General features: G+C 42.8%; 2 protein-coding genes and 1 long non-coding RNA gene across 6 annotated transcripts; 2 read left to right on the forward strand and 1 right to left on the reverse strand.

Annotated features, from left to right (window-relative positions):
- Positions 1 to 16,969: 16,969 nt before the first annotated feature.
- Positions 16,970 to 114,468, forward strand: bahd1 (bromo adjacent homology domain containing 1). Of its 4 annotated transcripts, XM_031890886.1 has the most exons (8): positions 16,970 to 17,201; positions 34,503 to 34,560; positions 89,232 to 90,829; positions 105,774 to 106,150; positions 106,806 to 106,965; positions 107,281 to 107,357; positions 108,719 to 108,810; positions 109,589 to 109,980. In XM_031890886.1, exons 3-8 carry the CDS (start codon positions 89,332 to 89,334, stop codon positions 109,776 to 109,778), a joined length of 2,394 nt encoding a protein of 797 aa, XP_031746746.1. In that variant the 5' UTR covers positions 16,970 to 17,201; positions 34,503 to 34,560; positions 89,232 to 89,331; the 3' UTR covers positions 109,779 to 109,980. The 4 variants fall into 4 exon arrangements, with proteins under 4 accessions (XP_031746746.1, XP_031746747.1, XP_012824785.1 ...); XM_031890887.1 differs by lacking the exon at positions 34,503 to 34,560 and having other exon boundaries at positions 17,037 to 17,201; XM_012969331.3 differs by lacking the exons at positions 16,970 to 17,201; positions 34,503 to 34,560 and adding an exon at positions 66,347 to 66,605 and having other exon boundaries at positions 108,722 to 108,810; positions 109,589 to 114,468.
- LOC116406588 lies at positions 31,020 to 34,936 on the reverse strand. The gene is made up of 2 exons (XR_004219595.1): positions 34,663 to 34,936; positions 31,020 to 31,292 (listed from the first exon to the last, which is right to left on the reverse strand). It is a non-coding gene; the product is annotated as an uncharacterized LOC116406588 (long non-coding RNA).
- Positions 114,469 to 123,259: 8,791 nt separating the features above from the next.
- chst14 (carbohydrate (N-acetylgalactosamine 4-0) sulfotransferase 14) lies at positions 123,260 to 126,959 on the forward strand. Its single transcript, XM_004917304.4, has one exon. The coding sequence runs from the start codon at positions 123,598 to 123,600 to the stop codon at positions 124,711 to 124,713; it is 1,116 nt and encodes a 371-aa protein (XP_004917361.1). The 5' UTR covers positions 123,260 to 123,597; the 3' UTR covers positions 124,714 to 126,959.
- The last annotated feature ends 17,220 nt before the right edge of the window (positions 126,960 to 144,179 follow it).

Raw genomic sequence — 144,179 nt, forward strand, 5'->3', positions numbered from 1 at the left:
ATCAGTTTCAGGCTGACCTTCCATTGTTACTTCATGTGACCCTGACTGTGCTTTAATGTTGCCTTTCTTGACCTTTGCCTGTCATCTCAAGAGTACTTGAGTATTGACTGCCCTGACTGTTTGTCTGCAACCTTGCCACAAAGTGTGAAGAGGGCCCAGTGGGGCAAAGACTGAGGTGCAACTTCAATATATGTTTGTAAAACAGTATGTTTTTTTGGTGAGGGGGTGGGTATTAAAAGATTTTACAATGTTTCCATTATCTTAGGATTGTGGTTCCATAAGGCAAATACAAGCACTGTTTCATTGTCATCTATGGATTTTACCTCATTTTTTCTTTAGCCTGGCAGAACCAAACCTTTCTACAAAATTGCAAATAAATCATGCATTCTCTGTGCAGTATATACTAAGGGCCCTGCAGATATAGCATAAAGGCTATTAATTCTGTAATGTGCTCTATGTATCCCAAGGCCCAATAAGTGGCGCTCTCATGGATCTGATTACAAGACTTCCAAATGTGTTATCTAAATTTTGTTTCTCATAAATCTGGGCTCTTTATAAAAATGGGAAATATTTGAAAACATTTCAAAATGATCCTTTTGTTGTCATCTGTTTGTTGCTCAATAATGTGATATCACATTTGCAAACAACAATTATCTAATGTGTGAGTGTGTGTATGGGTCCAAGTAGCTTGAACAGGGTCTTCAAACCACAGTGGTCACAGATGCTATCTAAAAACCACTGCTTACATCACTGCAGGACATAAGCCACGTGGGCAGGATTAACAGAAAGACTGATACCTGGGCCTACTGTATATCTGAAGATCTGCTCCATTGATAATGTCAGCTAATGATCCAATGTTTGCCGAACTATGCTACTCATTTGTTGGGACAAATCAGACTGATATGGTAATTTGGCCCTTGGGCCCATGAACAAATAAAAGGACTATTGGGAGAGGACCAGTTGGCTCAGGAGGCAGCACCCCGCCAATTACCAGAGGCAGCAAAAAGCAACTCGTGGTAAATTTAAGAGCGTACTTTCTGGTTATTATATAAGAGCAGCGGGGATGAATGAAGGTGGCATACGAAAGGCCCTGATTGATCATTGTTCAATGCCGTGATTGCCCAATGGCTAACCCAGGGATCCCCAACCTTCTATACCTGTGAGCCACATTCAAATGGAAAAAGTGTTGGGGAGACACACGCATGAAAAAAGTTCCTGGAGGTGTCAATGAGAGCTAGAATTGGCTATTTGATAGCCCCTATGTGGACTGGCAGCCTACAGAAGGCTTTGTTTGGCAATTACACTGGTTTTTATGCAATCTAAGCTTGCCTCCTTACCAGAAATTCAAAAATAAGCACCTGCTTTGAGGCCACTGGGAGCAACATCTAAGGGGTTGGTGAGAAACATGTTACTCACGAGCCACTGGTTGGGGAACCCTAGGCTAACCTGCCAATAGAAAATGGATAATTTTCATCTAGATATAAATATGAATACATAAATATGAAACAGAAATGTAAAACAAAACATTTGTAACTGGGTCCCTTTTTTAGAAATACTGCTGAGCCTGCTGGGAAAGTAATCCAATAAAAAGGAGAAGACAACCCTTCCAGTGATCCAGCTATGTTTTACGTACCTACTTATATAAGACCCAAACGCTAAATCTAACAATGAAGATAATAGGGGTGCCACAAATGTCTTTAGTCTGCATGTGGTCACGTGACTGGGGTGCTAATGATGAGAGGCAAAGTAGATTATATTTACATGAGCATTTACGATGCAGGAAATAATCGCTTTGATTGTTATGCGCAATCATTCTGAATATGTTACCAACTGAAAATGCAAAGAGTGGAAGTGAAAAAGGCACAGATTAATAGGTACTATCAAAGATAATCTCAGGAAAGGCAATTTGAGCTTTGCTATGCCCATAGGAACCCCACAAATTTAGCAGTAAGCAGGTGTTTGCTCCTGCCCTGGTCCTGCGTGTCCCACAGAATGTTCCTTCCCCCTGATATTATTAGCTTTGCCTTCTGGCTTGGGGATTGATGATAGGACACCTTGGGATTACATACACAAATAAAGCTCACTGATTCATTTTTTTCTGCCCTGTTAGAGGAGTGGGAGAGCACGGTGTCAGACATTAATTTTAGGATTGGTTTTCAGGGTGCAATTACGCGATTACATGGCTTTGTGAGCTAGCACAGCAGGCGGCAGGAGTCGGCCTCTGCACAGAAATGAGAGTGCTGCCAGTGGTGGAAACAAAAGGGAGGGAATTTTAAGGAGGAGGTAACCAAAGGGTGTAGATTAACAGATGGAGAAGGGAGAGAAGATTGAAAATAGCCAGCGGTATCTGGAAAAGGGAAAATGTGGGGGTCGGAGGGGCGGAATTGATTAAAGTCGAAATAAGGTTGCCATCTTTTCTAGAAAGAAAATACCGGCCTTCCTATCTCTGTTGGCTCCCTTTCCAATTAATAACATTGGCATGAAATATAATAACAGCCAGATGGCAACCCCAAGTAATAATATTCAACCTATCTCCAGGGCTGTACTTAAAGGTGCCAGGGTCAGAGAAACTACTCTGCCTTGGGCACCATCATCTAAAACCTGCAGCTGTTCAGCTGTTACTGAACTACAACCCCCCAGCATTCTGGGAAAGTACCCCACATTGCCTTCCCAGAAGTGTTAAATACATTTGGGTAAGGGGCGGTTTAGATGGAGTTTCTTTACTTCCTCTATACAAATAACTGCTCAGCCTGCAGTTTACTAAAGCTGCCCATTCACTCATATATGAGCCTTTTTAGCAAGGTTGCCAAAAGAGAAGATTTTTGCCCAATTTGGCCAACTACATGCTGAGCCAGGGACTCAAGTCTTGGGCAAGTTTGTTTCCTAAAGTTATCCCTTCCCACTGCTAAAACAGCCTTGCCCTACCAGGGACAATGGTCAGATACTAACACACATCTGTCCAAAAGTACCGCACCCGTGCATCCATGCACACTACCTGCCTGCTCACCCTTTATGAATGCGGCAGTGCCAAACACAGGCAGCCCTCTATTCATGGGGATACAGGTCTTTGCACACCATTTTGGATCGCAAAGTGCAGATTGTGCCTGTTTTTTTATCCTTTGCCCACCCTGCTCTGCACGTAGTTACTCTTTGTCCATGCTAGAAGCTGCCCTGGCAGTTTTATTACAAATGGCCAAACCATCCTATAAAATAGGTATTTTTAATCAGGGATTTGTGGCCTTAGAGCTGCAATAAAAAAAAGTCATCCCCAGCTGGCTGAGCATTGTGGGATGAATGGATCAATGGGCGAGTCAGGATATAACTGGATATAACAGGATTACGGGATATAATGCCAGTTAGTTTAGCTAATCAATTGCTTCCCAGCTGTTGCTGAACTACACCCTGCAGCTTATCTGCACAACTGCAGGCTCACAGGCTATGAAAGGAGCAAACTCTTCTGCTAAATGAATAATCACATTTCCCATGAGCTTACCCCGCTCCCGTTAATAAGCGTAACCTCCAGTTATTCTCGCCAGCGGATCAATTGGTGTTTCAATTAAGCTGTCAGACCGCCTGTCCTCCCTTTTGCCCTGAAAACAAGGAGAAAAGGAAACGTAACTTGCTAAAAAATCTTAATTCCTTTCTGTAAAATCGACTGCCGCCCCCCCCGATACAAACATAATGAAGTCATCAAGTTTTCTTGTATTTGTAGCTTACCTGATTTGGCTACTGATGGAACAAAGTCATACTCAATGCAATAGATCAATTAGGAAAGGAAAAGCAATGCTGAGGGTTCATAAACAGTTCCCAGAATCCTCTGCAGAAGTTGTACTTTGGCAGAGTTAGATGTTAGGCATCCATGAAAGGGATATGTAGGGCTATGGCGCACAGGGGGTTTTCATTGCTGTAGCAGTGATCAAAGTGTGTGTTTTTAAACAATAATCACTATGTTCAAAAGTCTTAGTGGCCTTCTGTCACCCCAATGTCTTCCAATACAGATCTTGTCTCATGCTTACAGGACATGTAAAGCCTACATTTGCGTAGTAATCAGAGCTTAGAACAACTGAGCATGCCAACAAGCCAACAGCCAAAGCAAATTCCTGAGGGAGGGGGCCGAGTGGGTTACAGGAGGAGAAGCAAATCTAAGTGATTAAGGGGATGCTGCAGCCTTACTGTTAACCTCTGTACAACCAGAGTGGCAGGGATTGAAAGATTTCAAAGCGGCTGTTCACTGATTACATTTTTGTGTGTGGGGTTTACATGTCAGAAGCATTCCCCCTGCTACACCCTTTACCCTACAGTCACAGGAGGAGATTAGTTAGAAATGGGTTACATTGCTTCTATGGGACAAGTATTTGCATCACCCTGTTCTCTTTTTTATCACCATCCTTTGACTTTTAAAGGGGATGTAAACCCAATATAAAATTGTACCTAATGACATAAAATATCATTCTAAGCAACTAGACGTGATGCATGCACACATTTTCAGTGTTTTTTTAAAGACATCTTCATCTTGAACTGAAAGGAGCATCTGTCTCTTTCATGACCCTCTGGCCCCCACCAAGCACTTATTTATACCCACAGTAGCTCTCTATACCAGGATGTTTCCTTCTATCCATAAGGGAAAGGGCACATAAGCATATTGTCCGCTTTCCACTGCCTGCAGTTTTACACAGACTTTAAAAGAATCATGACTTGATCCTTCCTCCTCATCCAGCTGTCATCCTATCTCTTAACTTCCCTTCTACTCCAAACACTTAGAACATCTATAACCGTTTGATTTACTTTAGGTTTTGCCCACTATATGGAACTGAAATTATACTAATTACAGAAGTTCCTGATGACATTCTGTCTGTCTAATCCAAAGGTCAATTCTCTATACTAATCCTTCTTAACCTCTGCTTCATTTGGCACAGTGGGTTATCAGCCCGTTTGTGATATCCTACTCTTCTTTCCATACAGGACTATCCAGTCATTCTGTCTTTGTCTCGTTTCTGTAGAAAACATCTTCACTGTGTGGGGTACCTTATGACTCTATCATTGGACCCCAGTTTTCTCACTATACACTACATCTCCACCTCAGTCGCTCTTTATGTTGATGACTCAAATCTGTATCTCTTGCCCTGACCTTTCCTCTTCTGTCATTTCTCAAATGTCCAACTGCCTTTCTCTGTAAGCTAAACTATCATTCATTTTAGTACAAAGGTTTGCTAGTTTGGAATCACATTAGATTCCCCACTTACAGGGGCTTTTTGGCTTCTAGTGCTGCCCTGAGGCCGCATCGCTAGTGCAGAGACTGCAATAACACTTTTTGCACTAGAATTGCTAAAATTACGATTTAAAAATCAGAATTTCAGCTCTTGAAAATACCAGGAGTTGCTTTTTGACGCGCCTGGTGGCTCACCTTGACAGTTCACATCCAATCCCTGAAATTACAAAAATTCTAGTTCTCTCACTTGTGCAATCACTGATTTATGTACGGTGCCCTGTTGATCCTGATCAATACTCATGTACTATAAGTATCAGTCCATTTGGGAATTGGGCTGGTTTGAAAATGTAATCTGATCTGCTCTTTGCACGAACAATAAAGGCAGCCCATTGTACACTCTCTGTCTGGTCAGCCTATGGGGGGAACGGTCAAATAGCATATTGAATTAGTTTACTTATGTGGCCGACTACTCTAACCTTCTCTGCACTGACCTACATCTCTGTAAATATCTACACTGATTATCTAGTCTCAAATGTAAACTCCTGAAGCCATCTTTATGAACGTGGTGCTTTACATCACATACATATTTCCTGATACTCCCCAGAAGAACAGTATTTTTCTCCAGCTCCTTTACCATCATCATAACTTGTTGACTCTAACTTGGTTCACAGAGTCTATTATCTCCTTATCAACCGACCATAAACTTTATGGCCGCTCAGCAATTCCTTCATCATAAATATTTCTACAGTTATATGCTTTTTATACCAAAGCACACAAATAAAGGCATATCCTAGTTATTTCTCTAGGTGAATAATTCAACATCCACTTTATTAGGCCTACCTGAGTATAGGCACACTGCTGAGGTACATTCCTAAACTGCTACCAGGGATCTCACTAGGGACATCCGAGGAATTTTCTCAGAACAAACTGTGCAATGGCCTTCTCTTTTAGCTCCATGTTGGTAAAGACTGGCCAATCAATGCTCCTTGCTGGACTATCCATTGAATGTAGTGCATTAAAGAGCAAAAGGGGAAGTCCTAAGATAATTCTAGGACAATTTGCCACTAGTTTTCATTGGTATTTATATGTATTTTTATGTGTATTTATATACTGTTCTGTTATTTCTGAATAATATAAAGGGAGCAGAAGAAAGAATAATTTATAAAAGTAAAAATGTAACAATATTTTGGCTCTCATCTCTGTTTCTTGTTGCCAGGGAAATGGGGAAAGAAAACCATAAAGACCAAAGGTACTTAGAATATTTCTACAAGATAAACAAGACAAAGTTTGACCTTTTTCCTACCAGTACTGTACCAGTAAGTACCTTCTGCCCCAACCCTTGATCTCCCCATGGTCCCATTCCTATGACAGCCAGCTCCCAACTAGGCTCTGACCTATCCAAAATAAGTCCAATAATGCATAGATCATTATATGTGGCCATCTATAGCTATGGACACTATCCAAAATAAGTCTAGTAATGTATAGATTTATCTATCTATTTAGTAATGTATAGCTTTACAGTATCTATCAATTTATTTCCCTGAAGCAAATTTTATCATGGCATTTCCATGTAGTACACTGATTTATCTAATAGCTCCCTGGAAACTTGAGATGAGCAGATACCTATATAGAGAGAGCAGATACACTAATTACATAGTGTTACCGTCTAATTATGTTTTATATTCTCTGTTAGAGACTCTTTCTAGTTAGGAGAGAAGCCTCTGCCATCAGACAGCCTTATAAATGTGCCTTGGAATGTGCTGACAGTGAATAGGTTAATTATAGTGCATAAGAATTACGCGGTGTCTCCAATGTGCGGCGGTGCTGAATGCATGACGGATTAATCTAAACCCATTTCTTCTGTCCCGCTTCAATACATACATTAAAGCTAGTGAAGTCATTTAACAAAAGAATCCAGTGCTGTTTTGTCCCAAATGGAAGAATCTTATTTCTGTCCTGCCCACCTGACCTACCCCTAAGAAACATCTACTGGTAATATCCTAATTTGTGCACCTTCTAGTTTACAAACAGGCATTAGAGTGCTGGTTCCTGGGGGAGAATGGCTAGATACACCCTAGATACACCCTAAGGCTAATGTCCCAAGGGGAGATTAGTCGCCCACAATAAATCTCTGCTACCAATTCCCCCCAAAAAGCCACCAATGATTCTCTTTGTTGCCAGTGGAAAGGCCTACGTGTTGCTTTGTTTTTTGCAAAGTTGCGCAAAGTTGCTTGCAGGAGGAAACTTTGCAGAAACAAAGCAACACTGTCAACTTTCTTTGCTGCTGGCAGAAAGTCTTTTCAAGAAGATTAGTTGCCTGCAGTAGCAGAGATTTCTCATGGGAGACTAATCTTTCTGTGGGGCATTAGCCAAAAGCCCATTTTAAAGTTCATTAGGGCAAATGGTTAATAGTTATATGATGTCCTAGATATTCCTATTCAAAGGGGGTGCCTAATGCAGGGGAACCCTGGAGTTGCCAATACCTTCAAACCAGGTGGTAGCTTCAGGGTTTGCACAGTGGCCTGTGGCAATCACTGTAGTGCAAATACACCAAAAGAATAGGATGCGCACAACTCCAAATTCTGGAATCGATGCCCACTGGATTTGTGTCTGATTCGCACTGAAGTTGCATGAAATTTTGCTAATTTTAATGTATTGGCTGCAATCGTGTTAGCACATCTCCCTCTGGTGACAGAAACAACACTGGAATCATGAGATAAACACTTCATGGTGGGTAAAAACATGGTGATTGTGGTTCAAATTGCACCTTCCTCACTGTACTTGTGGTCCTAAATAACCCCTAAAAGATGCAAAGCAACCAACTGGCAGTTAGTAGTTATTGGTCTCCTGTGTGAAGCAAACATGTTATTGGTTGCTTTGGGTTACTGCATCTGGGCAAACTGTATGCTTTTTACTACATATGGGGGGAGGGGCCATTTACTAAGAGTGGCAAGGTGAAATAAATATGCTAAAATGACCATGTTTTTTCTTTGTCTTTGTTGCAATGAGTGTTGTTATTGCTTCTCTTATGCCTGACAGTGAATGGCACGCTGTTAGATGCATCTTGTGCCTGCCATTTAAGAGGCTCCATGCACGCAGCCTATTCATACATCATTCATTAAGTGCAAGTAGAAGCGTCTGCATGCGCAAGGCACTGCCAGAGCCCTCTACTTTATGTCTGCTTGAAGCAATACCCCTTTAGCTTGTACTATGTTATATTGTAGTTTTATTTTTGCAATTAATCTTAATTTCTTATTTTGTATAGTTTTTTTTAATGATCTGCCTTCTTCTTCTTCTGCCTTGTTCCAGATTTATGTATAATCAACTCAAGTAAGGGAAAAGTTAGTAGGGGAAGTAAACAACATTATGACAAAGGATGTCTTACACTGGGCAAGTGTGTGGTTGGTTTAAGGAACTGCAGTAAGACCATGGTCACCAGATCCGGACTGAGATGCAAACTAGGTCCTGGCATTTCAAGTACAAGTATGGGGTTGTTATCCAGAATGATTGGGACTTTGGGTTATTTGGATAAGAAATCTTTTTGTAATTTGGATCTCCATACCTTAAGTCTACTAAACAATAATTTAAACATTAATTATCCCCAATAGGATTATTTTGCTTCCAATAAGGATTAATGATATCTTAGTTGGGATCAAGTACAAGTACTGTTTTATTATTACAGAGAAAAAGGAAATCATTTTTAAAAATGTGAATTATTTTATTAAAATGGAGTCTATGGGAGACGGCCTTCCTGTAAATTTGAAGCTTTCTGGATAACAGGTTTCCAGATAATGAATTCAATACCTGTACAAAGAGGCTCCCCATAGGCCCAATAAATAGTGACTGTCTATAGAATTGTACAGCAGCCCCTCTAGCATTTGGCTAGAAGGGCTCAGATTGCCAGTCCAAGTCTGATGATGACCACATTTCCGTCAACAGAAATATCTAATAAGGCAATAAGATATAGCAAATTGTGTACAGTATTTGTCCTTTGAATTTGCAGCCAATGTTAACTCTCATTACAGTCATTATTTGCTGTCTACTTAATTTTTGTGCCCTGTTCTGTCTTTTGCTTTTCTCCTTCATCATCCTTTTGTATTTTACTCCTCCCACTTTTAAGCTGTTTGATCTTCCTTTCCCTTACCCTGCCTGTTCCTTCTCATTCTACATTTCTTCCATATAACTCACTATTTCCTAATTCCCTTTACTATATTCTGCCTTTATTTGCCTCTCATCCTGTTTTTCATTTTTTCACTTCATATTTTTTCTTGTTTACTTTCTCTTTCTTTCTGTTCCTACTTGTCTTACCTGCATGACTTTCCAAGTGCAAAGCAACCATAGTGAACCACACAGTACTTTCATTAATATTTAGGCTCAGTAAATCACAGAGGCCCCTGATGAACTAATTGTTTAGGATCTTGTAGAGATAATTGCATGCTTGATGGAAGCTGTTTACAGTTTCAGCAGTGACCTATGGTAAGGTAGAAGAATCATAGAAGGCTACTAAATTCTTGGGCCATAGAGGAAATCCTTAGTTTTTTGGTGGAACTTATAGAAGTGACCCATGGCACCCTAAAAGAGCCTCCCCCACTGTCGCTTCCTTGTTAATACACAACGTTAGAAGAGGGGACTTTGGGTGCTTGGACCCCAACCTGATTTCTCAAAAAAGTTGGAAGCCCAGTTGATTAAACTGTGTAATATGTATTACTAGTACTCTTAGCAAGGTATTGTATCTGCTTGATTTTGTTCCTAATTTTACACATGCCCGGGCTTTGCTCCTATATTGCAGGGAGGGCAGTAACCTAGGGACCCGGCATGCACAGTAGCGCATAGAGCCATGCAGTCCTTTACAAATGATTTTTATTCGTTGCTGTCAGCAACCCCCTTTTCAAAAAGGGATAGCTCAAAGGCACCATAGGGTATGTGCCAACTTGAATTATTAATTAACAGCAACATATATATGTGTAAGTACTTCACTTGCAAAGGTCTACCATTTTGGTAGGACTTTTCAAAAGGTGAACACCCTCTTTAATGTCAATAACTGTAATTTCTCATCTGCTAAATAAAGCATTTAAGCCCTTTTTAGAAATAACTATTATAACTGCCACTACAACTACAAGGAAATAATTCTCTTGCTTCACAGTTCTTACTGTAATAAATCCTTTCCCCCCCTTTCTTCTAATCTCAGGGCATGCCCTTATGCCCTGTAGAGAGATTTGCTTGCAAATAAGGCACCAGAGTGTTTATTATACAGTATTATATATATACTATACCTAGTGATCATATATCCCCTTCAGCGCCTCTTCTTCTGTGTAAGTAAGCCCAGCATGGCCACCCTATCATCATAACTTTAATCTTCCTTAACCTTCATAAGCTTAGTCACCCGTCTGGGTAGTTACCATTGTTTGTAATGTGGAATAGTGATGTGTGGGCCGGGCCAAAACCCCTGGGACTCAGGTGAATTTGGGCCAACCTTCACACAGTACTTGCATGTCACAGGCGGGTTCGGGCTGAGCACTCCCTTCTGCCCGGCTTTTGCCTCAGGCAGCCCATATTTATAAGCACACGCCTGCCAGTCCCTCCCCCTTCGTAACGTCAGAGATAAGGCAGGGTGGGCGTGGGTCTATAAATAGAGGTGCTTTGCTGGTGTGGGTTGGGAGCGGACACGTTAGGGTTGAATTTTACTGTTAACTTTTCTAAATTATCTATCTATTTAGGCCCTCTCTCCCCTTTTAACATTCCAGTCTCTTATTCAAACAAATGCCTGGTTGCTAGGGAAAAAAAGACCCAAGCAACCACATAGCTACTGAAATACCAAGAGGGAGAGCTTAGCCACTAATGCTTGTACAGTTTTTCCTGGAGAAAATTGAGAATTGTAGTAGCTTGCCTTTAGTATATATTTATTTTTTTAAAACATATATTAAATGATACAATATTACAGCCATTGTTGCCAAGTTGTTATATTTTTAGCACATTCAATTGATTGCATTTTGTATCATGAGTAGGGACGATGCCTATCCAGTTTTGAACTGGGCAATTTTATTTTTACAAGACAGCCTGAGTTCTAAACAGTCAAATCTTCGCCAATAAGACCCCCAAAAAGCATGAATCCCCACCTTTAGTGTCATTGTCCCACCCCATACATCAGTGCACCCCTTAACATAATCACCCTGCCCTCTGATATCACTTTGCCCCCACAGCATCATCCAAGCTGCCCACCCCTGATGTCAGAGGATAATGAAAAGCAAACTCAATTATAACATCAATAGTGGCTGATCCCACCCGTTAATAAGTTGTCATAGGGTGTGGGTCATGTAGTAGAAGATTTCAGGCTGCGTTGGATGCTGTTCACAGCATATAGCGGATGAAGGTTGGAAGATTACTGACCTGCTCAATGCTAGTCTATATAGGTTTTGCCTTATAATTAATATTATTATAATAAATTATACAATATTGGGACTCCCTGTGCATATAACCTATAGCTCTGGTGAGGTTTCACATCTTTTAGTACTGCAGAGAAAGGCTTAATTACAAGAGCTATTAATATAAAGAAGGTGGCATTAAAACTCATTTCATAAAGATGTACGAATAAAACTAACTAAGAAAACATCAATGCGCCTTTCCAGCACACCATATATCAGCATGCTTCCAAATACTGGTGTCTAGCATTCTCCATTTCAGTACAAGCAGTACAGCGAGCACGCTAAGTACTAAGGGGTCAGTGGGTGCTTTATGTATGGGGATTAGGGTAGGCCTGAGTTTAATGCCCAGCTACTCCTAACACAAAGCAATATAGACTTCTATCTCCTGTTTGTAGGGATCAAAGATAATGAGTCCTCACACTGTATAGTTTGTATATGGCTGCTGTAAGCACAAATAGAAACCCACAATGAAGAGTTCTTCTCAGAATTTCTGTGTATTTGCAAGTGCTCAGTAAGTTACAACCATTGCAACTTGTGTGGGATGTGCCAGTACAAATGCAAAGTGGTATATAGTTTGACAAATTGCAAACGAGTTGCAGGGCACGCTGTTTCCCCTGAATTTTTGTTTAAATGGTGTTAATGCTGGTGTGCAACATGTAATAATGGAATTGCTGTCCAATTCACAGGGCGCAAATGAGTTGTTAGTATTGACGCAAGCTTCAGGAAACCCTGGAATCACAACATCCAGGCTGGCACTATATCCTGGATTGCCTGCATCTATTTGTGCTATATATTCAAGCAGATGGGACAGGGGCATTGCTATTCCCTGCAAGTAGCCGCAGCTTTCTAGGAACACACATGGGTGCAAGTAAAGGTGGCCATACATGTTAAGATCCACTCCTTTGGCAAGGTCGCTAAACGAGCTGTTCATCTCCCGATATGCCCACCTAAGGGGGCCAATACCGCTTACACCTAGTATGGAGGCTTCATCTGGGAATAAAAGAGCATCATGTGTCTACCCTGCAACCAGTTAGGCATGACTGATCTAATGAGTGTATCATTGCCTAATTTCCCAGTAAAAGAGCCTGTGTTTTCAGTATCTCCCTTCCACTTCCACTCAAACCTATAGTCATTCTGTTGTTTGTGACTGTATAGTCACTTTCTCTATCCTGCTCTTCAGTCCTCTTTAGCTGTGGCAAGGCTTGTGTCAAGCTGTGTGGAACCCCATTATTTACACATATCTCCTCTGCTTCCTGCTATCCCACAGCCACAATCCCTTCCCAGAGGCTATTATCCCACTGCTACTATAGGCACCATCTCTCCCTACTATACCTGCTATCCCACAGCCACAGTCCCTTCCCAGAGGCTATTATCCCACTGCTACTATAGGCACCATCTCTCCCTCATATACCTGCTATCCCACAGCCACAGTCCCTTCCTAGAGGCTATTATCCCCCCACTGCTACTATAGGCACCATCTCTCCCTACTATACCTGCTATCCCACAGCCACAGTCCCTTCCCAGAGGCTATTATCCCCCCACTGCTACTATAGGCACCATCTCTCCCTACTATACCTGCTATCCCACAGCCCCAGTCCCTTCCCAGAGGCTATTATCCCCCCACTGCTACTATAGGCACCATCTCTCCCTACTATACCTGCTATCCCACAGCCACAGTCCCTTCCCAGAGGCTATTATCCCCCCCACTGCTACTATAGGCACCATCTCTCCCTGCTATCCCACAGCCACAGTCCCTTCCCAGAGGCTATTATCCCACTGCTACTATAGGCACCATCTCTCCCTACTATACCTGCTATCCCACAGCCACAGTCCCTTCCCAGAGGCTATTATCCCCCCACTGCTACTATAGGCACCATCTCTCCCTACTATACCTGCTATGCCACAGCCCCAGTCCCTTCCCAGGGGCTATTATCCCACTGCTACTATAGGCACCATCTCTCCCTACTATACCTGCTATCCCACAGCCACAGTCCCTTCCCAGAGGCTATTATCCCCCCACTGCTACTATAGGCACCATCTCTCCCTACTATACCTGCTATCCCACAGCCACAGTCCCTTCCCAGAGGCTATTATCCCCATTGCTACTATAGGCACCATCTCTCCCTACTATACCTGCTATCCCTCAGCCCCAGTCCCTTCCCAGAGGCTATTATCCCACTGCTACTATAGGCACCATCTCTCCCTACTATACCTGCTATCCCACAGCCACAGTCCCTTCCCATAGGCTATTATCCCACTGCTACTATAGGCACCATCTCTCCCTACTATACCTGCTATCCCACAGCCCCAGTCCCTTCCCAGGGGCTATTATCCCACTGCTACTATAGGCACCATCTCTCCCTACTATACCTGCTATCCCACAGCCACAGTCCCTTCCCAGAGGCTATTATCCCCCCACTGCTACTATAGGCACCATCTCTCCCTACTATACCTGCTATCCCACAGCCACAGTCCCTTCCCAGAGGCTATTATCGCCACTGCTACTATAGGCACCATCTCTCCCTACTATACCTGCTATCCCACAGCCACAGTCCCTTCCCAGAGGCTATTATCGCCACTGCTACTATAGGCACCATCTCTCCCTACTATAACTGCTATCCCACAGCCACAGTCCCTTCCCAGAGGCTATTATCCCACTGCTACTATAGGCACCATCTCTCCCTACTATACCTGCTATCCCACAGCCACAGTCCCTTCCCAGAGGCTATTATCCCCACTGCTACTATAGGCACCATCTCTCCCTACTATACCTGCTATCCCACAGCCACAGTCCCTTCCCAGAGGCTATTATCCCCCCACTGCTACTATAGGCACCATCTCTCCCTACTATACCTGCTATCCCACAGCCACAGTCCCTTCCCAGAGGCTATTATCCCCCCACTGCTACTATAGGCACCATCTCTCCCTACTATACCTGCTATCCCACAGCCACAGTCCCTTCCCAGAGGCTATTATCCCCCCACTGCTACTATAGGCACCATCTCTCCCTACTATACCTGCTATCCCACAGCCACAGTCCCTTCCCAGAGGCTATTATCCCACTGCTACTATAGGCACCATCTCTCCCTACTATACCTGCTATCCCACAGCCACAGTCCCTTCCCAGAGGCTATTATCCCAGTGCTACTATAGGCACCATCTCTCCCTACTATACCTGCTATCCCACAGCCACAGTCCCTTCCCAGAGGCTATTATCCCACTGCTACTATAGGCACCATCTCTCCCTACTATACCTGCTATCCCACAGCCACAGTCCCTTCCCAGAGGCTATTATCCCAGTGCTACTATAGGCACCATCTCTCCCTACTATACCTGCTATCCCACAGCCACAGTCCCTTCCCAGAGGCTATTATCCCCCCCACTGCTACTATAGGCACCATCTCTCCCTGCTATCCCACAGCCACAGTCCCTTCCCAGAGGCTATTATCCCACTGCTACTATAGGCACCATCTCTCCCTACTATACCTGCTATCCCACAGCCACAGTCCCTTCCCAGAGGCTATTATCCCCCCACTGCTACTATAGGCACCATCTCTCCCTACTATACCTGCTATGCCACAGCCCCAGTCCCTTCCCAGGGGCTATTATCCCACTGCTACTATAGGCACCATCTCTCCCTACTATACCTGCTATCCCACAGCCACAGTCCCTTCCCAGAGGCTATTATCCCCCCACTGCTACTATAGGCACCATCTCTCCCTACTATACCTGCTATCCCACAGCCACAGTCCCTTCCCAGAGGCTATTATCCCCATTGCTACTATAGGCACCATCTCTCCCTACTATACCTGCTATCCCTCAGCCCCAGTCCCTTCCCAGAGGCTATTATCCCACTGCTACTATAGGCACCATCTCTCCCTACTATACCTGCTATCCCACAGCCACAGTCCCTTCCCATAGGCTATTATCCCACTGCTACTATAGGCACCATCTCTCCCTACTATACCTGCTATCCCACAGCCCCAGTCCCTTCCCAGGGGCTATTATCCCACTGCTACTATAGGCACCATCTCTCCCTACTATACCTGCTATCCCACAGCCACAGTCCCTTCCCAGAGGCTATTATCCCCCCACTGCTACTATAGGCACCATCTCTCCCTACTATACCTGCTATCCCACAGCCACAGTCCCTTCCCAGAGGCTATTATCGCCACTGCTACTATAGGCACCATCTCTCCCTACTATACCTGCTATCCCACAGCCACAGTCCCTTCCCAGAGGCTATTATCGCCACTGCTACTATAGGCACCATCTCTCCCTACTATAACTGCTATCCCACAGCCACAGTCCCTTCCCAGAGGCTATTATCCCACTGCTACTATAGGCACCATCTCTCCCTACTATACCTGCTATCCCACAGCCACAGTCCCTTCCCAGAGGCTATTATCCCCACTGCTACTATAGGCACCATCTCTCCCTACTATACCTGCTATCCCACAGCCACAGTCCCTTCCCAGAGGCTATTATCCCCCCACTGCTACTATAGGCACCATCTCTCCCTACTATACCTGCTATCCCACAGCCACAGTCCCTTCCCAGAGGCTATTATCCCCCCACTGCTACTATAGGCACCATCTCTCCCTACTATACCTGCTATCCCACAGCCACAGTCCCTTCCCAGAGGCTATTATCCCCCCACTGCTACTATAGGCACCATCTCTCCCTACTATACCTGCTATCCCACAGCCACAGTCCCTTCCCAGAGGCTATTATCCCACTGCTACTATAGGCACCATCTCTCCCTACTATACCTGCTATCCCACAGCCACAGTCCCTTCCCAGAGGCTATTATCCCAGTGCTACTATAGGCACCATCTCTCCCTACTATACCTGCTATCCCACAGCCACAGTCCCTTCCCAGAGGCTATTATCCCCCCACTGCTACTATAGGCACCATCTCTCCCTACTATACCTGCTAGTTCCTTTACAATTGGCTTCATCCTCACAGGCACAGACTGTTGACCCATAAAAATATTTCTGTGGTATTCTATACTCTTCCCAAAAGAGCTCCCTGCCTGCCGTAAAAACATCATGCACACAGGCTTTTGAGGAATTGAACTCTCCATTACCCCCTGTCATTTCTGATTCCCCCAGGGTTCATCTCATAAGCTTTAAGCTGGCTACAGACCCCACTACTACACAGAAATCCCCTGTCTAACTGGTAGATGTCTGTCAGTGGCTGCAGCCTCCCATACCCTATGCTTCTTTGCTGCTGTGAGACCCCTTCCCCTTTGCCCCACTCTCACCCCCCGGCAGTTTGGAGCCCTCCGTCTCACTCCTTTATGTGTCACTGGGCGACTCTCCCCCCTCCCCTGTGCCTGCACCGCACTCCCCTATGTGTCTCCCTTCTCCTCCCCTCTAGCTGCTGTCTCTCTCTCACACTCCTCCTCCTCCCTACAGATGGCTGCTGCTGCTCTCCTCCTCCCTCTTCGCTCTGTTTTCTCTTAATGCAAACTGAGCCCGGGCATTAGTGCCCCCCTGGATACCCGGGAAGATGGCGTATGCCGGTTGCCCCTGTGATGTGGCCCCTGTGCCCACTCATGTGCCAGGTAAGAGCACCCTGTTGGCGTGTTTGTGCTGGGCTGAGCAATGGGTGGGCATGGGAAGGGGGACCACCTTGCACAGAATGAGCCCATGCTTGCTGAGGTGCTTCCCGGAGGGGGGCTTGTAGGCGCATTGCTCTCTATAAATGGGTGCCACCATGCCCCTGTGGGTGCTGTTATCTCGCTCAGTTTGCCCAGGGTGCCACCCCCCCCCCGGAGCCAGTTCTGTGCCACCCCAGGATGCAGCGCACCTACACAAACATAATGGGCATTACATGGCTCTGCTGGGTGCCACCTGCGGGCAGGGGACGGGCTCTTGGCCAGGCTCTGGCCGCCCTCACACCCCTCACCCCAGAGAGATGTAGGCAGGGTGCCGTGTGACTGGGGAAGTCAGCGACTTGTGCCCTGGGTGCTCCCCGGGCCCTGCCTCACTGGCTGCACAAATACTTGGGCTCCAGGAAACGGCCTTGGTCCAATCAACAACCTTGTTACTATCGGTGAACTACAGCTCTCAGCCCTCCTTGTGCTGCAAGTAGCCGCTAAACTATTGCTAGCTGGTTGGGTATTTCTGCTCGCAAAACCCATTGGAACAGAGAATATCGGAACAGGGAACATTGGGAGAGAATTCTGATGGAGTTTGCGTTGGCGCTACTGATGCTCTGACGCACTATCTAAAGGGGAAAATAGCGCCGTGTGATGTCATGCAAGCGTTAACCCTTTGCTGTAACGGGGCGTTCCATTGATATCAATAGACACGTTACCCCCAGGCTCTAAAACTATTTCAGTGAGGGGGGGACAGGGATATGTAATGATAATACGGATGTAACATGGCGTGTGATATGGCTTGGGGAGGTGAGAGGGTTCCCTGAGCTGGAGCGCTGCTAATTAGTCGTGATAATGATGTGGTGCCGCTCAGCCAATGAGAAAGCTCTACAAGTTTGGCCTTTTTCTCTTATGGAAAGAAAACTTCAGCTAGATGTGGGGCTCTGCATGTTTCTTCCAACCAGTGGCTAGCAAAGGATGCTGGGAGTTGTACCAGCAACACTGTTAGTATTGTATCATACCCACAGGTTTGCAAGGTGGATATTGTTCAAATTGTTACTTTTAACCTCAAATTCTTATGAGCTCCTGGATATGTTTGGGGCCATAGAAATGCAGAAAGGGCGACAGCTTGCCCCCCACTTCCCAGCAGCCACTGGGAGTGACAGATGTACCCGCGGGCTCCCTCTGTTACCCAAACACTGCATTTCCAGCTTGTACAGAGCTAGAAATTCTGTATAACAGAGACAAAAGCGGTGTAATTATCTTTTCTATGCAATCATGATTATGTTAATTCACTGAGTGACTGTTTATGGAGTAGTAAAGTTTGGCATAATGTGACTTAAGCTGGCATTCACGTACCCAACAAAGTTTTGTACTATTTTCGGACCCTGTGTGGGCTCCAAATTATCACCCCAACAATTTTTGTACCATGACAATTGGTCGTTTGAAATCTGAGTGTGTATGGCCATCTTTACCAGCCTGATGGAGGTGGAACCCCTTGGCATTGCAGATGCAAATATTTTTGGGACTTTTGAACAGGGATATTTCACAGATTGTGTTGTACCAGTTATTAATAGAGATTATAGCATTTGTTCCTCGTGATTAGATTGTAAACTCTATGGGACAGAAACTCACTTGTATGTATGTATGTATATCTTTATTTATAAAGCGCTACTTATGTACGCAGCGCTGTACAGTAGAATACATTAATACAAACGGGGTTAAAGATAATGGATAAATACAAAGTACAACAATAAATACAAATAAATACAAGGTGCAGTTGCAATAAGAGTCAGAAACACAAGATGAAGGAGGTCCCTGCCCCGTAGAGCTTACAATCTATATGGGAGGGGTAACTAACAGACACAAATGGGCAAATGTAGGTGCTGTAGGTCACAGTGGGTGACCTTACAGTATAAGTGCCAGTTTGCTTGTTTTTGTTAGCTTGTTTTTTTATCTCATCTTATTCTGGTAATTACACTGTAATGCATCTATGTGCCTATTATTAATTAACCTCTTACCGTGTTTTAAATGGATTGTAAGAAAGTTTAGCTCTGCATACCCACTAACACTATGGAGATAAAATTCTACACCCATAGGAATAACTGAATTTTGCCTTCACCGATTCAGTTACACCATGTTAGTCATTCAAATACAGGGTTTTGTTAATAGGCAGAGCTGGCAGACATGAGGAATACTTGATCACATAACAGTGCAGGACTGGTTCTCTACACTTCATTAAGATTCATGGTTTAGGTAATTCAGAGAGTTGTAGTTCAGCAACAGAAAAGAGCTGAAAGGTGCCAATATATTGGAAAAAAACCTCTCTGTTTAGCCACATTAACAGCAGGCAGAATTTTTGTCACTTCATGGAGAATTGGCACCGCTCATCTTTACATTTCTGTCTCTTAAAAGAACCAGTGACACCAATTTATGTGCATGTGAAAATGATTTCCCTGTAGGACCAAACTGTAAATTATATCCTTATAAACGGTGCTTAATGATGTCATCAGTTATAATCGGTGCTTAGTGATCTCATTTCTGTCACATGACTGAAACTTGTCTATTTTAATAAATAATGTGCCCCCTGTCACCTTGGAGTTCCATGACCTGAAAGGCCTTCAACCTTTTATATCAGGGGTTCTCAACCTTCCTAATGCCCGTGACCCTTTAATACAGTTTCTCATGTTGTGGTGACCCCCAACCATAAAATTATCCATAAGACCGTCGAAAATATGTGTTTTCCGGTGGTCTTAGGCGATCCCTGTGAAAGAGTCGTTTGACCCCCAAAGGGGTCCCGACCCACAGGTTGAGAACCGCTGTTTTATATGGTCATGGAAATGTTCTGTGACTTCTAATATCCATATAAATTACAATAGGGGGTGCATTATTCACTATATATTATTTTTTTCAGGATCTTTAATAGGTTTAAGGTTAGGTTCCCCAAGCTGTGTCTTCTGCAGAATTTCCAATCATGTTTAAATCATTGCAGCCACTAGCTGCTCACTTCCCTGTTTGCAGATAAGAATTATATATATATATATATACACACACACACACACGGATATTTGGAGAGCGGACCACTTTTATATTATGTATATATATCATGAGGACATTCCCCTGTCAGACATGGCTGGGAGTACTGACGACCCTGAACCCTACTAAAGAAACCAAATTCCTACACTTGGTTGGAGGCCTTTATTTCCCCTTTAAAAACAGAGAAACTAAAACTGAAAGCGATGGATGTACCACAGGGTGCGTAGATGGACAGGCATTCTGGAGATGAAGAATTGAATTAGTGATACACCGGGAAGCAATTCATCCTGTGACATCCCTAGAAAGATGCTGTCACAACTCCAATGAGCTTTATTATGTGTGAATGAATGGGTTTTACTGTATTGATTAATGTTTAATAGAGGGTGAGGTGCCATGTTCAGGAGTCAAGTACGGTGAGCACAATTCCTCCCACATCCATAATCCATCTCTGATTACTACACTCCACCCGGCACATTGTTGTCTAACTATTTACTGGCACACTGAGTCTCTCCCTGGAACCTCTTTAGACATATTAAGTGATGGTTTATAAAGCACCGACTTATTTTGGAATGTATTAAGAGTACGCGTAACTGTTTGACAGGGCGAGTCTTAAACCCACCAGACCCCCCCACTCTTTAGCGGCAGTTGTTTAACCTGCAATGTAGTTTATACAGTCGAAACAAAATAGCTTCATTGGAAAAACCTTGTGACTTTAATGATGGTTACAGTAATTAGCATTTCTGATATGAAGCAAGGCTGGCAATAACCCTTTTAGTGCCAGGACATTGTTCCAGTACAGATGAGTACATGTGGCTTAGGGGAATAGCTTAATTTAATTATCCACTGGGAAAAAAAAGGGAAAAATTCCTTGCAGCTACACGCTGAAGTATTACTGGGATGGGGGCCTTTAGCTTTCGGGAAATGATGGAATTTTTAGTTCAAAACCGCTGGTGTTTAACAGCTCTGCCTTATGGCATCCTAGGAACGAATCTGGTACCCTGGCAGGTCAGTCCAATGCTTTGGATTCAGCAGGGACATTACAGCAGAGAGTCAGATAAATGATATTCGCTTACAGTATTTAATGCATGTATTACAATTATTTAGCCACAACAATAGCAAATGTGCAACTGCTCCCACCATTTATGTACTTATATGAAAGCTGCATGGCTAATTAACAGTTTAATTAAATTAATTTAATTAAATGTATCTTGTTATAGATTGTAAGCGCTTTTGGACCCTGTCACCTCTTGTATTGATTACTGTAATGGTTGTATGTAATTATGTATGTCCAGTGGATAAACCAAGTTACTGTACAGGGCTGTGGAACATGTTTGCGGTTTATAAATACATGTTAATAGTGATGAGCAAAATATTTTGGGAGGTTTTGGTGCGAAAAAACACCCATAGACTCCAATGGCTGCAAAAAAAGTTGCGTGGTAAAAAAAAAAGTCACTGTAAAATAAGTCACACATGGACTTCAATGCATTTTTTGAGCTTTTGCAAATTTCTCAGCAAAGTGGGACAGATTCTCCCATCACTACTACAGGTATGGGACCCGTTATCCAGAATTCTAGGGACCTGGGGTTTTCCAGATAAAGGATCTTTCTGTAATTAGGTCTGCTAAAAATCATGTGACATTGTAGTTGCAAGGGGCAGATGCACTTGGTGTAGCTGGAGTGCTGGAGTGCAAGTTCCTTTAATGAAAGTGGTTTTTCACACACTGACTGCAAGGAAATCATGGGGACCACAACTGCACTGGACAGTGGACGTAAAGGAGCCCTATTGACTGTAAGGTTCTGTTTTTTGTTATTATTCATTATTCTTTTTTTGTATTATTATCTATTTCTGGGGTAGTAGCTGGCCAAACTGGCATATTCTCTGCCTGTGAAAAACACTGGCAGGGGCCTTATGCTTATGGCACTAAACATCCTAAACATGCTTTGGACTAAACATCCAAATTATCCACTTTTGAATAGGAATGATTTAAAAGGAGATTTACACTCAGTTCCCTCATAAAAAGTGCTTGTGTTTTCATGCAGTATCCATTTACATCAGTGGGAGTGAGGGAATAATCTAAAGGATTTTAAGAGTGATCTGTGTGTGCAGCAAGCAGAGGTGTAACCCTGGGGTCCCAGGGTGCAGGGACCGGGAGATTTGCTGTATTGTAGGCTCCCCAGCCCCTTTTGGCCTCCCAAGGCAAGCAGGTGAGGGTTGGGCCGCCTGTCAGACTCCCCAAATATTTTTTCAGGGGGCCCAGCACCTTCTAGTTAGCCATGGGCAGTAAGGTTAACAAGGAATGCCCTGTTTTAGAGGTGTAACATGGTGACTCTCCTCAACTGGTCTCACAGTTCAATAAAAGAACATTCAGTTGTATCATTACAATTAGGATGCCTTTCATACCCTTGAGTGTAAGTTTGGGGTTAATAAACATTCTACTTCTCCTTTCTGCAAGGTTTATGTGGATAATCAGATGTTAAATGTGTTTCAGTTTAGGAATGATCATTGACTGTTAACTGAGGGAAAATCCAGCACAAGAGAAAATTCTTGATGTTGCTGATTAAAGTATGGAGAGATATGGGCTATTTACTGGCCAGCCTGCCAGGCTCCAATTACTCAGCCTGAGAGCTCAAATATATATAGCAAATAGCATTTGGGCTGATCCAACTCGAACTTGTGACACCTGCTGTTCTTGTGCACCATGTTTTGGGCATTTTTGACCAGTTTTATAGTTGGCTATATCCAAAAGGGCCAATGAGGACATTGGTGGCCATTTACTTAGGTGCGATAGGCAGCGATAATGACTTGCGCCACAAAAACGCAAGAGCAGGTTTACTAAAGTACGAGTACTTTTGTCATTGCAAATTTTTTGGGGCACATATATATTATCGTCTGTTCATGCTACGTAAATTGTCTCGCAAGGTTTACTAAAGATTATCGCCTGAATTGTCAGCAAATATAGACAAAATTGTCGCCAATTTTTATCGCCACCTGAAGAGGGGTGGTACGTGAAACAAAGCCAGAAACTGTATAGTGGGAGCAATATAAAGTCAGTTTTTAAACACGAGCAGCAAAATTAGTGATTACACTGAGGAATTTTGATACTTATAAATGTATTCTTGTTGAATTCATTAAGAATAATTCATATAATGTAAAAATAATTGACTCCTGAAATTACTTTGTTGGCCATAAGTATATTTAATAATACGTTTATAAATTGCTAATAAATACTATTTTTTTTATAAAATATTCATTAATGTGGCCATTGGCAGTGGCGAAAAAAAAATCTGCAGTTAACTAAATGAGCACCAAAAACCGCCAGAAATAATGCAGAAACTAAAGGTGGCCACACACGTGGCGATTTCTGATCGGTCGCACAAAAGATCGTACAATCGGCCACTAACGGTTAGGCAGATAAGGAGGTAGAAACAATAGGATTTCTACATCCTTCAGCTGATTCAGCCCTGAAGGCAGATTTTGCTCAGGCGCCTTCTATGGCACCCGATCAAAATCTTTTAACCTGGCCGATCGGCGAGTCGACCGATAGCAGCTTCCTGCGATATCAGTTGACTCGCCGACTTGCCATACACGCACTGAATATCGTACGAAACGGGGTTTCGTACAATATTATCGGTACATGTATGGCCAGCTTAACTTCTATGTTTGCGTAAGTATCGCTACTTATCACAAGACAAATCTGTCTCACTGCACTTTAGTAAACATGGGAGTGGCGTTAATTTTGTTGCAAGAATGTTTGCAGCGATAATAGCCAATAGTTTTAGACAATTTTTACAAACTTCAATAAACAGATGCCATTGTTTTATTGAAAGCTATGGATAGTATTCTGTTTTACCCAGACCGAGAATGGCATAGTGGCATAACAGTAATTACTCACCTATAGTAACATGGGGCCAAATTTGCACATGCCTTAGACCTTTACCATAGTAGTGACCAGATAAGGCAGGAACTCAGAGAAACCAACAGCTATGTAAATAAAGGAAGTGTAGACTTTATTATAGGACCACAAAGAACAGCCGTGTACATTTTGTGCCCCTGAGCACTTACGGTAATTAGAGGCAGCCTTTGATTAAGTGCTCTAAGGCACAACATAGGGAAACTGACCATCCTGAAATAAAGTCTGAACTGCTTTCATTCACCTGGTCATTGGTCATGCCTGTCTTACATGGATTCCCAGAATAACCTAAGTGTTTAATGAACATTTACAGGAAAGGAAAAATATATTAAAACCTATTTTAAGAAAGTATACATTTCCACCCTAAAATTGCTTCCCCCACCAGAGGTGCAGGCTATTTTTGACCCAGGCAGCCCCTCCGAAAACCGGGCTGTCCGGGTCAAAACCGAACAGGTGGCAACGCTAGCTATGGCACATGGGAATTTTGGCCCACAATTGCCATCTGGCAAAAAACAGTGGTGGCTAATACTACTGAATGGACAGCACCCTGTTAGATGCACATGGGATGGTGGCAGATATCAGCACCAAAATGCTCTTGCTAGCTTTTATCACCAAACTCCACCAATTGCCCATTCATGAGCATCACATTTCACTAACGAGTGACTAGTGGACATGACTATTGCTATTTTTCACTGGACTTAATCCACCTTAGTAAATAACCCCCTCAATGGTCAATTTTATTGGAAGTGAATAACTTGCCTGTTTGGTTTGGGATTGTGGGGAGAATACAGGTGGGAAGCCTCGTAGGCCTGTGCAGAACATACAGACTCCTTGCAGACAGAATTTAAATAGACTGCGAAGGAGAGTTCTGTTACATGTTGTGGCATATAAACTTCATGCTTCACTGACTATAAAGGGAAGATAAAAAAATGTCCTTTATTTTCCACATATCACACCATGTCTTTGTGTAAGAAATCTTCCCTGTCTTCCTGCCCAAAACTGAATTAAAATAGGGCATTACAGCAGACTGGCAGAAGGTAAAGGACCTGTTAACCAGAAACTTGTTATCCAGAAATCTCTGAATTATGGGAAAGCCATCTCCAATTGACTGCATTTTGATAAAATAATTCGGTTCATTTAATTTTTCAAAATTATTTCCTTTTTCTCTGTAATAATAAAACAGTACCTTTTATTTGATCCTAAATAAGATATAATCAACTCTTATTGGGAGCAAAACAATCCTGTTGGGTTTATTTAATTGGTTAAATCTGTTTTTTAAAAGCGCAAACAAAATTTTTAATATTTTTATTTTTTTTATATTTAATTTTGAAATTTCACATGGGACTAGCCATGTTCTTCCTTTCCCAGGGTGTCACAGGCATGTTACCTGTGCGCTGATAAACTTCAGTCACACTTTACTGCCCAGCTGCAAATTGGAGTTATATCACCCACTCCCTTTCCTCCCCAGCAGAATAGCACTCAATAGTAAAAAATCCAAGTCCGGCTTTAGACTCCTCCAGTTACATGAGAGTAGGAGAAACAATAGGTTATCTCAGTGCTGTCCAACTAGTGGTCCATGGCCCCCCACCTGTCTGGCTGCTGTGATTGCTTACCTTTGTATAAGCTTTAAATGGTATCAGTAATGAGATTAACTGGCCCCCTGCATGGTTCACACCTCAGATTCAGGTGTGTGCCATACTCTGCCTGCCCTATGCTGCCTGTGTGTGCCATACTATGCCTGCCCTATGCTGCCTGTGTGTGCCATATTCTGCCTGCCCTATGCTGCTTGTGTGTGCCATACTATGCCTGCCCTATGCTGCCTGTGTGTGCCATATTCTGCCTGCCCTATGCTGCCTGTGTGTGCCATACTCTGCCTGCCCTATGCTGCCTGTGTGTGCCATACTATGCCTACCCTATGCTGCCTGTGTGTGCCATATTCTGCCTGCCCCATGCTGCCTGTGTGTGCCATACTATGCCTGCCCTATGCTGCCTGTGTGTGCCATACTCTGCCTTCCCTATGCTGCCTGTGTGTGCCATACTATGCCTGCCCTATGCTGCCTTTGTGTGCCATACTATGCTTGCCCTATGCTGCCTGTGGGATGTGAACCTGGCAGGAATTTGGTTCTAGGAGTTTGTTAGCGTTTTTAAATAGTCATTATATGGTCCCTAAGGTATGTAATTATGTGCTGAGGGTTGCTATGCTATCCACACGGGAGGAGGAGGCATATGGATTTAAGGGTGTGTCTTAATATGCCATTATATCATTTTTTCACATATGAAATAAGGGGGATATCCCTACAGTGAGCACCAACCATTTGGGTTTTTGCTGTGCTACCATCATTAATATGGGAATGGTTAACACATGGATGTGATTTTAAGTGGGTGTGGTTTAAAAAAGGGGAGTGGTCAAAAGTGGCACAATGCAATGAGATGGCCCCTACACACCAATTTTACAACTTAAAAAAATACATTTGTTGGTTCAAGAATAACATGTTAAATGGTAGAGTGATTTTTTTGCTATGTAAACAGTGTAACTTAGAAATAAAAAATACACCATAAAAATGGAGATCCAAATTACGGAATGGCCTCTAATCTGGAAAACTTTAGATTTTTAGCATTCTGGATAATGTATCCCATACCCTATATCCCTTATGTATAATGTTGCAGTGGCACCTGTCTGTAAAGTTTAAGCGGCATTAAACTGAGATATTCCCTGCTTATCTCTAATTATGTCGGTGTATTGATAACTGCAGGACAGCTATGAACAGTTGCATTGATTGGGAGACTGAGCACAATAGTAGAACCAGTAAAACATTCACCAGTTAAGGGAAATAATGAATTGCTTCCTGAATTCATCGTCTCATATCAGATTCCCTCTGGTGTCGCATCAGCACTGTCGTGTTCCGGGAAACACTATCATTGGAAGGATTCGACACCAAAGGGCATGTTGTCCTTATGTACTCAGCCATTCACACTTCCTCTGATCAGGCGTGAGACGCTGCACGGGGAGCTGATGTGCCAAATGAACAGAATGAAACTGTACAGGAGGAATAGTCTGGCAACTTCTCCACCCGAATGAGATAAAGCACACATTCAGCGCCTGTTTTTGTAAATTCAACAACTTTCCTCTCTAGAAGAATCAGTTTAACATAAGCACGGAGGGCTTCCTGCACTGGTGTCGTCTTCCCTAAAAGGGGTTCTCCAACCAAAAAGCTGATTTCTGTATCATAACAGAAAATATAATTCTAAGCAACTTCAGGCATTTATTAAAAATATTCAGCGGTTTCGAAGTTGTGCGCGAATGTCATGGCATCTGAAAGCAGTATTTGCGTAATACTTTTCTGTTCTCTTCAAACAATGTAGCAGAAGCCATTTGTACTCCAGGTTCTGTTGACGGTCCAGATCTTTTAAACTTGCCATTTCCAGACGGCGTAGTAGCTTCTAGCTTGTACTTTAGCAGCAGCTGTTGGTCAGATGTTGGGCACCTCCGTTAGAATACACTATTAAAGTAATTGTAAGGACGCCAGCTAACTATATAGAATGTGCATAATAGAAACCAGTGTGGCGTGTCACTCCCACAGGGAGGCGGCTGCTGAATGCCGGAGTTCAGGTCACTTTCCTTTATGTCAGGGGAAATAAAGAAGCTGTGTTTGCTTGCACTGCTGACAGCAGATTTGCATTTGGAATGAAGTGGCCCTACTGTGTGTGTTTGCCATATCGCTGCCATCTGCTTTACCTGGCAAGGGCTAAACGGGAATTTCTCTATTTTAGTTGCAGAATGGAAATCCTCTCAAACACTGTGTATTCAGTGACAAGGGACCATATGTGTTTCTATAGGCCAGCATACAGGGACAGGGGGCAAGGAGTACCTGTGCCTATGGGAACAGAAGGTGCAATATTAACCTCGCGCCAGATTAGAAGGATTTAGAATCAGGGGCCAAGCTCAGCACTATTAAATGCAGGGGAACCCTGTGCTGAATGGCTGCCTGCCCCTGGAGTTCCCTAGCTTGTACGTCTAGATAATGCACAAGCTAAGGGGAGTTTCAGAAAATACCACATGATGCCCAGCCATTGTCCCCTCTGTAGACAGCATTGCATACAGAGAGAGCCACTCTTGCACCTCTAAGTGCAGCACCCGGGGTCACAAGACTCTGCTTATGAGGGGTATTATTAACCAGTATTTTCTTTTGTGCAAATCCTTTCCTTACTTCCTCTGCTACTCCATCCAATACCAATAATAATCTTCCACTCGTCTTTCTTGTTCTGAAAACTACAGCCCCTCTTTCCCTCTCCCTTGCTCTGACTGTGCAAGTCCGTCACACTCGACCCTCCTCAGTCCTTGGCTGAAATTCCAGACACACGTTCTCCTGTACACAGTGTGCTACACAGTTACGCAGGAATTCAGCACTCAGCCTTACTAACCTTACATCTCACTTTATTCCTTTTCTCCTCTCTGCCTCAATACAAATAACTAGGGCACAAAAAAGAAAAATCTTAATTTAATTTTCTGTAGTTATCTCTCTGATCCATAGCTCCTACATACAGTCCCTCCCTTCCTTGCCCCATTCCCCAGGCCTTGCAGGCTAAATGTAAGGGGAATTCCATTCACATTGCCCAATCCCACCGGAACCAACTGAAATAGAACTTTTTCAAAAGCTCGTTCTTTAGCTCTTCTGGCACAGACGTTTCTCCTCTTAACCTCACCTCTCGCTACGTTTTTTTCTGAACCGAAAGGTGCCCATGTCCTCTAATGTACCTGACTGGTACCCATGGGGCAAACAGACAGATACTGGAGCTATCACCACCTCCTGACCTCCTATCTTTAGGGTTCCCTCCATGCCCTGCATTAATAGGCATAATACAGTCCAGCAGTATTGTCAAAATAGGCCAAACTGGCCTTCCAAATCTGGGCATGTATGGCAAGCGGTTAATTTTTTTGTGTCAAGGGAATAATTTATCCCATTATTCAGGTGATCACGGTTCTGCTTATGGAATCTTGCGGTGCGCAAGAGGTTCTGAGGACATGGTACAGGAAAATCCCTTCCACTCTGCGGTGGAAGCCAAACATATGCCTGAAAAGGAGGCGCCGGGGGATATCCCAATGAGCAGCCAGTCAGTGGTACAGAAACCCCCTTCTTTTGTAGCTAAGCTGTGCAACATAGATTTTAGGAGTGCTTTTAACTCGTGCAACTTTCTTTTAAAGGAAAACTATACCTTTAGAAAGAATACATAACCAACACATAGTTTATATTTATATATATAAAGTACATTTATAGTGTATACATCTTAATTGAGACATACACTGTTCCAGGGTATAGTTTCCCATTAAGCAAATAACACATAGCTCCCATTGAAAAAATAACGACGGGCAGAGCCACTGCAATTTGTTAGTGGGCACTTTCAGTCCCAAATTGCGTTTGTGCTTGTGCTACCCACTGTTTCCTATTCAAGCAAATGGAAGGCCTGAAAATAAGTCCCCCTGTGACATGACCCATAGAGATAGCTGCAAGACAAGTATTGCAGGACTGAAGCTATGCCGACTGGGTGGGCCTGTACATTTGTGTGCCTGGCTAGTTCCTGACAGCCCTACTGATGGGAACATGCTTGTGGCTACTGTATACAATGCACCTAATGGGATTTCAAATCCTCCCGACCTTCAGTGTGACCTTTGTGACCAAAAAGCAACAGACTCAGCCTGAGAAAAAGTGCTCCCAACCAGTTCCTAGTCAGCTGGAAGCAAACAGCAATTAACATGATTGCGGAGTTTCCTGATCATTATCTGAGCAATATCTGTCACCCCCCGCCTGTTTTTTTTAACTTAAGGAGACATTACATTGGCCTAGTATAGATTTTGTATTGGCATGTATGGATTTTCTTGCTCTGTAAAACAATGGATGGTACTTCCATGTCTAAGAAATGATCCTTTCAAATGATTGCATAGTAAATCTAAGCGCGTATTTTACTATCTTTAATGATGATTAGGTGAATGAAGGGCCTGGAATCATTACAGTCGTTCCCTGATTAGTGCAATTATGGCTGCTTCCACTCATATGAATCAGCTGAGCTATATAATTAATCCTGGGCGGGTATCTGTTAAAAATATGTGTTTGAAACATAAGTCAGCAGAAACTGTATTTATAAACACAGTACCGGTAGCTTTTCAGCCTGTATTCTAGGAGATAAAGCAAATGTACAAATGTAGCATCGGTCAGCAGGGCTGTTACTGGCAGTTGTATGTCTATATGTTGTCTGTTCCCACAGCTGCATTATAATTTCCATTCGTTTTACATTGAATTTAAAGGTCTCCGATTGTGTTCTCTGAGCAGCTGTCTGAGACGGCACATTTTACCTTAGATCTCCCAAATCATAGACTTCAGCGCGTTACCTCTACTGTATTAAGACCACTTGAATGCACTTTACTGCCTACAGAGAGTGAGGGAAGTGACAGTAATAGCCACTCATTTAAAGGGTTATTTACTCAGTGACTCATTTCCCTTTCTGACTCACTATAGCTGAACCCTTTCTCTTTAAATGGCTACAGTAGCTGTATTAACCCTGTTGCCCTCTCCTTATAAAACACACAGGTCTCTTCTACTGTAGGCTTTTGAATGTCTCACTAAAGGGAAGCTGTGGGCATTTATTGGTCTTCTAAATGCTAACTGTTTCTAACCACTGACTAGTTTAAAGGCAACTAAAGCCCTGGTTAAATATTACTTTTAAATTTATAGGATGATACCTTGCCCAAAAACTATCGTCTGGCAGGGTCCTTTTCTTCCAAGTTCATGGTATACCCTTGGCCATGGGTTGGAGCAGAACAAAAGCACACAGCCTTGGAATAATAGAAGAGGGAGGACCTTCTCCACCTTTTTATTCCAGATTTAATTTTCCCATCAGATTGGGGACCGCATTGGCTCATTGATGCAGTCCTCGGTTTGGCAGCTCCTATACCTTTGTCGGCATATAAGGAGAAGATCTGCATGTTTGGCAACCTCACCTAATGAGCGGATCTTAACATGTTTGGCAACCTTTATTCAAATCACTGCCTAGTTGCTAGGATATATTGGATCCTAGAAACCACAATACCGCTGAAATTCCAAACTGGAGTGCTCCTAAAAAAAAAGCAAAATAATTACAAAAACCACAAAATTAAAAATCGAATATCACACAAACTACCTACTTTAGTGACTAAGCAGCTATCTGCCCATTTAAAAGGACATTTACACTGACCAGTTGTAAATTAGAAAATGCATTACATGGCTTTTTCATGCCGAGTAATGGCTACCACAGTGTTTAAAAAAATGCTTAGAATGTTATTCCTTGGTAGAGCTGAGCAAGCATTCTTCCAGGGTGCACACAAATATGACCTTTTCGTTGCAAAATAACCTATGCACGTGTGGCTAAATGGACATGAATGTTTCTGTAATAGGTTGAAGACATTATGGACGACTTTTTAACTGCATATGCTGACCAAGGTTATTGACCAGTCTGCTAACTGATCTACAGGGATGTCTGAGTTGTTGTTGTTAGGAAGGAATTGAGTTTCTGGCTAAATTGGCTAATGCCTCTTTTGGGTTTCCCCCCATTTCATGAGTGGATTTACCTTCTCTGTCCCCCAGACAATTTTTTGCCCCCTCGCAAAACTGATATGGGGTACTGCATATACATATAATACAGTGTCCATATTATGATATCCTCCAACAATTACATAGTCACGCATTTGGCTTTTGCTGTGTCAGGTTATGGGTACATCTACATGTGAACATGCTCCCACCCTGTAATTTGGATCAGTTTTCAGCGCTCAAAAGTGCTGCTACCTCAGTGGTTAGCCTTCTTCCATGCACTGTAAGTCCTCCTCCATGCTCCTTTTTTTAACCTTTGTCAGCCCTGCTGCACTGTTTTTACTAAGTGGCCATACACGGTCAAATTTAAGATGCTGATGTGACCCCTTTAGACCAAGTCCAATGCTTGTATGGGGCCCTTTTAACCCGACCATTATCTGAAAATTGTCCAGATATTAATCGGGCAGATTATAAAATACTACTGGGGCGAGGACCACATTGGCTTGTTGATGCAAGCCAAATTATTAGATTAGCCCAATATCTCTCATCTCAAGATGGGCACATCAGGGAAAGATGCACTCATTCAGCGACCTCACCAAACAAGCAGATCCTTGAGTGTATGTCCAGCTTTACCCTGACTCCAGCCCTGACATTACAGTTTTAGGGTTATGGTTGGGATACAGGATGACTGTGCATGCATGCTAGTGGGCTGACTTTGTTTAGAGAAAGCAGCATGGAGGGGGCTGATGATTGTAGTACTCTCCAATCCTGACAATAAGTTCAAATTTCAGGGAGAAAGCAGAATGGATGACTAGATGTTCAAATATAGGGTTGCCACCTAACTGGTGTTTCACTGGCCTATCTAGTAAAATACCAGCCTGGGCCAGTATTACAAATTTACCAGCAATGTACTTGCAAGTAAATTTGAAATAACTAGGCCTCTGACCACAGTAGGACTGCTCCTACTACCTTCCCAATTTACCCCAAATTCCTTATCTCTGCTTCCCCTCTACCCACCCAACTCTTGTTTTAGGCGCCCTGTTTGTGTCATTACCACACCCCTTACATAGCAGTCATGCCCCCTTATGGACCAGCCCCCACCCCGGATGGTAATGTATCGGCCAAAAGGTGGTTACCATTTTCACAAGATATACGGATAACTCAGTGAAAGCCGAATGTGTGACCATGGCAGTAACGGAGGATGTCCTAATATGTACACAATTTGAGCAATTTTTTTTCACATTCATTTGGTAGAAATTTGTTAAGCTTTTTGCTGTATGTTACAAAGGGAAAATCAATCCGAAACAATAAATGGAAGTGAGTAAGGAAGTTGAGGTTTAGATATGCTGTATATTTCTAAGAACAATTTACATTTATTATATTTTCAACTGACTTGCTACCATATAACCTGTAGATCAGTGTTGGTAAACTTTCTTGTGGGACTCTTATTAATTCTGTACTAAATCCCAGGTCTCAAGAGTCATTTAATCACATAATAAAATTTGGTGCCCAAAATTTGGTGGCAATTAATGGATTCTGGCAAATGCCAGGGGATGCAAGATCCTTAAAGAAGGAGGAAAGGCTAAGTCACTTGGGGGTGCCAAAATGTTAGGCACCCCCAAGCGACTTTAATCGATTACCTTGCACCAGCCCAGGATATCTGCTGCGATCGCTCCCTTCTTCCTTCTGTCGTCAAAATCCCTGGGCCGGCGCATGCGCAGTAGAGTGAAAAGCCGACTTTTTTGTTAAAGTTCCACTATTCACTCTACTGTGCATGCCCAAACGCGAGAAGAAGGAAGAAGAAAGCGCTACCCAGGGCCGGTGCGGTTTTCTCCTAACAGGGGCACCAGCCCGGGGTACAAGGTAAGCGATTAAAGTCATTTGGGGGTGCCTAACATTTTGGCACCCCCAAGTGACTTAGCCTTTCCTTCTCCTTTAAGGGCTTATTTATCAATTTTTGAGTTTGTGAATTCAAGGTTGTTTTTTTAAACTCACTTATTGAATTTTCCCTTATTTATTAATGTGGTGAATGTGCAATTAAAAAAACTCGAATAGCTCGAATTAAATATATGGCTTGACTTTGCCTAGCACAACTTCCATCGACGTCTATAGAAACTTGCAAGCTTTTAGATGGTAAATTTTTACATTCAAGTTTTCAGGTTTTTTGTTCTTAATAAATGCCAGACATTCAAGTTTTTGAACAATAACTGGAATTTGAGTTTTTTAGTGCAAAAAAAAAAAAAAAATCAAACTCGACTTTACTATTTATTGGGCTGGTGGGGGGGGGCTGTTTGGGCCCCGTGTGTATTTGAAATGCCAGGGCCTATTTTGAATCACAGTCCGGGCCTGATGCCCACACAGGGCCCCCTGTTCAGAGGTTCATGTAAAGTTTATTTTTGCTATACTGAGTCTGTGGAGCAGAGGCTGTTTTGTTTTTATTTTATGGATTCTTTTTAAGATACAGTTTGAAATACATAGTAACATAGTAAGTTGGGTTGAAAAAAGACATACGTCCATCAAGTTCAACCATAATGCCTATATATAACCTGCCTAACTACTAGTTGATCCAGAGGAAGGCAAAAAAACCCCATCTGAAATAAATGAAAACAATTTGGTGACCGCTATGATCTAATGGGACAAAACATTATTTATTATTTCTGTTCATAATATATAAAATATATGTGATTTTTGGCTGCTTGGGTGGTATATTTTTAGCAAAGAACCGCACTTTTATTTGCTATATTTTTTTGTCTCTCATAGGGAATATACTGCACCATAACTGAATGAAGTCTATGGGAAAATATAATTAAAGGTACCTGTAAGTATTTTTTACCTCCTATTAAATTTCTTTTATAAAAGGTATAAAATGGCAGCTGCCATGTATATACGCAGATATCCAGCAAGTCCATTTTGTCCTCACCTCAGTTTATAATGCACCTTCCCCCTCCAGATAAGTCTGTTTAAACAGGAGAACTGCATGATGTCATAAAAGCTTGTTCCCTCGTAAATTCTCAAGTTGAACTGAGCACCCAATGGCGCACAAGGGCACACACTCTTGGCATATTTTCAGCCCTGTGTAATGGGCCGAAGTGTAAGGTGCCGCTCACCCTCTCCCGTCTCTTTTAACGCCGCCGAGGAATCCTGTGAAAGCACACAGCTTGTATAAACAGTGTATAATGAGGCATCCGGCAAGTCAAACAAAAGAGCAATGACAATCCGCTTGAAAAACCCTTGTTGTGCTTCTTTAATACCCAGCACTAGTAAACAAACAGAAATCCTTCATACAGGGGTTATCTGGCTTTGTATAGTGACATGCACCTACTGTGCAGCTCCAAAGGGCTCGGTCACTCGAGAATCCACTAAGAAATCAGCAGGGGGACTTCAAGTCTGACACTCGAGGACCTTCCAGCCTGCAAATAGAATAGCTTTGGGAGTTGTAGTTTAACACCAGTTATATGGCCACATGTTGGACATGACCATGGACTGCTGCTTTTGCTTGTTTGGGAAGGGGGGTTCCTTTAGACTTGCTGCTTGCTTTATGATCTCCGACAGCAAAGTGGCCTAATGTAGTAAACAACATGCCCCCTTTTGTAAAATTTAAGAATATTATAAGTCACCAAGGAGGCATCAGGGGAGGACCTCGGCGGCAAGGGAAGCGCCAACAGGGTCGGGTCTGGGCCGCTAGGGCCCACTGGGTATTTTCCCGGTGTCCCGGTGTCCCGGTGACCCAGTCTGACCCTGAGTTCCATGATTTCTAATTGCCTCATATTTTACAACAGTGGGTACATTATTTATTATAGTACACAAGTTTCAGTGAGTCACATGACAGAAATGGCATCACTGAGCAGTGATTATAATTGATGACATCACTGAGCACTGTTTATAACGATATAATTCACAGGATATTCGTGGGACTTGTTTATTATATATTAATAATAGAACAACTCATTGTCCTGCATTGTTTGCACTGCAGTAGGTGATCATTAGCATAGACAGCTGCTTTAGAATAGCAAGTAAATGCCGCAAAGAAAATTTGATTCATAAAGAAGGTTGTGAAAAGAAGAATGGGTAACCAGCAGCTCTTCCTATGTTTGTGTGCCTCCCTGCATCCCCCTAGGCATAAGGAGATTCGTAGTGTAACAGCATTTCAAAATTCCCAATTGATTAACGCTCTTAGAACAAGTCTGCCTGATAGGACACATTTCAGTGCCGTGTCAAGCAGACAGTAATTATGGGCCCCTTGTGCTGTTTAAGGCTGCCACATTTCGATTTGCTATTTGCACAGTGCAATGCCCAAGGGCAGGTATTGTATTAAAGGAACATCTCTCAGCCACCCACTGCCAAGCACCACATCAGTGGTAACTTATGCAATGTGCAAATGGCACCCTGCACCACAAAAATGAATGGGCCTCCCAGCACTCTGTTAGAAATAGGAATCTAGAAATCTTTAAACCAGTGATCTCCAACCAGTGACTCAGGGGCAACATGTTGCTCCCCAACCCCTTGGATGTTGCTCTCAGTGCCCCCAAACCAGGGAGTTATTTTTGAATTCCTGACTTGGGGGCAAGTTATGGTTGAATAAAAACAAGATTTACTACCAAATAAAGCCCCCTGTAAGCTGATAGTGTGCATAGAGGCTGCCTAATGGCCAATCTTAGCCCTTATTTGGCACCTCCATGAACTTTTATGGTGCTTGTGTTGCTCTCCAAGTCTTTACATTTTACTGTGGCTTACGATTAGGAAAGTTCCCTGCTTTAAACTGTGAGTCTAATGTTATGTGGCATAAGGGGCAAATAACAAAAAAAAAAAAGATTATTTAACTGTAAATATAATTACAGCAAAGCCTTCTTTAAATAACTGCGCTAAAAATAGCAGAGCTATTTCTGACTTGTCTCCTTTCTATTTTATGCCTAACCTTTATTTTATTTATTTATTTTGCTGCCACGGAAGGCAGTGGGTGGAAGTGAAGCCAGTGGTATATTAACAATGCTCTTAGCAATAAAATGCAGGTTGCACTTGTATAAGCACTGTAGGTACAATTATTATAAATTATAATTTATTCATATAGTAGTTACAGAGATTGTTGTTGTTGGTGTGTTTCAATGCTCTTGTCAATGTGTGGGTCACATGGGCAGGCCACATGTATCCACTCTGTACTCAGCATGAAATCCAAGATGGCAGGGTTACATTCCTCAAGAAAATAGCCTGTGGTTTTCTTTTATGGGAAACATACACTAGCTGGGGCCTCATATTGGCACACCCAGTGTTTTAACTTTTAAATTGAAGTGATGGTTTATCCTGTTTAGTTGTAGTCATTACTGTATTTATAGTGTGTAAGCCAACATCACTGGTGATATTGGCTATAGCAACTAGGGATGAGCCAAATAATTCGCCTGGCGCGTGCATCACTTTCTCTGTGTCAAGAGAATGACGCGCGCGTCAGAGAGAGCGATGCCTGCGTCAAATCGATGTGTGTCGAATTTTATTATTAATTATTTTATTATTATTTCGCTCATCCCTAAAAGCAACCAATCAGCAAATGAATTTGAACAGTCACCTACAAGTTAGAAAACAAAAGCAAAGATCTGATTGGTTGCTATGGGAAGCATCATCGGTGATGTTGGTTTACACACTATAATAAATATGCCCCTGTGTGAAAAGCTCTATTTATTTAGACACTATAATAAATATGCCCCATGTGTTTATTTTTCCAGAAAATTATGTGGGTGGGAAGCATTTTTATTTGCACTGCTGACTTCCTCATCAGGAGTTTAGAATCTGATCATATGCTACAGCAGCAAATGGGAAGTATAAAGTAAAACTGTCCAAGAATTAACCCCTAAAACAGTTGTTTGAGTTAAAGGAATGTGGTATTATAGGTAGGCCTGAAGGCTGCACTTCACACAGGATCACCTGTTTGGTTTGGCTTTATTTTTCCTTTAAGTAGAGTGTAGCAGAGATGAGGAAACAAGGAAAGACGTGGGAAGGATAAGGGGAAGCATCATGGGGTAGAAGGCAGGCAAGCCAGACTACATGATAGAGTGTGCTTTGTACAACACAATTAGATCAGGATAGAAAGGGCGGCAAGAGACCCCAGGGGTATCAGGGCAATTAGGAGGGAAGTACAAGAGCGTGCCAGCAGGGAAGGGTCTGTGTGGGAAGAGAAAGTGAGCAGGTGGGAAAACCAGCTAGAATTTTTAAGGAGGAACAAGTAGAGTGCGATAAAGCAGCTGAAAGGAGGGAAAATAACAACAGACGACGGGGTAAGCAGGGGGGCTATGGAGGGAATGCATGGGGGAGAGAGCCTGCAGACAATGACAGGGAAAAGAAGTGCACAAGAGAACAGATGTAGGTAGCTGGCATATAATACCATTAGGGCAGAGATAGAACGTGCCGCCAGTTGTGAGTCTAACAAAGGATGCTGGGAGTTACTGTTCAGCAGGTTTGCTACCTTGTTATATAGAAGCCATATCATGAATAGATGTGAGACTGCATATCACAGGAGATTGGTGCCTATATGTTATGCTGTGTAAAACAAAATTAGGCAAAAAAAAAACCTGTGTCGGAAGTCGATTGAAGAAAAAATTTGTTAAAAAAATGATGCTTTCTTTTATGTTACAAGGCCTGGTAATGTATGGTGAATTTAGTTGCCATTTTTTGACCTGAGGCCATCTGAAAGGGCTGACCTGCCAGTTAAATGCTGTGCCTGGGGGTTAGTAGCCATGCCCCCATATTTTATATATTGTGCTTGGAGTCTAAATAGCCACAATTTAGCCATTATTTCTCTCTGTAATGTGTCGATGCCCACTGCCTCTCATTTTATAAAGTGAGCCTGAGGTGTCAATGCTCACTGCCTTTTTTCATTCATGAGCCTAGGGTGATAGTCTTTTATCTTTTAAAACATATATACCTGTATAATGTTCTTAGGGTTGTACCAACTGCACCTCCCTTTACATAATGCGCCTGGGGTGCCAGTGTTCGCTGCCTGTCACTATAAATAATATACCTAAGGTTCCAGTAACCACTGCCTCTCAATGAGTATAATTCGCTCATGTTCACTGAATAATGTGCTGGAGATGCCATTTCTAATTGTTATCACATTATTTCGTGCTGGGGAATCTATTCCATTACCTACTGTACTCACTGTATTCCAACTTTCGTTGCTCTCGATGATAAATGTTCTGGGATCCCTTTATTCATTGCTCTTGCAGAATCATGTGTGGGGAATGCAATTATCCATTGTCATTTATTATGATGATGAGGGTTCCAGAATGAATAGCTCTAAATCTAAAATGTTATAGTATTAAACTACCATAACAGTTTGTAAATATTCTGTAAATATTTGTAAATATTCTGCCAGACCGCTAGTAGCCACCTTCTGCATAGACAATAAATATTTAATCACTAATCGTGGGGCCCCATACTATTCTCAGGGGGCTCCCCAATGATTAACCCATTGGTCACTTTGGCCCCCTGGACGGATGGCCTTCCCAACATATAAAAAGGTGCCCTTTTTTTTCAAAAAAAAAAAATAGCCCTATGCACACATGGTCACATCTTTAAGACCTGTATTGACTGATGGTTTTTGTAGCTAAAGGAACAATTGATTGTGTTACATATTGTATATGTATAATGTAAACCCAACAAATTATACTTACATATCCCAAAAAATACACTTTAATGGAACATTAACTCCAAAAAATAAACATTTTTTGAAGTAATTAAAATATAATGTACTATTACCCTGCAGTGGTAAAAATGATATGTTTATCAAGTTATAGTTTATATAAATAAGCTGCTGTGTAGCCATGGGGGCAGCCATACAAGCTGGAAAAAATTAGAAAAGGCACAAGTTACACAGCAGATAAGCTCTATAGAATACAATGGGAATCTACACAGCTTATCTGTTATCTGCTATGTAACCTGTGCATTTTCTCCTTTTTTCAGTTTAAATGGCTACTCCCATTGCTACACTGCAGCTTATTTATATAAACTATAGTAGGGTTTCTGAAGGAAACACACAACTTTTACCGCTGCAGGGCAATAGCACACCATATACATTACTTTGATAAACTTTTAATTTTTTGGTGTTACTGTTCATTTAAGATGGGTGTTAACCCTTTTCCTGCAAAAGATTGTAAAATTTAACTGCAGATTTAACATTTCCTCATTCTTTGTTGCTTGTACAGAGTTCACTGCAGCAGGTTGACATTCAAAAGCTGGCTATTTGCTGTGCACACTGCATTGTCAATGGGGCTCCTGCTATGAGAATATCCTAGGGACCAAGGTTCTTTTAATCCCACCTGTGTCCGACTGTGACTCCCAGCATCCCTGACAGCCAATGAAGCTGCATTTTTTTGAGTCTGAATATAATATTTAAAAAAAACATTGAAGTTATTATTATTATTTATATAGCGCCATCAATTTACACAGCACTTTACAGAATAGAGGGGTACAAAAGACATAACAGTTAACATGTACATATAAACAATTCACAAAATGAATTTTGTTCCTATGCTCACATGCAGCAGGAAAAATGTGATCGCCATGAGCCTTAATTCTTATGTCCATAATAGTTAGGTAATCTATTTGCTGAGTGCTGCCCTTACGAGCATTCTACCTTATGGAAACACATGGGTAAATGAATCTAATTTTTCTTTTCTTAGTCTGTAACCACGGGGACAAGACCAATGCTCAAAGCAGAAGTCATATATCAGAGCCTGTTTTTACTGCATTCAGCATTGGTCACTGTGCCTGTAAGTGCAGACCCACACAGTGGACAATGAGCACAATTAACACTTGTGTTACTGTTTTCTCGTGGAATTAACCCATTGGATATAACTAGATTGCACTGCTGTGTTTATGTGTGCGGGTTCAGCTTAACCGGTGTGATAAACTGTGGCACCCATCATATTTTTCAGTGGGTGATATGTGGGTGACAGGAGCAAGGGCAGGTTGAGACTCCTTGCCCCAACGTAATGTCATTTCTGGGAGTCTGATCAAATCAGCACTACAATTATAGGGCTATATATTTGTTGTTGAAACATGCCACGAAGAGCCCCAGTATAACACGTGCTGGTGAATGGAAGCCACCATACCTTGAAAATATTGCTGGTTTGCATAACAGTTGTGCTTGAGGTAAAACTGCAGGCAAAACGTTTAAATGACGTAACTGTGCAATAATGCAAACAAAAGACATTTTTGAGCAGTTTTCTGCAGGCGACACAGTACCCTCAGCCCTGTGACATTACCCTAAAGATGTTGTAACAAGATCAAGGTTAGGAAGCTGACATTTACGAATTTAACATAAACAAATACACGGGGAAATTTAAGCTGCTAATTCGGCCCCTTCAGACAGAGTGTTTGGGCCCTGTTACACAGCCTACCCAGTATATATCTGCCTGAAAAATCATCCAGATATCTACTAAACAGGTGTGAAAATGTAGAGGAAGAAAATCTGGAGGCCACTCATACCCCAGTCTAACCCTGCCCACCTCAAGGTGGATCTTTAGGGCAATAGCACACAGTGAGATTTGTCTCATGTGGTAGTTGTGCACTAATGCCTTCTCATTGCCTAACATATGAATTGCTGCAAGTAAAATATATGACAACCCATTGCAGGATGTTGCCTTCTTTCACATTTTTCCACGAGTAATATATTTCACTTGCGGCGATACAAATGTTAGGCAAGGGGAAGGCATTTTTTAAGAGATTTGGAGTCAAATCTTCTCGTCCGCCAGCTGCCTTACATGTATGGCCACCTTTACATTGAAAAGTGATTTTGCCCTTAAATCTGGAATTCAGTGGAATTGCATTAAATTCAAATGGTGGTCACAAACTTAAATAGCATGTGAACGCAAACATAATATAAGGCCTAAATCAGCATATTTGTATATGGCAATATACTTGGGTATTCCATCTCAGTATGTCTGCTTTATTCACTTAATCCCTGAACTAACGTTTGTGTAATTTTTTCCATAATGCAAAAAATGTTGCTGCCCTATAAATGTCAAAGCCAAAAAAAAACCTCAATTTAGTGTTTTTATAATTATGTATAATACATAGGGTGTGATTGTTTGCATCACAAGTGCCAAACGTGCTTTATCTAGCGAGGCCTTCCGATTTGGTTCCCAGGGACTGTGCGCAGCAACACTCAGTGAGCACCTGTCCCGTGTTGTAGTGTGTGTTCTGTGTCAAGTGCTTGGGAATGCAACTGCCTAGGGTCACATGGAACTGACATGGGAACCATGCTTTCTTTCTTCCCCGTCATTGTTTGGTTGAAACAACTGAAAGTAAGCACAAAAGTCAGCTCTCCCCCCCACCCCAACCTCCTGATTACATTAAAATTAACATAGTTATTAAATTGACTTTGGGTTTTGAAAACTGTGCTGAAAACAAACAATATTTAATTTGGAATTACATCTAAATGTGTTTTACAATTGAAATTCGATCCCTATAACGGTATTATTATCCTCTTCAGTTCATTGTGGAATTAGCTAATTCTGCATACAGGTATTGCTGATTTAGATTGACTTTTATTTCCCCAGATATTGTTTTTTTATATGGGACCTGCCATACAGTAACCATAACTGTAATTTAAATAAGATATCATTGATAAATCCCAGTCAAACGGGAAAGTTATAAAGTAACGGGAACGTTATAAAATAATGGTTTCTACACTTAATGCAGAAACCTTGTAGGTTGATTGGCTTTTAATCAAACTGACTCCAGTGGGGCAAAATTGTTCTTGTGCAGTTGCACAAAGTGACAAACCAGAGTTGTAGTTTAATGTTTCTATCTGCAGCTGACTAATCGAAGCTTATTGCTAATTGGCGGATATTGGTTACTGCACAAAAATAAGAATGACCCAGTGTGCAATCGTGTTTAATTGAATCAATTTGATTTAGTGATCGTCAACCAATTGCCCACCACCCCCTTTGATGTTGCTCCCAGGGTCTTCAACATAGGTGCCCATTTTAATCACGAATTGGGGATTATTAGGGGTGGGAAGAGGGTATTACAAACTTACCAGCAGGGACATTGCCAGCAAATGTATAATACTGACCCCAGCCTTGGCTGCTATATTACTGGCTAGGCCATCCTCAAAACTTTTTTTTTTAATCTGGACCAGTACGCTGTTTCTTCATATATGTGCCTGATGGGGGTACTACCATTTTATGATTATTTTGGAAAGTACCTTTGAAAGAGACACACTGGTCCTGGTACAAAAGGTAACAGGCTGATGGGGGTACTACCATTTTACGATTTTTTTGGGAAAGTACCTTAGAAAGAGACACACTGGTCCGGGTACAAAAGGTGGCAGGTTTGGTCACTAATAGATACCTAACAATTTGCAATTAAGCAGTTAAATGGGAGGGTTGAAAGGATGCCGGGCCTAAGCTGGCATTGGCATTGCAGCAGCTGTGTATGCGCCTCTGCGTGCGCCGAGCTGGATTAATTACAGTGTTGACTCATAGCATGTAGGATAACTACAGGACCCCTGACAACATTCACGCATAGGGTTTCCTTGACATGAAGAAGGTACTTAGAGTGTCAATGAAGCATGCAAAGAATATCTACAGCTCGCAGCAGGGCCTCATTACTGCCTCCCAGTCCATGAGTTGTCTTTAGTGTCTTCCTGTTTATTATGAGGCCATTACCCACCCCTCGTTGGATATAACTCTTTCCAAAACAAATGCTTTTCCACCCTTTCTTTGAGTCGGCTCCATTCACGTCTGCCTAGAACTCTTCACTTTGTAATGTATGACAGCAACAAATCCCAGTGGATACAGCTTGGCAGAAAATGTGGAAATAGTGTAAATGAATAATGATGATAATAATTATTGTTCATTACAATGAGTTGATTACGCTGGGTCTCGGTTCAGCGCTTGCTCTTATCTCGCTGCTTGTCTGACCACATATAGAAACAAGATCCTAACAAAGAGGCTCCATGTCAGAGGTGCTACGCTGGGGAACAGTTTGAAGGTTCCATCGATCTGCAGTCAGCTTGGTGTTTTAGCCTCGAGTCTGTACGTAGAAAATACTATTCATCTCTTACAGCCCTAATACAAAGGTCTACTTGCATGGTGTGTGGGCTGAAAATAGATTATTAAGTGATGTCCTGATGTCTGTATATACCACTCATTTCTTTTCTGCTGTAGTTATATAAAGGGACCATATAATAATCTGTCTAATGTTTATGTACCAGTCGGTCCTTCCAGCAGACACAAGGGCATCTATTCTGATTGGAAGAAAGAGGTTCCATCTTAATATTTGGAAAGTTTTTTTCACAGTGAGAGCTGTGAGGTTGTGGAATTCTCTCCCTGTTGTGGTTGTACTGGCAGATGCATTAGATTGCATAGAAGGGGTTGGAACAATTTAAGGCAAATGAAAGAAATACAGGGTTATTCAAAATAGCTTGTAGTACAAGTTGTTTCAGGGACTGGTCTGATTGCCATCTTGGAGTCAGGAAAAATGTTTCTCCCTGTGAGACAATTTAGAGAGACTTTGGAGGGGTTTTTTTTTGCCTTCCTCTGAATCTGGTTGCCCATTCTCTATGGCCACTCTGTTTAGGCAGGGTACATCTCTGGTTGCCCATTCTGTATGACCACTCTTTTGGGCAGGGTACATCTCTGGTTGCCCATTCTGTATGACCACTCTGTTTAGGCAGGGTACATCTCTGGTTGCCCATTCTGTATGACCACTCTGTTTAGGCAGGGTACATCTCTGGTTGCCCATTCTGTATGGCCACTCTGTTTATGCAGGGTACATCTCTGGTTGCCCATTCTGTATGGCCACTCTGTTTAGGCAGGGTACATCTCTGGTTGCCCATTCTGTATGACCACTCTGTTTGGGCAGGGTACATCTCTGGTTGCCCATTCTGTATGACCACTCTTTTGGGCAGGGTACATCTCTGGTTGCCCATTCTGTATGACCACTCTGTTTAGGCAGGGTACATCTCTGGTTGCCCATTCTGTATGACCAATCTGTTTAGGCAGGGTACATCTCTGGTTGCCCATTCTGTATGACCACTCTGTTTGGGCAGGGTTCATCTCTGGATGCCCATTCTGTATGACCACTCTGTTTGGGCAGGGTACATCTCTGGTTGCCCATTCTGTATGACCACTCTGTTTGGGCAGGGTACATCTCTGGTTGCCCATTCTGTATGACCACTCTTTTGGGCAGGGTACATCTCTGGTTGCCCATTCTGTATGACCACTCTGTTTAGGCAGGGTACATCTCTGGTTGCCCATTCTGTATGACCAATCTGTTTAGGCAGGGTACATCTCTGGTTGCCCATTCTGTATGACCACTCTGTTTGGGCAGGGTTCATCTCTGGATGCCCATTCTGTATGACCACTCTGTTTGGGCAGGGTACATCTCTGGTTGCCCATTCTGTATGACCACTCTGTTTGGGCAGGGTACATCTCTGGTTGCCCATTCTGTATGACCACTCTTTTGGGCAGGGTACATCTCTGGTTGCCCATTCTGTATGACCACTCTGTTTAGGCAGGGTACATCTCTGGTTGCCCATTCTGTATGACCAATCTGTTTAGGCAGGGTACATCTCTGGTTGCCCATTCTGTATGACCAATCTGTTTAGGCAGGGTACATCTCTGGTTGCCCATTCTGTATGACCAATCTGTTTAGGCAGGGTACATCTCTGGTTGCCCATTCTGTATGACCACTCTGTTTGGGCAGGGTACATCTCTGGTTGCCCATTCTGTATGACCACTCTTTTGGGCAGGGTACATCTCTGGTTGCCCATTCTGTATGACCACTCTGTTTAGGCAGGGTACATCTCTGGTTGCCCATTCTGTATGACCAATCTGTTTAGGCAGGGTACATCTCTGGTTGCCCATTCTGTATGACCACTCTGTTTAGGCAGGGTACATCTCTGGTTGCCCATTCTGTATGACCAATCTGTTTAGGCAGGGTACATCTCTGGTTGCCCATTCTGTATGACCACTCTGTTTAGGCAGGGTACATCTCTGGTTGCCCATTCTGTATGACCAATCTGTTTAGGCAGGGTACATCTCTGGTTGCCCATTCTGTATGACCACTCTGTTTGGGCAGGGTTCATCTCTGGATGCCCATTCTGTATGACCACTCTGTTTGGTCAGGGTACATCTCTGGTTGCCCATTCTGTATGACCACTCTGTTTGGGCAGGGTTCATCTCTGGATGCCCATTCTGTATGACCACTCTGTTTGGGCAGGGTACATCTGTGGCTGCATATTTTGTATGCTATGCTTCCTTTTTGTTATGACAGAGTGCATTTGTGGTTACTCATTTCTGTAAGTATCACTTACCTTTCCCTCTGTTTGGGCAGGGATCATCTGTGGTTACTCATTCTAGATGATCTATATATGTGGGTTCTGTATACTGTGCCTTTGTGTCACGTATGTGGTTACGCCTTAATTCTAGTATTGATTCATCATTTCTGGGCAAAGTTGAATGTCCTTAGCCAGACATCTATGTGCATAGCAAGTAAGACAGCTGACCAAGCAACAGTTGGGTGGCCCAGGAGTATAGAATACCCTGGTAAGGCCCTCTACAGAACTATAGAATGAAAACCTCTCTCGTGTGAAACAGGACATTTGTTGGCAAAAATATTTTATTCATAGGTGCTGAATGAACACATAATTCATGTTCATATGATATATTGGTGATGGCCCATGTGTTCCAAAGAAAAACAAAATATTTAAAGGAGTTGCTCACCCTCTAATTAACCGTGATCTAGACCAGGGATCCCCAACCTTTCTTACTCAGCCACATTCAAATGCAAAAAGACTTGGAGAGCAACACAAGCACCATAAAAGTTCATGGAGGAGCCAAATAAGGGCTGAGATTGGCTATTAGGCAGCCTCTATGCACCCTATCAGCTTACAGGGGGCTTTATTTGGTAGTAAATCTTGTTTTTATTCAACCAAAACTTGCCACCAAGTCAGGAATTCAAAAATAACTCCCTGGTTTGGGGGCACTGGGAGCAACATCCAAGGGGTTGGGGAGCAACATGTTGCCCCTGAGTCACTGGTTGGGGATCACTGATCTAGACAATGATATTCTGAGAAAATTTGCAATTGGTTTTCATTTTTTATTATTTGTGGTTTGGAATTTCAGCAGCTATGTGGTTGTTAGGGTCTTGTTCACCTTAGCAACCAGCCAGCAGTTTGAATGGAGACTGGAATCTGAATTGGAGGGGGGTCTGAAAAAAAGCTAAGTAATAAAAAGTAACAATAATAATTAAATTATAAGCTCACAGAGCATTATTTTTAGCTACTGGGGTCAGTAACCCCTATTTGAAAGCTGGAAAGATGTAGAAGAGTAAGACAAATAACTCAAAAACTATAACAAATATATAATCAAGACCAATTGCTAGGGATTGGACATTCTATTTAAAGTTAACTTAAATGTGAACCACACCTTTAATTAACAATGAATGTGCCAGTTTGTGTACGTATTACAAATACAGTGTTGTTTCCAACACCCAAATGCTGTGTGCTTATCCTTAGTATGTAAACCAAGCCAAAAAATACACTTGGATAAATATTACTCAATGGATAATATATAAGTTGCACACTGGGCTATAATTCCAGTCACCTATAGCAGCCAATCAGCAGGTAGCATTTACTGGTCAACAATTTAAAAGCAAACTTCTTATTGATTGCTGTAGGTTACTGTACCTGGGCAAAATTCTGTGCCTTTTACACATGGAGGTTAATACTTGCAGACTTGGTGGCAGACTTATCAAAAGTTGAGGTTCCTCTGGATTTTCCCTGCATGTCAATATTTTTCAGAGCTGTATCCTCTTTATCCTCTGTCTCGGGGTGCCCACAACCATTCTATCCAATAGGGCACACCAGCATCTCTTTTATAGACTTGAGTTGGGTTAGCAACCTCCTATTGGAATTTTGTGTAACTTGAGAAGAATTGCACGTGAAATGATAAATGCGAGAAACTGTTCCTTTTGAGAAATACTTGGGATTTTTTACATAAGATTTTGGCAATTTTGCCCCTAGGATGCTAATTACAGAGAATGGGTCTTACCACTAGCTATTAGAATGGTGGGGGATCTTGGATGTCATTTCTTGACTTTATTTAGTTATATTTTGAAGGGTTGGTGGCGTATGCCAAGTATGGGGAACTGATTTTGGGTGAATAGAAACTCCTTCCCGACAAGTAATAATGATTGATCTATTCAGGCTGGCAAATATATTAAATGCTGTGGTAATCTTACAGAGAACCTTTCTACCGCCCAATAACCATTACTGTGACCAGTGCATTCGCAGATATGAAAAGTGTTATTGTGATACAAATAGCAAATCTGTAGCTTGTGCAGACACTGAAAAAATATAATGTTGGGGAAAATAAACTGCGGACCCCCCACCATACTTGAAAATCATGTGTATTCTCAGGGGGATTGTGTAGAAGTAATTACGCTGTCCTCAATTTCACTCAAAGTGGTGATAATGCTGAGATGGTTGATGGCCTCCTGTCCAATATGTGAAAAGGAAAACCTCTAATTTCAGTGTAGTGGAAAGTCACGACCTTGAAGATGATAGGTTTTTTCTACTTTATAGAGAGACTTTAGTCATTCACAGTGAGTGGTCAGACTGAGGATTAGAACGTCTGCCATTCAGTGTAATAGGAAGGGGACTTCATCTGTCAACTGCATGGAGAACCACGGAGATTGCAGACTGACAGTGTATGATATCATAATATCTACTGAGGCCTCAAAAGCCTTAACGACATCCTCTTGTATTAAAGGAAATATTTCTCCTTAAACGTTGGTTAAACATATCAACTGAATCCATAAATGAGTGCAGGGGCTTTTATTTTGGCCACATTTTTATAAAAAAAAAAAATCATAAAATGAAGAAGTAGCAGTTGAATGCAACAAATCCTCAGACCTGGGAATACCAGGCCCTGTGAAATAGGGTCAAACTATGCCAGTGCCCACCTGTTACCCAGGGTACACTTTTCTTTAAGAAGTGGTGGTACATCTTCCCAAATATGAAGGTCGCTGCACCCTTTTGAACCCTTTTTGAAGTTAGACTACTAACTTGTTGTACAGCCACAAATAGTCAACTATTAAAGGAAAAAAATGCAAGTCAGACGCAGTTATGCAGAAGTCCGAATGACATCATTTCTGGTGTTCAGCACCGAGTACTGTCTATGCCCGATTCTATACGCGCAAGGATGCCTATAGGATGGGTCCTATACCTGTACTACTTTTGAAATAAGAATCAATAAGAATAATTCATTTTTCTACATATGAAGTCATGATTTTGTTCCAGCAGAACTATCTAATTGCCAGTTTATACGTCTTGCCCATGGTTTTGACCCTTAAACGCACAGCATACTGTTTGTTGTTACTTTACCTCTCAGCAGCCGCCACCAGCAGAAACCTACCATTTGTAAGAATACTTCTTTTTCCCATCTCTTCATTTATTTACGTATAAACTGCTGCTATAAATAAATCATCTAGAGATGGAACTTTTGTTTGCTCAATTTTATGTAACAGCCCCAGGGCCAAACGATCGAATTAGCCTGAATTCTCCCGATATCGCCCACCTGTAGGTGGGGGATATCAGGAGAAGATCCGCTCGCTTAGTGACATCGCCAAGTGAGCGGATCTGAAGGTGTATGGGCACCTTTAGATACCCCCATAAATTGGTCACTGGGGCAGATATTTGGATCAGTTAAAAAGCAACCTGTGAAGGTCCATGACATTTCAAGTCAAATACAAGATACAGTTGCAATAAGTTAAGAGACAAAAGAATGGAGGTCCCTGCCCCGTAGAGCTTACACTCTAGATGGGAGTCCCTGAGAGTATACAGTAAGCAGGGAAGGAGGGAATTTATACTGTAGGCACTTACAGGCCCTTACAGAAGAATTGCTAAAACATCCATAACAAAATAGTCTCGTAATTTACTTTGTAACTGAATCTTCACAAAGGGCCCTATTTATAAACCCTCAGGACGAACACTGTTTCGATGGAATTGAACTGTTTTTTTGTGAAATAGAATTGCCTATTTATCATGTGTCCCACTGAAACAGAGACAAGAAATAGAAATGACATTGAAATAGTAAAATGATATCCATTCGTTTTATGCCATTCCAGAGCTTTTGATAGCATTTTCTACAAGCAGGATTTTCTCCTCTCATTTTGGCGGAAAAAGCCTTTAATATTCCCTAGGAAATTCCAGTTTTTACCAGTTCTGGAATGGAGAGCAATTTTAACAGTGCAACATTAAAAGTGTTGAATTGTTTGAACAAATGCATGAAATGAGAAAAATTAGAAAAGTAATAAATAGTAAAAGTAGGAGCATTTGACAAAATTAAAGTAATTTACTTAAACACACACTTACACTTTATAAATACGGACCTTATTCCCAAGTTGTGAACCTTAAAAAGCAGTTGAGAGCAAACGAAGTTCTAATGAGCTAGTGTTTACTCTTCTATCTGGAGGGGATTAGGCTTGGGAACTGCCAGAGAAAGCCTTCAGCCCGCGCTGCCTGTTCCCAGCTGGTTGATCTGTTATGGCATGTTCAGCCACATCATGAGAAACAGGCACTGGCACATCACCGTTATACCAAAGGTTGCAGCCTCTACAACTTGGAATCAGGCAGTCTGGTTTTCACTTGGCCTGCGCCTGTACACTCTGCTGCTGGGTCATCATTACTATTGACTGCTTCATTACCTTGACTCCTGATGTCATCATCCTGTCCCTAAATATCATTACTTTAATGTCATCCCTCCACTCATTGATGTCATGCACTCCCCCCTCAGTTTTCAAAGCAGTGATATGTGGCAACCCTAATTAGGTATTATTTGGATAGTTCTTAGGAGGGTTCATCTCCATGGCACAAGGTTGGAGATGGGTTGTGATAGGGGCGTAGTTGGAGAATGATTGAGGTGAGGGTGAGAAGCAGGGTTTTGGGCGGCGTTGCAGAAGCACAGCCCAAGGCTAATGCAGTAACTAAGGCTGATGCCACACGCGGCGTAGGGCTGATTTTTTCGGCAAGCGGAAAAACGCTTGCCGAAAAATCAGCCCTACGCCTGCTACTTGTGCCTGCACCTGAATGAATGGGATACGCTCGGGTGCAGGCACAAGTAGGAGGCGTAGGGCTGAATTTTCAGGCAAGCGTTTATCCGCTTGCCGAAAATTTCAGCCCTACGCCTCGTGTGGCATTAGCCTAAAGGTGGCTATACACAGGCAGATTTAAACTGCCAATTAAAGTGCTTTAGACCAGATCTGCCCATTTATGGGGCCCTCTGACGGGCCCCCCCTATCAACATCATGCCTAAACAATTGAATTAGCCCAATATTTCCCACTTTATATGGGTATATCAGGAGAAGATCCGCAGATCCCAACGTTTATGGCCACCTTTAGACTTTAGGGGTCATTTATAATGCCCCACACAGTGTGGCACACCCCTTGAATTGAGCACTGTCAACATTAGGCAAATGCTTTATAAATAAATGTTAATAATAATAATAATAATGCTTGATCCAAAAGGGCAGGTGTTGGGAGGGACGTAAGCGCCCTCCCTCCCATCCCTTATGTTTTGTATCATTGAGAGGAACAAGGTAGGGCCCTAAAGACAGGGCTGCTGCACTTCATCCTCTTTGATTTTTGATCCAGAACTCAGTGCAGAGAACAGCAATCCTGGGGGCTCTTTTACTTGCGCACCGGGGTAAGTAAATAACCCCTTGGGTGTTGTCTTGTTATCCAGTGTTTCCCAATGCAGAGTACTGTATGGATTAAGAACTTAATTCATGGGACTTTATGTCACTTCCTTGGTCTTTACTTCATTATCATCATTATTATATCATCATTTACCATGTATGGAAGATTATGGAATTTAGAGTATATAGAAGCTCTGTATATATAAATATACATTAAGTCCTGTGTTGCTATTATTTGTACCTAACAGTGATCGGAACTGTTTATTCAAATATGGGAAGAAATATAAAAATGTTGCTAGAAAAGCATAAAACTGCTTGATGTGTTCAGCCGTGATGAGCGAGTTGTAAAACAATCAGAATTCATGTATTAAATAAATTACAGGTTGGAAGATGGCAGAACAGAAGGTCGCGCTCAGAAACGCCAGTGTGGTAGATTGAGGGCAGATGTGAGGAACTAAATGACTACTTTACAGAAAGGGCAGAGAATTTATGGAACAGCCTATTAGCAGGGGTGATAAAAGGCTAAACCATCTCAGGAATTAACACACTCTCAGAAAAGCGTCTGTGTGAATAAAAGGCCACAGATCAAATGCCAGAGTCTTTTATACTAGGGGAGCAATGTGGGATGTGCATATTTAGAAAGTAATTAAATAAATCCACTTGCCAAAGCGATAAAGTGATTGTCGCATTATATATATCAGACGTTTCTAAATGGCTCTGGGTTTTATCCAAAACTAACTGGGAGAATGAGAAGCAAATTCAGTCTTACTCGCTTTCCTTAGGGAATGTCACACTTTTTCTTCAGAATAGAAACAAACAAGGTAAAAGAATTACTTTGTCAGTGCTGATAACTAATAGATAGAAGCCTTTTTTATATTGAATAATGTGATACCAGCATTGGAGAGGGAAAAGTTTTACAGAAAAGCCTGAGATCTCTACATTTTTTTGAAGATGTGACGGTATGGCTGAGGGAGGTGGCTGTGGGCTGTTGAATATTTTAGATAATTTAATATACATTATATCATATAATACATGAACTAGCTCCTTATGGCTTTCAAGTGGTGCTCGATGGAAAAGATTAAGGACGGACTCAAATACTAAGTCCCAGTCCTGTTACCTTTCTTGATTCACAGAGCTGGGGTGAAGTGGTGATGGTGGTTCCAGGAGTTTCAGGGTATCTATACCAAGCAATGTCAGCTTGGGGCATAGTCTTAATCATTTCAGTTTGAAATGTTGGGACTTATGCAACTGAGGCCGCAGATAGTGCAGAGCCAGTTTTAGAATAATGTAGAGAAGGCATTGGCCCTAGACCCCAAAGCAGAACATTAACCTCTTGGGGGGATGTATTTGTCCCCACCCAATCGCACCTAGTTATGGCTCAACCTTGTTTAGTTGTAATGCTACCATGCCCCCTTTCTTTTGCAATATATCAATGTAGGAAACTCCAATAAAAAATAGAAGAGTTGATAGCATTGCCCCAACGTAATACTGGCCTTAAGAGGAAATATAGACAAATATGTAAAAAGATATTTTGTGCAATCGTTTTATAATAATGTAATATTGTAATATACAAATTCAGGATTGGGGTGTTGAACCTGCAGGCCCCCAGCAGTTAATGAGAAGCTCATTGCATCAGGCATTCTGGGAGATGCAGTGTAAGAACAGCTGGGATGCTGCAGGCTGGTTATCCCTGAGCCAAGAATTTCAGCTGAAATATTCGGCAAAAGAATGTGAGTCGTAGGCGCAGTTTTGTAATAAAGGTGTTGTGCGCCATATACAAATAGTCAGTAAACTAAACTCAAGAGCCTCCTTTTGTATGGTGTGCTGTGGGAGGAAGCCATCGCTACACTGGAGCAGTAGGGCTCAACTGCTCTAATAGGGGATTTGCTAATTGGCTGTTTAGTTGATGTCATCATAATGGGGCAGTGAAGCCTAAACGAGACATTCCTGCCATCTATAGATGAGCGCCTTTGGAGGTGGAGACATGACATTTAAAATGCACTTAGAGAGTCAATGAACCATGATGAGGAATCCTCTCTTTGCAGCAGGCTTCATTAGTGCTGGGTGCCTTGCAACTGGTCACCTTTGTTTATATGCAGCATGCTCCTGTTCGGTATGGGTGCTATCACAGTACTTAGCATGACTTAACCACTACACTGCCTGGCTGAAGTACCCACTGTATTAGACAGAGAGTGGGGAAGGTAAAATAGGGTGACATGTTAGCACTATAGTCAACATTGTTTTCCTTGTATTTCGTAAAATTTCTCCTAGTACTCTGGTTTCCTCCCTTAAGGTCCCCATACATCGGCCCGTGTATGGGCTCTCCCGACGTGCCTGCCCGACCGATATCTGACCTGAAATCGGCCAGATCTCAATCGGGCAGGTTAGAAAATCTAGTCTCATTGATGCAGTCGCCGGCCCGGCTTTTCCTATACCCACCGATCGATCGAATTACCCTGGATTCTCCCGATATCGCCCACCCATAGGTGCGACATCGCCAAACGAGCGGATCTTATGGTGTATGGGGACCTTTAGTCTAAAACCATAAGTGGAGTGACGCAGACAGTTTGGGTTGAAATTTAGGAAGAATGCTTATTTGCTTCCATTGATAAACCAGAAATCCCAGCTAGAAGGTAAACTAGAAGGTTGTAAATGTATCTGATGTCCTATTATAGTCTATACAGGCATGGGATCTGTTATCCAGAAACCCCATTATCCAAATTATGTGAAGCCCATCTTCCATTTTTCTGTAATAATAAAACAGTGCCTTTGTACTTGATCTCAACTAAGATGTATTAAAACCTTACTTAACCTTAATAAAGCAATCCTATTGGGTTTATTTAATGTTTAAATGGCTTTTTAGTAGTATGGTGATCCGAATTAAGGAGAGACCCCTTATCTGGAAAAACCCCAGGTCTCGAGCAATATGGAGTAACAGCTCCCATACCTGTATCTAAAACCTTTTTATAAGGTGGTCCTGACTAAAAGTTGGACTTCCAAGGTGGACCTGAACTGAAATTTCCACAACCACTGCTCAAGATAAGAAATAGAGGAAACATTAGGGGTCATTTATGAATAGTAAAGCAGCGTGCAAAAAATAGGTGTATAGGTGGCTTGTTTAATGAATTGACGCAGGTCTCTGTGCTCCGAAAGGAGCTGCCCCATTACAATTATCTACCTTGCAAGGACCAAACATGGAGTAACTTTAATTTATCTGTTTGCCCTGTTTAGCTCAAGAAATAACAGAATTAAAATAGACTCATTGTACTCATGTTGAATAAGAGTATATACTGGCCCTTAAAATCCCAGTGCATCTGACTGTTGTATACTCTTTTGCAGTCCAACAATAGACTAGTCCTGCTTCCAGCTACAATAATGCTGAAATTAATTTGGATTATTATTCTTTCGGATGTATGTTTTGCAGCTAGCCTTAGGAGACTTAGCACCGCTACAACAATTAACTTGTGCACTGGTTAATGAGTGCATCCAATTAATGTGGATTGGCTATCCTCATATTCATGATTAAGGAAGGTTATATAAAGGTATGTAGAAACACCAAACATTGGCGCATTAATGCTCTGTAATATCTCACATAGCACTACATCTCTCTAATGATTTTATATGTAGAAATATGACCCCCTGGAGTACTACTATGCCTAGAATGCGTTATTAAGTGAATATTATTGTTTTCTTTTATGGTGGTGTACCTTATATGCTAATGATACTGTGTGCACATCGATTGCTTTTATTATGCTTAGTTAATAACACCATCATTTAGTCCCAGGTAGTTGTTCACCATGCAGCTTTGTTTCCTAAAATGTTACTGTATGGGAAATTAAATTTCAGTATTTTAATGCTTTCTGGATTAAGGATTTCTGAATAATAGATCTTACATCTGTATTTGCTATAAAGTTGAACTACAACAAAAGTGATCGCTCTGTTATGTAACTCCTATTAACAGTAGCTGTCTTAAAGTTGCCATACAAGGGCATATTTCAGCTGCTGATTTGGCAGCTTATCTGCCCATGTTTTGGCACCCCCAATGGGCCAACCCAACTGATATCTGGCCTAAAATTGGCCAGATGTCGAACAGGCAGGAATGATTTTCCCGTTGGATCAAGGAGCGTATTGGCTTATTAATGCTGCTCTCACTCCAATGGGTATTATTCCCATCCTTGTACCGAAATACTCTCATATCACCTACCTTAGGTGGGCATATCTGTGGCAAGATTTGCTCGTTTGGCGGCCTTTCCACCTTAAGGGATGTGGCCTAATGGGTGATTAGTTGCCTGTGGTAAATCTTGACTACCAGGGGTGACCAACCTCCCCAAAATGCCTTCATACCCGTTGCTTCGATTTCCAAAGTCATGATGCCAAAAGGTATTTTGGGTAGCCAAAATTAACTTCGGGTGATCAATCTCTCCATGTGCCATTGCCCTAGAGGAAAGTATGCCATTTAAGCTGGCCATACACGTGGCGATCTCACGATGTTTCGTACGACCGTCGGTCGCACGAAACATCGTCAGATCCGCCACACACCATTCAGGGCTGAATCGGCAGGTAAGGAGGTAGAAACAATAGGATTTCTACCTCCTTCTGCCGATTCAGCTCTGAAGGGAGAATTTTGGTCAGGCGCCTTCTATGGCGCCCGATCAAAATTTTCTAACTTGGCCGATCGGCGAGCCGACCGATTTCAGCAGCTTCCTGCGATATCGGTCGGCTCGCTGACATGCCATACACGCACCGATTATCGTACGAAACGAGGTTTCGTACGATAATATCGGTGCGTGTATGGCCACCTTTAGAAGAAGACTCTTATCTGTTTTTTTCCTTTACAGACCAAAGAAGGAAGTCATTATTTAGCAGAAGCTTATACTTATGAATGGGTGCTGCCATCTTGCTTGCCCAGGCATGTTGTAATCAGTAGTCAGCATTGAAAGACATGGCAGGATGTGGGAAATGCAACTGGGAAAATGTTTCCTCATGCAGCTTGCCTTTCCATATCTTATCTGTAAACAGGATAAAGTAAAACTACATGCTGTTATCTGGAAGAGAAACGCTGTACCACTCCTGAATATGTGTCGTAACTGATAGGAAGTTGGAATAATTCTGGTTGCTGATTTTTAGGCATTTAGGTTGGATGGTTTGCCTTGTTGCTGAGTGCTACACACAGGGGCCAGTCTCTCAACATGGAACAACATTGCTTTCTGCAACCTTCTGGAATAAGCATCACATGCAATATTGTATTCTCATTTTCATCAGACTGCACATGTGTAACTGGCTTCTCATAGAAAATAATGATTTACGGCACCTCTGAAGCAGTGAACACTTATTGGCAAAAAAATAAGCTGGCAAAAAACTCAATTTAAAATATCTTATAAAAAATTTATTAGAAAATGTGAAATATGCTGGTAATGAGAAATGTGTGTGTGTGTGTGTGTGGGGGGGGGGGGTTCTAAAATGCAGTTGCCTAAACAGGAGAAACGTGAAAATGATGGCATTTATTATCCTGAATGCTTGGGACCTGGTATTTTTCTTCTGTTTGGAACACTGTGCCTTGAAGCTACTAAGAAAACATTTGAAGATTAGAAAAACAATAGAATGGGTTTGCCATCAATATTGATACAGCAAGCATAGTGCAAGGTACTGTCTAATTCTTACAGAGACAGGAAGAATTGCTTGTTTAAATGGAGAATGGCAAAGCTGTAATTTGGAGCTTTCTGTATGATTGGATTCTGGATAATAGATGTCCCTTTATGAGAGGAATAACAAAAACACAAATGTTGTTTAGCAATGTTCCCAGTGTATAGTCATTGGTGCAAGTGTGCTGCTATGCGTATTGATGCAGGGTGCTGAGGAAACCCTGGAGCTACCACCTGGCTGCCCCCCTGCATCAGTAGGCATAGCAGCACCTGATTCGGCACAAAAAGCAGGAAGGACTGAGTGGTGTAAGCGCAGCTATACTGAAGTGTGTGAAGAGTATATTTTGACACAAATACCTTTACTGAAAGTGGTTTTAGATGCAATTCACTGTGGGAAAAAGCTGCACTTGCAGACATAAATGAGCCCTTCTGTTTTGGGCTTCTACTACCTTCTACTAGCCTCTGGAGATCTGTGCCTCTAAATTTGCCATCACTAGCTGCCCGTCTTCTTTTCTGCTGATTGCTCTGAGCTGCTGTGAGTTGCCTACGCTTAGGGATCAACTCACCATATACAGTATTTTATATTATTTAAAAGTCATAATACAAGCCTAAGTTGTTCATTAATTCAGATTTACATGACCTGGCAATTCAGAAACCAGCACATTATAAATACTTCAGCCCTGCAGTATAAGCTTTTTTGATTTGATTTCCAGGGACCCCATAAGCCAGTGACCCTCAACCAGTGGCTCTCAAGCAACATGTTGCTCATCAACACCTTTTCATTTTCTCCCAGTGGCCTCAAAGCAGGTCTTTATTTTTGAATTTCTGACTTGGAGGCTTAAAGACCACATGTACTGCCAAACAGAGGCTCTCAAAGTCTTCCAGTTTCACAGATGGCGTAAAAAGATTCTAGATAGAGAGCTTCTGCCTATGAATACGTGTGTGTTTACACAAAACGCGCCAGGATAAATGAATAAAGATGTTTGATTTTCAGTGCTGCCTGGGCATCCGATGATTGCGTATTGATTTGCTATTGGTGATATCCCTCTCATGCTGCAGGTCTGGGGTGCTGCACCCGGGCCACCAAAGTAAAGCTGCAAGTGACCTGCATATCTGTTCATTTTGTAACTAATGTTAAGCTTGTCGGTGGATTGAGTCGGAGTAAGGCAGTTCATGCGAAAAGTTTGGGGCATGGGTACCTGAACATTATCCTAAATTTGGCGAGCCGTAGACTTTTAACGTCTAATTTGAGTTGGAGAGTATATTAACAGAGTTAGGCTTGGAGCCTCTAAACTTAGTTATTTAGCAAGAGAGCTAATGTGGAAAACTTGAAATTAAGCCTCTCAGCAGCAGCCCGGAGCAAACTGAGCATATGCAGTGTTACTGACATTCAAAAGATAGCATAGCAAGTTCCAAGATGGGGATCTGCTGTAGAAAACTTTGAAGGCCTGGATCATTACTGTTATAGGGCTTCTGAACCTTGTGACCTTTTAAAATAAGTTAAGTATATAACATACAGTTTTTAGCCATATTTTTTATTAGTCTTTAGTTCTCCTTTAAATCCAAAGGACCATAGTTTCTAAAGGCTGCAGATATTCTCCGGCTAAGTGCCTGCTCCATGTTCCTCATCAAAAAACATTCTATAAAAATCAATGGACTGTTTTCTAGTTCTGAGCATGGAACAATGACTGCCCACAATTCATTTTAGCCGGCTAAATATGGTCCCGCGTATCAAGGTCCAACCCTGAGAGTTTCCACCAAGATTATATATTGTTATCTAGCACTTGCAACAAAGACTGTAATAGTAGTCATCTGTCTTTTGCGTTAAAGGGAAAATATAGCCTTTATATAAGTAGGGTTTTTAGTTTTTCTATTTCCCCTGAATGCTGAGAAAAATATGCAAACATTCTGTGCTCTGAGCCTTTTTTATCAACATTTTCTTGTTTCTTCACTTGGAAAGTTGGAATATTTATTTACTCTGATTCATAGGATCTATGATCATAGAAACTGTGGTCTCTAGTGGCCAAAATATTATAAAAATAGTAGAATTGTTCTAGAATTTTTCTAATCAGTAAACAAAATATAAATTATTTTCTGTGAATAGCTCACCATATGTGTAGCCTATTGGTATTTGCTTGGAGACTTGCTCACAGTGATGCATGGCTGGGCTTGGCACCAACTGTGCCACAAATGGACGGCGGATGGGGAGACCAGCTGCAGAGCACAACTAGATATTACTTTGTTGGTAAGAATTATTCTGTGAGATGAAAGCTGTGTTGGTACGGGTAGTGCCATGTTAGTTTTCGCCAGCTGAGATGGAGTTATCTGCTTGTGGGAAACGGAGCTGCCTGTGATTGCTCTACTGGATTAAAAATTAAAACTACAGGTACTTTCTGCTACTTCCATGTTGGCTGTCAGCCCAGTGGAAATAATACAGGGGTTGAGAAGATGAACTCTGCCATAAAGAGCTGTGTTCCCATCACTTAATAAACAGATACTAGGGCTCATTTACAGTTACTCCGAAACGCCCACATCAACCCCACTGTAACGTGCATGCTATGAGACTGCTTATTGTTTGCGCCAGAATTAAACATCAGGCACAAGTAGCAGTCAGGACAAATTCTGTATAAAACATGGCAGATTATTTTCCGGATAAACGGGAATTTGCAGAGTAGTAGAATATTTCTGGAGCCTTGTGCATGGGTGCATGAGTGGCAGAACTAGATGACGACAGTCACAGGGGCAAAATTTGCAACTGCCATTCTGTGGGACCCAAGGGGGGCGGGGCCTGGGTGCAGTCACACCCCCTGCTCCCCGCTAGTTATGCCAGTAACTATACCAGTATTAGTCTATCCTTTAGATTGTAAACTCTTGTAAGTAGGGCCCTATGATCCTATTTTTTTACTCTGTTACTCTTGTTTGTTAAATTATTGTAAGACTACTGTTTGTTATAAATAAATGTAAAGCACTGCGTAACTTGCTGGCTCCGTATAAATGATGATTATGATGCTGAATTCACACAGTACTATTATGAAATTAATGGATGGGTAAACACAACATGAGTAAATAGATTGTATACACGTTCATTAAAAATTAATTGCCAAGTGCAATGGATTAGGATTACCAACTGACTGGCCTAGCTGGCAAAATAGCAACCAAAGCCGGGGCCAATATAATAAATTTACCAGCAATGTACTTTGCTGTAATTTTTCTGTAACCCTGCTTACTTACCCAATCTCTGCTACAGTTGCAGTTTCCCTTTTCCAACGGAAAAATAAAACCGGCCCAATCTATATTTGCCCAATTTTAGGCCAGATGTCGGTCGAGTAGATCTGTGGGGGGTGCCCATACATGGGCAGATAAACTGCCGAATTGGTCTGAAGGACCCGAATCGTCATCTTAAATCGGCTCATGCGCGGCCACCTTTAGGGCAAAGACAGACGGGATGATTAGTCTCTGTGACTTTTAAGAAACTCCTAGTAACCACAAATAAAAAGACAGTCGTGCAACTAATCAGAATGACTAGCCTCTGTGTAAAATATACAGTACAAAACACCACAACTGCACAGTACAAGTTGCCATGATTTTTAGCAGGGAAGTTAGTCGCCACGACTCGAATTTAAAAATCACGTCCAATAATTGTCCCGTCTGTCTTCACACTTAAGGTCCCACACTGGCAGATCCGCTCGCTAGGCGATGTCGCCAAGCAAGCAGATCTTCTCCCGATATCCCCCACCTACGGGTGGACGATAACGGGAGAATCCAGGGTAATTCGATCGTTTGGCCGATGCGGTCCCTGATCCGACTAGATTTTCTAACCCGCCCAATCGAGATCTGCCCAATTACAGGCCAGATATCTGTCGGGAAGGCCCGTCAGAAGTGCTCATACACGGGCCGATTAGCTGCCGAATCGGTCTAAGGCCAATATTGGCAGCTACTATCGGCCCGTGTATGGGGACCATTAGTCAGTTGGTCTGATACTATGTGGCTATTGTACCTGTAGGGGTCTATTTATCATACTGTGTAAAACAATTGATGCTGAAAGAAACAGTGTTTAATGTAAATGGTCAAGGTGTGTGATTTATGTTAAAATCAAAAAAGAAGGTTTTCTTCTGTACCTGGTTGATCCACCCCCCAAAGTGACGTCCCTTCCAGTCGGTAGTGACCATTGGCGGTTCGTAGTGACATCCCTTCTGTTTTACATTGCGCCTAGTGGATACCGGTTTGGCTTTCATGTAAACCCCCTCTGGGTGAGGTCGACTCACTAATGAAACATTGCTGAAGGTCATTGGGTATGGGTCAGGTTGTGGGTCTCTAGTTATCTAGGTCAAGTTGTTATTATGGGGGACTTATTATCCAGACATTGACTGGAGTAATGGGGTGTCCAAGTCAGAACTAAATTAGCAGGTTTGTAAATATGCTAAATGGCAACTTTTTATTTCAGGGAGTTTAAGAACATACTAGGAATGATTCTCTTTTGGACCTGGTGATATCTAATAATACTGAACTCATCGCTACCATTATTGTGGATCAGCATTTATGGAATAGTGATCATAACATGGTCTTCTTTGAGATAATGCAGCAGAGACAGCTCCATAAAGGAGTAACTAAAACACATTTTAGATGTGCAGACTTTGCCAGTATAAGGGCATCTCTGCAAATGTGTCTACTGGGGAAAGGCTTTTCACAGGGTTAAACACAGAAGGAAAATGTTGCTTAACAAGAATACAGGTCATCATAATTCCCTTGTAAGCAAGGAAAGGCATCGCAAAGCCAAACCTTTAAAGCTGAATATAAGTGAAATTCTGAACTTTTATTTTTCATCAGTCTACACAAATGAGGAGCCAGTTAATCAAGGCTTCCATTTAAATATATCAGATTCTAGTAATATAACTACTGATACATGGGTCAATTTACAGTACTAATAAAATGATACGTGGGTCACTCAGGAGGAAAATTCAAAAGAGACTTGAACATTCATTGAGGTCTGGCATGGTGCCAAGGGACTGGTGAATTGCCAATATGGTTTATTTTTCAAAAAGGGATCCCATTCTTAGCCTGAAAACTATAGGCCTGTTAGTCTGACATCAGTGGTAGTAAAGATTTTAGAAGTGGTAATAAGGGATAGAATAAATGAATGCATTGCAAATCACAATACCATGCAGGATGCTGCCACTTTGCAGAGTGATTAGACAAAACTGGAAAATTGGGCAGCAAACTGGAAAATGAGGTTCAATGGTTCAAAGTTATGCACTTTGGTAGAAATAATATAAATGCAAGTTATACACTAAAAGGTAGAGTTTTGGGGGAATTAACTGGAAAGGATCTGGGGATTTTTGTAGATAACAAAACTACTAAACTACTAAAGCAAATTAAGTGCTGTCTTGCATAAAAAAGGGCATTGACTCAAGGCCTCAACTTGAGTATGCAGTGCAGTTTTGGGCTCCAGTCCTTAAGAAGGATATTAATGAGCTGGAGAGAGTGCAGAGACTGCAACTAAACTGGTAAAGGGGATGAGGCGAGACTGTCATGGTTGGGGATATTTTCTCACTTTTACGCCAGAAGCAAATCCACTTAGTCTCACATTAGCTTTAGGTCAGTCTATGTATGGCCAATCTTTAGACTCCCCAAACAAAAAATCCACCCTCCCCTTATGGTTAATGCCTGTAAAAGGGACTTGGTTGAGTTCTTGAACAAGCATAGTATGCAAGGCTATTGTGATACTAATATCTACAGTTAGTATTAATGCTGGTATATATGGTTTATATATGTGAGTGTATATAAGTCAGTGTAGGTTTGTGTGTGCTGGGTTCATTTGGAAGGATTGAACTTTATGGACTCCTTTTCTTTTTTTTATGGTCTTTTTTCAACCGTATGTAACTATATAACAGGATTTTTGGGAGTTTTGCGTGAATACACACATCCAAATTTGGGTTTATTAGTTTAAGATTCAGCTGATGATTTTGTTGGGGATGTAGTATATGGTTGTGTATACAAGCGGTGTGCATGATGGAGACAAAATACACAGTAGTGACTAACCATGAATCAGTTTTAATGAAATGCTTCTTTCCAAAATGGTGGCCTTGTGACTCACACAGGGGCACAGTGGGAGAGGGATGTGTGCTATTCCCTATCATGTGATGACCAGAGGTGTGTGTGTGCAAAGCCTGTCATGTTAGCTTTGCCTTTATAAGGAGGATATGAAGGAGTAACTGCTAAATGAAAAAATTACAGTCTGTGTATAGAGAGCTTTGTAGGCATGTTTTATCTGGTGTACTGTGGTGCCCTGTGTACTTATCACTGTGTTATTGTGTGTGTCTAATGGTGCCTGTGTGTTTTGTGTCTCTGTTTATTTACACTGGGAAAGGGGGGAGGTTTGATGAGAGAAGGAGAAATAGAGAGGAAAAAGGAGGGGGATCGGGAAGCAGAGGTGAAATCACACTTATAAGGGTTCCCTTAGTATCTATATAATGGCAAGTTGAGCGATAACAGTATGATTACAGACTGTACATAGCTTGTGGATTTTGTATAGAAGGAGATGTATCTTTGCTAGCCCACCACATGCCTATTGGCTGGTGGGAGTTGTAGTTGGAGAGCTACAGACTGCTCATTCCTGCTATAAAGACAATGGAACAAGGGGCAATTGTGTTTAGCTGCTGCTAGATTTCCAGCCCCCCATCCCCACCATTGACCCAAATGGTAATTACCTCAGCCATGCCAGCTTGGTAAGAAAAAATGTCACTGGGAAAGGCAGTAGTGAGCGTTTCTGAGCGCACTGGTGCACTGGCAATTTATGTTTTAAAGCATAACAAAACCCAGTTTCACTGAGGTGCCAGATTGTTAGACCCCCCCAGTGTGCTAACCTGCAAGGAAAAGCATTGACCTGGGGTACTTTCCATTAGAGTGCCACGCCACGTATTTTCCTAGGGATGCCACCTGGCTAGTATTTTACCAGTCTGGCTAGTAAAAATGATGCTTGATCCAAATGTTTCTAAGATAAATATAGAGGAAGGCTGGTCTTTTTTTTCCAGGAAAGTTGGCAAACCTTGGGACCCTTTGCCCCACTCCCAGGCAACACAGCACTCCGCTAAATAGTCCTCCTGGCTTGTGCGTTTTTAAGGGAAGAGGAGTGCTGGTCAAGAGTCCCACTGGCCCTATTTGTGTTATTGAGGGGGTGCTTAACAAATTGGCACCCCCAGTGAATTTTGGTTTCATGGTCCTTGAATAACAGGAGACTCAACTGAGGAGTGCTCATCTCTTCTTGTTAGTATATCTGTGAGTATGCATGTACCAATAGGACTGCTTATATGTATGCTCTAACAGAGATAAATGGCTTTGAATGTGTTGGCAGTGATGGGTGCCAAAAGATAACCACTGACACCCATGAGCTGGCAAGTTGTTAATTGCACAATGACATAGTACAAATCACAGTTGTTTGTGATGCTGCTTCTGTGTTTGTATGCCCAGAAAGAAGACAGAAGGCAGTATATTTATTTATACTTATTGGGGGCAACGTAATCTCACAGTTCAGTCTCTGTCCTGTTAAACTGTCATACAAGGAAAAAATGTGCTTGTTTGGCCAGGTTGGTGAACAGTGGGTTTTTGCTCAATTTGACCACCCATGTCCATTAAGACTAGAGATGCGGCTTACTGTTTGGAGAGGGTCCTATGTCACCAGTACTAACATGGTATTGACAGGGTAGCCATGACCCGGCATATCAATTCATTATAAGGGATATTGTATATTTTGGATATTGCTATTGAATTGCATTTACAGTCATTTTTATTACTTATGGTTTCTGAAATATTTTAAGTTTTACCCTGCTAGTACCAGTACCAGTCAGCATCCTGGGTTATACAGGAAGTGCATGCACAATTGCATAGACAGTTAGGGCACTGATAATCTTCAAGGAAAGCTGGTGAGCCTAAAGCCTGGCACTAGCAACATAAAATTGCTATTATCTAAGAAACCACTAAAATTAGAAACAGAATGTAATTTGCTAACGTCCAGATTACATTCTTACATTCATTAATTACATAAATTGGGGTTTAGCTTAAATGAAGAAACCTGTTATCCAGAAAGCTCCTTGAATTAGGCGAATACTATAGACTCCATTTTCAAGGGTTTTAAATCTTTTAAATGATCCCCTTTTTTGTGTAATAATAAAAAAGTATCTTGTACAATCCCAGTTAAGATGCCACAGACAGACACTATTTATTGGGTTGGTGGGGGCTGTTCGGGCCTCTGTGTGAGTACAACAACATGGCCCAGTGAGGAACAGTAGTTGTGAGCTGGAAATGTAAGGCAGGGCCAAAGCTAGGGGAAGATGGGAGAGCCCCAGCTAAGGGGTGGGTGGGGGCACAGTTCTGATAGAATGAAAAAACGTTGGTTTGGGGTATGAGAACTAATGATCGTCTGGTGGGACTGAACTCTATGGCTATGGAAGGACCCAATGTGATCCTGTTTAGCCTCACCAACTGTTTACTTTAATAAGAGGAGAGAGGAAGTCGGGCTGTCACGCTAGCAACTTAGAAACTACAGCTCCCGACATCACCCTATAGCCACTGCCCTTCAGGGGCCGTTACCAAATGCCCATGTCTCTGAATAATGTTCCAGTGCCTATAGTAAATGAATGATACTGCCAGACGGGTTCGTGAGGAAATTGCCTCAATACTTCTGTGTATTGCCATGTGGCATCTCCTTATCGCAGGGGGCATGGGGGTTCATGGGATAATGTTCTGGTTGAGTGGCAGATGGGGACAGTGGTAAAGGCGCCTGGGGGAGTCATGCTGTGTGAGACTGAGAGCAGGACAGGCACATGGCTAAGGCACAATGGCGTGGGGATCTCAGGGGGAACGTTCTGGTACAGTGTGACGTGTGCTACAAAATCAGGAGGGATTCTTATGGTGTGACATTGGTCATGTTAGGCAGTGTGACTCAGGTATATAGTACCCTGTGATAGGTGACATGGAAGGGGTGTGTCAGTCGGACTCCCAATAGCAGGTGGCTGTAGAATTGGTTCTGGTTCATTCCATGATCAGGGACTGGTAGGGTGGTACATACCGGTCCCATCCCAGGGATGTGCGAAGCTGAGACACTTTTCTGCCCTATCCCCCCCTCCCCATTGGCCCTCCTCACCGGGCCATTCACTCATTGGCTATCCCACGTTCTCCGTTTTTTTTTTCGCTATTGGCCAGCGACACCGCCCCGCCCGCCTCCTATTGGCCTGTCAGCCCATGGGATCCACGGCCGCCTGTGATTGGCCCCGCTCGTCCGAGCTCAGCCATTGGCCTTGGGGGGGCGTAGCAGGAAGACACTGTCGCTCTAGATCTGCGGCGTAGCGGATCCCGGGGGTGATTCTTTCTCCGCCCCCTCCGCTGTCACCTCGCAGCTCTTCCATCCCATCCTCTCCCGCGGCACGGAGGGGGCTTGACCGAGCTCGGAGCTCGCCACTGACAGATGCCTGCGTGACTTTGATGCCGCGACCGTGGGCGGGAAGCGAGTGACACACGAGGGAAGCGCAAGGTAGTGACGGTGCGGCAGGTGGTGGGGCGCAAGCTTCAGCCCAGCGACTCTGGGGCAGCTCTCCCTGCATGGACTACTCCGCTGCTCCAGGGTTACCCTGCTCTCAAGCTGCCCCTGCCGCCTGCTGGGAGTTTCCTACTCCGGGGGCATCTTCTCCTTACAAAGTGGAATTTTCATTTCGATTTTACTTTTCATGCTTGTGCGTCATTCCTTATTATATGATCATTGTAGAGTGTATTGGTGTGTATATGTGTGTGTGTGTGTGTATATATATATATATAATATACACTCCCTACATAGAGTACATATATATATATATTATACATACAGACATTTGCATGCCTTGCTGCACCCTGGAATCAATCGATCTATCTGTGTATCTATGGATCTGTCTCAGGGCTCACTCTGTGCTGAGGGTTTCCAGGGAATCCTTTAGGCTCCAGTAACTAGCATCTGGCCAGATTTATGTTATGGGGCGCTGGGAGTTGCAGTGTAACAACAGCTGATGGGCTGCTAGTTTATTAACTAAAAGATGTTTGGTGGTTTAATGTAATGCTTACACTGAACGGTGTGTGTGGGGCATTCAGGTGAATATAGGGACTAGTTGGGCAGTCGGAATAGAAAATAAACCTGCAGAGAAAGAAACAGAAAGTGAGGGCAGAGATAAAGTCCTCCTGTCACATTGGCTGGGTTAGCAGCACCTTCTGTTTACTTCAGGATTTCTTGCATTTTTCCCTGCTGGGTTGCTAATACCAGTTCTTGTGGTTAAACTATTCCAGGCATCCCGCGCCAAATGCTGTGAAGGAATGCTAAGTGATGCTAGCCCTAAGGCAAATGGCACACGCGCGGCCATTACCCCCATGTTCTGATTGCTGGAAACGTGCCCAAATATGAGTGATCACAGTGTAGCCATCTCCCTTTATATTAAATGACGTCCCCTTGTAGTACAGCACTTAAGATCATTTATCAACCCAGAGTGAGTTTCCAAGTGTCCCCACTGCTGGCAGTACTTGTAATGATGAGTGATTGGGATTGTCACTAAGGTTAAAGGGCAGATAAAACACCTAAAGGTCATGCTTTCTATGAATCACTTTCATGGTATTGTGTTGCTGTGTCCTCCGCCTCCTGTGCAGTCTTTATATACCTTATTAGTGCGTCCCTCCTTCTCCAAGCCCTAGGTCCAACTTGCACAGTGCAGTGGCTGAAGGTGTAGGAAATGTAAGGGGCATGTGCACCATTAGCCTGTGTCCTAAAGCGGATTATGCACTTCCCCCAAAAAGAACAGGAGATGATGGTCTTTGCTGGGGGCTGGTCTTAGCCCTCTTAAATGGCATCTTTTGCCTGGCATAGCATCCCTAAGCCATAAGAATGATTCTGTATTTACCCTTTTTTTAATCTTCCATTCATTCCTGTTCTGTGGCATGCAGTGTGAACAGTGACCATGTAGTCTCTGTATATTTGCATACAAGTGGCAGCTGCTGTATTGTTTACTTTACTGAAGCATTTATCAAGAAAATAGCCAAATTACCTCTCATATGACTTGTAAGGTGGTTGTTATTGATACATTTAGAAAAGGGCGTTTGCAAGCAGCATGGCAACTCCAACACCAAAATGTATGTATGTGTACTGAAAGCTGCTTTCTGACCATTGTAAGAAAAAAGAGAACCAGTACAGTATAATGCTGGTTAGATTTTTCATTTCATTGCTTTCATCAAAACATGTCTTGGCAGTGCCTGAGTATGAATTAACTGGGGCAAATACCTTTAAACTGGGATTTCCATTGTTAGTCATAGATTAATCAAATTGATAGTGATAAAGGATGGTTATTGGCAAAAGTGTAGGTGTAAATATGTTGTTGTGCAGGATTTGTGCAATTGCTTACACGTGTGTGTAGAGGATTTGCTGGCTGGCTGCTTAGTTTGAGTTACCTTGCACTTTCTCATGTTATCAGCCCAGTGACTCTGCTTTCTCCATTCGCCAAATGTCATTACTTATTTTCTCCCCTGAGAGATGAGCCTTGGCTTCTCTCCAACCTGGGGCATCTTTTTCCCCCTCTTCTCTTGGGTGCAGATTGTGCTTTTGGGTCAGAATTAGTGGAAGAGGTACCAGATTGGTGGTTCCTATACCTGGGGATAAAATTGTCTGGAACCTTATTTCAAATTCTCTTGCACTAATGACACTTAGGAGACGTTTTTGACCATTTTGGGCTGAAAAAGGGAACCTGTGTGCCATAAGTCAGAGGTTAAACATGACTAATACTTAAGGGGGTATAATGGGTGTTTATTTATGTAAATAGCTCTGTTAGTAGTTATCTACACCCTAATCACTGGACCTAATATATATGTATATACACATTTATACTGCACTGTTATTAGTGAAAACCAATTTACAATCTACTTGATACACACAACTCTAGAAAACGTGCAAAGGAGATATACATTTAATGCTGGAGAAAATAGCAGGTTCTGAATAACAACATGTTTACAGTAGGCTTAGATTGACTGCCCCTTTAGATATACACTCAGACCTGTGGGGTGGCTACTCCTGAAAACAAGGCACCAGCCACCAGAGAGCAAAACAGATTGTCACATGACTCTGCTTGGGGCTGTTATTGATATTTATGGACTCTGTGTATTTACACTGTGTTGTTGGGGTGGGGTGTTGTTGGACTGGAGGAATGGGATAGCTCCCCCTGGTTTAAGGAGCCAGGAATTCACTACTTAGATCAGATTGCCAGTGCACAGATAAACCCCCTGCATAATGGCCACCACCTGCTTATTTGTAAAGCAAAATAGTCATGACACAGAGGTTAAGGGAAGAAGTTGTTTATACAGAGCTCTTTATCTGTAGTTAAACTAAATCCGCTAATTAATGGCAAGATTGAAACAAAACCAATGTTCTGTTACTGATGTAAAATAAGAATAGATTCTACTTATCTTACTGAAAAAGTGTGTATAGTTCCCCTTTGAACACACTAGAGGTGGCCATACATGTTAAGATCTGCTCGCTTGGCGAGGTTGCCAAGTGAGCGGATCTTCTCACGATATCCCCACCTACGGGCGGGTGATATTGGGCAAATTCGATCGTCGGTTTAGGGCGCAGTCGGTTTGGGGACCGCATCAACGAGCCGATGCGGTCCCTGATCCGACTAAATCTTTTAACCTGGCTGATCAATAGCAAATTTCAGGCCAGATATCGGTTGGGCATGCCTGTCATTGCTGCCCCTACACGGGCCGATTAGCTGCCGAATCGGTCTAAGGGACCGATATCGGCAGCTACAATTGGCCCGTGTATGGCCACCTTAAGGTACAAGATGCTAGAAAGTAGTGGTTTGGGCTTGCTTTCAAGTAACAAATAGGTGCGTACTTGAGTATTTACAAAGCATGTCATTACACATTGTATACTTTTTATAGCAAGCAGTTCTACTGGCTATTTAAGCCCCAAAATAGAGAGGACAAACACTATTTCTAATAGCAGTTATATATACAAATAAGTCAAAAACCATTACAAATATGTAATGACTGTATAGTGCAAAGTTGCTTAGAATTATATTTTCTTCTATTAGGCATAAAAAATGATATTTTGAGTTGACTTGTTCTTTAAGGTAACAGCAGAACAGGACATTATTTTTTTTAAAAGTTCCCTTATTTTCCATTTGTTACATTTTCCAGTATTTGTTTTTGGTGCTGTAATATGAACCCATTTTTTTGTTTTACTCAAGTTCTGACTTTCCCCACCCAGGCTGCTGTGATTAATTAGATTGATAGCTCCAAAGAGGAATCAGGTGGCCAGCATTGAGGTCAGGAAAGAATCTTTTCTTTGCGAGGGGATTTGGCAGCTGTCTTGCTGGGAATTTGACTTCTGTTGGATCTTTGTAGCCTTTAGGGCTCATACTCAATATCCTACCTGCGTTTCCCTGTGTTGCGTTTCTCTGTGTTTTACTGCAGGAAGGAATGCATCCTGTTCTTGCTAATGTGCCTGTTCTCACACAGGTACATGTAAGCGACAAACGCATCCACCCAACCCCCCCCCCCCCCTTTTTATTTTGCATAATAAAAGTTGTTTGTAAGTGTCATTGCCATTGAATGCAGTATCTGTATGTTTATATTCACCGCTCTGCTGTTTCTGACTCCTGAAACAATGAACATACCTGGTGTAGAACTGGCATCTGCTACATTGACTTAAGTGTCAGAACTAGATAATAAATATTGATTAGAAGTTAAGTAACTTTAACATCACTGAAAATGTGTAATGAATATTAGAAGGTTGCTTAGAATGATATTTTTTTATTTTGTAAAAAAAAAAACTAAACAGTTTTTGGGTGGCATCCCTTTTTAATAGATTTGTCCCATTGTTTGTAATTAAAAGAGGCCATGACTAACTTGAAAGAGAATTCCATTCCTGGTGTAGAGAAGTAAGGTTTTACCTGTTTGGTGCTCGTAAACAAAGCCATTTATTATTCAGGAATGTATTTTATGTAAAGCATAAGCTCAAGGCAACCCCCTGGCAGTGCTGAGTATCCTTTGATGGGGGTTAGCAACCAAAAGCTGTGGTCACATGAAAGCTATAATAACTGAAATGCGTTGTTTTTGGATAAAAGGACCTGGTTTGTCCACACAAGTATCTCTTTAACATATCCTGCTGTATAGGGAAGGCCAAGTCAGCTTGCTTTTATTGCTTCCTGTTTCCTGCTAAGGAAGTGAGATGTGCAACACAAAATACATTCCCCAGTCTGCTAAAAGGCGGTATAAAATCTCTGAAAGTGCATTATACAGCTGGGATCATAATTGTTTTCTTTCAAATAAAAGTGTGTGTAAGGTTGTGTAGTCGGAGAATTGGCATTTTTTCCATTTTGCATGGGGGAATCTGTATGGCTGATACTTCGGGCTATTTTTGTTTCCTTTTTGGCTAGCAAAAGAAGACTTGCCTGTCTTGCTTGATGACAAAATTTTTTTTTTCTGCATTATGAAATATGAATTCTAAACTTTTCCAATATACAGGTATCGGACCCCTTATCCGGAAACCCGTTATCCAGAAAGCTCCGAATTACGGAAAGCCCGTCTCCCATAGACTCCATTTTAATCAAATAATTCAAAATTTTAAAACTGATTTCCTTTTTCTATGTAGAAATAAAACAGTACCTTGTAATTGATCCCAACTAAGAAATAAATAATCCTTATTGTATGAAAAACAATCCTATTGGGTTTAATTAATGTTTTATTGATGGGTCCTATACCTGTACATGAATTTAAAAATGTCACATGTGTAAGTGTAATTGCTATTGGAAGCTGTATTTGTGTAGCCCTTTTTCTTCTCTGGTTCAGACTCTTGAAACAATGTAGCAGCAGGGGGAATCTGTTTTCTGTTACTCTCCTATTTCTATTTCCTTTATGGCAGACTACAGCAGCCTATCTTGCTTTATGATTGGAGTTTGATATACTCACAGGATCAGAGCCAGTGTCCCAAAGACAAAGTAGGAATGTGACATATTTGTTATATAAATGGCTCATAAACATTTACCACTCTTGCTTGGAATGCCTGTGGCTGGCTTAACAATGTAAACATATGCATTGTACTTATAAACTATATGATGCATAACATCTAAGTCTCTCTTATAATGTAACAGAAAATAACATTTTTAAAGAGATTTAATCCCCCAAACATGTAAAATTGCTCTTATGAGCACATTTGCAGTGACTTTTTACTAGGTTTTGTTTTTCTTTTTATTTAGTTTTTTACCTTTTTATAGATACTAGAAATGTTATGCTGCTAATAAACTTTTGTATGTATCTTTTAACTTTAAAGTGCTAATTATGTACACAGCACTGTACAGTAGAATAGATTATTACAACAGGATTATTAAAATAATAGATAAATCCAAGGTATGATAATTAATTCAAGGTACAGTTGCAATAAGTTAAGGATCAAAAAGACAAGAGGATGGAGGTCCCTGCCCCATAGAGCTTACAATCCTAAATGAAATCCTTTTGCCACATTAACCATGAGCTGCAATACTGGCCAGGCTTGTTCTCACAATTCCCTCTTTCTGATAGCAGCCCAGTGCTCCTGTGCCTATAGTGCACCCTAACCTGCTCATAGTGCTCACTCTGGTGGGATGGGATGACAGTATCCAAGTGAAAGAGATAAGGAAGCCTAGCTGAGGCAAAGTAAAGCAATATATTTTATGTATAAACAAATGCAATCCAAGCATTTCCTCTCCCATGAGCCTCAGTCATCCATATAACAGATGTTGCTGCATACCACATTGTAACAGCAGCTGTCTTGGCTTCAAGTGATAGAGTACTGCATTATCCCTTCACTGCTGCTTCCTCTCCACCAATACTAGGCCCCCCCCCCCCCCCCCCCCCATTGGCAGAGAATGTTCCAGAAGATCTGTAGGAAATTGCATTGATTATTAATTAAGCAAATAGGACTGTAAATTATAACATAGTAGAAATAATGTATAGTTCACCCTCGCAGAATCAGTTATGGTTAACTCTGCACTTCTGAATGAAACATTGGATCTGTGGGGCTTTACTGAGAGCAATGTATAGATCACATACATGCTTTATATCTGGCAGAGCTGTATTGGAACAATAATAGGTTTCTTGCTAAATCACTTAACCCCATATGTAAGAAAAGGCACTAAGTTTGCCCCCTAGCAGTAATTTCTACCTGGTTGCTGTGGGTTACTGATGCTGGGCAAACTTGGTGCCTTTTATTACATAGCCCCCATAAATTGTAGATGATATAATTCAGTGGAGCTTTCTGCCAAATAGATGTGCACCATTTGTTTCCTACCTTACATCTTAGTACCAACACAAGGTGGGTGTATAAAACTGCTCTATTAAAATAATTAGAGGAGCTGGTCCCCCCAAACATCAGTCACTTGCTAATCAATTGGCTTTCTATTGGCTGTATTACTGGCATAGGGTTCCCGGGAGTTGTGCAAGAATCTCTTGGCCATAGATTTTACAGGACTCTGGCTTTCTGTAATAACAGAAACTTAGGTATGGTCTTTGTCTAAATCATTAATTATTGCTTAACAACCCTTTAGCCCAGTTGGATTAGAAAAGGTAAAGTCACACTGTAATTTAGTGCGCTTATTTCCTAATACCATTTTTAATTCTGCTCATTTAATATTACACCTGCTACTAAATAGTAATTTATACACTACTGTCTCCTCTTCATTTGAGAAGTTGCAAAAACACCTCATAGCGGAACATAGAGATCAGATAGGTAAAGCATTGGAAAAAGGGGTTTTGATGTCTGTATGGAATGCATAAGCAGTTTTGCAATGCCTAAGGGCTATGATATGTTTTTTTTTTTTTTTTTTGCTTCTATTGGACTCACTCCAAAGGGCACATAGGTGATTGGATATTATGTTTTGACCTAATCGTGCTCATTTATAGTTGGAAGAGATTGTTTCCCCCGCGGTGATTGTTTTAGCCTGATCAGTGTTTCAGCACATGTAATGGACACAGTCAAACCCAGTGGGGACATATGACTTACACCAGAACAGCCGATTGGCTGATAATCCTCACTACACCCCAAGTCAAAAGAGAAGGATGCAGTCACTGTGTAGACACAGCCATGGAAAATGTTTGTTTGCAGAGAAAGCGGATATGTTCTATACATAAAAAATGTTATTTAACATGGCTCCTTGTGTTTAGTGATGGAAAATAAATTCTGTTTTCAGTCAGTGCCACTTAACAGGCTTAAAGCAGAAATTAAGGGAAAGTTGCTTGACATATACACAGCTTTTACTCTGCAGAACTTTGTCTTGCAAACATAACAGCGTGCAGCCTGCATTCATATTCTGATCGCTGTTCAGTTTCAACCTTTGGTAAGCAGGGGTGATCCTATCCTATGAGCTACCCCAGTGCTTGCTTTCCCTGCGCCTAAGGGGGTCCAAGTGGGCCACATTGCTAGTGCAGACTGTGCAGTTGTACTCTGCAATAGCAATGCCTAATTTCTGGGCAATAAATGGACATTAATAACTGGCTCCTAAACTTGAGGGGCGCTGCTGCCCGAGGCAAGGTTCTCACCTTGTTTCACGGCAACAACACCCCTGTTTGTTAGGCCCCCCTCCTTTACAACATGCAGTGAGTACAGATATAGGAAAATATCAGTGTATCAGGCATTCAGCCATGCCTTTAAAAATATGTAGGACAGGAACTACATATTTACCCTAAATCTTAACCTTAATAACTTTCAGCTAGGATTTCAGGTATATTTAGGTGAACAGATGAGCGTTCCTTACTCTAACTGGTCTTCACAACGGGCCACCCCTGCCATTGCTCCAAGCCTCCCCATGGGGCCCAGCCCACCTAGCAATTTCAGAAACCACCACTATATTATAGGATTCGGACTAGGGTCAGAACAAGCCCCAATCAGCCCATTTTGGAAGAACATATTTGTTCCCTTTTATTGCATACTTTATTGTGATGTGAAAGCATTGCCTCCAATCCACTTATGAGCTTCTGTGTGTTGTAACTTCTCATACTCTCCCTCACGAGCCAGTTATTTAATAATAGAGGTATAGGATATGTTATCCAGAAACCCGTTATCCAGAAAGCACCAAATTATGGAAAGACCCCTTATCTGAAAAGCCTCAGGTCTTGAGCATTCTGGATAACAGTTCCCATATCTCTACAGTTAAGTCTGTATTAAAGGAACAGTAACACCAAATAATAAAAGAGCTTTAAAGTAATAAAAATATAATGCACTGTTGCCCTGCACTGGTAAAACTGGTGTGTTTGCTACAGTAACACTACTATAATTTATATAATAAGCTGCTGTGTAGCCACGGGGGCAGCCATTCAAGCTGGAAAAAAGGAGAAAAGGCACAGGTTACATAGCAGATAACAGACAAGTTCTGTAGAATACAATAGTGTTTTATCTGTTATCTGCTATGTGCCTGTGCCTTTTCTCCTTTGAATGGCTGCCCCCATACTACACAGCAGCTTATTTATATAAATTATAGTAGACTTTCTGAAGTAAACACACAACTTTTACCAGTGCAGGGCAGCAGCACATTATATTTTAGTTACTTTTATACACTTTCATTTTTTGGTGTTACTGTTCCTTTAAGCTGGAGCTCTGATGTATATCTTATGTTCATGGGGCAGATGTATCATGACCAGTTGGTATTTGCCAGAGCAATAATAAAAAAAAACAAAAACAAATTAGTTTATGAGCTATTGCTGATTTTGAAGTAACACAGAAAATGATTATTACTGCTTCACTCCCCCATAGCTAAGCACTATATTAAAATGAATGCAACCATCATACTTTTTTGGAGACTTCCCTAATTGCTTGTTATATAGTTCAGTGCTGCTAACACCCCATAGGAAGAATTGCGTTCATATTGTATTGCATGACAAATTGGAGCATTAAAAAAAAAAAAAGCTTTTGATAAATGTACCAATTTGTTAGAACAGTTTCCAGGCTGCCAGGAAAAGTGTCAATAACTGTGAAAAATGCAACCTGCCAGTAGCCCATAATGATTGCCTAGTTTAAATCTGAATGAACCAGTTACGGTGTGTTCTGGGCCTGGTAGATGTACTTGTCCTTTCCATTTAGAGGCACCTTAACATTTTTATGAAAATCTAATAGGACAGTATTTTGTATTTTTTTTGTTTTGTTTTTTGGCTTTTCTATGTATTTACCAGTATTATAAGGCACCAGGCTAAGCTGTCTTTCAGTGCGTCTCATCAGAAATCAAAAAAACTTCGCAAAATCGCCTTTACTATGTATGTGAATGTTGCTGTGGTAGCAAATTCTCGGTTTTGACCATAAACTGTACGTCAGCCCGGCACAAATGAACGTTAGAAAGCTGTCACTCATTTTCACTTTCGCTTTCCTGTCGCACATGCATTTACTTAAGTCTTGTCAGAGCCTTGACAGCTCTGCAGATATATTTCGGTGCATTTGTCTAAGGGCTCTGGTACACGGGGAGATTAGTCGCCCGCGAGCAGGGAGTTTTGCCGCGGGCGACTAATCTCCCCGTGTACCAGAGCCCTAAATGTCTTCCTCTTTGTAGTGAGGGTTATCTAAAATAAACATTGACTATATATTGGGAATGCTGGCACTCTCGTCACTTGATAGTAGATATTCCTGGGTGCAGTCTGAAGCTAATTCAATGGATATTCTTGCAAATAGGGACTGCTCACACAGGGCTTACAGGCATACAATGAACTTTTATTTCAGAGAAACTGACATTTGGGCTGTAGCACCAGCCTTTCTCAAATTTGATCCTATATATATATATATATAGATAGTCTCCGTTTTGATTCGTGAATAAATGACGTTTCTTCTTAAGTCCTGTGTGGAGCGGCTCCTTTGATCAAAGATATATATATATATATATTATAGTGATGTACCAGAGCCACAGTCAAATGTAAAAAGACTTGGAGAGCAACACAAACACCATAAAAGTTCATGGAGGTGCCAAATAAGGGCTAAGATTGGCTATTAGGCAGCCTCTATGCACACTATCAGCTTACAGGGGGCTTTATTTGGTAGTAAATCTTGTTTTTATTCAACCAAAACTTGCCACCAAGTCAGGAATTCAAAAATAACTCCCTGGTTTGGGGGCACTGGGAGCAACATCCAAGGGGTTGGGGAGCAACATGTTGCCCCCTGAGCCACTGGTTGGGGATCACTGTACCAGAGTATGACTTTTTCCAGAAGATTCTAGCTCAGTCTCAATTGTGTGAAATCCCTTTGTTCTTACATCCAAACAATTCTATCTAACCTGCAGTCAAATATTGGCTTAAGTGAGAAAAGTGGAGGCGATAAAGAAGCAAATTTATAGGATTATGGTATCTCTATTTCGTGTTATCCTGTCTTGTAAAGCAAATATCAGTGATTTACACAGGGACCACTGATCCTGCCTAATTATCGGCTTTACAGACAGCTAGAATGCTGCGACTGGAAGAATGCAGAAAGATATTCCACTGTGTAACTTTGAAGAAGTGACTTTATCTTTATTTTAGGGGAAAAAAGAAAACATTTTTAATAAAATTTTAGGCTGTGTGGGATATTTATAAAGATGTATAAATGTTTTTACTCCATAGTATTAATGCCATGGACTACAGTTGTAGATATCTAGAAAGTAATTATTATTATTTTTTTTAATTAAAGACTACAGAATAATTATGATGCTGTTATTTTATACCAGGTGGAACCCATTACGCGAATGGAGTATCATTAGAAAGCGCTGTTTTTACACAATCTCTTCAATCTGTTGTCTCTATTCACACGCATTCAGCACAGCTTTATACAAAATATTTGATGCCATATATGGGAGCTGATTTGTGTTACTGAGCATTTATAGTATTGGGTGATGAGTAGCACTGGGCACTAGCACCCATCAGATCAGAGTGGCATTTAATGACTGACTGCCAGTTTTTTTCAAAACTGATCTGTGTCAGTCAGGAAAGATTTGAAAATTTCAAACTGTTGGAAATCCTTCAGGATTCCCCAGTTCAATATTTGATGAAGCAGTGAATTGGTGTATTTCAGCACACTGTCATACGTAGCTTTTTTTTTTTGTCCCAGTTTTTGGAAAGCCACCCATCATTTTCTGGAAAACCCCATGTCCCTGATAGCCGAATACCAGATCCCATGCATGTATAATATTTCTGACCTGTAGCAGTTAAAATCCAATGCGTTAGGTTTTCTTTTTTTTTCCCATGGTAAGTAGAACCATGTGAGAAAAAGCGCAGTGGGCACTAATCAAGCATTGATACAGAATGTATCCATATATACACGTGATCTAATTTTGTGTTATAGAAGTGTATAAAGATTAAAGGGGTTAACTTTTATATATGTTATAGAATGCCCTATACCTAACAACCTTGCCGTTGGTCTTCAGTATTTATTTTTTTATAATTTTTCATTATTTTTATAGTTTTCTCTCTTGAATTTTTCCAGCTTCCAAAAGGGGTCATTGACCCCCAGCAGCTAAAAAAACTATTGCCCAGTAAGCTTACAATGTTATTACTATTGTTATTTTGTATTCCTAATCTTTCTATTTAGGTCCCTTCCTACTTATATTCCAGACTTTTACACCACTGCCTGGGTGCTAAGGTAAACATTACCCTAGCAACCAGATAGCTGATTAAATTTTAAACTGGAAAGCTGAACGAAAAGCTACATAACAGAAAAAACACATAAAAGTTCACTTTTAATTTATTTATTTTATAGAATGTCCTAATCTTTCCAGCTTTCAAATGGGGGCCACTGATCCCAGCTGTTAGAAAATTATTGCTTTTGAGCTTACAATTTTATTATTATTGTTACTTTTTATTCCCAACTTTATATTCATATCCTGTCCTATTCATATTCCTGTCTCTCATTTTGACCACTGCCTGGTTGCTAAGCTAAACAAGGCTCTAGCAACCAGATAGCTGCTGAAATTCCACACTGAAAAAAAGCTAAATAACTGAAAAATTCTAAAAAATGAAAATCAGTTGCAAATTGTCTCTGCCAATGTCTATGCCATACTGAAAGTTAGTTTGTTAAAGGAGTTGTTCACCTCCAAATTAACTTTCAGTATGGCTTGTTGTTCAGGCTGCTGGTTGTTATGGTAATATTGAAGCTTGCCCTGACTATTGCTTTCCTCACTGCTTGGTATGAAAACCTGTGTGTAAGCTTAATGATAAACAGGAGCACTTAATCCCTGCTCTTTGATAGGAAGAGGTTAATTCCAAGTCACATGGTTACCAGGAATCCAGTGCCTTTATGCATGCTGAAGAAATGAAAGTCTCCTTTAAATGCAGCTGAGCAGTCCAGAGCGTTCTCCACCATTACACAACCCTCCAGTGTGTCAGGGACGGGCAGCGTCTGTCTGGCCCTCCCACCATTACACACAGACCCTGCCAGGTGCCCCATTGCCTAATATAACCAGGCTGCCTAAATTGTGCACATTCCAGTTAAATCGATTACAATTCCACTCTGCATTATTAGCCAGTAATTATCAGCCTGTGCTGAGCATGCAACCTATTTACTTCATCATTTAAGTACATAGAGCCACTTACAGCATCATATTACTTTGACCTTTCTATCTGTATTTTGTCAAGCTTTTAAAGCTGTATTTGCATTAAGTATTACGTCCCTGTGCTTGAGCGAGCTTGTAGGCTTCCTCTAATGTAGTTACCGTTATATACTTCATTTGTTTGCCCAGAGCCCTGAGGTGAGAGTGGCTTCCCATGAATGGAATATGAACACAAAAGGCTTGTATTTATAGTCTGAATGTACCGTGGGTTGAAAGAGTTAAGAAAGAAGAGGAATTTTCCATCCCAATCACAGGCGGACAGTGAATTCGTTCAGACATATACTGGAAAGAAGGGGTGGGTGCAGCAAGCAGCCTGCCCACCACAGCATGGTGTCAGTCTTAGAAATTGAATTAATTAAAGGGCTATGTATTGGGTCATTAGACTTTGATTCTCTTTGTTGCCGGTGGGAAGGAATTTTGAAGAGATTAGTCGCCCGTGGTAGCCGCGATTTAATCACAGGCGACTAATCTCCCCTTGTGCCATTGCAATGACACGTGGAGATTAGTCGCCCGCGATTAAAGCTCTTCTATTGCGGGCAACTAATCTTCCGCAAATGCTTTTCCACCAGCAATAATGTAAGTTGCTGGTGGCAAAACGTACCTGTTGCTTTAGCTTTTGGGCAGTGGCACAAGTGGAGTTGCTCGCAATAAATCTTCATTACCGCAGGCGACTTATCTCCTTGACATGCCATCCCACTGGCAAGAATGTAAATCGCCGGTGGGATGGCATACAAGTCTCTTCGGTTTCCCAAAGTTGCCTCTCAAGGAAAGTTTGGGCGGCTTTGGGAAACCAAAGTGACATCTATGCCATCCCACTGGCGATTTACATTTTTGCTGGTGGGATGGCATTGTGAATATTTATCACAGGGAAACTAATCTCCCGTGTACCACTGCCCTTATAAAGCAGCCCAAAGTTGCCTCTCAAAGAAACTTTGTTACTTCAGATAGTAGCCGCGCTGCATATGTTTCCCTGTCAGAGATTTGCATCTTAGCCAGTGGGAAGGAAACAGGGACATTTTGTCGCCCCTGTCAGCCAAGCTTTATCGCAGACACCAAAAAGTCCCATGTGTCATTGCTCTAAAGGAGTGCCGAGGGTTTGCTTAAAGGAGAAGTAAACATGACCTAACTCAAAAAAGGGCACTATAAATGCTTTTTATTCATGCTACTTGGATGTGCATTTTCCATCTCAGAAAAGTGTCTGGAAGGTGAACTACCCCTCCTGGGAATTGTAGGATATTCACTATATATACCTTTGCTTGCATAGCATTTATGGGTCTCCTCGCAGACCCAGTCAATAAATACAGAGTTGTTATTATCAGGGGAGACAAACTTATGATAAACTGAATTGTTAACCAACAGGCTTTATGAATGGACAGGCCTGGTGCTTGGCTGGATGCTGAGCTGCACTTTTACTGCCTTTCTCATAAATAGCATTTATATTCCCTTTGTTTTCTATGGATCAAACGCATTTTGGTATTGGTTGCTCTGCTCAATGAGCCTTATTTATATGTATTTTTTTCTGGAGAATATGGTAGAAAACTTGCCATCTATATGGCCTTTGCATTGTGATTATACTACTAGATATGAAGTATTGGAAATATTCCCTTGACTAAAGAGATACTGTCATCCCCAAGTGTACCATTTAGAACTAATTCAGTTTTCATACGTTCACACTGTTAAGCTGATTTTTGACTAAATATGCACAGTATAAAATTATACCATTTTGAACACCAGTGGAATTTTTTCTTTGGCCCTGCTAAGCTTTCTTTGTCACTCTGCTAGTGAATTCTATTCTGAAATCCTACAATGTTATGAGCAGTGGGTTATAATGATAGTTATCCTCTCGGCATAAGGGCACTGATGTGACTGGCTAACTTTACAAAATGTACCCATTTTTCTATTGAATATTCTTCCAACTTATGTTTCCATGAATCTATAGGGCCTGCATGTTTGCGGAAGCAGGAGTCATGTTCAGTAAAATGTGTTATTCATTTTGTATTATCATTTTTTATTTATTTCATATTAAGTTAATCTTGGTTGCTCTGTGGTGTAATTTTCTGGAAATTTTCCATGTAACACTTAAAGATTTATTGATTTTCCCCCTGTCGCTCTACAGGAACACAGTCCAGGAAATTTTGTTATGAGTGATATTGCAGTTTTTGTTTAAAACCATAACATGAGCATTACTGTTGTATGAAATTTATTAGACATTTTAGACTTGTGAATACTCATTTTTTGGCATATTATTATTGAATTACTTTGAAACCATTTCAAGCTAGTGTGACTATTGTTGCTCAGTGAACAATTGTTGTGCTAAGGTTGTTTGATGCTAATTTGTACCGCACTGCAATATCCATAAGAAAAAAGCACAGGATGGTTGACAAGCCTGATATGTAGATTGCTATTTCAAGTAATGCTGATATATCCCTATGTTTTATTATGTTCTCCTGGACATAAAATATATAACATAAAACAGGCCATACTTTAGAAAAATACATCTTTTATGCTGTCATTATTTATTAATTTGCCATTGTATAATATATTCTGACGGAACACAGCCATTTTAAGTACTACTACTAAGGTCCTTCCTCTACATTTTAAACCTGTATTATATCCTGTCAAGTGATCAGTAAATGAGCATGCAGAATATTGCAAAATGGCTCAAAGCAAAAAAATGTAAAAGGACAATATTTTGTGATCTATACATGGCAGTTTGCTGATCTTTTGATTTAATTTACTGTTCTTACTTTACAGTTCTGATTTCAATAGTGAGCCTCAAGTGGACTCCTTACATGGAGTAACTCTTGCTACTTTATAGAGCCTATTAAAAAGTATCAGAACTGCCCCTTCCAGATGTTCTGGTTAAGAGATTTTTTTTTCCTCTGGAGGCCAAACATATATTAAATGTTTGCTGGCTTCCCAATTGCAGTGAAACCTCAATTTTATTAAGTTTCCCTTATTTTACACTGTTTTTTTGTGACCCCAACCACTATATAATGCATTTCACTGATTTTCCACCATTTTTTTTTCCTGGTCCCCTGAAAACCAGAAAATGGGGGGTTCTAATGTATAATGGTGATTTTTAACAAATGGATGAAAATGGTTGGTTTTAAACACATAATACAAATGTAGCCAGACTGCCCTAGATAACAGCATGCCTACCAGCTCTTCTGGGTTTGGCAGGAAATTTTGGAATCATGGTTCCAGGAATCAAATCAGTGAGCAGAGTTATGGGCAGCTTTGTAGTATTGCTAAAAATTGTTTTGTTTTTTTTTTCTATTTTTAAATAGAAATTTTAGGAGTTACAATAGCATTTGCATGGTTACCCAAAAACTAAAGGGTACAGTGTTGGTTATTAAGAAGGGCTTTGTGCATATAAATGTTACTTACAATTGAGTTTTTGGTTATGTAAGAGAGATTTAATAGTGGTGGCTGTTCCTCAGTTCCCTATTGGCTATTAGCAGTTCATTGCACATAAAAGTAAATAAAGGAATATTTGTCCTTTGGTTTCATCAACCAGTGGCTGGCTGTGAATGCTGGGAGGCTGGATTAGGTTTAGCTGTAGAAGCACAACTCGGGAAATAGCTGTTGTAACCATCTCTGTGCCTCTCCTTACAGATATAATATACTCTGTGTGAAGAGAAAGCACTTGTGTGTGCCTAAAAATAACAGTATAGAAAGGAAAAAGCCATTAGTTACGTTGAAAAATATCTAGGCCAGTAACATTTATACCAGTGTGAGTTACTATCGGCTTGCCCTTATGTACACAGACTCTTCATTATCCCGGCCTCTGTAGCCCTTTGCTGTTTCCCAAGTTGTGATTGGTAGGGGGAGAAAGAGTGTAGCAGCCAAATATGAGCAATGGTTTTTTTCCCCTAAAATAAGATTCTGTGGAACTGTTTATTTTGGCATCTTGCAAAATTTCATATGGCTTTCTTCCTAATGATAACAATATCCCATCAGCGATGCAAAGGTTTCACACACCTTTATGACTATATGCTCCCATCCTGGGCACTTTTTTTTCCATTAATTTGCTGTGGCTTGGGACCTTGGTTCTCTTTTCTTAGTTTAATCATATATGTGATCAGTATCACTACATATGTGTGCAAACTAGCTGTCGTTGTGAACTAGGGTTTTACAGCCCCCTGTGGTTGGCTAACTGCGATTTTGCGCAAATCGTCGAAAAAGCCTTGCAAGTCTTTTTCAGCGATTTCCCAAAATCGCGCCGCCACGTGTGCCATCCCACCGGCGACTTACATTGTTGCCGGTGGGATGGCAGGTGAAGGCAACTCAGGAAGATTAGTCGCCCGCGAACAGGGAGATTTGTCGCGGGCGACTAATCTCCCCGTGTGCCAGAGCCCTTAAAAGCTGGAAAGAGTCAGAAGAAACAGGCAAAAAAAAAAAAAGAATAAAAAATGAAGACCAACTGAAAAGTTGATGTTAATTGTCCATTGTATAACACATAAGTTTACTTAAACACACATCTACATCATGAGCAAGTGTCTGGCCTGGGTGTAGACCTTATATGCTTTTAGTTATTCAATTGCCATGATGTTTGTCCTAGACAGTTACTTGAGATGTACCTCCAGCTAAAATGGAATTTGTGTAGATAGAAGGGTAGCTCCTAGCCTTAAGGTTTTGTACAGATACTTTTGTGGTTCTGCGTACAGACTGTCTCCTCTATATGCTTACCCTTTCCTTTGCTCTCTGTAAGGAGCTTGGGAACGGAATATAATTTCATTAATTTGTCCACTGGGGATTCCTTGTTTTTGAGATGCCTTAGTAGGATCTTTGTTTGCTGTCTACCGCTGTCCCTTGGGGAGACATTTCTTGACAGTTGATGTTATTTAGCTTTGTGTCCTAATGGTTTCCTAAATTGCCGTCCCAAGGGCCGTGTTTTCTCTACCTTAATCCCTTCTAATGCGACTTCTCAGTCAGTAGCCGTAGGTGGATTTTCCTATTTCATATCTACTGGAAGGGCATAGTAATCAGTGATGTTTTATTGGTAGCAGTATAGCTTCTCAGAATATCCTTGGGGGGGGGGGGGGGCTATGTTTTCTTTTTTTAAAGATGATTAGGTGGTAAAATGTGTTTCAAGGGGCATTTGTCACCCTGCTGTGCCAGCTGGGTACATAGCACAAATGTAGTACCTGTGCTTGGCATGGACATATATTGTTTGTGCTCTGTGTAACAATCCCTTGGCACCATCCATATTTCTCTTTTTGCCTATAGCTTTAACTTGAAGCCTAAACCCACCACTTCTAGGCCCCTAGACAGATCCTAGGTGTGTGTGTTGTTAAAAATGTCTTTGATGCTAAGCAATATTCTTTAGATAATTGTGTCCTCTTTATTCTTTGTGTTAATTGTAAAACACTGATTATTATTCAGGTCATTTAAGGAAAATAGCTGCAGACTAGATAGCTTATTGCAGCTCTTTAAAGTATTACAGTAGATATTTCATATTTTGCACCCTGTCCACCCTGCATTAGGCAGTGGGTATGGACCTCTTCCTGCTGGCCTATGTCTTCAGCCACCACATCTTCTAGAGGTTGGTAATATAAAAATAAAGCTAATAAAAGCTTAAAAAAGCTATATAAATATAAACTTACCCTTTTACTTGCTCTCTTTTTTTCTCTCTTTTTTTTTTTTTAAATATATATTTATAAATCTTTATCAGAGTCATTCATTATCCCAAAAAAAGAATAAAAAAACTAATTGCAATCTACAGTTTGGGACAGGAAGGGAGCCCACCACACAAGCATCTGAAGGAAGTAAATATCATGTCATAATATCAGATTGTGCCGGATTTGGGAACGTGGGAATAATAAGCCGATACCTATATTTATTTGTTTCTTTCAAACACTGACCGTCTGCCTGTGTCTCTGGCTTCTAGCTAGCACTACAACAGCTTGTAAACCACATGTTAGCTGGCCCAAAATATATCCTACATTTTAAGGCAAAGGTTACGTCATCTCTCACAGAAATAAACAGATCTGCAAAAATGACAGGATAGAATTATGCTTGCTTGGAAGAGTTCCCAAACAGTCATAGGCTACTGGTGTAACAAAATAGGTCATGAAACTTGTCTGTCTGGCTTGAGCCTTATGACCCAGGGTCAGTTATTTTAGTAGTGCTGCTTTCCTTGTTAATGACATGCCAGATTGGCCTTTGATGGTATGTGCCCTGTCTGAGGGAGCAGCCCAGAGGTCAGAGTGCGCTCGGCTAAATGCACCACCTCCTCCACAGCGGCCTTAGGCTCTTGCCTTGGGTTAGACAGCCCATACTGAGCCCTGATATCTGGTACCATAATGGTTCTGTCAGGTCTTGGTGGGTGGAATTGTTGTTTTTGCCTCTTGTACAAACCATATGGCTTGTTAGTGCAAGCGTTGCTTCCCCCCAGGACCTTCAAATGTAACCTAATTTCCATACGAAAACATTAACAATAGGGATGAAACGTTAAATTGGGGCTGCAGCAGTTGTTTACAGATCTCACATTGCGTTGACTTGTCACAAGACCTTTATGTTTGTATATCCTTGTGGGAAGTGTTTGCTTGGCAGGCTTATCTGTGAGGTGAATAATTCCACCACCATCTTCATGATGTGCTTGTGATCTCTGCGCTGGCCGTGTGTGTATTCTCCTTTATGGACCCAAACACTAGGCAAATAGGGTATTCTGGGAACAGTTTGCATTTGTCATTCTGAAATTTGGGCAAACCGTTCACTGTTCTAGATAACCAATAGCAACCAATCAGCAATACTCTTTTGTGGGTCTCGTTCAGTTTGAAAAATGAAAGCAAACATCTGATTGGGTGCTATAGGTAAAGCTGGCCAGAGGTTTTTAAAAGATCTTTTCATTATCATAGGACCAAGCTTATCCTAAAACGATCAATAGGGCTGTGGCACACGGGGACATTAGTCGCCCGTAACAAGTCTCCCGTTGCGGGTGACTAATCTCCCCGAAATGCCATCCCACCGGCAAGAATGTAAATCGCCGGTGGGATGGCATATGCGGTACTGAGATTTCCCCAAAATCGCTGAAGTTTCCTCTCAAGGCAACTTCCACGATTTAAGGGAAATCGCGGCGCCACGTATGCCATCCCACCGGCGATTTACATTCTCGCTGGTGGGATGGCATTTTGGGGAGATTAGTCGCCCGCGACACGGGAGATTTGTCGCGGGCGACTAATTTCCCCATGTGCCACAGCCCTTTAAAAGTACAATTTGTCCATCAACAAAAACGACCATTTTCGACCATATTCTGTACCTGAAGCTAGGAAAACTGCCTGTTTGGTTCTGCAAACAATTAGACAATGGGCAAATTCTATTGTTAACCTGCTCAGACAGATGTTGGATAAAAATCTCTAGATGTACGATTGTTTGGTGCCCATTAACTCTACGATAATTTGATGGATTTTTCGGATCACATTAAAATTGGTCGTTAGGCATAGTAAAATGTTAAAGTGTATGGGCAGCTTAACGAGCCAAAAAGCCACTTGGTTGCATTGCCTGGAAGGTTCTGCCATTACACTGAGTTAATGTTGCCATTATAGGGTGTCGTCACAGTGACAGCACAGAAAACTACCGTAGGGCAGCGCATTGTGACAGGCGGCGGAGGCTGGGAAAGCAGAGCCGTCAGTGTTTTTTCCGAGAGCTCTGTAATTCCTTCTCTTAGTCACGCCGACTTTCCAGGGAATTCACAACAGAAGGGAGGGGAGGAATCACAAGAATGCTCACCGTGCCTTCACTAACCACACGAGGCAGAGGGCGGGTTAAACGTAAGCACCAGGGGAATGTAAGTAACACGCCGCATGTTGTCTGGCAATCGGAGGCTGCTACCAGCCGCTTTAATCAACACACACACTGCTGCCAGTCTTGTGCCCCTAGCAGCGCATTGATGCAGATGGGATTCCTAGAGAGGTGATGCTGGGGTTCCGCTCGCACACACTACATCACTGAGATGGCTCATCTCAAATTCTTCATTAAAGTCTCATTGCCTCTTTGATTTTCTCCGAGAAGTTCCTTCCAGCTGTAATTAAATAGGTTATGCATTGCTGTGGAGCCTCCGTCAGATTTGTTTGTTTTCTCAGCACATTAGCAAACTCTTAGAGGAGAATTAAAGACAGCACTTCATCCCGTTGCTGCCAAAGCCATCCGTAATATGGCAGGGCAGCCCTCCCACCAGGGGTTAATGGTTTTACTAGCCCTGTGCTAGGGTTCAACCTGCCTGTGCATTTATTCAGCTGATCCTGCCCCGGACTAAACTCATAAACATGTGTTTTTGATAGAATCTGAACAGCGAAGTACATGTTGCTCTATATAAAATTATACGCTGTTAAATCCGCAGAGCTGCATTAAAGGAACCATTATTTTATTTTTCACTCAAATCTTCATAATGCTGTTCTTTTTTGTCACATTCAGATTTCATATAGTTACACATTAATTATTTAACGCTCGCCTCACTAGGCACCAGTAATAACCAATGACGTTAATAAGCACCATTTATGAGGATATACTTTACAGGATACCTATGGCTTTTATGTATAATAGATTAATGTTTCCCCAAGCTTTTCGAAGAACAGACTAATAGAGCAAATGCAAAAAACATTTTTTCTTACAAAGGGTAGTTCACAGTGGTATTGATATCTGATTTTTTTCTGTAGCTCTTTAGCAGTTATCTGGTTGCTAGAGAGAGCAGAGAGTGCTCCTTTGAGACAATTTGCATTTGCTCTTCATTTTTTATTATTTGTGGGTTTTTATTCAGCAGCTCTCCTGTTTGGAATTTGAGCAGCTGTCTGGTTGCTAGAGTCCAAGTTACCTTAGCAACCAGGCAGTGGTTGAATGAGAAAGTGGAATATGAGTGGAGAGGGTCTCAATTAAAAAGTTATGTAACGAAAAATGACAATAAAAATAAAATTGTAGCCTCACAGGGCAATAATTTATAGGCTGCCAGGGTCAGTGGCCCCCATTTGAAAGCTGGAAAGAATTAGAAGATGAATAAAAATAATTCAGAAACAATAAAAAACAAAGAACAGTTTTCAAAGATGATAACGGTTGGTAATTTTATAACATATTAAAAGTTAACATGACGGTGAACTACCCCTTTAAACTCTAAAAAATAAAGAGCACTTGCAGATGTGCTAGGAATAGGCCATTCCATAACATAGTAAAGGTTAACTTTATGTTGAACTACCCATTTAACTTGCATTTGATACAAAAGAAGGGGGATAAGAACAAGCATTCATAGCCACCCCATACTACTTCAGAAAGAAGAGAAGTTTTTTCCTGACCCCAAACTGGGAATCTAGCAAGTCCTTAGAATTAGAGCAACATGGCAGTGCATATAAATACTAGTGATTACTATTAATTGCATCTGTTTAAGTTATTTATTTTTGTAGTGCTACGTTCCTTGCCTAAAAGGTTTTAATTTGTTGGTTGTGGAAAGCAAATTGAGGACTTACATGTAGAAAGTACATTACATACATAAATACATTCAAATAGTAGTTTACGGTGGGACATTTTCTATTTGTATCTGCAATTGATTATTTTGTCTTTTTTTTCTACAGGTACACACAGCTGTCATCATGTTTGAAAAGGAGCATTATATTTTCTACTGAAAAAGAGCTTCTAGACGTGCAGACCTAAGTGGTGTGGACAGCAGATTTTATGATGGATACCACCCAAGCAGGTTGCACAGGTCAAAGAGCTTTTAAAGACATAGCTTGCCAGTCAAGGATTTCCAGCGTGGGCAGAGGAATATTAAGCAAGGATATACGGAAAGCATACCCACTGCGGAGACGGCTGTCACCAGCCATGAATGAAAAGACATGTACTGTTGTCCTTACCAGACTGGAGGATGTTGCTGGGTCATGTATTATGGAGGGTCAAAGTGGGGCCCAACCAAATATCTCTTGTTGGGTGGATGACTTTGGCACACTGAAGGTTCATACTGGGCATTCTTCCAAAATGCAAAGGGTTACTCCAAAAGGGAAGAGATACTCTGGGGTCACGTCCAGCATGGATAATATCCGTGATTTTCCCGAGCCCCGGAAGCGAAGACTAGCTTCTCTGAATGCAGAAGCGGTCAATAACTTGTTATTTGAAAGAGATGATGGGTGTTCTCGTAAGATTAGAAAGGATTTTGGAAAAGCTAGTGAAAATGGCATATCAGATGAAGGTTGGACTAACTTAAAGCCAAACTGTCACCTGCACAGCAAAAGGAGCAGACAGAGATGCATGGCATCCGGCCAGTTACCTGATGAAGTATTTGAAAGCGAAATGAAGGTGGAGGATAAAGTGGTCTCCTATTCTCCTGCTCCAAAAAGACTAGCGAGCCTTAATGCTGTGGCATTCTTAAAGCTCACAAGTGAGAGAGACCATCCTCTAAAGCAGAGGAGCAAATCAGATGGGGATACTAGCCGCTCTATCACTGGCTGTTCCAAGTCTAAGCTAAAAACCAATAAATCACACAAGAAAAACTGTGTCAAGTCCAAAAAGGAATTGTTACATAGGAAAATGGAGGACCACCATGGATGGCAAGAAGGTGGTGACCATGGTATTTTGAAACCAGAGCATCGCAATTCTTCCAAGTCCTCGGGGAAAACGGAGGGTGTTCATGTGGAACGGTCTTCCAACAACTATGATGGCTCAGAATCCTTGTACCACAGACTGCCTTTAATGGGGGGGCAAGCTTCTATGAAGCCTGAATATGGGAGACCAGGTGAGAAGTCCCCCACCCCTAAACAGGACTTCCAGCAGCCCTCTTTCCCAGTGCAGCAGCTTCATCATTTGCCAGTTCCGGGCAGCCTCACCGATTGCGTGTGTCTGTGCCACCCCTCCGACATTACGTCCTCAGATGGGACTTATATATCTTATGGCCAAAGTGGATTACCGTACAGTGGGTACTGTGATTTTTCCATGTACCCCAAAGATGAATTGTTTCCACAACCAGTGCCCTGTGAGGAACTTTTGGTGTCACAAAGCTCCTTCCCACCCAGTGGAATGATTGGGCATTTACCTTGGTGTACCTCTCGATATTCCTTTGGTGAAGACACTGGGACAAATACTGATAGTCTTTGTGGATTAATAAGACTGCCCATTTCCCGGGTCACTAACACCCACATGGAACATAAAAGCTATTCTTTTAAAAAGCCTTTTACTGCAGGTAAGTACCTAACCTTATGCAACATTCTTACAACTGTATTATGCATTAGAAAATATATTTTATTTATTTGGTTTTGTTTCCAAGCAGTGACTCACTGTCATGGCCAATGTCTGCCACAGGAAAAATTGCCTAAGCAACACTGCATCTGGCCATGCTCAGAAAGGTCTGCTTGTTTTTTGAAGTCACCAAACAAGTGGAACTTTGTCCAGTGGTGTGTTGGACTATGTATGGCTAATTTAAATCACAAACTGTTACTAATATAACTTTATTTGCATTACTGTGATAAATCAGTCTTGTTTTTGAGCTCTGAACTTTAAATGGTATCTTCATAAGTCTTATGGCTTCTCACAGCCCACTTATACTCTGGGTTCTTCTAGCATGTCCCTTCCTAAGATGCAAGTGCAGTGTTCTCCCCAGGCTCTTTTTGCCACATATATCACATGGCATTTTTTCTTCTCTAGCCCTCATCTTGTGTGCTGTACTAGAGTTCTTTTTTCAGAAGCCGGTAGGACTATGTATTTATTTGCAGTACAGGGTCAGACTGGGCCAGCGGGACAATGGGATAAAAACCCTGAGGACCCCAGCCCTTGTTGGCCCCACTGACCTAGGCCCGCTCCCACTCCATCAGTTTTGGACACTCCTCCCCCACCCCCTGATGTTAGGGATACAGTGACATAGAAGCAGGGTGTTTAGGAAAATAGCAAACAGGAAAAATGGATAAAGGTGGAAAGAATTGTACACATGTAGTGTGTGGAAGAAAATTACACATAAGGGGAGCCAATGGCATAGAAAAGGAAGGCAGAGAAATAATGATAAAATAAATAAAAAGGATTCACTGAAGGAGAAGAAAAAATGGAAAGGAAGAAAGAAGACATTGAAAAGATTAACTAAATGTAGTTCAAATGTTGTTGAGAGGTGTTCTAAGAGGTTTATCAGTGCTTTGTATTAAGCAGTGGGTGTAAATTTACTGCTAAAATTGGGTGAAGGGGTACCAGTTGCCGGACTTGGCTAGAGCACTAGAACCTAGTTCTGACACTGGGCCAGGGAGTCCCGGTGGGCCCTAGACACCCCAGTCTGACACTGCAGAAGTGCAGCTTGTCAGTTTAAGTTGTTTTAATTGGACAGAAGTGGCAGGGGGGAAAAATCCCATTTTCACCATCAAGGATAGCACATTGACTGTTCTACAGCTGGGAATTGTTAAATGAGAACCATGCTTTAGGCCATATACTGTATATACTCGAGTATAAGCCTAGTTTTTCAGCACCCAAAATGTGCTGAAAAAGTCACACTCGGCTTATACTCGAGTCGGGTGCCATGGGTCCCTCTAGACTAGCACCCTCTCTCCTTTATGTGCAAATTAGGCCACCCGCAACCAGACCCGCCAGTGCCCTGGCCTAGGCTCCCACTAGCAATACTTATTTCCCCTACATCCCTCCGGGATCGGGTCTGCTGCCAGTTTGCCAATGTGCAATGAGCGTGGGGTAGTACTCATATTGTTTTTGTTGACCCTCTTCTCCGCTTACAGAGCTAGTTTACTGTTTTTCTTTGAAATAAATATTGAAAAACATATACCCCACTGATGCTTCAATTAATGTAATTTTATTGGTATTTATTTTGATTATTGAAACTTAGCAGTAGCTGCTGCATTTCCCACCCTAGACTTATACTCGAGTCAATAAGTTTTTCCAGTTTGGGCAGCGGCTGGGTGCTGACAAAAGTAATGCATCAAACTCAACAGTAGAAAGCACTCACAGCGATAGCGTCAATCAAGTCAGTGATTTATTTCAGCATACCATCTACGCGTTTCGATCACCACAGGATCGTCATCAGGATGATGATCGAAACGCGTAGATGGTATGCTGAAATAAATCACTGACTTGATTGATGCTATAGCTGTGAGTGCTTTCTACTGTTGAGTTTGTTATATATATAATAACACTCACTAGTTATGTGCATGCAAGGGCCACAGCATGGGTGCCCGAACTGGGAGTTCCCTCCTGGTGCAAGCAGCCTAAAGGCCCGCATACACGGGCCGATAGAAGCTGCCGATATCGGTCCCTTGGACCGATTCGGCAGCTAATCGGCCCGTGTATGGGCAGAAACGAGCGGCCTGGCCGACCGATATCTGGCCTGAAATTGGCCAGATATCGATCGGGCAGGTTAGAAAATCTGGTCGGATCGGGGACCGCATCGGCTCGTTGATGCGGCCCCCGAACCGACTGCCCATGGCCGCAAATGTAATCCGATCGTTTGGCCTCAGGGCCAAACGATCGGATTATTTTTTTTTTAAAGCAACTTCCTACCCGATATCACCCACCCGTAGGTGGGGATATCGGGTAAAGATCCGCTCGCTTGGCGACATCGCCAAGCGAGCGGATCTTATAGTGTATGGGGACCTTAACACTGTAGGGGGCTATTTTTAGAAAAGACTATTGTTTCCCACCAGAATGCATGCGCTATTAGCCCACACCTCCGGTGGGGGAAGCAATTTTAGTGTGATAAGTGCCCTTTAAGAACATTCTTTGTTTATATAATTATTTTAGTATTTTGTTTCGAGTATCCCATTGTTTGAGCTGTTACCTGCCTGTGGTTAATAACAAGCCAGCCGGAAACTTTTATATACTGTAATAAGCAAATCAATAATGGGCAGCATGGGCTCAATTGTGGCCTCCCCTTATCTTGGAATAAACAGCATGCTGAGGGATATTGCTAAAGAACAATGTTCATCTTTTTATAAAGATACCATATATATTCGTGCAGATCAGCATATGTATGTGTGATGATACAGGTACCAAACCATTTACTGTATCAGTTACTGTACATGGGAATTTAAAGAATTTAGAAATTCATAAATTTCATCATTTGCAAAACCACCTTAAGCCCATAGAAAGAAACACCTCTGCCAAACCAGCTGCCACTGTATCCCAGTTGGGGGGGTTCCATAATGCAGCGCTGTCCAAGGTTTTAAATGCTGTGGGCCAATTATGCACTCTTTCCCATGCTTGGGGGCCTGATTATGATTATTATGATAAATCAGTGATACCATGTGTTTGTTTGTATTCTGATCTCTCCCACTGTTTTTCTATGAGTAAATCATTAGGCTTCAGTGTTGTGATATGAAGGAACAAACGGAATAATGGGTTATAACAAAAAAATTACAGTAAATCAATGTTTTCCAATACTATTTGCAAAATGCTGATTGGCTAGCTCACTGGATTGTAGTGATAGCATAGCAACTAGGCAGTGGTTAAATGAGAGACTGGAATATGAATAGAAGAGAGCCTGAACAAAAAGATAAGTAATGAAAAAGAATGTAGCTTCACATCTATGCATTGACTTGTGTAATGTGCAGGTGGCTCCCAGGCAATGGGGCTGGCCCCTACGGGGTGGCATTGAGAAGTAGAAGGGGGATTTGGGAACGACTATTTGCTCTATTACATACACCTAGAGGCCTACCCCTGTCTGACAATGCAGCCCTAAACGCTTCAACAATTCAGATTTGGTTCGGTATTCAGCCGAATTCCTTGCAATGGATTTGGGGGTTCGGCCGAATCTTAAAAACTGGGTTCGGTGCCTAGTAAATATTGCCCTTTTACATCCTTTCCCTTGAGCCACCATATAGTGATGGGCTGTGTGCTCCCTCAGAGGTCACATGACCAGAAATAATGCAGCTTTAACTGTAACGGGAAGTAGTGTGGGAGCAAAAGGTACAACTCTGTCCATTCATTGGCTGATGGAGCCTAGCATGTATGTGTGCCTTGGCTTGTTTGTGTGCACTGTAAATCCTATGATCCCAGGAGCTAGCCCTTAATTCCTAAAATGACAGTTTTTTATTTAGGATTACCCAATATATTTTTATGAAAATGGTTTATTTAGATGAAGCAGGGTTTTACATATGAGCTTGTTTATGCAATTTTTTTTATAGAGACTTACATTATTTTGGGGTATAGTTTCCCTTTAAGGCCCCTGGTACATGGCACTTATTCACTTATTCTGTTTATCAGCCAGCAGAGAATCTCCTTTATGTAGAGTTCAGCAGTCACTTACTTGAATGGAACCCCATTGCAGTGATTAAATTCTGCCTTTTAACTGCAATTTCCAGGAATCCAGTGTGTTTAGCTGATGCAGCTTGTGCTTTCCCTGCATATGCCGCTGGTTAGTCTCATTTTGCAGTAGGATATGGAACTAGGTTATGCATATTTATACATCTATCATCAGCAAAGACCTTTCCTTTTAAGACAATTTGCCATCTAGGAGTCCTGTAATGTAAATTATGTTCCAACAGAAAAAGACTCCGATGGAACAGAAACAAACAAATGACATTTGTGTGAACTCAAGCTATAGGAAATTGATGGTTTCTCTGGCTTCAAATACACAGAATTGCAGTTCTGGGAGTTTTCTCAAACTGAAAATCCAGTGGGGAATTTCCCACTTTATTTTCTACGCATTGGCTTTATATGAGGTTGGGGATATCAGAGAATAAACACACTAGCCTGTTGTAAATCTCGTTTTATGGCAGAGAGACGGGCTGTTTGGGAGAAAAGGTGATTGTGTTTAGTTTATGGGTAAAGAAATCAGTTACAGTTTAAAAAGACAAACCAAGCCAATTGTTAATACTTGCCTGCTAAATGTTCTGATAAAAAGTTGTTAGTTGTTCTTAGCAACTTTTCAATTGGTCCTCTTCTTTTTATTTGTATAGTTTGAATTCTTTTCCTATTCAGATTCCTTCCAGTTTTCAAAGGGTGTTCACTGACCCCAGCAGCCAAAAAACTGTGAGGCTATGATTGTATTGTTATTTTTAGGTTGTTTGAAGAATAGGCATATAACTTATAGAAAATACAAAACCATGGAAGGCTAGTTAGGCTGAGTTTTGGCTAAGGCTGATGGCACAGAGCACATATCTCCGCCTCTGGAGCAGCACCCAAAACTCTTCTGCCTCCCATTCATTTCAGTGAGATGTAGTTGACAGAACCATTAGTTGTGATTTTTAAGCCCAGAAACACATTTTTATGTTAAGTAGAAGTGCAATGGAAGAGAACAAACAAAGCTCCTCTTTATAGGGACATTATTTCCTTGGTCACATTGGAAATGAACAAAGAGGGCAGACACTAAACATGAATTGAGAACAATTTCAGCTCCATTAAAGACCTTTTTATTTACGACCCAGGTATTTTCTTGTCATGTTCAGACTGAAAAGAGCAACGGTGCCCCCACTCCATTTATCACAAGGAGAAATAGCTGTGGCAGCCATACAGCCATAATAAGGCTAGAATAACCCCAGGCTTTTGACTTTGTTAGGATAAAGGGCACGGGCAGGCTAGTGGGACCATTGCTTCCTATCTCCCACCCTGCTCCTAGCTGCGTGTTTGCGCTGGGATGCACAGTGTGAATGAAGATATGCTATTGCTGTACAGCTGTGACCCACTGTTTGCCGGGGCAGCTCTGTTTGATCTAAGGAGGTATTATAAATTGCCAAACAAACCCAGGTACTGTACTAGTCCCTATGGGAAAAATGTACTCTTTATCCTGTAAATGTGATTGATAAATGAGAGCTTTGCAGACACAAGAGCTTGGCGTTCCCTGCATGGTGGGGTTAATTGGTACTGTGTGTGCCAGTGTGTGCCAGGGCCCTGCATGCCTGCTATTTCCTGCTAGCACAACATTGCTGCCACTTCTTGGGAACTCTATTATTATTATTATCATTATTATTCCCAGGGGAGTCATTTGTGTCAGGACTATAAAAGCCACTATATGCTTTGTTTATGGATGTCTGCCATACAAGCCAGAGATGTTATTTGCATAATTATTCCTTAATTAGTACCTGGGGTGCATATATACTAAATATAGATTTTATTTTGGCTCTGCCTACCTTTTAAAAAACAAAAGCAAGCTATGCAACCGTTGTACACCTTCTTTTATTGACAAACACTAAAGGCTACAGATTTGTAAAAAGCTTAGTGTGACTTGAAGGGGTGGTTCGGCATTAACTTTTAGTATGTTATAGAATGGCCAGTTCTTTGCTGCTTTTCAGTTGGTCTTCATTTTTTAATTTTATAGTTTTTGAATTATTTGCCTTCCTATTCTGGCTCTTTCCAACTTTCAAAAGGGGGGTCACTGATCCCAGCAGCCAAAACACTATTGCTCTGTAATGCTCCAATGCAATTGTTCTTGTTACACTTTATTACTTATCTTTCTATTCAGGCCCTCTCCTATTCATATCCTAGTTTCTCATTCAAACAAATGCCTGCTTGCTAGGGTAATTTGGACCCTAGCGACTACATAGCTGTTAAAATTTCAAACTGGAAAGTGGTTAAATAAAAGGCTAATTAATTAAAAAAACACAAATAATAAAAAAAAAAAATGAATGCCAAATGCACATAGTTTAACAATTGTTTAACAATAGCAGTATCTACAGCACGCTATAAGTTTATTTAAAGGGTAACAACCCCTAACATTTAACATTCAAAGTGGTTTGTAACATTTGTAGAGTTATACGCTCTGGTTATGCCAGCCCCTTTCCTGCCTAGCCTGGCTGTGTGTTTCTCTGGCTATGGATAGAGCAGCCAGCTGATAAATACTATGCTGTCATTGCTTACAGATGGGTAGGATGGGGTGCTGTAGTCACAGGCAGTCGTGCAGCTCAGCTTATCCAGGGGTCTCGGTGCAAGCGCTCTTTTTTTCAGCGATCCAGGAAGTCAGAGGAGAGTTAGTGGCTGCAGTTTGTCTCCAGAGCATAGACAGCCTTTTACTTAGTTTTCTGGCCTACGGGGTTAGTAACAAACCCATGTGGTAGCGTAAGATTTAGGAATAATAATCTGGTTTTGTGCTGCAAACAAGCTGATAATGCTGTGTGGCAGTCGGCCATTCCATATGACTGACTCACGCCTGCATAGGATGGGTAGGGAAATCACTAGCACATGCTCCCCCGTAACCTATCTGTGTTGCCCTCGCACAGCCCCTGGCTCAAGCTGCTGCTCTCAGGATCACAGCATGAGTGAGGAGCAAGATGAGGGAGCTCACTTATTAAACAGTAAATACAGAGATTTGGGTAGTGTGATGCCTTTTATTGAACCAACTGTCTTTCAGTAATGGCATACTGATACCAAATAAAAACTCATTCCCATGTAAACCCAAGGATTCTAGATTCTTAGACTGCTGATTTTTGGCAATATGGCCTCCCAAACCCCCTTGCCCGCCTCACGTTAGACACATTACCAGGCCTGGAAGTTTGGGCAAGGGGCCTGTTAACCCCAGTGAGCCACTCTGCCTTTCTGAACAAGGTACAACAAATGGGGAACTTTAGAGGGTCTTGAACTTTTGGAAAGGATAAGGGCTCTGAAGTGGGAGCCAAGCGATTACAGAAGCTTTAGTTCTTGTTTAACCTGTTTGAATTAATGTAGCATAAGTCCAGTGCCCAGCTAAGAGGCATGATCTAGGCCTAGAAGTAACTTGTGCTCCTCCAGATGTTCAGGGTGTTTAGGCTTCAGTGGGATGCTGGGAGTTGTAGTCCAGTAACCCAAAGGGGCACAGATGGGCATTTTTGTGTATTTGGTATCACACCAATGTATTGATCAGGATCGTAACAGTGTATAGCAAATGGTGGAATAATGGTGAGCATCCTCCTCTTCTTACTCTTTCCTGCTGCCAAGAGCTGCCACAGCTCTTGTATAAACAACCCCCCCCCCCCCACTGTGGGCCAAGCTTCTGTACTGTATAATGGCCCTGCAGGTTGTGTGCAGTATCGGTAGGATAAAGGAGGCTCTTGTTCCTTTGTTGCCTTGTGTAGACCACTAGACATCGCGTAGCTCTGGTCATTATTCACTAGGTACCTGTCTTATTGATTTCTTTCTATTTAAACCATGTATGTACAACCATTGCTGAGGCTTCCCGCTACTCATACACTCATTTCTACCCTATTGTACTGTGCAGATGGGCATAATAGTCACACATAGCTGAAAGGCACCAGAGAATAGGTTTATCCTGTGGGCTTCTTGGGCATGAATGATTTCCATTCCTTGCTTGTGTGCCACATTACATGCACCCCTGTGCCAGGCTGAGTGGGCAGTGATGAGCAGCCTCTTACATTACAGGTTGGATGGGCTCAAAGCACTCTCTAGGGACAGACAGGGAGTCATGCTGAAAAGGCTTCTAGCAATTAGCAGTCAGTAATATGGGCTGTCGTGCCAATACTTGCTGTTTTATGTGTGGTTTTGCCCCTGGCATTTGTATCCTGCACCCCACACAGACTGCCTCTCATTTTCATTTGTGCGGGTCTTCTCTTCTACTGCCATTAAGCTATTGTTTTCGTTATTAACCAAGTTTATATATATGTATGTATATATATATATATATATATATATATATATATATATATATATATATATATATATATATATATATATATATATATATATATATATATATATATATATATATATGTATGTATATGTATTCTTATATATTATGTATAATTACTCTTCTCTTTCAGTTCAGTTTGACATTAAATAGGGAAAGATAATAGCTTCATGGCAAGCTACTTGCACTCTTAGGGCCGTGTTTATTATAATGTGTAAGCCAACATCTGGTGATGTTGCCCATAGCAACCAATCAGATTTTTTACTTTTGTATTCTAACTTGTATGATAACCGTTCAAATCTAATTGCTGATTGGTTGCTATGGTGACGTTGGCTTATACACTATAATAAATATGCCCCTTAGATATACAGCTTGTACCATCTTTTCCCACCTTTCTTACCAGCAAGTGTATTTGTTTTGGCAAGGAACTAGGGAAAGAGGCCAGTTATGCTAGAGATACTGGGTAATAGGCATCCTCAACCCAGGGTTCTACAGCTTTTTCCAGAACTTTAGATTCCCCAGACTGCATTTGTCATTTGCCAATACCTGTTCTTTGTAGGTGAATGGGGGTTGGCACCAGAGTCAGAGTAGTTGTGGCTTCCTTTCTTTATTTTTTATTATTTGTTTAGCAGCTATCTAGTTTGGAATTTCGGCAGAAATCTATTTTCAGGGGGTAAAAATTACCTTAGCAACCAGACAAGTGGTTTGAATGAGAGACTGAAATATGAATAGGAGAGGCCCTAAATACTTTTATTATTTATTTATTGCCTGTTATTTATATAGCACTGACACATTTTCGCAGAGGTTTACAGAGATTATTCATCATTCACATCAGTCCCTGCCCCAGAATGACTTACAATCTAAAATCCCTATCACACACTATGGTCAATTTAGACAGAAGCCAATTAACTGGATATAGAGTGACTATAACCATAAAATTGTAGCCTCACAGAGCAATAGTTTTTGGCTTCTGGAAAAGTGTAGAAGAAGAAAAAGGCATATCATTTACAAACTATAAAGTTCGCCAGCATGTTGGTAAATGATCATTTATTTCATTTATTTAATAATACAGTTAATACATGTTTTACTTGCCTTTTAACACCCACCAGCATTTCTTTTCCAGTAGCTGCTGCTCCGTTTTTTGCTCGGGCTTAGATACAACTCTCTTTATCCAGCTGAGCAGATCTACAGCCTATAATGAGTTTGTCCAAGTGTATACAGTGTAGCGGGTGTTTATTTTTTTATAGAAGTATAACCAGACAGTACCTAATTGTGGGGGCACCACTGTGTAAACCTACAGATCTACAATGCAGAAAAAAACACTGGATGAATGGCAATGCTATCTGAAACATAACTTGTTTACTGTAACTAAAGTCTCTCATGCATATCTGTATTAAATAGTCATTATATATCCCTGCACAAAAGAGAGGCATTACTTTGTCTTAAGATAATCATAGCTTCCCTTCATATAGACTATCTCCACCGGAATACAGGAATAGGAATAAAAAGTAACAATGACAATAAAATTGTAGCCTCACAGTTTCACAATAGGTTTTTTTGTCTTCTTGGGTCAGTGACCCCAATCTGAAAGCTAGAAAGAAGTAGAAAAGGAAGGCAAATAATTAAAAAAAAAAAAAAAAAAAACTATAGAAAATAATTGAGGACCAATTGCATAGTTGCTAGGAATAGGGAATTCTATAACTTAATATATTAAAATTTAATTTAAAAGTGAACCAGCCCTTTAAGATGATGTAATTCATGCAACAGCCACCTATATGCCAGATATTTGGCAAAGCTAATTGTAAGCTCTTCAGGATAGGGACCTTATGTGGCACCTATGTGTTTATTCCCACTGGTTAACTAGTATTAATTGTGCCTCTGTTTGTGTTACAAAGCACTGAGTGCCCTTGTGGTGCTATAAGTATAAGTACTACTAGTTCTATATAGAGATTTATGAGAGATTTGTGTTACAGTGAATAAGAGGGGAGTTAGGGGGTGCCCATTATTGTGTCTGCATTTTAGATTTATACTGGGTATGTGAGCGTCTCTCCATGCACGCCGCAACTCATTACTTATTTTTATTTCTCCTGTAGTCGATTTGAAACTGAGCTTTTGATGTCATTCAATTTGCATTGCGTGTTATATTTTCTATAATAACTTTGTTTCTTCTTCTGATGGAAATAGAAACCACAAGATAAAAGCTTACAGTTTACCAAGAGATATTTCCATTTGAACATGAAAAGTGAGTGTAGATCGGCAAATGAGGCACATACAGATAGCCATCCACATGGGCGCTTTATGAGTTTATAAAGCAAATAAATCCCATGATGCTTAGCCTCCCGTATAGAAATGCCAAGCCTGCAAAGTTACCTGATATTGTGGTGCCCGTTCCTGGAGAATGAGACCTTCTCTGCTTTGAGATTTGAGAGAGGGGTAATTTTTGGAGCAGGGTTGGCAAGGTTCTCAGTTAGAGGCGCCAGTTTTAAAAGTTAACCTAAAGGCGAACCACCCCATTAATGTTGTGGAAGGGCAGAGGTGTTTGATATATACCCATGAGCACCTTAATAAATTTGGTATTGAGGTACTGTCACTTATTTTGGGTGTGTATGCAAAAGAAACCAGTGCTTCTTACTCCAAAGATACAGTTCTTCTGTTGTGTATGGAGAGACAAGCTAAATGCCAGTTATTGCAAAATCAATCACTACCTTCATCCTGTGGGGAAGCCTTTCTATCCTAATAGGAGAGCAATAACAACAGCTTTCCAACACTTTTAGCTTCAAATTCTGCAAATATTGTTACCCTGTTTGTTGGCCCCCTTATTAGCTTCTAAAACCGGAAAGCCTTATATACGTCACGGTCCTCTAGGTCACCCTATCTTAACACGTATAAATATGGACATTTTGGATATGAGAAGCATCACCAAAGGGAATTCTTGTTTAGGCCAAAGCTTATCAGGACACTTGGGGCCCTATTTATAAGCTATTGAACTTTGGACAGTTTTGATAATTTTGCATCCGTGTCAAGGGGGAAGTGAAATAGCTGTTACAATTGGACTGGAAATTTCCCCAAGATAGAAAAATGTTATTGAAATCCCTTTATTGGTACAGCTTTTCGCGAGCTTCAATAGAATTAACAACAGATAAGGAAATTTCACAAGAACATCAACATTTTCATAAAAAACATTGACAAGATCGGAAGAAATTAAAAGAAAAAAAACAATCACAGAAACCGATGTATTATAAACTGGAGAAGCTGGAATAAATCTGAAAATAAGTAGAAAGAAAAGTTTGTGTCCCTTTGTGTAAGAGTTCCCTTTATTTTGTGGCCTAATCTGCAGCCTGTAATGTAATGAAGATCTTAGTGCATCCCCCCTTATTTATATTGCTAATGGCGAGTGCTAATTACAGGTTTGCTTACAAAGAGTATTAAATGGAAATGTGAACTGAGTTATTCGTGGGATATAAAGGGTGTGTTGAGAATACTCCATTATAGAAATCCTGGGAGACATTTAGCCACCTTAGGGCTGTGGCAGACAGGTAGACTAGTCGCCCGCGACAAATCTCCCTTGTCGCGGGCAACTAATCTCCCCGAAATACCATCCCACCAGGTGAGTATGTAAATCGCTGGTGGGATGGTATGCGTGACGCTGCGCATTTCGGGGAGATTAGTCACCTGTGAACAGGGAGATTTTTTGTGCGGCAACTAATCTCCCTGTGTGCCACAGCAGGTCATAACATTCTGGTAATACCCTGCCCGGTGGAAAAATATTGCCAGTTCGGGTGGATGTGCCATTGGGTAGACATGTATTTTATCATATTAGTCAAGCACCTACAGAAGGTTTTGTCAGTTCCGCCTAGAACCCTAGATCCAAAAACTGTCCCACTTATTACATGTAGTGGCCTGATTATTTCTCATATAGCATGTATAGCAAGGGCCAGATTAAATTCAAATAATGTCATATGAAGCCTATGGAGCCTTTTTGCAGACTGGGAGCCATAAAAATCCTTTGGAGGGTCACATCCAGCCCCACAGGCCTCCAGTTGGACAGCCCTGACCCAGATAATCATCACCATACACTGCTTATATGTTGCTTCTCTCTCTTTCATTCACTGAGAAGCTTAACATTGTAATGGTCATCAGGCTCGTCTGCTGCACTCTAATTTATTGGAAGTGCTACCAAGCTTGTGCCTCATAGCTGTCACTAGCCCACTCATGTTCTTTATTACTGTACTGGCCCTGTGGTTGAGCTGGGAATATTATCCTGGGACACCTGTTTGGCTGCCAGACCTTTACTTGGCCATACATGGTGAAACCCACTGGTTTTGTGAGGTTGCTAAATGAGTGGATCTTTGCCTAATTTGGCCACCAATATAGCTGTGTATGATTTGTCCTCCATTTATCTAAAAACCCAGTGTAATGTCAAACAGAACCTTCTGTTGGCTGCCAGTCCACATGGGGCTACCATATAACCAAATATAGCTCTTATTGGCACCCCCAATAATTTTTTCCATGCTTGTGTTGCTCCCTAACACTTTTTCCATTTGAATGTGGCTCATGGGTATAAAAGGTTGGGGATCCCTGCTCTAAGGTGACACTGAAGATTATTTGCATGGACAGAACACTCCTCATTTTACAAATATATAGTGAATAAAGAAAAAAGTATATAATGGGCTCTTTAATGTTTGCAGGCCATGTATATAGGAAAGTTGCTTATATTAACATTTTAATTAATTAGCCAAACATTTTTTCATTATTTTAATTCATTTAATTGGGAAAGGCACTGCCAGTAGTTTAGAGACCCCGTGACAAACACTTGCCATAAGCCTAAAGTGAAAGTGAAATGCCAGGTTTGCCATTGGCTAGCCATGTTCTTTCGCATCATGGACTAAACTGCCACCCACCCATACTAATTAAAATAGAGAACAGATTTATTGATTTAGAACAAGATTATAAGACACTTGGCAGTTTGAATATATTCAAATCACATATTGGGAGAACTACAACTCCCAGAATCCCACTTAAACCCAAAAAGGGAAGGCAATGGAATGTACAGTGTTAACTGGCTGCTAGTGTCCCACTTTCCCTGCAGTGATTTTAATGGCAGACTGGGAGGTAAAAATGAGTAGGTCTGAAGAGAAAACTAACGGATACCAATATATAACAGCACAAATCCATACATTTCCATAAATAAAATATCTTGGGGTGAACTATGACTTGGCTACTGTACAGGAAAACATGACTCCAAGTCACACAGGGAATGAGTAGGCATTATATGTATATAAAAACCCAATGTAGGTCACACAGCCGGTAGCACAAAGGCACTGGAATCTGGTTGTAGGAGTCGATCAGGAGTGGCTTGGATAATAGACATGTGACTCACTTGGCCTAAGTGTCTGCCGTCTCATTATCCTGCCCTCCTCATTCCTCTAATTTTCTGTATAATTATGGGCCAGTACATAAATACAGGAGCAGAACCCTCAATGGGCTGCACACCCTGTGATTCATTTGCAATGGATTACCCTTCCCCATACAAACCAAAAGTCCGCATAGGCAGCATATTAAAAGCAGGACTGTCTGCGGGAGATAGAAATGGGGAAGCAAAGTGCCTGGTAGAGATGTAACGAACTGTTCGCCGGCGAACTAATTTGCACGAACATCGGGTGTTCGCAATTTGGGTTCGCGTGGCGTTTTTCTGCTGCGTTTTTTCTCTGCCTAAAAACGCCGCACAAGCCACACATGGCGACGTAAGCAAATCCCGTTTCCATGGTGCTAATAGTGCAAAATAGCAAAAAACGCTGCGTATTTCCGCTAGATCTGACAGCTGCCTTTGCGTATACATAGGAATAGCTTGCGTTTTTACGCAACGCTATGTCAACAACGTATTTTTCAGAGAAATTTTTGCCCTTGATCCCCCTCCTGCATGCCCCTGTCCAGGTCGTGGCACCCTTTAAACAACTTTAAAATCAGTTTTCTGGCCAGAAATGGCTTTTCTAGGTTTTAAAGTTCGCCTTCTCATTGAAGGCTATGGGGTTCGCAAAGTTCGCAAACTTTCGCACTTTTTGGCGTAAGTTCGCGAATGGGTTTGCAAACTTTTTTTTTCAGGTTCGCTACATCCCTAGTGCCTGGTCCGAGTTTCTTTCCTCCTTTAAGGTTTTCATTTTGATTCATTGGGGGTTGTGTAATAACAAGTGTCGTATTTGCCAGGTCTGTGAAGTCGGTACATAAATTCTTCAACTCGGACTCCTCAGTTTATATCACCAACGACTCCATCTCTGACTCTGGCTACCCAAAATTGCTTCCGACTCCACAGCCCTGGTACTTCTGGTCTTGTAACCCTTAGCAACCAATGAGAGGTTTCCTTTTAAACAGCAAACCAGAAAGAAGCAATCTGCTAATTTCTTGTGATGGGTTAAAATTCTGAGCAAACTTGCACATTTGTATTGTTGGAACCCCCTTCTGGAAGTTGATAGAGATACAGTATAGTTGATATAGATGGTTCATTCCCTTTGGTGCATTTTCCTCCCATACCGTTGGTATTGTACTAGTGCAGTGGCACAAACATTTATTCTATTGCTCTCTGTCTCCGCAGAAGGGTACAAATCTCACGACCAGCTTAGCCTTTCAATTCCCACGGCTGGCCATCCTGTGTCTCCCGCCCACCCGCTTTTAGGATGTCCCGTCCCCAGCGTCCCACCTGCTGCCGAGCCTGTCCCAAACTTGCAGACCCCCAACTCAGAACCTCAGACGATGGCAATGCTGAAGACTGCTAGAGAATGCCCACAAAGCTCCAAACCTCCCAGTGGTTCCAAGTCCGGCGTCAGAAACACATCCGGCTGCTTTCATGCTTCCAGCAACAAAGCCAGCAAGAGCCACAGCCATCCCAAACAGCAACGCATCCACAGGAGGCGCTCTACCAACGGCTGGATGCCAGTCGGCGCGGCTTGTGAGAAAGCAGTGTATGTAGTGGTAAGTGCATACCCATCATTGCTGGAAATAGTAACCAAAGGATTTGCCTGTTGTCTTGGCCAACCACTAGTTTTTGGACTATTTTGGATGAAGCCCCCAATTTGAGGTCCACCATTTGGTCAGGGGGAGCCAGTCTTAAACAAACAAAATGGCAAATGACTGCAGAATAACCTGTTGGTCACAAGTCCATTGTATTATTGATAGTAATTAAGAATTTAGAATCCTACAATCTGCAGCTTAATATGTACTGCTGCACTGTTATTAATGGGGTTTTTCACCTTTAAGTTAAATTTTTATATGTTATAGAATGGTCGGTTCTAAGCAACTTTTCATTATTTTTTATAGTTTTTGAATTATGTTTATAGGATACAGTTTTATAGTTACTTTTTTGTTATTTTCCTATTGCGGTCCTCTCCTATAAATATCAGTGTCTCATGTAAAGCACTCCCTGGTTGCTAAAATAATTTGAACCCTAGCAACCAGATAAGTGCTGGAACAAAAAGTGATATAATTAACAAATTATAAACAATAAAAAATAAAGACCAATTGCAAATTGTCTTTGAATATCATTCTCTACATCATACTAAAAGTTAACTCAAAGCAACCCCATTAATACTAACACTAGTAATGTGTATGTGTGGGTCTCGCCCTACAGAACGAGCCAGAGCCGGCTCTCAGAAGGAGTTACCAGGCAGTTGAGAGGAACGGCGAAATCATCAGAGTTCGCGACACTGTACTACTAAAATCTGGTCCCAGGAAGAAGTCCATGCCCTATGTAGCCAAAATATCTGCGCTGTGGGAGGAGCCTAAAACTGGTAAAAAGGGAAACTCCCAAACATTTCATCCTGACATTCTCATTACATTCAAGTTAGCATATCATACCTACTGCAGCTAGTGTACATCATATATATTGTATATTATACTGAGCACTTCTCAGCTCACAAATACTGTTTAGGGTTTCTTAATCTCGCCTTCCCGGCTGTTGTTGAACTACAGTTCCAACTTGCTTTGTTGATGAACACTGGTGGCGGTAGTCCATAAATATCTGTGAACCCCAACATGGAGTTTTAGGGGCACATTTCTGTGTGACGTTGCTGCTCCTGTAATAATCCGGTGTGATTTTTTGATAGGAGAGCTGATGATGAGTCTCTTCTGGTACTACAGACCGGAGCACACTCAGGGAGGGCGCAATCCCAGCATGCACCAGGTGAGTGGCAGATTTGTGCTGAGTTATAGCGCCACCTAGTAGGTCAGGCTGTAACTGCAAGCTTTTTTGGTCACACTTCTAAAATTGATACCAGCTGCTTGACAACCTTACATCGGTAAACTGTTTCATCTGGACAAATTATTATATCAGTATTTCCTGGGGAAGAAAACAACCACGATAGCTCAGGTTGCTAGAATGAAGGTAGAAATAGGGCTGTAGAGTGACAGCTCCTGGGGCTTCCCACTGGGCATGGCTGTGCAACACACCTGCTACAAGTTACTTATCAAACATTTTCATGCTGTGTGACATATAATGAAGCTACACAATTGTATTTGCTAAGGCCTGTAATTCCCAGGGCAGTACATAGCAATTAGGGTGGCATGGAGTTGGTTAACTTTTACATGAACACAAATTGCTGTTTTGCCCCTAGGCATTCCCAGCACTTATTCAGTTAATAGATGACCTACTCTGTTTGAGGTTAGCAGACTGTCCAAGTGTTTGGACTGTAATAAAAGGCAGTAGGTTTACCCAGGAGCAGTAACCCATAGCAACCAATCAGCAGGTACAATTTACCAGACACCTTTTTAAAAGCAAAAGTCTTATTGGTTGCTATGGATTACTGCTACTGGGCAAACTTTTATTACATATGGGGATAGTAACTGGCAACTCTCCAGAGTTTAAAGGTCACACTATTACTAAAAAAGCTACATGTTTCCTGTAAGAACTCATATATAAAAAGCTCTTGGATCTGGGCATTACCTTAATGCAGTGTGGTTATTTTCAGAATGCTGTTCTGTTTTGCACTGATGACTTCCTGTTGGGGATGATTTTGTGCCATGTAGCATAACAGAGCAGGAGGTGTTGATTTTTCACCTATTACGTACCTAATCAAGAGCATATGTACTAATTTATTTCTTTAAATAAGGAATGCTCCAACACACATTTGTAAGAATCAAGAATCAATTAGTGGCCCTCGCAACATGGTTTCATGTTTATGTATCCAGCAGCTAGCTAAGGCTGATGGGAGTTATACTTAAGCTGCTGAATGGCTGCCATGACACTGCTGTCAGGTTTGGACTGGGATTCAAAATAGGCCCAGGCATTTCAAGTACAAAGAGGCCCAAACAGAACCCACAGATTGCCAGTCCAGGCCTGATGTCTGTATGTGTGTATAACTTTATTTATAAAAAGGGCCACAAGGGTATGCAGCACTGTATGTGAAGAGATGACTGCTCTGGGATAATATATTTTCATTTATAACCAAGCCCCAGCCATTTTGACCCCAATATTTACAATACAATTTACACGATGGTTGATAAAAGAACCAAGCACTTGATAATGCTTGTTTCATTCTCTTCCAGAAGGAGATCTTTGCCTCGCGCCATCAAGATGAGAACAGCATTGCCTGCATTGAGGAGAAGTGCTACGTCCTAACATTTGCAGAGTACTGCAGGCAGGTGGCGCTCTTGTGACACGCTTTTCTTATTCTTTCTATCCACAAGGGGGGCATTATATCCAAGGCAAACATTATGTGACAAATATCTCTTACAGAGAAGTCTGCACAGGGGATTCCCCTAGCTGTAGAGTACTTTTCTAGCACACTGCGTTTCCTACAGCAGCAAAGTGATTTATTTGTACACTTAACTCATTATTATCCATTCTCCTTGGCCGTTGCCCCATGCTTGTTTGTGAACTGTACCCCCGCCTCTTCCAAACTGGGACAGAGGCTGACAGTTCAGCTAAAATAACTCTACATGCAAAGTTTGCCCTCCGGTCTAGTAGCCTATAGCAGCCAATCTGCAGGTAACCTTTTACCGTTAACTTGTCTAAAAGCATTTAATTGGTTGCTATGGGCTACTGCACCTTGGCAAACAGTGTACATTTTATTATTTCCCCCTTGTTTTTGTAGACCAGTTTGCTATCTCTAGGACCAAGAAATGCACTGTTATACACTGTAGTAGTCACGCAGGCTATACACAGGGCTGGATTCTCCTCAAAAAAAAAAAATTATGTCTATTTCATCTCTATATTGTTAATACTGTTCATCTGCTATTATTTTTTTGCCCAAGGTATAGGCATTTGCGCCTTAGTCTGCAACCGATGTACAGCTCCCAGACTCCTTGGCAGAAGGAGAGGATTCTGGGAGCTGTGCTTTGGATTTATCAGCCTAATGCCCATGCTTGGTGATACCCAAACAATATGCCTGACTGCAGCTTTTCAATCTTTTGTAGATTTTGTGCCTTGGTAAAGCGTCGAGGGGAGGGCTGCCCAAACAGGAAAGCCTTGATTGTCCCTCCCTCCGCAGAATATTCCACCCCTTCACACCGCAGGGTGCCAGACAGCACCGACCCGGAGCTGGTCTTCCTGTGCCGGCACGTGTACGACTTCAGGCACGGCCGCATCCTGAAGAACCCGCAATAGCCTCTTCAGACGTTAGACAGCTTAAGACTGTTTTTTAGCATCTTTCCCAGCCGCTGGCCCCGCGTGTGTTAGGAAGCTGGGAGCCTCTTGCAGAAGCCTTCAGGCTTTGGATTCAGGAACAGACACTGGTTAAAGTACTCAGCAAATGAAAGCACAGCACTTCGTTAGAGATGAGCATAAATTAAGAAAAAAAAAATAAAAACACAAAAAAAAAAAAATAGAAAGTATATAACATATAAATATATATATAAATATATAAATATATCTATATATTGGGGAAAAATAAGCCAGTACATCAGGTCAGGAACCATGGTTGCAAGCTTGTGTAGGGATGTGTTAGTGCATGGTTGGACCAAGCTCGGTTCAAATGCCTTAATATGTCACACAGGTCCCTGTCATCACGCCCATGCAGAAGTGACAAGACTTCTGGCTTCTTCAGACAGATCTCCATGGCTCTACAGATTGCTGACACCCCCCTCTGTCTGCTGGGGCCATAATTTCTCATTATTTAAAGAGGTATTTCATTTATACAAATCCCTTGCAACTGATCAGTCATCAGCTGGCCAGGTAATTGGCCATACCGTACCAGTACCTGGGCAGCTCAGTGAGAGATCAACGCATTTCTCACCAAGCTGCCATTGGACCAGTGACGGAGAATCCGTGGCATTTCAGCAGATTCTGGACTAAAACTCCCATCATGGAGCAGCAGTTTTGCGTGCCACAGGGTTGCCATCACTTATATGAAATACTACATTCTCTCTGGCATTCAGTTTTAGAACTGACATAACAATTTATTAACTTACACTTTTTAATTCCACCCGATTAATTATTTCCTTTTATTTTGCTACTTGGTTATCATTAGTTTTAGGGCTGCCTGCACTTGCCAGGCTCTCACAGTGGAAGGTGGGTTACTATGCTCACACTACTAGTACTACATAGAAAAGCCTGTGTATTACAGTGTAACTGTCAGCACTCCACTGAATGAGGAGGGTATGGAGCTGTGGATTACCCCTTGCTTAATTTAAAATGATAATTTGTATTCATTAAAACTGCATTTCCATCTTCCATTTATTTTCAGCAATGTAGGAAGGCATAGCTTACTTGGTGTGCACAAAAGGGTCAGGAGCTTGCTTGTCTTGGGATTCTCTCTCTTATTGAGTATTGCTCAGACACAGTTGTACTGAATTCCATAGAACATGCCTGCAATATGGCAGCTCACAACTACAGTTTTTTATTTTTATAATTTGTTTGGAGGGGGTTTTGAGCTGCTATATGTTTGCCTTGGCATTCTATATAAGTTTCACTAAAGGTGGTGTTTCTGGTGACTTTTAATAAAAATGCCGCTAAAGCAGTATGGCAGCTCCTGGAATCAGTATGCAGAGGAAAAATATTATGTGCACACAGCCTATGCCGGCACATTACACTGTGTACAGGAAAGTAAACTGGAGATAAGCACTCTATAAATAGTTGATTTTTTTCCTAAAGATATTTTTATCTACGCCCCTAGTTTGTCTGGCGATTTAGTGGCACAACCACAAAGTCCTCTTTCTATGAACTGCCCGCATTGTCGTTCCATCCATCAGAAGTGACCAATAACAAGCTTGTGTTCTGAGAAATTGCTACCTGACTGCTTAACATAATTGCCATTTGCCTTATGTGTACAAAGTCTATACATATATGTTTATCAGAAGACAGACTTATCCAGATGGATTTTAGAAAGGGGTTGGGAGGGGGGAGTGGAGGGAATAATTCAACCATAAAATAAACAACCAAAGGATGGAAAAACTGGTAGATAGACTCTGTAGCTTGCACTAATTCCGCTAAATTCTCACACTGTATAAGTACTCGTGACTGATGTAAATCACTAAGTTAAGGTAGGACTCTGCATTTTCAAGTTTCAGAATAACCCCCCTCCCCCTACAGCTTCAGAATATTTCAATCAATCACAACAAAAAGAATTCATCTATAGGCAGAAAAGGGAATCCAGGCATCCTGTTTCATTGATATTACCAAAGAGGTACTTGTAAAGTTGCAGTTCTGCTTTGTTCCACTAGTGGGTGATATTGATGTTCTAGAGTGCTGATGGTTCCCTATTATTGTTTTATTATTGTCCATTTTTTATACAAGGCAGCCTGTTACAGTTTGTTCATTATTCATATCAGTCCTTGCTCCAGTGGAGCTTACAAATCTATATTCCCTATCATAGTCACATAACACACTGGGGCATTTTCAGCAGGAGCCTGCCTGAAGGTTTTTGGAGTGTTTTAGGAAAGCCATGTAAACATGGGGAGAACATACAAACTCCTTGCAGGTAGTGCCCAGGTGGAATCAAACTCATAACCCCAGTGCTGCAAGGCTACTTATTACTATGCTGTGCTGCCATCTTTGGTTTAATATATTATAGTGTTATGGATTTGAGTTGCAAAGATTATTGGGCCAATTCCATTACGTAATAATGGCTCTGCGTAGCCTCCAATTAAAGGACAAGTTTAGTTATCATTACCAATGTGCCAATTAGCAATATAATTCCTAATCTTAGAGCCCAGACATGGCACTTCTGTCTGCTGAAAAGTGCACCGGTCCAGGGTACTATTCCCACCAGGCTGCAATCTATTCCCAATACCCTACAGATCCTCTGAGCAGCCCCGGGTAGTGTGCACGTACTGAGCTTTAAAGTTGCGATACCCTACTGCATATGTACGGTGTCCAGGGCACCAAAGAGGATCAGTGGGGCAGCTGCACAACAAGAATAGTACCCATGATCCCCACAGCTGCAGTAAAGCCAATACAATAAAAGAAATCCCAACCTACCATAAATTATTTTCTCTGTAGTTGATCATAAAGGCATGTACTGAACATCATGTAGAACATATGATAAAGGTTTCTAATTGCCCCAGTACGAATACTTTTTTTTTTTTTTTTTTTACGATCATGGCTGTAAATTTGCACTAGTGCGGTAGCCCATAGCAACCAGGAATTAGCTTACATTATTGTAACTGCACTAGACTAATGGAAGCAAATTGCTGGTTGTTGCCCTGAGCGAATGTACTAGTGCAATGCAAGTAAACCGGCACAACAAAGTCTTGACCGATGGTCATGGGAAAGGTTGAAATGGTGGTGTGTATGGCCACCTTTAAGCTGCTGATTTGGCCCCTCTGATATCTGGCTGAAAATCAGCCAGATGTATAATCAGGCTTGTTTGATTTTACCATTGGATCGAGGACAGCATTGACTCGTTGCCCTAACAGCCTGGGTCTCCATAGTTGTGATCGAAATTTTTTATCCAGTAAGCCCAATGCCCACCCACCTTAGGTGGCCATGTCAGGGAAAGATCAGTTTGTTTGGCGACCAAACAAGCTTATAACATATGGCCAGCCTTAAACTCTAATCCCTCAACACAGCATTTGTTGACCACAGATTAAATTCTGCCCCATGAATGATAACGATCTAACACTGCATGTGAGCCTAGGGTTCCTGCCAGCGCATACAGAGTCATTGGGGTGGGCTTGCAGCTACAGACAGGGGTAATAAACCAAAAAATAAATAAATACATTTCAGGCAGGAAAAGTGCAAATAAGACATTAGGAAATGTTAAATGTTGCCAGTAACCTTAAGATGAATTAGCTCTTGGTGTGTGGCCCTCAGCTCTGCAGCTAATGCTTGTTGCGCTGATCCATAGAACCTAATGAAATTAAAGAGAGGCAGAGTATTAAATATTGTGAGTTGTGATGGATTCCAAAAGCTCTGCTATATTAAGTATGGAATTAAATACTTCAGTGCTAGCTGTGCTGTAGGTTTTTCTAGTTAGGAATCGTGTTCTCCTAGTCTGTGTGTTCCGGCTAATGATGTCCATTAAAGAAACATCACCTTCTGCAGCTCATTGCTCTGAGCCATGTGTGACAGTTGTTGCGAGGCATTGGGGTAGGCACTGCAGCCTTGTGCTGCCATATTTGCTGGCAAAATGATGAATTTTTAGTCAATGCCTTTAGAGGTATAAGTTGTTTTTGCCCCCACATTTAGGCTGTAAACCTGGGATTGGCCAACTTGTACATCTCATCTCCCAAAAACTTTGTGGCCGTTCAACAGCCTCAGGTGTAGGGCAAAACCTTTATTCATAATGGAAGTCTGGGCTTCACTACAAAGCCCCATATGCAGTTACCGCTTCTATGCTAGAAACTGACAGTTGCAAAGACTACAGTTAATTCCTCAATAGATAATACCATTTGCCCTTGGAAGGAAAGCACGTGTACCCTGCGGAATGCGCACATTTTTTTAAATCTACGCCCGTAGATCTCCGCCGCGGTCCTTGGGTTCTCTGGCTGTAGCCTAGTGCAGCATGTCGTGGGTTGTTCTTGTTTCATGAAAGTATTTGCAGATTCTTTTCCTACCCTGGTAGATAGCGATATTTTTTTGAAACTGAAAATGCAGTTCGTAGAATTTTAAACTGAAAAAAAGTGTAAAACTCAATACATGTTAAATCTATTTTAGTTGATTTTGTAAAATGCACTTTTGTGTCTTATTTTTATTTTTCATTTTCCCCTTGGTCTCCCAGATCTGTATTTCAATGTTTACAGATGGAATGGAAAAAAAACATTCCCTATAATCTTCTGTGAAAAAAATATATTAGAAGTAATTCTTTAAAAGAAAAAAAAAGACAATAAATTTGAAGAATTGTATTGATTTAGAAAAATATATGTTTTGGGTGTTTTCTTTTTCACGCTGATTGAAAATTAACTATTAGTGTGATGTAAAGAGTGCTATTCTTAGATAATGCAATTTTATTATGTGTGGTTTTAAATTATTTAGCTCTTTGTGCAGCAGCTCTTAAGTTTGGAATTTTGGATACTTGGTTTCTATGGTACAAATTACCCTAGCAACCAGGCATTGGTTGGAATAAGAAACTGAAAGATGAATAGTAAGATAAGTAATCAAAACTAACTGACATTAAAATGGTTGCCTCACGGAACAGTAATTTATAGGATGCAGGAGTCGGTGACCCCCATTTGAAACATGAAAACAGGAAAGTAAATAATCCAAAAACTATAAAAAAAAAATTAAGACAAATTGAAAAGGTGCTAAGAATTGGCTCTTCTATAACACAGTAAAGGTTAACTACCCCTTTATCCAACACACACTAAAGATGAGTTATACCAAACACCTATAAAAAATGCAGAACATGTAGAGTATTGACCATTTGCGGTCAATGGTTCTTTAATAAGCTGTGCCAGGTGTGTGCATATTTGCACCAGAAGCAACCAATCAGCAATGCATTCTGATCAGTTTCATTCAAGTTACAAAATCAAAGAAAAAGGCTGATTGGTTGATTTGGGCGATTGGGCAACTGCAAGGTTGGACTAGCACCTTAGGGAAATGTGTGCAGAAAGCCATTGACTGCACTAAAGCAGTGGTTCAGAAGAGGAAGGGAACTAGTGTAGCGGTGGTGCTGGTTAGAAATAGGTTTGAATGAAATAACCCACAGCATCATGTGAAATGGGCATCGGCCCCAGCAAGCCAAGCAGATTATACACAACATATAAATGGGTCTGGAGAGCAATTGGTGGCCAGGGGGTCCCAAGCTTTCCAAATGGCCTTTTTTGTTAATCCGAATAAATACCCGTCAGTAAAGGTCCCCATACACGGGCCGATTATAGCTGCCGATATCGGTTCCTTGGACCGATTCGGCAGCTAATTGGCCCATGTATGGGCAGAACCGAGCGGCCTGGCCGACCGATATCTGGCCTGAAATTGGCCAGATCTCGATCGGCCAGGTTAGAAAATCCAGTCAGATCGGGGACCGCATTGGCTCGTTGATGCGGTCCCCGAACCGACTGCCCCATGGCCGCAAATGCAATTCGATCGTCTGGCCCCAGGGCCAAACGATTGGATTATTTATTTATTTTTTTAAAGCTACTTGCTACCCAATATCGCCCACTCGTAGGTGGGGATATCGGGTGAAGATCCGCTCGCTTGGCGACATCGCCCGTGTATGGCCAGCTTTATTCCATCACAAAACGTAGAGTCAACATAAGTTCAATGAATGGGGCTTGTGCTGTACATACTTTTTGCCTTAATTTTGTTTTAATTAGGACAAATGTAAAAAAAAAAAAAAAAAAAAAGTTTGAAATGTATCAACAGTTTATTTAATTTTTTAACCAATCACTGACAGAACAATGTACTAACCAGCCCCTGCACAGCTACACTCTGGGCCACCGTTAAGCAATCAGCCCCAGCCTGGCATTGTATGGCATACAATGTCAAACCTGTATATCCATTATGGCTTCTTTTGCATCAGTTTGTGTTGTGTTATAATAAATCTAACAAGGGCATATTTGAGACAGTGGGCTCTGGGTTAATGCCCTCTTTCCCATGCCGGAAATACATCTTATCTACAGTACAATTACTATAAGCAATGCCAGCTTCCATATGAATAAATGAACTCAAACAGAGCACTTTACAGTTCACTGAACACAAAAAAAAAAAAATCATACTGAGTTTGTTTAATATTAAATTCAGTTATTAGTGTCCACACAGAAATGTCTTTTATATAATGAAGGGGTGAGTATAAATGGATAGAAACCCTTGCTAAACAGCTAATATGTATTTAACGCCATATAGCTATGTCTCTCACCAATACTCCAAATACCTTCTCTTCAAAACCTTGAAAGGTTCTACTGTGTTACAGTCTCTCCCACATGGATTAAGTGCTATCCAGCTTTCCCAAAACGGCCAGGGTGCAGTTATTTGAACAGCTGTCCAAACGTTACATGTGCATTTGGTACAGATTAACCTGTGAGACTATCTGATAAACTGGTGCCCCAGTGTCCCTGCTAGTGACATACTGCCCCTTGTCTATCTGCTCCCACACAGGCAGGCTTGCACACACAGACATTTCAAAAGTGTAAATTTAGTTAGTTCCCAAGGGGCGCCCCAAACACCCCCTGGCCAGACCCTTTTTCCTGGCACTGAGACCCTTTGAAAAGGGGGATTTGCCATAGGTTAATCCACCACTGTAGGTCCCTCTGAGTTAAAGGACATAAAAAATACAGTCCCCAGTTTGGAGTGGTTTTCAGCAGTGGCCACCCCTACCTTTCCTACCTTCCCATGGGAGTGCTGGCCCAAGGTAAGGGTGAAGACACACGGAGCTACTAGTAGCAGCTACTTGTGTGGCTACTAAAATACACAATGCTGATCTTTTACTGATAATTGTCTCTATATGTGTTTGAGCAGAGGCAATTCTCAGTATTGTCTATGGCAGGGTATTTTCTGGCATGAAAAAGTAGCTGCTACTAGTAGCTTAGTGTGTCTTCACCCTAAGGGCTGTGACAGACGGGGAGTTTAGTCGCCCGCAACAAATCTCCCTTGTCGCTGGCAACGAATCCCCCCGATATGCCATCCCACCTGCTAGAATGCAAATCGCTGGTGGGATGGCATACGCAGCGCAGCAATTTGCCGAAATCACCAAAGTTGCCTTGAGAGGAAACTTTGGCGATTTCAGCGCCGCCTATGCCATTCCACCGGCGATTTGCATTCAAGCTGGTGGGATGGCATATCGGGGGGATTAATCTCCCTGTCTGCCACGCGACAAATCTCCCCGTATTGCCATCCCACCGGCGAAAATGTAAGTCGCCGGTGGGATGGTAGTTCGGGGAGATTAGTCGCCTGTGACAAGGGAGACTTCTCGCGGGCGACTAATCTCCCCGTGTGCCAGAGCCCTAAGAGGTAACCCCCCCATAGGACTCTAGCTTTCCTTTCCCTTATTGGCAAACTTACAATACCCAGCTAATAGTCTAATCATACAATTTATTAATATTTGCAGCTAAGGCCCCATGGGGTGGGGTACAGCAGCCAGAGGCCCCCAAGGCAGAAGAAGATCAGTGAGACATGAAAGTGTTATTTGTGGGGTGCAAAAGGGGCGGGGTTTGTAGGGGGATGGGCGGGGTATGGCTGCGTCAAAGGTAAGGTTATTACAATGAACTTGACAGTGCCAGCTAAGGGGCATGTTCATGTGTCAAGGGGATCGTTATTTAACTTTATGGGTCAGTTTTATTTGTTGGCAGGGCCTCTACCCAATGGTTTAATAACTAATTCCCCATTGGAGGGACGGCCCTGCTAAAATCCCACATCTACTTGGTCCAGATTTAAAGCCATCTCTATCCACTTGCCTGTACTTCTTTCTTGCCGGGTAAAGTTTACAGCTATTGGCTCTTCTTGAGCAGCAGTGAGAGTTTAGCAGCGAGATGCGCAGCCCTGGGCTCCCCCAATCAGATTACCAAGGGTATTACACAGGGCCGCCATCAGAAATCACGGGGCCCCTCACAATAAAATTTTCAGGGCCCTCCTCCTCCTCTCACGCCCTGTCCCCTAATGGCCCCGCCCCCAGTGACCCCTCCCATCAGTACAAAGGACACACAAACATTGGTAGTCAGTGCCCCTAAAACATTGGTAGCCAGGGCCCCCCTAATACATTGGTGCCCAGCAACAGTGCCCCCTAATACATTGGTGCCCAGCAACAGTGCCCCCCTAGTACATTGGTGCCCAGCAGCAGTGCCCCCCTAGTACATTGGTGCCCAGCAGCAGTGCCCCCATAAGTCAGTGTGCCCCGCGGCCCCCCCTAGTACATTGGTGCCCAGCAGCAGTGCCCTCCTAGTACATTGGTGCCCAGCAGCAGTGCCCCCCTGGTACATTGGTGCCCAGCAGCAGTGCCCCCCTGGTACATTGGTGCCCAGCAGCAGTGCCCCCTGGTACATTGGTGCCCAGCAGCAGTGCCCCCCTGGTACATTGGTGCCCAGCAGCAGTGCCCCCACTAGTACATTGGTGCCCAGCAGCAGTGCCCCCCCTAGTACATTGGTGCCAAGAGCAGTGCCCCCCCTAGTACATTGGTGCCCAGCAGCAGTGCCCCCCCTAGTACATTGGTGCCAAGAGAAGTGCCCCCCTAGTACATTGGTGCCCAGCAGCAGTGCCCCCCCTAGTACATTGGTGCCAAGAGCAGTGCCCCCCCCTAGTACATTGGTGCCCAGCAGCAGTGCCCCCCTAGTACATTGGTGCCAGTAGCAGTGCCCCCCCTAGTACATTGGTGCCCAGCAGCAGTGCCCCCCTAGTACATTGGTGCCAAGAGCAGTGCCCCCCTAGTACATTGGTGCCAAGAGCAGTGCCCCCCTAGTACATTGGTGCCCAGCAGCAGTGCCCCCCTAGTACATTGGTGCCCAGCAGCAGTGCCCCCCTAGTACATTGGTGCCAAGAGCAGTGCCCCCCTAGTACATTGGTGCCCAGCAGCAGTGCCCCCCTAGTACATTGGTGCCAAGAGCAGTGCCCCCCTAGTACATTGGTGCGCAGCAGCAGTGCCCCCCTAGTACATTGGTGCCAGTAGCAGTGCCCCCCCTAGTACATTGGTGCCCAGCAGCAGTGCCCCCCCTAGTACATTGGTGCCAAGAGCAGTGCCCCCCTAGTACATTGGTGCCAAGAGCAGTGCCCCCCTAGTACATTGGTGCCAGTAGCAGTGCCCCCCTAGTACATTGGTGCCCAGCAGCAGTGCCCCCCCTAGTACATTGGTGCCAAGAGCAGTGCCCCCCTAGTACATTGGTGCCAAGAGCAGTGCCCCCCCTAGTACATTGGTGCCCAGCAGCAGTGCCCCCCCTAGTACATTGGTGCCCAGCAGCAGTGCCCCCCCTAGTACATTGGTGCCAAGAGCAGTGCCCCCCCTAGTACATTGGTGCCCAGCAGCAGTGCCCCCCCAGTACATTGGTGCCCAGCAGCAGTGCCCCCCCTAGTACATTGGTGCCCAGCAGCAGTGCCCCCCCTAGTGCATTGGTGCCAAGAGCAGTGCCCCCCCTAGTACATTGGTGCCAAGAGCAGTGCCCCCCCTAGTACATTGGTGCCCAGCAGCAGTGCCCCCCCTAGTACATTGGTGCCAAGAGAAGTGCCCCCCCTAGTACACTGGTGCCCAGCAGCAGTGCCCCCCCTAGTACATTGGTGCCAAGAGCAGTGCCCCCCCATAGTACATTGGTGCCCAGCAGCAGTGCCCCCCTAGTACATTGGTGCCAGTAGCAGTGCCCCCCCTAGTACATTGGTGCCCAGCAGCAGTGCCCCCCTAGTACATTGGTGCCAAGAGCAGTGCCCCCCTAGTACATTGGTGCCAAGAGCAGTGCCCCCCTAGTACATTGGTGCCCAGCAGCAGTGCCCCCCTAGTACATTGGTGCCCAGCAGCAGTGCCCCCCTAGTACATTGGTGCCAAGAGCAGTGCCCCCCTAGTACATTGGTGCCCAGCAGCAGTGCCCCCCTAGTACATTGGTGCCAAGAGCAGTGCCTCCCTAGTACATTGGTGCCCAGCAGCAGTGCCCCCCTAGTACATTGGTGCCAGTAGCAGTGCCCCCCCTAGTACATTGGTGCCCAGCAGCAGTGCCCCCCCTAGTACATTGGTGCCCAGCAGCAGTGCCCCCCCTAGTACATTGGTGCCAAGAGCAGTGCCCCCCTAGTACATTGGTGCCAAGAGCAGTGCCCCCCTAGTACATTGGTGCCAGTAGCAGTGCCCCCCCAGTACATTGGTGCCCAGCAGCAGTGCCCCCCCTAGTACATTGGTGCCAAGAGCAGTGCCCCCCCCTAGTACATTGGTGCCCAGCAGCAGTGCCCCCCCCTAGTACATTGGTGCCCAGCAGCAGTGCCCCCCCTAGTACATTGGTGCCAAGAGCAGTGCCCCCCCTAGTACATTGGTGCCCAGCAGCAGTGCCCCCCCTAGTACATTGGTGCCCAGCAGCAGTGCCCCCCCTAGTACATTGGTGCCCAGCAGCAGTGCCCCCCCTAGTACATTGGTGCCAAGAGCAGTGCCCCCCCTAGTATATTGGTGCCAAGAGCAGTGCCCCCCCTAGTACATTGGTGCCAAGAGCAGTGCCCCCCCTAGTACATTGGTGCCCAGCAGCAGTGCCCCCCTAGTACATTGGTGCCAAGAGCAGTGCCCCCCTAGTACATTGGTGCCCAGCAGCAGTGCCCCCCTAGTACATTGGTGCCAAGAGCAGTGCCCCCCTAGTACATTGGTGCCCAGCAGCAGTGCCCCCCTAGTACATTGGTGCCAGTAGCAGTGCCCCCCCCTAGTACATTGGTGCCCAGCAGCAGTGCCCCCCCTAGTACATTGGTGCCAAGAGCAGTGCCCCCCTAGTACATTGGTGCCAAGAGCAGTGCCCCCCCTAGTACATTGGTGCCCAGCAGCAGTGCCCCCCTAGTACATTGGTGCCCAGCAGCAGTGCCCCCCCCTAGTACATTGGTGCCCAGCAGCAGTGCCCCCCCAGTACATTGGTGCCCAGCAGCAGTGCCCCCCCTAGTACATTGGTGCCCAGCAGCAGTGCCCCCCCAGTACATTGGTGCCAAGAGCAGTGCCCCCCCTAGTACATTGGTGCCAAGAGCAGTGCCCCCCCTAGTACATTGGTGCCCAGCAGCAGTGCCCCCCTAGTACATTGGTGCCAAGAGCAGTGCCCCCCCCTAGTATATTGGTGCCCAGCAGCAGTGCCCCCCCTAGTACATTGGTGCCAAGAGCAGTGCCCCCCCTAGTACATTGGTGCCAAGAGCAGTGCCCCCCCTAGTACATTGGTGCCCAGCAGCAGTGCCCCCCTAGTACATTGGTGCCAGTAGCAGTGCCCCCCCTAGTACATTGGTGCCAAGAGTAGTGCCCCCCCCTAGTACATTGGTGCCCAGCAGCAGTGCCCCCCCTAGTACATTGGTGCCAGTAGCAGTGCCCCCCCAGTACATTGGTGCCAGTAGCAGTGCCCCCCCTAGTACATTGGTGCCAAGAGCAGTGCCCCCCCTAGTACATTGGTGCCAAGAGCAGTGCCCCCCCTAGTACATTGGTGCCCAGCAGCAGTGCCCCCCTAGTACATTGGTGCCAAGAGCAGTGCCCCCCCTAGTACATTGGTGCCCAGCAGCAGTGCCCCCCCTAGTACATTGGTGCCAAGAGCAGTGCCCCCCCTAGTACATTGGTGCTAAGAGCAGTGCCCCCCTAGTACATTGGTGCCCAGCAGCAGTGCCCCCCTAGTACATTGGTGCCAGTAGCAGTGCCCCCCCCTAGTACATTGGTGCCAAGAGTAGTGCCCCCCCTAGTACATTGGTGCCCAGCAGCAGTGCCCCCCCTAGTACATTGGTGCCAGTAGCAGTGCCCCCCTAGTACATTGGTGCCAGTAGCAGTGCCCCCCCTAGTACATTGGTGCCAAGTGTAGTGCCCCCCTAGTACATTGGTGCTAAGAGCAGTGCCCCCCCTAGTACATTGGTGCCCAGCAGCAGTGCCCCCATAAGTCAGTGTGCCCCGCAGCCCCCCTAGTACATTGGTGCCCAGCAGCAGTGCCCCCCCTAGTACATTGGTGCCAAGAGCAGTGCCCCCCCTAGTACATTGGTGCCAAGAGCAGTGCCCCCCTAGTACATTGGTGCCCAGCAGCAGTGCCCCCCTAGTACATTGGTGCCAGTAGCAGTGCCCCCCCCTAGTACATTGGTGCAAAGAGTAGTGCCCCCCCTAGTACATTGGTGCCCAGCAGCAGTGCCCCCCTAGTACATTGGTGCCAGTAGCAGTGCCCCCCCTAGTACATTGGTGCCAGTAGCAGTGCCCCCCCTAGTACATTGGTGCCAAGTGTAGTGCCCCCCTAGTACATTGGTGCTAAGAGCAGTGCCCCCCCCTAGTACATTGGTGCCCAGCAGCAGTGCCCCCATAAGTCAGTGTGCCCCGCAGCCCCCCCTAGTACATTGGTGCCAAGAGCAGTGCCCCCCTAGTACATTGGTGCCAAGAGCAGTGCCCCACTAGTACATTGGTGCCAGTAACAGTGCCCCCCTAGTACATTGGTGCCAAGAGCAGTGCCCCCCTAGTACATTGGTGCCAAGAGCAGTGCCCCCCTAGTACATTGGTGCCCAGCAGCAGTGCCCCCCTAGTACATTGGTGCCAGTAGCAGTGCCCCCCCCTAGTACATTGGTGCAAAGAGTAGTGCCCCCCCTAGTACATTGGTGCCCAGCAGCAGTGCCCCCCTAGTACATTGGTGCCAGTAGCAGTGCCCCCCCTAGTACATTGGTGCCAGTAGCAGTGCCCCCCCTAGTACATTGGTGCCAAGTGTAGTGCCCCCCTAGTACATTGGTGCTAAGAGCAGTGCCCCCCCCCTAGTACATTGGTGCCCAGCAGCAGTGCCCCCATAAGTCAGTGTGCCCCGCAGCCCCCCCTAGTACATTGGTGCCAAGAGCAGTGCCCCCCTAGTACATTGGTGCCAGTAACAGTGCCCCCCTAGTACATTGGTGCCCAGCAGCAGTTTTACTTCTGCTCTCCGGCGGCTCCGTATCCCTCACGAGTGACGCCTCTGCACTTCTCCCTACACGCGAATGCACACAGGCCCTTTTATAAGGTTGCGCCCCGTGCGTACTGACGTCACCCGTACACACGGGGCGCAACCATGTAGCTGACCAATGACAGGGCCCGGGTTTTATATTATAGTATTACATCCAACTAAGAGCCAGAAGCCCTTCGCTTTTACAGAAATTGCTGAAAGAGAGGGGGGCGACGAACCAATCACAAGCCCCTCTGTACGGCCCAATCAGAATCCTGGTTACGTCCCGCAGACTGCTGGGAGGAGTCGAGCGTTGGAAAGTGCAGGGAGGGAGCGGAGCGGGGGTCTCAGTAGCTTTCTTGCTCTGTGCGCTGGGACAGCTGCAGGAAGTGTGAGCAGTTGCCGTGCTGGCACCCCGGGGCCCCACAGCCTACCCCATGGAAGGGCCACAGCGGCACTGGGCACTCGGCATTAGCGCTATCTTCCCCAGCTGAAGGGCTAAGTGTACCCTCGCTGCCTTACCGGGGTGTCCTGCCATGTTCCCTCGCCCTCTATACCAGCTGCCCAAGAGCTACCAGATGGGCGCATCTCCCCTGCCCAGCGGGGGGTCCGTCGCCCTGCGCAGAATTGCGTCTCTCCCGCTCTCCCGAGCAGCCCGTAGCCACAGCGCCCTGCTGCCCTCCATGCTCATGTTTGGGGTAATCGTGGCTTCCAGCGGCTTGCTGCTCATGATAGAGCGGGGCATCCTGGCCGAGGTGAAGACGCCTCCCCCCCGGGGGGACTTGGTATGGCGGAGCAGAGCGGCGGGGGAGAGTGCGGAGATGGAGCATCACATTCTGCGGGACATCAGGAACCGCACCCTGCGCTCAGTCTGCGCCCAGAGGAACATGCCCCACAGTATCTGGCAGCTCCCCGCCAGCCAGCGCCGGACCCTGCTCAAACACATCCTAGTCAGTGACAAGTACCGCTTCCTGTACTGCTATGTGCCCAAGGTGGCCTGCTCCAACTGGAAGCGAGTACTGAAGGTGCTGGGGGGCTCCCTGCCGAGCACCGATGTGAAGCTGAAGATGGATCACAAGAGCGACCTGGTGTTCCTGGCGGATCTCAGCGCGGAGGAGGTGCGCTACCGGCTGCGGCACTACTACAAGTTCATGTTTGTCCGGGAGCCCATGGAGAGGCTGCTCTCCGCCTATAGGAACAAGTTCGGGGAGATCAAGGAGTACCAGCAGCGCTACGGAGTGGAGATCATCCGGCGCTACCGCAAGCAGGGGGGCAGCTCCGCGGGGGACGATGTCACTTTCCCCGAGTTCCTTCATTACCTGCTGGATGAGGATCCGGAGAGGATGAACGAGCACTGGATGCCCATCTACAACCTGTGCCAACCCTGCGCCCTCACCTATGACTTCATCGGCTCCTATGAGCGCCTCAGGGAGGATGCCAACTATGTGCTGCAGAGGGTCAAGGCCCCCCCATTCATCCAGTTCCCAGAGAGACAAGCATGGTACAAGCCAGTCACTAGGGAGAGCCAGGATTACTTTCTGTGCAACACCCCCAAGGGCCTCATCCGGGAGCTGCTGCCCAAGTATATCATGGATTTCTCCCTCTTTGCTTATCCCCTTCCCAATATCACTAGTGAGTACTGTAGGCAGTGAGACTTGGCCCCAACCATCCTGTTACAGTGTGTACAATATACTGCACAAAGCCAGTGTGGGTACTACAATCCGGCTGCACACCCCTAGGCACAATTGCTACAGGGGCATCTGCCACCGCTTCCTGGGCACGCCATTGGGAAAATATCCTGCACTTTACATTAACCAAAAGTCATGTCCCTCCTGTTGCAGTGACACACAAGCCCTGGCCTTGTCTGTGCACTTTGGCACAATCATTTATATTTTCTTTCTTAAGCAGAAATAATATGTTTAGTACCTTGTGGGTCTTATCCAGATTATAATACTGCTAATTGCACTTATACATGCAAAGATAATATTTCAATGGTATGTATTTACAGGGCAATTAAATCAAATCCCTGAAGATAATTAGGTTGTATACTTATACACAGAGCTACAGAATGCCTGTAAGGGCACATTTACTGTATAGTAAGGGTACATTATACATACAGTCCCAATTACTTGTGGACTTTAGCCTGGCTATTGGGCCGTGTGTAGTTGAGAATAGTAGGAATAGTGCCTGCAACATGTAATGGGATTCCGCTGGCACATTTCATTTGGCTGAGAAAAACCCAATATCCCAGTGCCACCTGTTATTCACTACATCTCTGCTGGTTTTTAGTCGAAAGATGCCCTTCACATTAATGACAACTGGCACAAATGGGTATTAAGCATTCCGTATGGCATTGCTCAAAGGACTTTAGTTGTGCGCTAAGTGCGTGTGTAAATCACATGCCAAGGAATATGGATTAAAGCCATTGAGTTCCAATGCAGAGTACCCCTTCCAGCTCTCAGAACCGATTACACTTATAGTTGCACCGGCAGCATTCATATGGAAATGTGATTTTTATGCAAATAAACTGCCACTATAGTATGGAATGTAGGGTTTCATATATTTTTTTTTTCTTTGGACTGTTTTCTTGCCACGCTATTGAAATGAGCATGTGAGGACCTGCCTGGGGTGGGGGGGACAAGGTTGCACTAAGCTGCATCACCTTCTGACCCCCCTCTGTACTCCCTTGTGCTCTGCTTGCTCTTTCAATGTTTGCAAAACACAGTTCCGTGCACATACTGTGCCATTTTATTTATATATATATATTCAATGATCATTGCTCTTTTGGAACAGGGACACATTTTTTAGTTTCTATGTACCCGCAAGCTTTCATGTACAGGAATTGCATTGTATATACTGTTTCTTTTAGCATGCCTGGAGAACTTTCCTACTCCAGTTCATAGGACCAAAGCTTTATTGAAGAGCACAAACTTAAAATGTTGCTGTATATTTTATACAAAACCATTGTCCTATTTTTCTACTATATGATATTTCTTCTATGAAGCCCCCAGATTGGCCTCAAAAAGAGACAGCACCTTCATCCCCATTGTGTAATGCCGGGTATTTGTCATGAATTCTTGTTACATTGCTATATTATTTAACGTGACATCCTTCAGTATATCATCGTATTAAGTGTCATTGTTATGTAGGTGTATGAATGTTCTGCAAACGTGTTGAAAAAATGATGAAGAATCCACTTCAGTGAGATGTGACTTTTCCTTCTTGCTGTATCTGATGGACTAAAGGCCCTCCATGCTATGTATTTGTATGTGGCCTCAGGGCCTTTATTTTGTGTCACGCAGATGTTCCAGGCAGGCCTCCTCTTGTGTTAGCTCTGCACAGTGTTTTCTTAAGCGTCCTGTGTGTAACTCCTTCACTGCCTGGGGCCTCTGAAATTCTTCAGCTGCAGACGCGCTTAGTGCTTACTCAGCAAGAAATAGGGTGCTTTGTCTCAGGACTAGTGAAAATGGGAATTGTTATTTATGCAGCTTCCCGTTATGGTTGTGTAAGGCAGAATTCATTATTTTTTTCACTAAAGGGGAAGTCTCGTTTAATTTACTTTTAGTATGATATAGACTGCTATTTTAAGACAGTTTGTTAACTTTAACTTTTCTTTCTCTGATATTTAAAATGCTAGCTGGTTTTTGGGTTAGCAGCACCAAGCACCCAGACAGTAGATTATCCTGCCGCTTGTTTTTTTTTTTTTTTTTTTTTTACATTCCTTGTCTGTGTATTCAAACTTTCACCTATACACCTTCTATAATCTTTCCTTTAAACCAGTAATTGGTTTCGAGGTTAGAAGGGGGTAGAAGCGGTCTCTAACAACCATAATTGCAAACTGGTGAGCTGAAGAAGAAAGAGTTAAATAATGCATAATAATCAGAGAGTGAAACTAGAGCTCACCACAGTTCACAAGGGTGAAATTCCACTGCTCTCTGTTCATTTTTACTGAATATTGGGAATATTTATCAGTGGGTGAAAGGGAGTTCACCCCTTGCTAAATACACCTTTATAACCCCATAACAATGAATAAAGAGTGATGAAAATTTACCCTGGCAAACTGTGTTGAGCTCTAGCCCATTTCTTTCATAGGAACCCGTTAAAATATCATAGATATCTATGTTTGTATTGTGGAAATTGGGGAAACCTTTTATTAGGGGTGAGCTTATAAAGAAATGCATCTTGATGATTTTAACCACAGGCTGTGCAGTCCTACAGAGAGACATTGCTATAGGCAGTATGGGGGGGGGTCCAGTTTGTTTGGTCATTCTTTGCACCAGCACTTTGCCAAGTCATGTATAGCTGAAAGTATGAAGCATTTTATTCCACACCAACAGTGCCAGCAATGAATTGTGCTGCTGGGTAAATGAATGGGTGCCATGTTTATAGTTGGAGATTGATCTTAGGTGCAACAAATTTTAAAGTGACAGGAATCTATATGAAGTCTGTTGAGTTCTGACAGTACAGATCTAGATGGGGCAGCTGCAGGGGTTAGTTTGTGTTCTTGCTTGGTATTCTGCTTTCTGTAGCAGACCAGAGATGCTTTGTCAATTTATGTTGCTGTACCAATGGGTACATAGCTATTGTATTGATGTAGTCTTTTAAGGAAAGACCTCCCTTTCAAATTCTGATTACCTTTGGATCATTTAGTCTAAATCCAGCTTTAAACTTTTTTTTTTTTAGCCAGGTATCTAAAAATGAAAGAGGAATCTTGTCCATGTTTATTAATGAATTCTTATTTGTAAAGAGAGACCTTTACTTTGCAGCGTAACCAGCAGTATTTTCCAGGCCTTGTGTCCGTGGCCCTTAAAGGATAATTTTAGCAAACCATGTATTTTGGGACTAAAACTCACAAAATATCCCCCTATCCCAAACGATGTTGAAAGGTACTTTCCCATGCCCAGTGATCACTTATGACCGCTCAGAACCACCAACCACATTAGAGCAGCACGGAGCTACAGGAAGTTCATAGGTACAATAGGGCTGCTGTATGTAAAGTGTGGGGCACCCTACCTGTATGTATAAGGTACGTCAGGGCCAGGCTTATTGTCTGGGAATAGGGAGGACAGCATCCCAATTAACATACATTTTAATCTGTGTTGCACCTTTGTTTAATGAGCAAAACCCCATTAATGTTAACAAGGCCAGTGCTGTGTTGCTTTCAGGGACCTAACATGTTATATTGTGTCATAGTACGTTAAATCTTTGGTACCATGGGCTGTATTTATAGTACTCTTTTTGTAAGTAGAGTATACATGAGTTTTATATAAATATTTTGTTAATCCAAACTGTAGGCTGTATCTGTCATTCAAAAATGTTATTGGGACAAGGACTGTTCTCAGCCACTGGGCTCCTTTGCTAACATGGGTCAAATATGTCGTTAAAGGAAAACTATACCCCCAGAATGAATTCTTAACCAACAGATAGTGTATATTATGTTAAGTGACATTTTAAAGAATCTCACCAAACTGGAATATATATTGGTAAATATTTTACATCCTTTTCCTTGATCCACCATTTAGTGATGGGCTGTGTGCCCCCTCAGATCAGCTGACAGGAAATAATGCAGCTCTAACTGTAACAGGAAGTAGTGTGGGAGCAAAAGGCAGAACTCTGTCCATTCATTGGCTGATGGGGCCTAGCAGTATATGTGCCTTGGCTTGTTTGTGTGCACTGTGAATCATGATCCCAGGAGGTGCCCCTTAATTCTTAAAATGGCAATTTTCTATTTAGGATTACCCAATAGCACATACTACTAAAAAAAGTATATTTTTATGAAAATGGTTTATTTAGATGAAGCAGGGTTTTACACATGAGCTTGTTTATGCAATATATTTTTATAGAGACCTACACTGTTTGGGGGTATAGTTTTCCTTTTAAGTATGGCAACCAGTCAGCAGTTCCATTTGGTGCAGATAATAGAATGAAAGCACATGCCGGTTTGGTTGCTAACAGTTACTGCACTGGCACAACTTTGCCTCTTGTTTGTAACTGGGCCCACTATCATATATATAGGGTCAGGTTCCTCAGACAATGTTTATTTTTTTCTTACACAAATGTGCACCACACTAGCAAAAGAGATTCTTTCATATGAAATGAGATATTGTGCTACCAGTTGTGTAAAACTCACCCACTTTGTTATCATTCCTATGGGATTTTTAGATGTGTATTTATCAATGGGAGAAAGCTAGAACTCACCATTTGATAAATACGCTTGTAAAAATCCCGTTGCAATAAAAAAAAATGTAGGTGAGTTTTTATGTATTATGCTAAATGTTCATACTTTGGAAGCTAGTTTACTTTGTATCCATAACAGGAAGTGAGGAACGGACAGGAAATGGCATTTTCACCTTGCAGGAGAGCTGTGCAGAGTTGTGGAATGGTTCCTTCTCAGTCTCTAAAAGCTTAAGCACAATTGTTCCACCTATAGAGACAGTTAGTCCCTAATATGATATCAATTTCTAATGTATGTGCTGTTACATATCACTCCCACATTTCTACATGTTTGGCGCTTTCATTGCTGCTGGAGTGCATTGAATAAACATTCCCTTGGCTTGCAAGGAAAATAAAGCTGGCCATACATGTTCAGATTATAGTCTTCTTCCAATGAACGTTTAATTATCTGTCATACGTTTAAATGCAAGGATCTGAAACTAACATTCCGACTGATATTTTAGGATAAAGCCCTCCAAATAGGAGGAAGTTCTGAACATAAAATAATTGGCAGACACCAATTGTACAAAAGTGACATTCTGGCAATCATTGTAGGCCCCCAAGGATATTGTCAGATACACTAACAAGCGCAGATTTTATCGTTATCTTACCAAAATTTTCTAACCTAAACTACTAAAATGATTGGGATGATAATTCAGAGCCCACACACGGTCCAAAAATCGTTTCATATGATTATATCTGTGTATGTATGGCCATCTTTACTCAACAAGAGACTTTATCACATTTTATTTATATTTTACTTGAAATGTGTTTATTCTTTAAAAGTTTTGTAAACTTTTTAATAATAAATCTTTTTATCCTTTATATTATCGAAGTGTTTGGTTTATTTTTGCTCATTGATCCCTGCTCTGGGAATAAGTGACAGTTTGCTGATGCTTCGTGGATCTGTGGCAGACGCATTGGCCTAACATATACCCTTTAGCTACTCTGTCCTCTGAGCTCAAAGATGCATTAAACTAAATCAACCCAACTATGTAATGTGCAGGTTTATTCTCATTGGCTGAACTTTCATGTGCTTTTTTTGATCAATTTTGATTGTTGGGCTATTGCTACCTGGAGCACAGGGGAGGCAATGTGTCAGGCCGGGTTCAGGCACACAGATTGAAATTCAGTGCTGAAAATCATAGTTGTGCATTTTGGGGCCAAAATCTGCTCCGCTTGCCTGCACCTGGGGTGACACAATGGCTCCGGGTGCAGGAACAGGGAAAGGGCTGATGCCAGCATATGGGTGGATAAGTGCAGGCCTTAGAATCAGCCCCAGGTGGCATTAGCCGTATGCCCTACACCCAAGAACTTTACAGAGCAAGGAGAACCATCTATCCCTAATTTGTACATTTGTATTACTTCATTTAAATGCCTTTCAGTCTGAGGGCACAGTGGGTGCATCATTCGCCTGCGTTTTTCAGCTTGTAGATAAGGCCCAAGACTGCAAGCACCATTTGTTCGTTTGTATGGGAAATTTATGACATTGCTGGTTTTATGCTTTCCAGACCACAAATTGTTTAAGGAGTATTTTTGAACGCTAAGTCCCAGTGCTAAACTGTTTTTTTATTTAAGGGAATGGGAGACCAATGTGGCGATTTCTGGCACTTCTCCACCTTTGTGCCACTATACTTTTCCTCAGATTCACACCTGAACTATGATCTCTTATGTGAGTTTTTTTAAACAGACTGACATACTTTAATGATTACCTACTGGAGGCCAACAGATTAATACTGTGTAATATAATCTTTACATATATCCTTGTAGTACCCAAGGGCTTTAAAGATTCAGTGAAATATATCCATAAATGTTTATATATAAAAGAAACAAAAAGGAGCACTCCCTACAAAAAATCAACTGCCCCCGGTGCTGGGCAGGACAACCCTTTCAGTGACTTCTCGTTGCCCAAACCCTTTGTGAGTTAAAAAATAGAGGAGGAATTAGGAGACGAGATAGAAGGCAGCAGAAGAGTGTTGGCTGGAAATTTTCCAAACCCTCATGACTTATTCAAAGCCATTGATGAAATCTGACATGACGCAAATGTCACATCAGATGACACAAATATCATGTCGGATAACACAAATGCTTTTCCAATTTATACAGGTAACGGAACATGGAAGCAAAAAGGAAGTACCTACCCCAAGTGCAGATACTATCTAACACCTTTCTCTTTAAATATGAGATACTATCTCGACAAGTATTTGATAAAATGTGCCCTAAAGCCTGTGATATTTCCTTCTGGAAAAGAATTCAGTAAACATTCAACATGTTATAAATATTTTTTTTGGAAATTTTAACTTCATGATTATTATAACTGAAAGAAAAAGCTTTGGGCAATTAATTGTACATTTGTTTTTATCATCTATGGTCATTATTATTATTAAACCTAACACTGAATCCTAAGCTGAATGGGACAGGGTGTTTACGTTCCTAGTGTATTATCAGTTCACAGACCTTCCTGGCAGAGTACTGACAGATTTCCCATACTCCCATCTCTTTTTGCCTTGTTAGCATGATATTATCAGTCTCACTGGCTAGCTGATAAGCTAATCACACAGACAAATGAGTAGAAAATAGTGCACCCATTGCCCCATCCAGTGATTAATTCTGTATTTTAGACACCTAACAGGTGGTGCTCTGCCTGTTCTGGCCATGAGTGGTAATAATACAACCTTCTGCAGAATTCTGTTTTTGCCTTAGAATCAGTATTGTGCCATTTTTATACTTCTGCCTTACTGAGTTTGCAGCTGAGCATTATAATCATTTTAACCAGAGGTTAAACAAGCTCGAAGTAGTGTGTCCTACAGTAACCTTAAGGCATTTTGCATGCCCGGAACATAGAGATTTCATTTAAGGAAACATGCGGTTTTCCCTTTAACCTTTATTGCTCACAGTAGTAATCAGATAACATTGGTATAAGGGAAATAACACGTATGTTTTAGCAGTGCTATTGTGGAGCCCAACCTGGCACATCACATGTCATAAATCATTATGTTCTCAATATATAGTGTAGAATACATTCATATAAATTCTACTCAGTAATGTCATCAGTTATAATAAACCCTTAGGGATGTCACTTGGTCATTTAAATGTATTATGTTACCCTACTTCTCTATAATGATAAGGCCATTAAAAGCACTTGGCTTGTGGCCCTAATTAAAGGACAAATAACCTTTATATATGATATCCTTAGCCTGCCAAGCATGTAGGTACTAGGTTCTTGCAGGCAAAGGCTCTAACTATGTGCTTTGAAGTTAAAGATTTCTCTAGAGCAGGGGTCCCCAAACTTTTACACCAATGAGCTACTTTCAAACGGAGAAAGTGTTCGGGAGCAATGCAAGAATAAAAAAAAAAAAAAAGTTCTGGGGGTGCCAGAAGGCTCTAATTTGCATTACACTGGGTTTTTATGCAACCAAAACTTGCGAGCGACATGTTGCTTAGGAGCAATAGGTTGGGGATCACTGCTCTAAAGAGTTTGAGATGCCAACAACCCCCTTGCCAACAAGTCAAGGGGGTGTCATGTTGGCCCTACAACGTAATTGTCACAGGACTCACCCCTAAACTGCAGACACAACAGGCCCATATGTCTGCTGCAGCCCTCTCCGGCCGCCCACCCACTTCCTGCTACAAAGTCTACCACAGCTTGAACCTTTGGTAGGTGTGATTCCCAGTCTGTGCTATGAATGATTATATAATCAAGGCTGACAGCAGCATACTCCTGTGGGACTTTAGAATTCAGCCCATTATCCTTTGAAAGGTTGCTGGGGCCCCATGTAGCCCAAAAGGTAACAGCTTATACAGGAACAGCCCATTAGGGGTGGAAAATGCAGTTTTCTCTCTTTTGCTTGTTTTGTAAGAGGAACCTGCCAATAACCTTTTATCAGGTCAGTATAGTTGTAAGGTATGGTGCTTTGTCTAACTGCTCTATTATCACCCCTGGGCATGGCATAGGCATAATGATCTCAATCCTATCTTACATCTAGGCCACATGTTCTATCACATTACAGTGAGGGGTAGTTTCATTTTCCCAGGTTTCTTTAACTATGTCCAGCAACCCTCTGGGGAGCCAACCATACAATAATTCAAACGGGGAAAAACCTGCTGAGAATTGGGGAATTTCCCTAATTGCAAACATTAGATAAGGAACCACACAGACCCAAGTGGAGTAGACAGGGTGGCTTGTGCGGTAGAATAATCCTATCTCTATGTGCTCCCAGACATGCAAGAATTTCTGCCTTCAATTTACTGTAGTTGCTGGCCTCTGCAGGTTCCAGGTCATAAAATGCCTTCTGGGGTTCTCCACTAAAGGTTCCAGTAATCTTGCCCATTCACCAGCTGGCCAGCCTTCTCTCTCAATAGTGCGTTCAAAGGCTAGTAGGTATGCCTCAACATCATCAGTGGCTGCCATCTTTTGCAGGTAATAATTTACCCGTATCAGTTTATTTCCTTGCCCTGTGGCCTCAGGGTTTGCACTGACCTTTTCTGATATGGCCTGGATTTCCCGCTGCACCATTTGCGCAGCAGCATGCTGTTCCTCATGGGCCTCTGCCTGTATTTCTGCCAATTGTCGCACTAATGCAGGGGTGGGCAAACTACGGCGCGCGGGCCACATCCGGCCCCTTGGCCTTTTTAATCCGGCCCGCTGCCGCCGCCAAGTCTCGTCACGCGAGACTTGGTGTCATTGGTGGGCCGGAATGAAAGAGACGAAGGGGGCGTAACGCTGGCCTGGCCCTGCCCGCCCTGGCCCGGTCCGGCCCGGGAGTAAGTAAATGTGGCCCGTGAGCCAAAAAGTTTGCCCACCCCTGCACTAATGTTTCAGCGCTTTCCTCCTGGATTTTGGCCTGGGTAGCAACACTTTCTCCTTGTTGTAGAACAAACATTTTGAGCAGCTTGTCTGTTCGTTTCTTGCTGCAGTGGACTGAATACAAGCTTTTATAACTTCGTCCATCTTGGAAACAACAGTACTTTTACCCTCAGACTTTAGTGTGCATCCTCCACCACAATTGGGACAATTGAGCCTACAGGGATGTCAGGGTCAGTGTCCTAAGGCTGCTTTCCACCATTTTTTAGGGTAAACAAAGCAGTCACAGAAGTTGTTCTCTTAAAGGCAAGTCCCTGCAGTTTACTTTGTTACACAACTTCGGTAACAAGCACAAAATGAAAATAAACCCTTGTGCCCAGGGCCGGAACTAGGGGTAGGCAGAAGAGGCAGCTGCCTAGGGCACAACGATTGGGGGGCGCCAGGCAGGAGCCTCTTCTGCCTACCCCTAGTGCTACTTTGTCATTGCCCGATCTAATCTCACCGCACCGGGTTGCCTAGGGCGCCCGGTCGGCTTGGCCCGCCCCTGCTTGTGCCAGAGCACTGGCTAAACACAGTTGGCAGCCTAACTACACCTGGGTGGCTTTCCTACTCCAACTTAAAAAAAACAGAATTAGTACGATTACAGAAGATCAGTACCTTTCCTGTGCAGCACAGCTCATGCTACCTGTGTATTAGGGAAGAGAGATGCTCCTTCCCACATTGGAGTCTTTCTAAAAGGCTAAGTCAGCTGCAGCAATTACCTTGCTGCTCAGGTCTATATTAAAGGGCTGGGTTTGTGATTAGTTATTCCATGTTCTGGGGTACCCACTATGCAACACCCTGGGAGAAACATATCACCCATCTACAACTAACCCAGCCATAACCCACCCCCCTCATTAAGGAGTATAACCTTGAGAGCCCATCAGCAGTGCCTTGTTTAATTCCAGCCCTGTGTTCCACATGAAACTGTAGGGTTGCAAACTCAGGAACCACCCAGTAACCCTTGCATTTCTGTCTTTGTTTTGGCTCATCCAAGTAAGCGGGGCATGGTCTTTAATGAGCCTAAAGTGTCTGCCCAAGAGATAATATCTTAACGATTCTAGAGCCTATTCTGTGGCTGAACATCATTTTTCTACAATTGAATAATTCCTCTCCTGGGAAATAAGTTTTCTACTCAAATAGTAAACTGGGTGCTCCTCATCATTAATCTCTTGTGACAGAAACACTCCTAAGCCAACATCCGAGGCATCGGTTTGCACGCTAAATCCCTTCGTAAAATCAAGTGCCACGAAGACTGGATGGGCACAGAGGGCTTCTTTTAATTTGACAAAAGCTTCTTCAGCTTCTGTTGACCTGGCCTGATCAGAGAGTCAGGAAAGGGAGGGTTTAATAGGAAGGGTTGCTAGCCTTAAACATTTACTGGTAGGTATATTGCTGGTAAATTTGTAATACCTAACTAGTAATTTGCTGGCTTAGGCCGGTCAAATACTGGCTGGGTGGCAGCCCTAGTAGGATAGGAACCAATCAGCAGCTAGGTGGACCTGTTAGAGAACAGAAGCCTGTCATTGCTTGTGTGACTGCAGGGCGGTGATTGGCCATCCCCAGTGTGATAATGTGAAACCAGCGTTAGATGCTGGAAAGAAGATATTCGGAGCCTGGTTCTCTAATCTACAATACAACAGAGCAATGTTGGCTAACCTGTGGCACTCCAGGTCTGAACTACAACTCCCACTAGTTATTGCACTGGTGTAGGATTATTATTAGTCTTTCACTGACCAAGTGCCATGAGATAAGGCACTTTTTTCAAACAGACCCTACCAGTTTAACAGGGTTTGGGGAAAGGGATAGGGAAAACTGTCCCAAACTGCAATTATTTCTTTAGTTAGAAACAGTGTCGGACTGGGGTGCCAAGGGCCCACCAGAAAACCTTAGACTTAAGACCCACTCTCCCCTTCTCTGGTTACTCACTTTATTTAGTCTCTTAATTACTTCTTTTAACACACTATTATCTATCCTTTTCTCAATTTCTTCTGTTTCCTCTTATATAGAATTGGGTAATGGTCATGGTATAGGCATACAGGCAAATGGTTGGGTGAGAAGGAGGGTCCACTGACACCTGGGCCCAGCGGGAGTTTTCCTAGTAAACTGGTCCGACACTGGTTAGAAAAACAATAGCCCTATATCTGCTCAGTGTAATGTCTGTTTGTATTTGTGTACATATATTGTACTCCACTAGGTGGCACTGGCTGCACTCGCATTTGTGTTTTCTGCAGAAGTCTGCTCATCTGATTATAAGGCTGTCAAGCACAGCATCTTATTCCAGGGCTGTTTCATATACTGAATATGTTCAAAGAGCACTACTGGCTTGCAAAAATCCATTAATTCTGTAGTCAATTCTATGAGCACCATACAAAGAAATGCTGAAAGATAAACACACTACTTTCTGTTTTCATCCTCCTATACTTATCCTCTGCTTATGCTGCTTCAGCTTCTTCAAAACTAAACTTTAATTCAACCTGTTGGAGCACTATCACTATCACTATCATATTCAGTCTTGGTAATTATGGGCCAATACAGGGCCGGATATAGGGGTAGGCAAAGGAGGTACATGCCTAGGGCAAAACAATGGAGGGGCAATAGGCATGTACCACTTCTGATGCCTACCCCTAGTCTGGGCCTTTGTACCCCCAAGCTGCCACTGGGCCAATGCAAATAATAGCAGCATTTATTACCCACCCATTTGTTGCCTGTAAGTCCTGATTCATGAAGTTAAATAAAAGGCAGAGCTTACCAAAAAGTGGGTTGGTTTAAGGGCAGATGACAGCTTAGGGGCAGATTTACTAAAACTCTTTGTGAACTTGTTGGGATCCACGACAGACACTTTCTTAGCTTAAGGCAGTTTGTTTACACAGGGGTGCCCATCTCAGCATACAAAACATAAAAATAAATCCTGCCCTCTGGGCGCTACTTCACACATTTGCCCCCCCCACACACGCGCATGCAAACACCAACCCCCCCACCGCATGCACGGACATTTAAACTTCCATATGGAGCAGTGGGGAGAGGCGCCCATTGCTCCGTATTCCAAAATTTTGTTGCGGTGGGGCAGCCGCCCTAGGCTTTTGTGGCCTCACCACAAATCTGCACATTTGATGAGTTCCCTCACTAAACTGGGCCCCTTGTAGACTAGTAAGAACACAAATGGTTGGGGTCACCCCTGTACTCACAATTCTTCTTTGGGGTAAAAGCCTCCTGGCTTTCCTCTCAGCTCCTTAGACGCTCAGTCTTGGTCGCTTGTCAAGTCTCCCTCTGCTCCTTGCAGTGACAGGCAGCACCCCAGCCCCCCTGGGAGTCCTAACACTGAGTCCTAACACTGAGAGGTATCCTTCCTGCCCTGCGCCCTGCCCTGTGCCCCACTCTGAGAGCCCTTTACACACCTTCCCATACAATTAAATACCTTTCCACAGCACAGCTTCCTGTGTAAAGTGAGCTCCAATATGTGAGCTGGACTACTGAAATGGATCGCCTGATCCGCTTGTTCCTTCCAGAACCCTTAAACAGCAAAACCATTTAAACAGAGAATTCTTTCTTTGTTTATCAACATTTCCCTAAAAGCCTACATCTATGGAGAACTTAAAGGGAAAACTCACCACATCTTACATTTCTCATATTTTTATTTTTAACAATTTGACTAAACTCACTTCACTGAACTGAAAGTCTGCCTGAGAAAAGTTGCAAAAAAGTCGTAAATATCCCAAATTTTTCGACTTGTTGAAAACTGGAACTTGTTGCACAAAAAACCAGCATCAAAAATCTGAAACCTCTTAAAGGGACAGTAACACCAAAAAATGAAAGTGTATAAAAGTAAATGTAATGCTGCCCTGCACTGGTACAACTGGTGTGTTTGCCTCAGAAAGTCTACTATAGTTTATATAAGTAAGCTGCTGTGTAGCCATGGGGGCAGCCATTCAAAGGAGAAAAGGCACAGGTTACTTAGCAGATAACAGATAAACCCCCATTATATGGGGCTTATCTACTAGTTATCTGCTATGTAACCTGTGCCTTTTCTCCTTTTCCCCAGCTTCAATGGCTGCCCCCGTGTTGACATAGCAGCTTATTTATATAAACTATAGTAGCGTTTCTGTTGCAAATACACCAGTTTTACCAGTGCAGGGCAACTGTACATTATATTTTAATTACTTTAAAACACTTTCATTTTTTGGTGTTACTGTTCCTTTAAGTTTAAAGGCAAAAGAAAAATCATTCAAGAAGAGGGAAGGGACATCTGCCATTGACTTCTACACGATCTCGGCAACTTTTACAATTGTCCCATTCAGATTTTTAGCCATTTGGACGCATAGTAAATCTCGAAAAAGTTGCAACTTTTTTTCTGTGACCTTTAGCGCTAAAAATCCAAATCGGGAAAAAAAATCAGAGTGTTAGTAAATAGCCCCCTCAGTGTGCTCAGGGCACACCAGGGGTATTTAACAATACTTTAGATTCATTGGGTCCCACTCCAACAGGACATTTATATAATCAGTATTTGTGTTTATACAGGTTTATACATTGTTTAATATACGCACAATACAGAACGTGCAGGGAATTCTAAGCAGGTGGCAGTTCAGTTCCAGAGGGGTCTCATACGAACTGGGAGGCAGGGAGCTAAGTACAAAAACGGGTGCATCTGCTGTTTCCTTTGTACCTGCACCCTGACTCCCAGCCTGAGTTGCCCCAGGTCTCTGCACTCTGTAAAGAAGAGAGGTCTACGTTCCAGTTAAAAGGGAACTATCATTAAATCATTAAATTAAAATAATATATTTAATATAAGATTCTCTTCAATATCTTGTCTTGCAGGAGGTAAAGTCAGATTTGGAATGACAGTTAGGTTTAACACATCCTTTGGGGCCGTTGCACCCTTTTCCTAGAAGATATATTAACAACCAGCTCTGATGGAAATCCTGTCTCTCTACATGCAGGATTTGTGCCAGTTAGTTACTTTGGTAGATTTTGTTTGTGCCGGAGTCAGTTAATTGAGTTATCTCTAATACCTCGGCTAGAAAATGGAGCCCCCCCCCCCCAAAGATGAAGATGAGGGAAATAGTGAAGAGTAACTTGATAAATTCAGAAACAGGACAGAATTTTTCATTGATTATATTATATATATATATATAAAGTTTCATAAGATAAAACTTATATTACATGTAATATTTGTGATGTTCCCCTTTAATGGATTTATCTGTACCTGCCAGAATGCAGCCACTGTTCTGGGCGGAACTGTACAATAATTATAAGCTTAGCATCCTTTACAGAACCATTGTTTGAATGGAGCACTCCTGGGAATTCAGATCAGAGGCCTTTGAAAGATCAAAATGTTTCTTTTTTTTCTCCATATAATTTGCAATTAAACAGCAAATGTAAAAAGAAAAAGTAACAGTCTTTCTTCTTTGTAAAATGTCAAATTAACAGTCAGGGGCAGAACTAGGGGTAGGCAGAAGAGGCAGCTGCCTAGGGCGCAACGATTGAGGGGCGCCAGGCAAGAGCCTCTCCTGCCTACCCCTAGCGCTACTTTGTCATTGCCTCCGCCGCTTGTCATTAGCAATGACCGATCTAATCCCACCGTGGGGGGGGCGGGGATGTGGGCGGAGTTGGCTAACCGGGTTGCCTAGGGCTCCCGGTCGGCTTGGCCCGCCCCTGTTAACAGTTAAAGGAACATTACACTGATGGAATGTTCCAAGTTGCAACTATTCGTTATTATGTGTTAATATCACAGCCCCTTTAGACCACGTTTCCACCTGATTTAATAGATTTTTCTTCAGCTTCAACAACTGCAATAACTGTTGTTTTTGAAAGCAGCGTTAATAAATATCCTGTACCCTCTGTTCGGTTGGAACAGCCCTGCTGGACCCTCTGTGCATTCAATGGCACGTTCTTGCAGACAGACATCATACTTAGAGGGAACAGCTCAAGCAAATGAGTTCTAGAGTAGAACCCGTGGGGTGTATGCTGCCTCCCTCTGTCTCCCCTGTCGCTAAGCCCACATTTTCCAATCAGTCGTCTTTTTCCGTCAGTGATTGGAATGCAGCAGGCTGCTTGTATCTCCATGTGTAGCCTTTAAATAATGTGCTGCTGCTCTATTTTGGTGACTCACGTTTTTTTCATGTTCTTCTATTCATTGATGGATACGTCTCCCAGACTTTCATTCCATCAGTGAAAAAATTGCTTGTTGTAGACTTTGAAAATGCCAGAGAGAGAGCAATAAAAAGCTTTCTTTTGATAGAATGTTAGTTTGTTCCGTCATTAATGATAGAATTGTTTTTGTTGTGCGATTAGAATCATCTTGTTTGCGGTGGGAGCTAAAAACCACAACTGACTTTTGTTTGGGGGGTGAAAAAAAGTTAAAAGTTTGATGTTCACTTTCTGCAGAGATTTTTTTCATCAAACACAGATGCCACATCCTGTGATACAGAGGGGCAACAGCACCTGATACAGTGCTAGCCACAGGGGGAGCAGCAGGTAATGCAATGCTAGCCGCAGGAGCAGCAGGTAATGCAATGCTTGCCACAGGAGGAGCAGCAGGTAATGCAATGCTAGCCACAGGAGGAGCAGCAGGTAATGCAATGCTAGCCACAGGGGGAGCAGCAGGTAATGCAATGCTAGCCACAGGAGGAGCAGCTGGTAATGCAATGATAGCCACAGGGGGAGCAGCAGGTAATGCAATGCTAGCCACAGGAGGAGCAGCTGGTAATGCAATGCTAGCCACAGGGGGAGCAGCAGGTAATGCAATGATAGCCACAGGAGGAGCAGCAGGTAATGCAATGCTAGCCACAGGGGGAGCAGCAGGTAATGCAATGATAGCCACAGGAGGAGCAGCAGGTAATGCAATGCTAGCCACAGGGGGAGCAGCAGGTAATGCAATGCTAGCCACAGGAGGAGCAGCTGGTAATGCAATGATAGCCACAGGAGGAGCAGCAGGTAATGCAATGCTAGCCACAGGGGGAGCAGCAGGTAATGCAATGATAGCCACAGGAGGAGCAGCAGGTAATGCAATGCTAGCCACAGGGGGAGCAGCAGGTAATGCAATGCTAGCCACAGGAGGAGCAGCTGGTAATGCAATGCTAGCCACAGGAGCAGCAGGTAATGCAATGCTAGCCACAGGAGCAGCAGGTAATGCAATGCTAGCCACAGGAGCAGCAGGTAATGCAATGCTAGCCACAGGAGGAGCAGCAGGTAATGCAATGCTAGCCACAGGAGCAGCAGGTAATGCAATGCTAGCCACAGGAGCAGCAGGTAATGCAATGCTAGCCACAGGAGGAGCAGCAGGTAATGCAATGCTAGCCACAGGAGCAGCAGGTAATGCAATGCTAGCCACAGGAGCAGCAGGTAATGCAATGCTAGCCACAGGAGCAGCAGGTAATGCAATGCTAGCCACAGGAGCAGCAGGTAATGCAATGCTAGCCACAGGAGGAGCAGCAGGTAATGCAATGCTAGCCACAGGAGCAGCAGGTAATGCAATGCTAGCCACAGGGGGAGCAGCAGGTAATGCAATGCTAGCCACAGGAGCAGCAGCAGGTAATGCAATGCTAGCCACAGGGGGAGCAGCAGGTAATGCAATGCTAGCCACAGGGGGAGCAGCAGGTAATGCAATGCTAGCCACAGGAGGAGCAGCAGGTAATGCAATGCTAGCCACAGGAGCAGCAGGTAATGCAATGCTTGCCACAGGAGCAGCAGGTAATGCAATGCTAGCCACAGGAGCAGCAGGTAATGCAATGCTAGCCACAGGAGGAGCAGCAGGTAATGCAATGCTAGCCACAGGAGCAGCAGGTAATGCAATGCTTGCCACAGGAGCAGCAGGTAATGCAATGCTAGCCACAGGAGCAGCAGGTAATGCAATGCTAGCCACAGGGGGAGCAGCAGGTAATGCAATGCTAGCCACAGGGGGAGCAGCAGGTAATGCAATGCTAGCCACAGGAGCAGCAGCAGGTAATGCAATGCTAGCCACAGGGGGAGCAGCAGGTAATGCAATGCTAGCCACAGGGGGAGCAGCAGGTAATGCAATGCTAGCCACAGGGGGAGCAGCAGGTAATGCAATGCTAGCCGCAGGAGCAGCAGGTAATGCAATGCTTGCCACAGGAGCAGCAGGTAATGCAATGCTAGCCACAGGGGGAGCAGCAGGTAATGCAATGCTAGCCACAGGGGGAGCAGCAGGTAATGCAATGCTAGCCACAGGGGGAGCAGCAGGTAATGCAATGCTAGCCACAGGAGCAGCAGCAGGTAATGCAATGCTAGCCACAGGGGGAGCAGCAGGTAATGCAATGCTAGCCACAGGGGGAGCAGCAGGTAATGCAATGCTAGCCACAGGGGGAGCAGCAGGTAATGCAATGCTAGCCGCAGGAGCAGCAGGTAATGCAATGCTAGCCGCAGGAGCAGCAGGTAATGCAATGCTAGCCACAGGAGGAGCAGCTGGTAATGCAATGCTAGCCACAGGAGGAGCAGCAGGTAATGCAATGCTAGCCACAGGGGGAGCAGCAGGTAATGCAATGCTAGCCACAGGGGGAGCAGCAGGTAATGCAATGCTAGCCGCAGGAGCAGCAGGTAATGCAATGCTAGCCGCAGGAGCAGCAGGTAATGCAATGCTAGCCACAGGGGGAGCAGCTGGTAATGCAATGCTCTCTGACTTTTTGAGCACCACCTTTTGTTTTTTGGTCATGTTGGGACCCATTTTATTCTGATTGTCAGATATGCTGCAAAACCTTTTCTTTAAAAGTCAGTTTTTCTGTTAGCTACAGGTTCCAATCATTAACAAATACAGATGGAACGCCAGTGGCATAACTATATGCTTCCTCTATAGCTTTAGCGAACTCTCCACTGCTCTCAGGTAGGAGAGCAGGGGGTCCCCTGAAGAACATAAAATGGGGGGTTCTACTGTAAGATTGTGTGTCATCTCAGAGCAATAGTTTATTTTGCTGCCAGGGTAAGTGACCCACATCTGAAACACGAAAGAGGCAGAAGGAGGTGGCAAATAATTAAAACAAACTTTTAACATAATAATAAATGACCAATTGCAAAGTTGCTATAAATAGGACATTGTATAACACACTAAAAATTAAATTAAACCTTTAAAGTTACTTGGCACATGTTATAGCGCTACCTCCAAATGCATTTGTGTGAGTTTTAAATGCTGCACTCTATTCTATTGTATTTTGAGTGTGCTTCAGGCGCATGAAAATGCAGCATGTTGTGTGCAACCAGACAGAATCTAGTGGAATCAACTAGGGGATGACTCGAGGTGCGCTCAAACCCAGAGGTGCCTGGTTCCTTAGGATAAGCAGGCTAGCAATCTGAGAAAAGTTTAAATACCAAACTGAAGAGCTGAAGGTAAAAAATAAATATGTATACTATAAGCCAAATCATACAAATCAATTTCAACTTGCCTTAGAATGTCATTATCTATCCATAAAGGTATGGAATCTTTATCTGGAATTCTGGAGGCCTGAGAATCTACAGATAAGGGATCCTTACAATATCTGAAACTCCATACCTTAAGTCTGATAAAATAATTCAAACATTTAATAAATCCAATAGGATTCTTTTGCCACTAACGGGGGCGCTGCTGCTATGAGGCAAGTTGAGCTCAGACTGCAGCACCCCCGATATGTTACCAGGGGAGGCAAAAATGGTAAGTTATTAAACCATAGATTTGTCTCTTCTAGTGCAACTGCACTAGGTTTATGCCCCTCTGGTGCAGGAAAGTGCTGGGGAGCGAGGTGGGGCAGCATTGCAGGAGATGCCTCAGGGCGGCTCAGGACATAGAATCATACCTGGCCACCAATATGGATTCAAGCAGCTGAGTTAGTGACAATTAGAAGGTACTGTTTTATTATTACAGAGAAAAGGGAAATCACTTTGAAAAGTTACAATTATTTGCTCTAAAGGGACATTATGTGAGATGGCCTTCCTGTAATTCAGAGCTTCCTGGATAAGGAGTTTCTGGATAATGGATCCCATACCGTTAATAAATATAAAATTCCTCTTTAAATGTAACAGCCCTCTGCCTGTGCTATGTTAGTGACAGTAGAAGGAGAGAGCGAGGTATTGTCCCAG

This window comes from Xenopus tropicalis, chromosome 8 (genome assembly GCF_000004195.4).
Source record: "Xenopus tropicalis strain Nigerian chromosome 8, UCB_Xtro_10.0, whole genome shotgun sequence".
NCBI lineage: Eukaryota > Metazoa > Chordata > Amphibia > Anura > Pipidae > Xenopus > Xenopus tropicalis.

Bases quoted from the DNA above. Each gene is read 5' to 3' on its own strand.
- chst14 (XM_004917304.4), top strand. From the start codon at position 123,598: ATGTTCCCTCGCCCTCTATACCAGCTGCCCAAGAGCTACCAGATGGGC.
- bahd1 (XM_031890886.1), top strand. From the start codon at position 89,332: ATGATGGATACCACCCAAGCAGGTTGCACAGGTCAAAGAGCTTTTAAA. The intron at 90,830-105,773 runs GTAAGTACCTAA...CTGTCTCCGCAG, and splicing joins TAAAAAGCCTTTTACTGCAG to AAGGGTACAAATCTCACGAC. The intron at 108,811-109,588 runs GCAGGTGGCGCT...AATCTTTTGTAG, and splicing joins ACATTTGCAGAGTACTGCAG to ATTTTGTGCCTTGGTAAAGC.